General features: G+C 40.4%; 2 long non-coding RNA genes across 4 annotated transcripts; one reads left to right on the top strand and one right to left on the bottom strand.

The window, feature by feature from the left end:
- Positions 1-18,640: 18,640 nt before the first annotated feature.
- On the bottom strand, positions 18,641-35,125 carry LOC309707648. Its single transcript, XR_014277043.1, has 3 exons — positions 34,919-35,125; positions 32,619-32,770; positions 18,641-18,768 (listed from the first exon to the last, which is right to left on the bottom strand). It is a non-coding gene; the product is annotated as an uncharacterized lncRNA (long non-coding RNA).
- Positions 35,126-55,553: 20,428 nt separating this feature from the next.
- On the top strand, positions 55,554-116,211 carry LOC309707646. Of its 3 annotated transcripts, none has more exons than XR_014277039.1 (5): positions 55,554-55,762; positions 61,347-61,476; positions 61,571-61,672; positions 67,423-67,507; positions 115,682-116,211. It is a non-coding gene; the product is annotated as an uncharacterized lncRNA (long non-coding RNA). The 3 variants fall into 3 exon arrangements; XR_014277040.1 differs by lacking the exon at positions 115,682-116,211 and adding an exon at positions 103,344-103,464; XR_014277041.1 differs by lacking the exon at positions 115,682-116,211 and having other exon boundaries at positions 67,423-67,683.
- The last annotated feature ends 15,954 nt before the right edge of the window (positions 116,212-132,165 follow it).

Below are 132,165 nucleotides of genomic sequence, written 5' to 3'. Positions count from 1 at the left end.
GTTGCCAAAATAGCACAGGTTCATAACTGGGCCGTGCATGGGGTTGCAAGATGAATTTGAATGGTTGTGAGATGATTCGCAAGACATAAAGAAACAAAATATGGCTAATTTGTAGGGTTTTTTCTGAGTTTTTGTCAGTCTTTTAAATATTGTTTCAGTTTAAATTGCTGGTTAAACTGCAGTTACTTTGAATACTTTACAGGCAGAAAGTGAAACAATCCATCAGACCTGTTAAACTGTGGACCCCAGAGTCTGAGAGCATCCTGCAGGACTGCTTTGCCCAAACAGACTGGGGTGTGTTTCAAACTGCAGCCACTATGAAGAACTGCTATGTGACTGGGTACATCAGCACCTGTGTTGAAAATATTGTGCCCACCACACAAGTCAGAATGTTCCCCAACCAGAAGCCCTGGATCAACAGTCAGGTACGACACATGCTGCGTACTCAGTCGCTCGCATTTAGATCAGGCACTGAGATGGAGTACAAAGCTGCGAAGTATGGATTGAGGAGCAATGCAAAACTCTGTGAACTAACAATAAAAACAACATAAAAGACTCCTATCACATTTCAATGTCAGCAAGCTTTATCCGAGATGTGCGTGCGCCTCATGGGGCTCTCTGACGAAATGAAATGAAACCAGAGGAGAAATGTGAAGACAGATTTTTTTCCTCCCCTTTTCCTTCAAAATTCAGGTTTTGCTGAACGTGTTATGAAATCCTGCTACTTGACAGAGAAACACATCTGTACTGTATACTCCGAGATCAGAGAGACCACACTGCTGACGAATACAGTGCAGTTCAAACTAACGCCCAGGGAGTGGCAGTAGTGTATGGTTTTTCTAGAGTGCAAAACAAAGACAAGGAGGACTTGGTTCTGTGTGTGTGTGTGTGTGTGTGTGTGTGTGTGTGTGTGTGTGTGTGTGTGTGTGTGTGTGTGTCAGACAGAGGGAGAGAGAGACCAACACACACAGCAGACTGTATCTACATGTTTTTCTGTATCACTGCCCAGCAGCTTCATGTCGATGTGACTGACAGCTGTCTTCAGCACGTGTGCAGCCTGTGAGTTTCAGATTCTCTGCATCTTTATATTTGAATGACACGTTATAAATGTATGCAATGTTCCTTTAACAATCCTTAATTAGCACCATGTGTCCAATCTTAGCAACAGCCAACAGTGAAAGCCAGATGCAGAAAGACAATGAAGGAAAAAAAATCTAAATTCCGAAACATATTTAAATTAAAAACTCAAATGACATTGATTTACATATGACAAGATCAATCTGAGTGTGAGACGAGCAGCGTCCCCCAAAGCTGCCAAATAGCTGTCGTGTTTGCAAATGGCACAAGGCATCGTAATCTCTCAGCAGTCTCTCGTCTCCTTGATGTGGCAGACCTGAACTGACCTGCTTAAAAATCCTCGGGATTTTCTCAAGTTTAGAGTATAGCAACACAGAGTGACCTGCTGTCCAAATAAGGTTTCATTTTTCCACTTCCTATGACTCACAATATGAAGTCACAGTAATATCATGAACAAACGGGCACTCTAGCAGGCTTAGATCACATATGTTTGCCAGGTGGTACATTGCTGGTTAGGCTTCTGCTACATTTGTGCCAGCTCCCTTATTTTTTGTCATGTTCTGTGATCCTTATAAGGTATTGTTTCGCACAGAAACAGCCAGAACATGAAATTTAAAGGTAAAATAGAGATTTAAAGGCTCAAGCTTACAGCATTATACTTCCATCAAGAGACCAAAGGCGTATTAACTGCAGCTGAAAAAAGTTCCAACATGGGCATGTTTAATTTTATTTTTTCTCTCTTGTGTTATTTTATTTCTTGATGGAAAATTCCTCATCCTTTAAAACAATCATTAATTCTTTTCTACAACAAACCTAACTTGACCTCACAGGAAGAAATTGGATTGGATCTGAGTCCCACAGAAGGACTGTAAATGAAAAAGTAATACAAGGGCAGTTTCAGAAACATGATAAAACTTAGAATGATGCTGGTGTAGTCTGAAAGAAAATCTGAACTAACCAGTTACCACTAATAAGGGCATTAAAAGCCATATCATTGAACGTTGAAAGGAAAACAGAAACACAGTTAATGTGCATAGTCTGACATTGGCAATGCATAAAAGATAAAATTTAAATATCTGAATTCCTGATGATGTTATGCACCTGATCTACTGAAGCACAGACGTCTGGTTATACACAATGAATCCTTGTATTATTATGATTTTAAGTGCTTTCTTGTATGTTACCAATAAATCATTCATATGAGCGACAGACTACCAATTTAACTTTCAAGTATTTCATGCTAATTTAAGGACCCATTAAAAACAATGGAGTACTGTTGAGTGAAGCTTCACTCACTCCAGCACCAGTGTTGGGTTCCAAGGTTGTAGGGATATAAAGCTGTTTGCATCTAATCTTAAATTTAGCAGATATTCACTATACTAACGGTGTAAATGGAAAATCTGACTGACAAAAGGTGGGTTGGCTAAAACATGATGTTTTTTTCTTGTCGATTTTGGCTCTGTTGGGGGCAGTGTTGGTCAAGTTACTTGAAAAAAGTAATCAGTAACTAATTACTGGTTACTTCTCCAAAAAAGTAATCCCGTTACTTTACTGATTTCTTATTTTCAAAAGTAATTAATTACTTAGTTACTTAGTTACTTTTTAAAAACATGATTTACAACCTGAATAGGTGATAAAGCGATAGATCTTTCAGCCCAATTCTACTTTTTCTACATAATCCATCATACAAAATGTAATTTCACAACTTGCATTTGTTGCACAGGAGGTGTCCTGTCACAGTACCAGTGCTCCCGAGAGCAAATAATTCTTTCACAAACGTATGTAGAAACAGTCAGTTTTGATGTGGGGAGTAGTGGCTCTACTCTGAGACAGAGAAGCTAATTTATACAGTTCTTTCAGTCACTAGCCAGAGTAGAGGAGTTTAAACATTTGCCAGTTGAGAACCATGGCCTCTGACTTGGAGGTGCTAATTCTCATTCCCACTGCTTCACACTCAGCTGCTCATCTCTTGATGAAGAGATGAGCACACCGAGCCACATCATCTGCAAATCTATGAATCAAATCTTTGACGAAGAACAGCCCAGGTGGAGACCAGCATCCACCATTGTGCCAAGAAATACAGCTAAAAACAAACCACAAGCAGTACAAACACGTGCCTCATGCTATGTTCAGGGCATGCTAATATGTGACAATGATGATGAGTACTTACTTTAATCAAGAATCTATAGCAAACGTTAACTGATCAAATGGAGGAGTAGACAGTTTCTACCTTTTTTATCTGTTTTTTGGGAGCAAAACATCTTTTTCAAGTCAATTTTCCAGCTGACTGTTGGACAGTCACGTCAGCACTTCACTCCTAGTAGGGGTGAAGTGAAGTCTGGGCTTTACAGTGCAGAAGCACCAGCTCTGTTTTTTCATGTGTGGTACGTCCAGGGCACGAGTCAGTCATCTTTGGTAGATCTGGTGCATCTCCAACATTCTGATAACTTTAAATCATGGGAGTTCCCCTTCCAGATCATAATAATGATGATGATTACTTAATTTCACTAGCTGGGACCACATCCTCTGAATGATAAGCGGAGAGGGATGAGGGAGTATGACCTGGTGCTGCGGTTTGGAGAAGGCTTCGAAGGGGAGTGGCGACGGCTCACGGGCTGGGCAGAACCCCATGTACTAATGAGAGGTGAATGAAAGAAGGGAGGAGGAGAGAAGAGAGGGAAAGAAAAGGGGGGAAGGGTGGGGCATGGAAATGAGCACAGCGGGTATTGGAGAAGGGGGCATTTATAGTCTGAAGGAGGAGTGGTCCTGCTCCTGAAATTCAGAGGATAACTCCACTTAATTTAGGATCTATAGCAAATATTAACTGATGAAATAATTGCATTTCTTAAAACTGCAATGGAAGAATTGGATCGTTTTGACTGGGGTCTTTTGAGACCCTACAACATTTTTATTTTTTAAGAAAAAGCACTAATCAAAACAGAAATGTGACACGACATCACCAGGAACAAACTGATTGAAGTTATTTCCATCTTTCATGTAGTTGTCCAGAGTTATTAAACTCAGGGTTCATGTCACTAGTAAAAGCAAAAAGTATTCTACCTACTGAGTTGCTTCGCTTTTATCCCTAACTCTGCTCAGGACAATAGAAAAAGTTATAGTTAGGATGGTGAAGTATTTACATCTGCAATATCTTGCAGATCTCACTGGCACACAAAGTCTGACCAGTGATGATGAGGACAGGATGTGACAGCATCCCTAGATCTGACCGAGGGCCATTCTGGAACAACATGACACACTGCAATTTCTATTGGTTGCTTTCAGTCACTCTTCCACACACACACATGCCTGCACAAATGCACACATACACCACACCAGCACTTTCTTCTCAATCATCCTTGATTCCGCCAATTTTCACATCAAACAAATGCCCGCATTAGACAGTAAGTAATAATAAGCAATAAATAAGGATTGTGTTGTCCAGCGAGGAAAGATGCAGGGGGACGTGAAGGGAGAAAAAGCTGAAAAGGAATCAAGTGAAATCTGATTGATGGGAAAGCAAATAAGATATCAGACTGAGTAAAAGCAACAGATTGGCTGTCTAGAAGAAGGACAAACTGAAAATGGGGATCAGTGAGAAGCAATAATCAGACAGCTCAGAAAATATACCAAAACTATCAGCCAAGGATATCAGTGTCGCAACACAGAAGGCATTCTTCCATGTTAAAATAAACCCCAGTGCCCGCTAACTCACTGTTCGCGCAGAAATGTGAGGGGTAGGTAGCCACCAACTTTGAGGTGCACCGGTGCACAATGCTCAAGGCACCACGGCCACGCATTCTTCACTTCCTTTGAAGTACACCAGTACTTAATCTCGCTGCTAAATTGTTTGAAATGTGGGTCATGGCTCCAATTTTACTACAGTGGGGGTAAGACTTAAAAGCCATCCACAGCTCAGTATATCAGTCCCTTTTGTACTTTGACTCCAAAATAATCTCTCTATATTCATTTCTCATTAATCACAAGAGTTTCTGGACATGCTCATGATTAAGTTTCAATTATAGGAAGCTCAGGGTAAACAAAGGTGTTGGATTGGGGTCAAAACAATTTGCAGAAACTGCTGATGAGAAGTCCAAAGAAGGATTAGACGTAAATGGATGTTTGAGCAACTGAATGTTAACTATCTAGACTTTTACCTGTTCTTCTTCTTCTAATTCTGCATATCCGTGTGTTAGACTGCGCTTTTGAAAGCAGCGACTTTCTAAAAACTGTATTTGGTCATTATTATTATTATCATTTAAGCTTGCTGAGTTTTTATTATTCATCAAGGAATTAATCCTTTTGCACTCCACAGCTTCCCCCCCACAGCACATATTCTCTCACATGATCTGACAACGCTCCAAAGAACTTCATGCCAGGAATGTTTGGTTTTGTCAGGCTTCAAATCTCCCGACAAATAGTGAGTGGGGTTGAGATCAGGTGGCTGTGGAGGAAATTCTATAACCGCTTTGGCCTTCAAGTAGTTCATGCAAAGCTTTGAAGTGTGTTTGGAGTCGGTTTCCCTACCAACAGTGCAGTATGTCTCTGAAAAATGAAGTGCTATTTCACCACGGCCAGTGTGGAGCTAATTCAGTAAAGGTAACCAACACCAGTGAAGGTAAAACACCCCCCAGACCTGAATATTCCCCCCGCCATGTTTCACTGTAGTTTTGATACGCTGAGGTATCATTCTTAGTTATGTTCTTCCCCTCTTATTGGCCCTTCTTCTTCTGTTGCTGCCAGAATTCCTTATTCCTTCCCAATAACTAGACTGGGACCTTTTCCCTGGCTATCCACTGTGAAATGTATTTGTGGAGGTCAGTTCATGGTTTTCACAGACGTGTGAGGTGACTTTGAATGTAGATTCCATTTACAACCTTGCTCCAGGTCTGCTATAGTAGATCTGTTGCATTGCCCCTCTCATTTAACAAGGAAAAACACCCAGGCTGAGATCTTCCTCCACCCACTCCACTCTCAGCCTGGGCGTTTACCGTCTTATGTAGTCTGGAAGATGTGTGGATGGTGGGGTGGGTGCAGTTTTCTCTGTGGTGGGGTTGGGTGGACTGTCCAGGGCTCTGTGGAGCTGGGGGGCGCTACTGCACTGGGCCCCGGTCTGATGGGCCTGGGCCCCCCTTCCCTGGCGGGTCGCGGAGGGTGGGAGTGCCTACTGGGGTCAGCGGGGGAGCTGGCCCCAGGGAGGGGTTACCTGCCCCTCCCTTCCTTCCCTCCCCATCTCCAGCTGCCTCCCTCTTCCCGCTCCTCCACAACCACCCACACATGCAGGGCCTTGGAGTGGGGGTATGTCACCAGGGTGCAGAGGAGGCTACCCCCCCGTCCCCTTCTGGCTGCCTCTGCCTCAATTTTATCCCACAACTTAGACATTCACATTATTCACACTCTCATTACACATACATATAGGATCTTGGGGGTGGGCACAATCACGGAGTCCAAATCACCATCAGGGTGTATACCTCACCCCTGACGTCGTTGCCCACCTCTCAATTTTAAATACACTTAGTCATTGAGGGCTAGCAGGAGGGACTATGCGCTTACCTGCTGCTCCTTGGCAGGTAGCTCCATGCCCTCCTGGGTTTTAATTGCACCTTAGAACACATATGCATCAACACTACAATGAGCGGGTGGAGGGAGGTTTGGAGTCTTCTCCCACCCCCATTCTCTGCGGCCTGCTGGAGCGGGAGGGCTAGTAGGAGGAGTTGGCCGTCCAACTGCGGTCTGGGGTGTGGGGCCTCCCTGCTGCTGCGGAGTCGGGGTGGTCTGCCTCTCCCCACCGCAGGGAAAAGGGTAACACCACCTGGGTCTGGGTGCAATTCCCCCCTCCAGGGGCAAGGGTACCTAGACCCGGTTTGTAGAGTACGCTTGGGGAGTGTGATCGTGTGTACAGCGTCTCTTTATGTCTGTCTCCACGTTGGTTGAGTGTGGAGTGAGTGCATATGAGAGCATGAGGGTGGGAATGGATGTTTGTGTCTGTGTGTGCCTGTATGTCTGTGTCTATATGTCAGGTTGGGTATCAGACGCCACCTCTCTGGGGACACCTCAGGCCCTCCAAGGTTTGGAGGCCTATCTCCACCCACCACCACTTCCCCTGCCGGTGGCGGACTCCCTCAGGTGTCGGTGTGTTGGTGGTTCTTTGTGTCTGGGGGTGGGCGTCCGGGTACACACCGGCTCACTCCTTGGCGGCCGCTTGTCGGGGCCTGGGGCCTGGGGCTCGCTCGGGCCCCTTTGGAGGTGGGGTGCCCCCGGCCTCTCGGCCTGGGGCTCGGTCACTCAGGCACAGCTGGGGGCCGGCGGAGCTCACGGGCGCGTCACTGCAACTCCCCCTGACTTCTGCTCTGCGGCTGCTGGGCGAGCACTCATCTGGGACTCTCCTCAGCTCTTACTGGAACAGTGGCGCGGCTGCCCCTCTGTTGGTCTTCCATGGTCTCTTGTGTTCTGGGGGCCTCTGGATGTCTGGAGTTTTGATCTCCTCCATACCCGCTTCACACCCTGGAGGACGGGGCTGTGGCCCCCCCACACTCCCTAGCAGATCATTACATGGAGAAACCTTTGGAATGCAAGCATGCTGATCCACACAGGTATGCACACATGGGTATTCACAGACGCGGACTAAAGCTTTCTTGGCTGCTGCCTCAAAGCACACTGTGCGCTGTCTATCTTGCGTGCTGCACAATATCGTTTATTATTTAGTAAATATTGATATCTATGACTAGCTAGTTTATTGTGATGGTGCTTAGTTTTCTCTATTATTATGTTGCTCTTTGTTGTTTGCTGTCTCCTCTGTTTGTTTTTTTTGTTTTTTTTTTTTTTTTTTTCTCCATACAGGTGACCCAGGAGTTCTTTTTTTTTTCTCTCTCTCTTCCCCCCCCCCTTCTCACCGTCTCTTCTCCCCTTTGGTTTTCTTTCTTTCTCTCCCCCTCTTTCTCTCATTCATTCCCCCTGTCCTATTTATTAAAAAAAAAAAAAAAAAAAAAAAAAAATGACAAAGGATGAACTGAAGCTCTGCCATCACGTAATGTCGCATACTGCTGTTTCTGATGTCATTTAAAAAAAAAAAACAAAAAAAAAAAAACAAAAAAAAAAACAAGGAAAAACACAAAACATCCACGGGGCTCCTGTGGATGCTCTTTTGGAAGTCTGACCAAGAAATTATAGCATCTCATCACAGATGCAAAGAGGTGTGCCAGGTGCTAAGAAAAAGCCCACAACTGTATTTTGTTGACACCCTATCTCAAGCACAGTGGTTAATATTTAAAAGTCAAACTTGCTTGGCAGCAACTACTTTAATTACAACTCTTTAACAAATGAATTACAAAAATGTGGATTAAGGCCAAATTTTCTCAATCATCTATGTGTTCTTGGTGACCGTGCAGTCGGCCTGCTTGGAGTGTAATCCCACTATGTGCTTAATATTTTCAGGCTGCATGCAGAGACGTGTGCATGGACTCAAAGAGAAAGCAAAATGACCCCTTACAGTTCCTTGCAGACATGTAAATATGAAAGCATGAATTGAACTTTAGCCCAACGTAAGCATTTGGCTTTGTTTTCCTTCTAGTAGTGCGACATTACTTCCACTCTGAGACCACGACTGGATTCTTGATGTATTATACAGCAAATGCTGTACTTGCTTATTTCTCTTATGGTGGAGAGGAACGTTTGTGTTCAAGAATTGCTTTATTCTACCATTTATTCTACTAATACTATTTATTCTACTTCTAACAATAAAGGGGAAGTTACTCAGCTTGTGAGGCACTGTTTCTCATGTAGCTCTGTTTATAGTCAAGCCCTTTGCTTTGTTATTTGAGAGACTGTCTTGAGATTATTCTTTGTGTATTCTTTGTGAGTATCCTGATGCTCAGTTAATACAAGAAGGGATCCAACTCTACTTTTGACCCTTTGTAAAACAATGCTATTTATCTGCAGGTGTAATTGTTGGCTATTAAAATAAACTTAGTTCGCTTTACGTTTTGTTAGGTCACACACACACACACACACACACACACACACACACACACACACACACACACACACACACACACACAGAAATAGACCCACACACAACTGAAACTCTGTTTTATTAAGGCGCTGGAACACAAATACAGAGATTTGCTTCATGCCATCTCTGAATCTCAGAAATGTTCATTATCATTAAAACATGTATTTTCCATATTCATCGTAATGTTAAACACGTTCTAAGCTGGTTTTTCATATATAAAAAGATGATCACGGTTGTGTTGAAATTGTTACAACAAAAGCTCAGTTGTGCTATTATCAGTCAAGTCATCAATTTGGCTCAAGCTGAACACCGAAGAGGATAAACACTGATAAGTGACCTCTCTGCATGTTCTCTCTAATCCAGTGGAAAAGAAAAGTGTGGGGTTTTTTTTGTTCGTTGTTGTTGTTTTTTTACACCTTATCAAGTTCTCCAAGACTGGTTTCGTCACAAGCTCCTCAGGTTTTTCCGCACACACACAAAAAAGAGGAACGAATGGCTTGAAGTGCAAGCAGATGGATGGCGTGGCTTCTAAAATTGCTCCACACCAAAGCAGCGTGCGATTACCATTTTCGGAGTGAAGGAGTGTGCAGAGAAGCAAAGCAGCAGAATTATTAGCAGAGCCTAAAATGCACAAGAGGACCGAGGCTAAAGCGCCACAAAGGTTAAAGCTGGACTTAATCCTTATCGGCTTTAGCTCCATATATGCTGAAGACTTTTAGTGACCATTCAACTATCAACTACCCCCCTCTCTTCAACACACTCTTGTCCAAAATGTAAACACATTCTCCAAAGATGGAAATTAAAAATTTTGCTTCAGGGTCCTTTTTAACCAGTGGCTTTGTTTCCTTGCTAAGCAATTTGTTTTCCTTTCATTAAAGCTCGAATTAGAATAACTGCTGTCACGCTTGACTTCTTGTCCTCCAGCTCCTTCACTGTCTGCTGAACTTGCTTATTTGTGGCCTGTGCTGGACATTGGAAAAAAATATTCGGCTCCATTTGAACATTGAGAAACTACCCCAGTATAATTTGATATTAATAAATTCATCTAAGTTCACTTTTGCATTTATTTGAACTGTCAGTTTGGAAAGGAAAACTTCACAGCACATCATGGAGAGGCTGGTGAGTGACGTGTGACGCAGCAACAAAAGACAGAAGAGAAATATTTAGTCTGGGAGTCAAATTCGGCCAGATGAGCTCTGTTTATTTTGATTGATTCAGATTTGTGTATAATTGTCACTCATGCTTAATTTGCTGGACTAAATCAGACCATCTGCTTGGCTTATAGAAGATGAGATCATGCGTCAGCTTATCCTATATTTTAAATCAAAACAGTTTAAGGGTACTCATATTTCAGTTACCTACATTAACTACAGTTGAATAGGCCTGAGATGATAATGAGTAGAGGTATCTGGCTCCTCATCTGCAGGTGAAATAATATTCCACCTAAATAAATACATATGCCGTTTTACCTCGTGTCCATCTCGATTTCTCATCCTAGTTCTCTTGCTCCAACCACCTAACCATAAAAGGCGATACTTTCCAGCGCTTCACAAATCAGTCAGGCAATCGCTTCTATTGCACATTAACAGCTACAATGACAAGGTCATGGTGTGATTATCAAGCATTTATCTCTGCTAACCGTCAGTTGTTAGTCCTTTGGTAAATAACTGCGTAATGGAGATTACGGCTGAATTGACTCTCTGGAGAAAGCACTCTTAAAAAAAGAAAAGGAAAAAGAAAGAAAGAAATTGCTTTCATTGTTCACCTTTCTGTATAAATAAAGGCTCTAATAAAAAATATTCATTACCTTGATTCAGCTGAACATAATTGCATTCACCTGGCAGAAAACTGCTACAGCGGTTATTATACAAAATAGATATAATTAGGTAAAAAGAGACCCCTGTTATCTAATCAGAAATGGGACTTTTTTGTTGGAGCTTGTCACAGATATAACGGCTCACACAAGATATTAATAAAGTCACAATTAAAGGAAGGCATGTCCAAATCATTTTTTCACATAGTTTTTAAAAAAAAAGCTGAATTAACTGGTTATTTGACAATGCTGCAGTGTGACTTTTTAAGACGCCACAGTTAAAGAAAAAAAAAACCTGCCAGTGTTTAATGTAGCCACCAGTGAACGCCCGCAACCTAAATGAGGAGGATGCCAAGGCTTTGTCTCTATGACCTTTTCCCTTGTTCTGGAGTTGTCCTCACTTTGATGTGGCCATTTGTAAAGACATAACAGTGATGAATTAACTCAGTCCTGTATAGGATGCCACTGACCGGGTATAAAGTGCCTTGCACAAGGCCTAAAGTTGTTGCTTGTGTCATATATAGAGAATCAAGACTCTCATTTTACTGAATATATTATATTTCATATATACATGTTATTCAGTTTTTTATGCCTAATAACTCATCATCAGAAAGCGATGGTACTATTTCTGAAAATATCAGTACTGCGCAAATGCACTAAAATTTCTTTAAGAGTTTTGGTTAAAAAAAACAAAAGCAAGTACATGATGTACCTGCTGCCTGGAGGATTATTGTAAAGATTTCAAGTAATAAAAATGTTTAATATGTTTTTGCTTTGGGATTTTTGAGTGTTTACTGCTTGCAAAATGTTCACTTTTATTCCTTTGAAGTATTTTAAGTTTTCAAAAAGTCATTATCATTGTGTGGACCTTATGAGGTATCTTTGACATTAATCAAATTTAGTTCTGACTACATGGACAGTGATGAATGTATATGAAGCCATATTAGTGTCAGGGTTTCTGGGTCTTTGACCCAGTATTCTTAGTTCATGTTCACTGTTTATATTCTGTCTGCTTCACCTCCTGTTTTATTGTGTTAGCCTTGGTCCATGTGCATTATGTTCCGTCCTCTTCCCGTTTATCATTAGGTCATTATGTTCAGCTGTGTACTCACCAGGTTCTAATCTCTCATCACTCAGCCTGTGTATTTATGTCCCTCAGTTCAACCAGTCCAATGTCGTGTCATTGATGTTATTGTGATGTTGTTCTCGCCGCTGTTAGGTTGTCCTCTGTTCAGTTCCGTCAGGTCAGCCGGTCAGTTGTCAGTCAGTCTTTCATTCATCCATTCAGTCAGTCGTCCAGCCGGCCAGCCGTTTCCTACTTCTGTTCTGTTTGTTCACTCCGTTGACAATAAAACACCAATCTTCACCTACCTGTGAGTCCAGCGTTTGGGTCCTCCTTCTTTCGTCCACGACCTCATCCTGACAATTAGTCTCATTCATCACCATTAATGCTTTGCAGTCTTGATTCCCCCCCCCTATAGCTATTATTATCTTCCTTTGCACAGCTCACACTGCAGAGGGTATATTGGGTGAGGGTATATTTTCAAATTTCAGCTTACCCTTCCATATGAAACATATTTGTATCAGATTTTTCATAGTGATTTGTAATCTCTTTACACTGATAGCTAGAAGCTGCAGTCAGGAGTCATGCGGCATTTAAGCAAAAAAACATCTGTTTGTGGTGATGGGTGACTCCACACGGTTTTCAGTTTTATGATCCTTGCAGTTTTGAATGACTACATCGCATGAGCTCATGGACATGGATCTGACTGATGTCTCCCAGTTATAAATATGTGCAGAACAAAAGATTATGTGAAAATGGGCTTTCAAACATAATAACTGAGATTATCCTGCTGACTCCTTTGACGTCACAACTTCTAACCTTTCAGGAAGTTGCACAATCCAATGTGACACCAATCAAACCATCAGTGGAGACAGGCACGCACACTAAGATTATCTTGCCTTGCTGATAAATAGCTTTGACTCTCAGCCTCCACTATTGTAAAAATGCACAGCCCAGGATGCTTTACACCTCCTGTATATAATAAAAGTTTGTGCTGTGGTACCTTAATCTTAGTGATTTAAATGGTAAAAAAAAGCAGTGGAATAAATTCTGTTAAATATTACATTGAGTATCTTGTAAAATTAATGCTTACTTCCTGAAAATTGTAGTTAGTTTCTCATATACAGTCATCAGCCACTTCATTAGGTACACCTGTTCAACTGCTCAATAATGGAAATATCTAATCACTTGGCAGGAGCTCAGATTTTAGGTAATATACTGAAGTTCAAAGTAAGCATCAGAATGGGGAAGAAAAAGAAAGAAACTCCTGTCAACCAAGAACGAGAAACAGTTGGTAAAATTCACATGGGCTCATGAAAACTTGACAATAAATGACTGGAAAAATGTTCTGTGGTCTGAAGACCGTAGATCAGATGTTCCACTGAAACATTCTGGTAGTAGGCTTAGAATTGGGCATAAACAACAAATGTGGATGCCTTTTTCATGTAACATGAATGGATAGGACATAAATTGGGGGCTTGTCCGAGATAAAATCAAACTCACTGGAAAGGAAAATCCTCTTGTGACAAGGGATATGGGACATGGAGTTTTAATTTCAAGGTTCAAATGCTAAAAAAGCTAGACATTAAACAACAATGAAAAACATAACCAACCAAATTCTGAATTAATATATAACCAACCATGATGCATATTGCATGGTTCCCTAGCAACACATTTTCTTTACACTCATACATGTGAAGGCTGCTATAATGTGAGCAAGAGCTAGTCAGATATGCTAGACTAGACTGTAGTCAGATAAAAGATGAGTAATTACTGCAGGGTGAACAGGTCACAGATGGGTTATAGAGGTGAATGAGGAATGAGTGAAGAACTGGGATGAGCTGGTTCCAAAGGAGCACTAATCTGAGAAAGTAGAGTGAAATTCAGAGCAGAATGCTTGAGGCGCAGAGCTGAGGAGGTAAGGGTCTGCAGACTGAGACGGAGCAGTGTGGATGATGGAATAAGAAAGAGGGAGCAGTTCCAGTGCTGGATGGTGTGATAAACTGCAACTGTAGTATTTGTACAGTAATTCTTATCAGAGCTGCAGGGGTGCTGGAGCCTATGGCAACTACTACAGGGAGAAAGGTGGGGTACATCCTGGACAGGTCAGCAGTCTCACGCAGGGCTAACACAGAGAAAAAAAACAACCATTCACACTCACATTCACACCTATGGGCAAGTTAGAATCACTAATTAACCTAAAGGGCACATGTTTGGACCTTGGGAGGAAGCTGGAGTACCTGGAGAGAATGGGGAGAATATGCAAATTCCACAGAGAAAGGCCCTGCCCTGATGGTGGACTTGAGGGAGTCTATGTAAATAAAACTATATTGGGGTGTAGTTTAGGGTTATGCCAACAATCCATAAAATTTGGCTTACATTAACCACGGTCTTCAAGGTCTCCAATTTACTGATTTATTGGTCAAAAATTGACAAAAAGCCTCGTCTATTGTCAACTTGTAGAAAGTACTACATTAAAAAGGTCAAATGTCATGATACATTTGAGCTTTGGTTTTACCTTCAAGGTCAATAGCTTGATCTGATAATAATGCCATAAAGAGCTAATTAAAACTATGTTTGCTACCTTCATTGTTGATATTGATACCATTTAGGCATAAAAGGAATGATAGATTAAAAAAAACAACAACAACTAATGTGCATTACAGTAACAGGTTAGAACCATTTAAATACATAATATGTACAATGTTCTTGAATAAGTATATTTTTTCTGGAAAACAAAAAAACTTGTTTAATTAGGTCAGCTCATATGCACTTTATATCCTGTGCTGTTTTATGGACAGGACAAGATACTGACCATCTTGATGTGACCTACATTGATCACTTCAGGGTTCACTGCATGATTCACAGATTTATTGCATGAGAAGTCAAGCCCGAAGTTATGATGAAGCAGACACTACTGAGCATGATCTCACATTCCAATAGAGACCGCAGGGAAATCCACGTGATACGCATTTCGACAGTCAGTCAGAGTGTTTGTGCTTCAAGGTCGACCACTCATCCCGTACTGAGAACACATCACAACATTTATGTTTCACACACAGAATTAAAACCTAGCATCTGCCAGACACAGATGTTCCCACTCAATCTTAATGGGAGTGAAAATGTAAGAAAATCTATTTATGAAGCTCCTCAACTACTGTTATTTACCTCTGAAGTGAGTTCTTGAGAAGCAACCTATTCCAAATGGCGAATAAGACAGCTGGCTGCTATCATCTGTGTACTTTGATGAAGTGAGATTTTGGAGTGCCAAAAAATTAGGAGCACAACTGTTTGGCCTGCCAGTTCTCCTGCACCTACTAAACAAATAAACAAGTTGAAGGTTACAAAGTGCACTGACATTCTGCTCAGGTGCTGAGATTATGGAAGCATTTATTGAAATACTGTATAATATATGGCAAAACAAATGCTTGAAAGTCAATATTTGGTATGACCATCTTCATTCTTCAGCCCACGCTGGACTGTCTTAGACAAGCTTTCTTCTAATTTCTTTAAGAAAACTTCAGGAAAACTTCTCCAGGCTTCTTGAAGCACATTCAAAGCTGTTCTTCGGATGTTGGCTGGTTCTCAGTCAAGATGACCTCATACTGCTTCTGTATTGTTGGAGACTGGGGAGGCCAATCCATGACTGATATTGTTCCTTTTAGTGTGTATTTTTTAATCCAGGTATGCTTTCACTGCATTGGCAGTGTATTTGAAATTACTGTTTTGTGGAAAAGATGAAGTTGCTGCCAACTAGATCCTTTCCAGATGGTATTTCAGGGCAGATCCCCAACGGGTGCTATAAATCTCTGGTGCTGGTAATCCTTCTCCTGACTTCCTTCATCCATACTAACAGAAATTTAAAGGAAAAATTTCAAATATGGATTCATTATAAGATCTATTGGTGATTATTTTCAGTCTTCCTTAAGAATGGCTTCTCTGCAGCCACACTTCCACTGAGACTGTTTATCCACTCAGTTTATTTGATGTAGAGAGTTTTTTAATCCTTGTTGTGTTTTCGGTAGATTCAGCTAAAGCTTCGGGAGCAAGTGTTTTTGCAAGAAGCTGCCAGTCACAAAGTGCCTGAAAATACAATTTAAAATGTGTTCTTTTTTTAACTTTTAAACAAAGTGCAGACAACCATAAACATTAAAGCATTTTGATTCAATTCAATTCAGTTTTATTTATATAGCACCAAATCAGAACAACAGTTGCCTTAAGTTGCCTAATATTGTAAGGTAAAGACCTGATAATACAGAGAAACCCCATCAGACATTTCCCTATGAGCAAGCACTTTGGCGACAGTTGGAAGGAAAAACTCCCCTTTTCTTTTCTTTTTTTCTTTTTTGTGTCCCGTTTGGATCTTTAGCCTTCAGAATTGTTGTCTGAAGGCCAAGAAAGATGCCAAGCGGATTTACTTTACCAATTGGATCATCATGGCCTTACCATATTGGTCCATTTGATTGACCTTTATTATAATTATGTATTTATTTTATTTTATTTTCGGTTGTTACAGACGGGACAGACATGACTGGGGGATAGGACAGGGAGAAAGAATGAAAGAAAGAGAGGGAGAGAAAGAAAAATAGAGGGGAGAAGAGATGGTGAGAAAGGGGGGAAGAAAAAAACAAACAAACAAACAAAGCACCTAGATCACCTGTATGGAGATAAGAAAAAACAGAAGAGAAAACAAACAAAAAAGAGCAACATAATAAATACAGCACCATCACAATAAACTAGCTAACAGTAGATAACAGTAGATACTAAATATTACATGTTATTGTGCAGTACGCAAGATCGACAGCGCACAATGTGCTTTGAGGTAGCAGCCAAGAAAGGTGTAGTTTGTGTCTGTGAACACCCGTGTGTACACCTGTGTGGATCAGCACGCTTGTATTCAAAAGGTTTCTCCATGTAACGATCTGCTAGGGAGTGTGGCGAGCCATAGCCCCGTCCCCCAGGGCATGAAGCAGGTATGGAGGAGATCCAGGCCCCAGACATCCAGAGGTCCCAGAATACGAGGACCCGAGGAGGACCACCAGGGGGGGCAACCGTGCCACCCTCCTGGGAAGAGCTGAGGAGAGCCCCAAACGAGAGGTCACCCAGCAGCCACGGAGCAGAGGCCAGAGGGGGTTGCAGTGATGTGCCCGCGGGCTCTGCAAAAACTCCCTTTTAACAGGAAGAACCCTCATGCAGAGCATGCTCAGGGAGGGGCAGCGATCTGCCACAACAAATGTCCAATTAGAGACCTTCAGAAAGTTTGGAGAAGTGTTGCTTAAGGCTGCTTTAAAAATGACAAGAAAGTCTGACTCCTTGGAAGCAAAATAAAATGAAATGGGGGGTGACTCAAGACTTTTGCACAGTACTCTATTATATATTCTTCTGAACTCTACAGGTGAGCCAAATTACAGTTTTTTCTGAATGCTTAAACCCTAACTGTGATTCCTGTAGCACAATCTCTAAAACTATTCAGACTTATAGCAAAACCACTCACTGAGTTTGCAAAACTAAAAGCACAAAAACTGCTTTGCACTCAGTTTGCAATTTTGTAACACACACTTTGCAAAACTGTAGGCACAATTCACTGCACAACACTCAATTACCAAATTTCCAACACACTCCTAGCAAAAGTATACACATGTATGGCTATCATTAACACTAATTTGCCAACTGTCTGGCACACTTTCACATGTCAAAACTTTCTTAGATAATTAGTTCACTTTGCAATCAGCCTAAGCACTATAATACAGGTAAGCTGTGTGTGTGGAGTACAATGGAGGGAGCAGAAAGAGTGAGAAGTAGAGGAGGCCGAGGAAGAGGACGTGGAGGTGAAGAAGTAGGATGAAGAGGACGACAAGGACAAGGAGGAGCAAGAGGAAGACGAGGAGGGGGGAGAGGAAGGGTAGGAAGAGTAAGAAATAGAATTGCTGATGACATCAGAGCTACAATAGTGGACCATGTAATCAACCGTGGAATGACCCTGAGGGTAGCTGGCCAACGGGTCCAGCCTAACTCGAGCCGCTACACTGTAGCAAGCATCATAAGGACATCTTGAAATGAGAATCGGTGAGTACAGTCACTTCGCACAAAGATTTGTAGCACTGCCATATGCCAATGAGAAACACACCAATACCATTGATGTAAAAATACTGAAATTGTTACTTTACAGAATTGCTAGATGACCAGATGCTGGGGGCAGAGGAAGCATGTTCACTGCAGACCAAGTAACCCATATAGTCATTATGGCGATTGCAAATAATCCTATACTTGGAAATAAACACTTGTGTTTGTTTTGATGTGTTTGAATAAACACCAGTACTTGAAGTTTGGATCCCTCTATGCTTATGGATCTATGACAGAAGTATGAGCTCACACTGACATAGCCTACCTTGTGCACAGAGAAAGCAAAAGCCAGATGTGTTTTGTATTCATACCATCAGTGTGCAGTTGGCGCATTGTGTGCTTAGTAGATGATGGCTTGTGTGTACTGTTTGATACGGAAACACCATTTTTACGAAGGTGTGAAGAGTTAATCTAGCTGTGTTTGCTTTTGCAAGAGAACTACAATGTTTTGATTATTGGGTGACAGGTTTTCTTATTTGTGTGAAGAGTTTTGCAAAATTAGCCAATGGTTACAAAAAATGTGCTTAAGCAATCAGAAAAAACTGTAATACTCAAAGTTTCTCTTGAATTGCCAAACAGTACATTTTTACTGACATCCCTGTCAGTCTGAATGCTGCTTCTTTTCCATCCCGTTTTGTAATTGATGCTTGCAAGCCCCCACGCTTTCATCTTAAGATACAGCATCTGTGGAAAGGGGAGAGCATTTTGTTTCAGCCTTGTCATCACATTCTCGCACACACATTGAAAACTGAGAAGCGTTCAAAAGCTTCCATTTTGTCAGCAGAAACGCACACATGCAACCCTCCAACAACACAAATCAGATTCGATGTGTTTTGGCTGTTTAAAACGCTCCTTTAAATGACCCAACTCACTGAAATTTCTCTCAAAATACAGCTTTTAAATTGTTCTCAAGCAAATCTCAGGAATGTGTTTTTACTGTGTAACTCTCACAGTAATGATCTTCAGGTGTCAGTAAATGTAATTCAGGAATATGCAGAATCATAAGCAGACCTTCCGGTGTTGGTTGCGCAAAGCTGCCTGCGTGAGGTTTTCCTGCAGCAGAAAGGACAAGTGCTTCATGAAATTGAGAGGCATGTGCGCGTTTATGCAGGTGACACAGTGGCTGACACTTCATTAATATAGGATGTCAGGCTAAAAATGCCCTGCTCTACTCTACACATCTGACTGGGCAGCTGTTACACACAGATCCCAGGTTTATACCATGAAATTGTTGGCAATAAAGCAGCCGTTCTCTCTGGTGTTCCTGTCTGTTAGAGCTTTTTTTTTTTTTAAATATCATGTTTAAAATGACATTTCAGTGTTTAAATTGTCATAGCAGATAAAGCTGAAGAAGCGAAGGCTTTAGCAGCTCAGATAAATCTGGTCCTCTTCCCTGTTGACCAGTTTACAGGGTTACTTCACCCTTTTTCCCCTTACACCATTATTGGAATCATTCCATTCAGAAACTTTTGGCTGATCAAAAACCTGATGATCACAAGTAACAGATATCCAGCAAAGCAGGAGCACTTAACATGACAGGAAGAATAGGATTGGAAATGGCAGGCACCAACCCTGGTCGGAGACTTGCACGGACTGATTTGCATACTGAATCAAAACACATTTACTGGCCTTAGAGAAAGGAGTGCAATGATCAAGGGCTTCAACAACGCTATAGTAGTGTAAAGTTTATTTTCATTTTCTCAGTCATGGTGTGTTGCTCCAGTTTAACCCCCGAGGCGTAGAGGCAAGTTGGTGAGCCTTTTTCTTGCCCTTTTCATCATGCTCCATTTTCAAACCCATGCCCTGTTAATCGCTATTACAAGCAAGGCATTCACGGTTCATTTACCAGCCTTTTACTGCAGCTAGATCACATTTATCAACAACATAGTTTTGTAATGAAATACACTGAAAAAAAGGGACTGGCCATCTCTTGGATTTATGTAAGCATCTTGCATGTATTTAACACAATTGCCTCATGTTTTAAAGATAAATGTAACTATATAGTGTAAAAACTACATGATATGCAGAAAGGGTGTATTAAATTGTTCATATCATGTTCAGGTGAAGTAAGTCAATAAGATAGCAACGTTAAATCTCGTGAAACCACGCGTGATTTCATCTCGCGGGCTTTGGATCGTGGTTTAAAAAAAGGCATCCATCTCAGTCAAGTCGAGCAGCCAACTCTACGTTTTTTGGTATGTCTTGATTTTTTGAATTAATGTTTACCATATTTCAGCCAAATGTAGTTAAATGTAACATGCTAAAAAAGAGCCGTTAGCTTATTTGCTGTTTTATCTGTTGTCAAAGAATTGGCGCTTTTTCATTTGAATTTGTCTTTGGCACAAGAGCCGTAATATCACATTAAACCTAATTACGAGGCACTCTCAACATAATTTGGTTTTCTGTGTGTATAGATTTGCCAACTGACTCTTCAGTTACATTGTGTATTTACTGCACCGTGGTGTTAGTGAGATTTTGGACATTGAACAGCTTTAGCTAATATCATCAGTGGCATTATGCTAGCTTACATCCCTACCCCTCCTGCCCTCACCTGCTGTCCTTTTGTTTTTGTTTTTTTTGCTGCACATTGAGAGACGACCTCTATTCTGCATTTCACCAGGAGTCAGCTGATGGATTGTGGGTTCAAGGTGTTATGGTAAGAAAGTATATTCTATTTTCGCTTAAGGTTTCTGTAACTTAATTATAATAGGTTTTTTATAATTATTAGGTGCATGCATACTCAAATAGACCACCCTATTAATACAACTGAGAAATCCAAAATCTGCCATAGGTTTAACCTGTATGTATTGTCAGAAAGGTGATTACTGGACCCACATTAATGCACACTTGAACTAAAATGAGGTTGTAACTTGTGGGTTCTTGGGTTGCAAATCAGAAACAAACATCTTTGGATTTTTTTAATCCCATAAGATCTGGAAACACAGTTTTTATTCAACAAAACATTACTGATTAACCAAGCACAATGCCTGCTGTTATTTCAAAATAATTTTATGTCATTTTAGATGAAATGCAGCATTCCAGTGCATCCCAACCTTGCCTTTACAGTCAAGGTTTCTGACGGAGCTGAGTTTCTCTCTGACAGTCTGCTGAAAGTGTTTGCAAAGTGATCGGGGGAACAGGGCACAAAGCTAAAGGATGTAGCTGCCATAATGACAGTAAGAACTTTAAAATTCTTTAACTACAAAGTGTATATGTATTGCATTAGGTCAGTAAAAGATTTTTATGCTGCATCCATTGAAACAGTCAACTATTACCCGTGAGTACTGATTCCACCGAAAGGATGCCATAATTTTCGTTATGCATTTACTGGCCCACTGAGAAAAATTTATCTTTTTAAAAAAATAAATGTTCTGGAAACTATATATCCATAAAGTTGATGTCAAACAGGAACTTTTGATATTTCTTTGTAGATGCTGGTGTTGCATGTTGACTGGTTTAAGTTTTTGTCTGGGATCATTTTCTTCTGTGCTACTGAAAAGTTCACAAATCTCTGTTTTCTTTGTTATAATACTTTAGGATGACATTAATGCTCGAAGGGAGTCTCATCAAAGTGCTCCGCATCTGTGTGAAAGACAATTGCAACATCTTGGTGCAGGAGTTCATGGTGAGTGTTTTATGAGTAGATTGTGGCTTTGCAACATTTAAAAATGCATTTAGTTATCCACTTGATCCTCATTGGACTGGTTAGGACCAGTAGTCCTCTTTAATAATTTGAAGTTCACATGAGGCCTGGTAGTGAACTCGGCCGCCCCCCCTTGAGGCCCCACCCCCCTATATTAGGGGTCACATCAGTGTGAAAAAACTTTACATTTGTCATTCTAGTGAACAAAGGAAAATCCCACCAATATTTACATTAGCTTTTGTTTGGAAAAAAAAAGACCAACAGCTAACCAAATTGTGGGGCTGAAAGTCAAAATTCTAACATCTTCTGAGTGACATAACCTGGATTTCTGATGGGCCGGTGTCTTTCTAACAAAAACGAATGTAAAGCATTTGAAATTATTATGTTTTTCACTCTGTCTTAGAAACTCTGTTAGACCATGAATGGCAGCATGGCAGGCAACTCTTTGGCTATAGCTATTTACTATGTTGCTTGCATTGGTTTAAATTACTCTAACATTAGAACTGGTAGATTCAAAAGAGATGAGTTTAAAAAGGAATCTTAAAGAAATGTTTTGTGTTTAACCAGGACTTGACTGAGGCCACTGCACAGATTGAGAAAACCACAATGAACATCTGTCTCCAGAGGATGCACCAGGCAATGACTTTTCTGATGTTGGCATCATCATCGAGGGTATAGTAGTTCTTCAAGATCTGGATAACGTGACCTTTGCAGTAGCCATGCTGTTTGGACCTTTTTTATTCCTTCAATATGAGTTACCCATCACAACTCTGCTACACTTTTGAGGTGATTCAAAGGGTGGTAATGGAGTTGGATGCAACTCAGCTCTCAAGAAAAGCTCACAACTAAGACAAAACTGCTCCTGCAAGGAAAGCTCACTGTTATGCATGCAAGCTGATCAGCTCTAGGTGAGAGGAGATTTAAATCTCACACTTGTTCTGCTGCATTTTTGAAGCTCAATTCCAGGAACAGATCGCAGGGTTCATTTTTATATACTCTGCAACTGCCATGAGGATGAGCCGTTTTTGTTGTTGTGGTTTGTTTTTCCTTTTGCTCTGTACAGCATTTTGGCAGCATTTTAAAATTTCTCTTTGTATTTTTTCTTTCTTTTACTAGTGAAGAGATGTAGCATGAACAGTTATGCAGTCTAAATATCCCATATGGGTCGTGTGAAATGGTATTTTCAGTTTCATTCAGTTGAAGTAAAGAACGTTGAATATTTCTAAGTGTGCTGTTTTGAACCAAGATGTCACAGTATGATCAGTGCTGTAATTTTTGACAGTCACTGTATCAATGTTATTTTTGCATCTCTTGAATAAAGGGTTTGACCTGCAAGTGCTAATTTCTTTAGTTATTGGGGTAAAATGGGTAATGTTAATAGGAAGGTGTTTGCCAATTCAGTAACCTAATTTAATGTTAATGGAAACTAACATTACCTCAAATTGTTTAGTTATAATTGTTGTTTAACTGAATCTTGACGTCAGAGGCCTTAAATAGAATGTTTTGATTTGTTCTTTCCCAACATTTTTCAAAAGAAACAGTCTAATTTCTTTGCTGTGATTGATTCCAGAGAACACAGAAGAACTGACATTATTTAACTGTTGATTTCTGTAGATTCAATGGAGGAGTAATGTCAGTTTAATTCTTTACCTACTGTCAATGCAGTGAAATTAGACATTTTGTTTTGAAAGGTTACTGGTGGATGCCAGCAACCATCTTGGAAGAGAACAATACAATCTGTTATAAGGCCTCCATTTGAAAATTGTGTATTTGATACTAGAATATAATAGCAAAATGTAATTTGAAGATAACATGTAGCATTTAAGTGACCAAGTAGTATTGGGTAAAAGTTATTGAATGGTGTTGGGATAAAGTGAGAAAATTGTGAAGGATTAAAATATTTCAAGAGCTCAAATTACTTCATCAAAACATGTTTAAGTCACATTTTATCAACACAAATTGCACAGGTTTATTGAACATGAATAAATTGTGTTAATTTAACTCAATTGTTTAAGTTGCTGCCAAAGCAAAACATCTGTGTGCAACAAATGTCCACCATTGAATTAAGTAAATCCAACAACAAATTTTTTTCTGTGTATACTAATTAAACAATTCAAATTAAAGACATGAAACGTAAGTATTGTTAAATGTAAATGCAACAACATTTTTAATGTCATTGTTGATGTTTATGATTCGAATAACCTAACCCTAACCCCTTGACTATTTCTTCAAATGGTAGCATCCGGCTAATTTATTCTCATTACGAAATGTAAAAAATGGTTAAATTAGCTTCCTGTTCATAAAGATTAAACTAGTGCTGTAAATGTTAATCTTGTTAAATTGACGTTAACGCCATCGTACCTATCTTAATTGCTCCTTGGGGATGAATAAAGTCTCTCTGACTGTGACTCTGATAACCGCATTAACGCAGCAAATTTCCGTTAGCAAGTTAACGTGGATTGGCCCGTGCGAGGGGCTAACGCATTAACGAGCTAACCCTGCTAACACATTAACGCTGTGCAGCCCACGCACGGGGCAATCCGTGTGTGGCGTGGGTGTGGTCCTTGGCCAGCTGCAGAGGAGGCGTGACGCAGTGAGCTCCCGGGGCGGCGCAGGGGCGGGGTGAACAGGTGTGCTGGGATCTGACAGTGATTGTGTCTCTTTATGTGTTGGCAGTGACAGACGGAGACGGAACGTGACAGCAGAGAAAGAGAGCGCGGAGTATATGTGTCCACTACAACCCGAGCTTAATAAAAAGTTCTGCACTGTCAAAAGTCGCTCCGGCTGGTATTTCTTGGGTCCACCGTTACACTGGTGCCGAAACCCACGCGTGATGTCCGGTCCCCTGCCGGCTCCCCCTGCTCCCCCGGCGGCGCCGCTGCCCGCCCCACCGCCCGCCCAGCCGCTGCAGATCTTGGGCCAGATGATGATGGACATGGCGGCGATGGCGGCTCGTCAGGCGGCCACGCAGGACCAACAGTTGGCGTTGCTTCGCCTGCAATCGGAGCAGCAGACCGCGGCTCTGGGGCAGCTGCTGGGGAATGCGGCCGCGCCGGCTCCCGCCCCTCCGCTGTCGGTGACGTTGCACCGGATGCGGGATGGGGAGGACCCGCTGGTTTTCATCGAGGCTTTCCAGGCCACGGCGGTGGCCTGTCGGTGGCCGGAGGAGGAGTGGGCCGCCCGGCTGCTGCCGCTTCTGTCGGGTGAGGCCCAGACGGCGGCGCTGAGCCTGCCCCCCGGCTCGCGGGGGGTGTTCGAGGACGTGTGCCGGGCGGTGCTGGATCGTTTGGGGCTCTCCCCGGAGGATTACCGCCGTCAGTTCCGGGCCAGCAGGATGTCGGGGGGGGGAGCGGCCGTTTGCCTGGGCTCGGCAGCTGGAGGATGCGGCGGCGAGGTGGCTGCGACCGGGCCCCTCGGCTGGGGAGACGCGGATGCTGACCATGGTCGTCCTCGAGCAGTTCGTGGGAGGCCTGCCCGAGGCGACGGCTCGTTGGGTTCGCTGCCACCGCCCGGCGGATTTGACGGCGGCGGTGACGCTGGCAGAGGACCATCTGGCGGCCGACCCGGGACCGGGCCGTGAGGAGCCGCGGCGGGGCGCCCGTGTTCCGCCGCCCAGGCCACCGGCGGCGGCGTCGCAGAGGAGAGGCGGCGGCCCTGCGGGAACGGAGCAGGCAGCAGGGTGGAGCCCCAGGAACCCGTTCCGGCCGCTGCTTCCCGCCGGAACCCCGGCGGCCGCCGAGGTTGCCCCGGAGCCACGGGGAGCCGCACAGACGCCGGGGCCGGACTGTTGGAAGTGTGGGCGGCCGGGGCACCTGCGCCGAGACTGTCCGCTCATGGAGGTGGGGCAGATGTTCCGCGTTGCCGGCGCTCCAGCGCCCGCCCCCGGTCCAGGAGTGACGTACCGCGTGCCGGTAAGGTGTCAAGGGGGTATTCGCCATGCTTTGGTGGACACGGGCTGCACGCAGACTCTGGTCCACCAAAGTTTGGTTCGCCCCGGGGCTTTGTTGGAGGCTGACTGGGTGGAGGTTAAATGTGTGCACGGGGATGTTCACAAGTACCCAGTAGTGTCACTGTTGCTGAAATTCAGGGGCAAAACGCATAGAGTGAAGGCGGCGGTTAGCCCGCGCCTGTCGCATCCCCTTATTTTGGGTACGAATTGGCCGGGGTTCCACAGCTTACTGGGGCAGTACGCGGGGATGCGATCGCGGTCTGTAAATTCGTGTGACGTTTGCGCGGCGCTCGGCGGTGACGCGGGGTCGACCGACGCTGACTCTGGGGGGGAGGAGGAGGCGGGGACTTCCACGGAAGCCCCGCCGCCTCCCGTTGTGTACCCCACGGAAGATTTTCCACTAGAGCAGTCTCGGGACGACACCCTACGCTCAGCCTATGACCAAGTGATGGATATTGATGGTCGCTCGGTGCGCCCCGACGCTGCGCGAACGTACCCTCATTTCCAATTGCGGAACGATCGGCTTTATAGAGTGAGCCGTGACACTCACACTAATGAAATCCGCACACAGTTGTTGGTGCCGCAAAGCCGCCGGGAAATGATTTTCCAGGCGGCTCATTCGAACCCCATGGCAGGGCACTTGGGTGGCGAGAAAACTCTGGAGCGCATAATGGCCCGATTCTATTGGCCGGGCATTTGGGCCGACGTGCGCCGTTGGTGTGCGTCGTGCCCCGAATGCCAGCTGGTTAACCAGCCGGCCGTACCAAAGGCGCCGTTGCGCCCATTACCGCTGATGGAGATCCCGTTTGAGCGTATTGGCATGGATCTCATCGGGCCATTGCACCGGAGTGCACGCGGCTATCGCTTTGTGCTGGTCCTGGTGGACTACGCAACGCGGTACCCGGAAGCAGTGCCGCTACGCACCATTTCAGCGAAGAGCGTGGCGCAGGCACTGTTTCAGGTCATCTCCCGAGTCGGTATTCCGAAAGAAATACTGACTGACCAGGGCACGTCGTTCATGTCGCGCACATTGCGGGAACTGTATGAATTACTGGGTATTAAATCTATTCGGACCAGCGTCTACCACCCTCAGACTGATGGGTTGGTGGAGAGGCTGAATAAGACTTTAAAATCCATGATTCGTAAGTTCATTCGCGAGGATGAACGCAATTGGGATCGCTGGTTAGACCCTCTGTTGTTTGCAGTGCGGGAGGTGCCCCAGGCCTCCACGGGATTTTCTCCCTTCGAGCTGTTATACGGCAGGAAGCCGCGGGGGGTGCTCGACCTGATTAAGGAAAACTGGGAGGAAGGTCCGAGCCCTGCGAAAAGTGAAATTCAGTACGTGCTGGACCTGCGAGCAAAGCTGCACACACTGGGGAGGCTCTCGCGGGAGAATTTGCTCCAGGCCCAGCAGCGGCAGCGACGCCTGTATGACAGAGGGGCTAGACTCAGGCAATTTTCACCGGGAGATAAGGTGCTTGTGTTACTTCCTTCTTCCAGCTCTAAATTACTCGCCAAGTGGCAAGGACCCTTCGTGGTCACACAGCGAGTGGGGGACGTTGATTATGAAGTGGTACGGTCGGACAGGGGCGGGGCCACGCAGATTTACCACCTCAACCTCCTCAAAGCCTGGAGGGAGGCGGAGACCGCTTCTCTAGTGAGCTTGGTAAGAGGGAGAGATGAGTTGGGGCCGGAGGCGCCAAAGTCTAGCATCCCCGCCTCCCTCCATTGCAGTGACCATCTCACACAGGCCCAGAGGGCGGATGTTGCTGCATTGCAACAGCGCTTTGCCGACGTGTTCTCCCCCTTGCCCGGCCGTACTTCTCTCATAGAGCACCATTTTGAGACGCGGCCTGGCGTGACGGTGCGTTCACGGCCCTACAGGCTGCCGGAACATAGAAGGCAAATTGTTTTCCGGGAATTGAAGGAAATGCTGAGGCTGGGAGTAATAGAAGAATCACACAGTGCTTGGTGTAGCCCCATCGTCCTTGTAGCAAAGAAGGATGGGTCTATACGGTTCTGTGTCGATTATCGCAGAGTGAATGAGGTGTCACGTTTTGATGCTTATCCCATGCCCCGGGTCGACGAGCTCCTGGACCGGTTGGGCACCGCTCGCTTTTTTACGACTCTGGATTTAACCAAGGGCTACTGGCAGATTCCCTTGTCTACAGAGTCCCGGGAAAAGACGGCCTTCTCCACTCCGTATGGGTTGTACCAATTCGTGACGCTTCCGTTCGGCTTGTTCGGCGCCCCTGCCACTTTTCAGCGCCTCATGGACCGGGTGCTGCGGCCCCACGCTGCCTATGCTGCCGCCTACCTAGACGACGTCATCATTTACAGTGACACGTGGGCGGGGCATGTGCGGTGTGTGGCCGCGGTGCTGGAGTCCCTGAGGCAGGCGGGGCTCACGGCCAACCCGAAGAAGTGTGCGGTTGGACGGAGGGAGGTACAGTATTTGGGGTACCACTTGGGGAGCGGGCAGGTGCGACCTCAAGTGGAGAAGACGGCGGCGATTGCATCCTGCCCGCGTCCCAAGACGAAAAAAGAGGTGAGACAGTTTCTGGGGCTGGCCGGCTATTACCGGCGGTTCGTCCCAGGGTTCGCGGACCTGACCAGCCCCCTGACTGATCTCACCCGCAAGGGTGCCCCAGATCTGGTCCAGTGGACGGAGCGGTGCCAGGCGGCGTTTGTGCAGGTGAAACGGGCTCTCTGTGGAGAGCCGCTGCTGTTCACACCTAACTTCTCCCTCCCTTTCTGTCTGCAGACTGACGCCTCGAGCAGAGGGCTGGGGGCCGTTTTGTCCCAGCAGGTGGGGGGAGTTGACCGGCCGGTCGCTTACATCAGCCGGAAGCTCACGGACCGCGAGTCACGGTACAGCACCGTAGAGAAGGAGTGCCTGGCGATCCGGTGGGCGGTCGACTCCCTTCGCTACTACCTCCTGGGCCGCCCGTTCACCCTCTGCTCGGACCACGCCCCGCTGCAGTGGCTCCACCGCATGAAGGATGCCAACGCCCGGATCACTCGGTGGTATCTGGCCATGCAGCCCTTTAAGTTCAAGGTGATCCATAGGCCGGGCGCGCAGATGGTCGTGGCCGATTTCCTCTCTCGCTCGCGGGGGGGGGGAGTAGGTTCGGCCGGATGGGCCCCGGCCTCAGTCGGGCGGTGGGGATGTGTGGCGTGGGTGTGGTCCTTGGCCAGCTGCAGAGGAGGCGTGACGCAGTGAGCTCCCGGGGCGGCGCAGGGGCGGGGTGAACAGGTGTGCTGGGATCTGACAGTGATTGTGTCTCTTTATGTGTTGGCAGTGACAGACGGAGACGGAACGTGACAGCAGAGAAAGAGAGCGCGGAGTATATGTGTCCACTACAACCCGAGCTTAATAAAAAGTTCTGCACTGTCAAAAGTCGCTCCGGCTGGTATTTCTTGGGTCCACCGTTACACCGTGTTAACTCGCTAAGGGAGATTTGCCACATTAATGCTTTTATAGTGTTAATGTCATTTTAACGAGATTAACGCTGACAGCACTGGATTAAACCAATGCTTTAGTGCCCATTCATTCTGATGTCCAGCAGGGGGCGACTCCTCTGATTGCGAAGGAACATTCTGTCATCTAAAAATCTGCAGGAAACCAAGTCTTTGATTCTCCTCTATCTATCTATGACCACAGTAAACACTTTCAACCTAAGGTTCTAGTTTCAAGTCTTACTGAGTACAACATCTAAATCCCAGGCCCAATGAGAGAGAAACAGGTTTTCTATGCAACTGCAATCGATTAAAATATGTCTGCATTTTTCACTGCAAAGGAATCAAATACAGGAAGTCTTCAGGTCAAAAAAGACAAAAAGAAGAAAAACCTAGAAAAGACACATGCTAGTACGATGAGCTCGATCTACATTAATGATGTGGATCTGGGTGCATCATATCGCCAAAATAGCTTTTCACAGCATCCGTATTTATGATGCAACTTCAATTTCACCTCTGGGAATGTGATTTTGCAGAAATCAGAACTACATAAGATTGTCCACCACCTAATGAATACCACAAATATAACCGCAGTCAGTATGGAAATTGGTATGAGTGCACTTCTCACATCATGTAAAAATTTCCATCAGTGCAGCAGGGACTGCATAGACGGTTATAAAAATACAACAGGCAACCGAAAACAAGGCAGTCAAAAAATGTTTGACTCAACATCTTTTTTTTTTCATTTCAAAAGGTAAAATTAAAAGAGTCACATTAAAAAAGTGAAATGTCATTCCTAAAGTTTCCACTTACTTATTTAGCCTGAGCATGTTTTTACAGGCAATAAATCAAATGTTAAAAACTTTGAGTTTTTCAAAGTCAGGTGAAACTTGTCCTGTTTTCCTGATCCCACACATTTGCAGTTCAACAAAGTCTTTGACTACTTTATAAAAGTACCAAAGTGAACCACACAAACCCCTCAAGTTTTTCAGATGCCCTCCCTTTGCCGGTCAGGGCCCTCTTTCCCAAAACATTTGAAATGTGAGATGATCTGAGCTGATAGTCTTAGATCATTTTAGGCTTAAGATGCTACTGGGAAGCAGAGACCAGGTCATCCTATTGTTTCTTCCACCACTGGGGAGCAGTGGTATAATGAGTCGGTAATTGCAGTCACTATATAAATGTCACAGTCGCGTCTGGGATTTATGATACACACACTTGAACAAGGGTAACTGTGTAACGGAGTGGAACTGGCAGGAGCACATTCATTGAGCTTTTTCACGAGCCAAGTGAAGAGGATAAGCTCGTGCTACTCTGTCTGATATGATACTTGACACGGGTTATTAAGATGGGAATACATTGACCCTCAGAATCAGCTGCTTCCCACTCATCTCACCTTTTCAGTTAAAAGGCAGTTAATGCAGAAGGTGTGACTCCTAATTAGATTTAGTTTTATAGTATTATGGAAATGGTGGCTTAAAATCTGTTCCAGTGCTATGAAATCTAATTAAAATAAAAAGGGAGAGAGAGATAGGGAGAGAGAGCACCGAGTACCATCATCACGGTACCTATTTCACTTTAATTCAAGGCGAGGCTTCATTCAAGACTGTGGATGGCCTTCCAGCTGGAATGCTCATACTAATTATAATAATTAATGTAATAATAATTATCAAAAATTTAGAGATTGGTCAACTACAAGGGTACATATTTGTCCGTTTCAGATGGAATAGTGCATTATTGTTCTCTGCAATCTGATAACATGTTGTCCTGAAATAACACTGGTCAACATGCATTTTTGGTACTGGGATTCTTTCACCTGTACTTGAACCAATTTCATTTTCCGACTCCAAATCTGAAAGCTGTTTTTGTCTAGCTAACCTCATTTTGAGCTAAACTGACAGAAATATGCTTTAATGCATCTCTGATACCGTCTTCTGGTTTGTTTTCGAGATAAACACAATTTATTTTGGTGGGAAATAGTTAAAATTATATGTATTTTATTGATATATTTGTAGTCTGGGAAATTAGTTGCCACACAGGACACAGTAACAGAGAGTGTTGCAGTACTTTAATTACATACAGAGACGATTAAAAAAAAGTAAAAAACAAAAAGGAAAACAAACAAAAACAACAACAAACGTAAAAAATACCTGCGGCATATACTGATCACTACCATCAGTATATGAACTTTGAAAAATTTGGACGGGGTTACCACTGTTCTCTGCAACGCTGCCACCTTGTGGTGAAAGCTTGTAACATCTTGTGAATGTACCTTCCAACTACAAATTAATAACGTGTCACATTCAAAAGAAAACAGCAAAGAACGTGTTCAGTGGCACTGTAACATCCCAAGAGAAAACTTATTTAGTCCAGATGGAAAACTCCGTTATTAAGGTAAAGGTTTTTAGCACTCGACTACATATTGACATTCAAAAGTGCAAAAACATCAGTGATGTGTATCTCAAAAACATGACGCCCAAGCCTAAATGGAAAACATATAAAAACACTAGATGCAGGGATAAAAGTTACCAGTTGCAAGAAAAACTCTACTTTTTGTACACTAGTGTAATTAATCTACAGGAATCTGCGAAAATACCAAAGTTAACCAACTGCCATTAGGTGTGGCCGTGTTTACATAAAATAAACATTTTAACGGAAGCAGTTCTAAGAAGGGTACATTTTTCTACTTTTACCTTTACTTTGTTTGTAAAGCTGTGAAAGTGGCATTCAGGAAATAAGAGAGAGTCTGTGCAGGTCTCAACTATTCCAACTAAACAGACAAATAAACAGTGCAAACTATATAAGTGAATCCCTCTCTCGCTCTCATGCTAATATTGCCAACTTTAGTCATGTTTAGAGCACCCTACATACATACATACAGCATGCTATTAATTTTTGTAAATTATTTTCCCATTTAGAGTCAGCAAGGAGGATAAAGCAGGGTGTTGTAGGGATAATTTGTGAACCAGGGGCTTTCTTCCTGTTAAAAGGGAGTTTTTCCTTCCCATAGTCACCAAAGTGCTTTCTCATAGGCGGCCATATGATTTTGGGGTTTCTCTCTGTATTTATTATTGTAGGGTCTACCTTACACTATGAAGCACCTTGAGGTGACTGATTGTTGTAATTTGGCGCTGTGTAAATGAAATAGAATAGAATAGAATAGATTAACGCAACTGTGTTTGTAGTGTTGGTGTAAATTGGAACAGATTTAATAGAACTGCCTAAAAATTAATACATCTCATTGTGATTAATTGTACCCTAATCCTCTAAAAATGGCCACAGATGGCTTCAATACACGAGCGATGTGGCATCGAGAATCTCAGTGCTTTCACTTACCAATTCTAGAAATTCGTGTGTGATTTAACGGTGACAGCATTGAGTTCATCTAAAGTTCATCTTTTATATACAGTCTATTGCCAGAAAACCTAGTTGCAAATTCAAAGTTGGAAAATAACTGCATGCACCACGCTCCATGTTTGGTACCTTTATCAGTCTCTCCCTAATGTTGTCACTCCAGCTTTACTTGCTTCTGTTGCTGTCAGCTGGCACCAGCAGACACTGTCAGCACCATAACCTGTCAGCACAGCAATGGCGGGAACACACAAAGTTGTCGTCAGATTCGTCTATAAAATGAACTGGGGTAAAAAAAAAAGAAAAAAAGACAAGCGTTTATGATCCAACCATCATAGAGTGAACATGACAGGAGAGAGGAGAAGAGAACAGCCGAAGAGATGAGAGGAGATGAGATGAGCAGTGTGACAGACAGATGAGCTATCAAAAGAGCTGCTGGAGGAGTGAAGAAGGGGAGAGTTTCAGACAGAAAGATAAGACACAGAGTTAACACAGTTTGTCACAGTTTCAAAGGAGTTTTAGTCACACAATAAAAAGCAGGCGCTGCGAGTGTAGGGGTGATCAGGTTTCAAAACTAAACAAAGCACTGGGAACAATATAGGAAATGTACATGCGCTATCTGCGTCGGGAATTTCCTTTTGCTAAAAATAAAATTAATTAAATGAGAACTTAGATTGTATTCGTATTGTGTTTTTGACGGGATGTTATGTAAGCCAGCCTATGCATTTGGAAGGTTTCTGAAAAATAACTCAAATTTGGTGCAATGATTGCAAATGATGTATGCATTGCATGTTTTTGCGAGTGTGGTGGAAAGGACTGTGAGCCTGTAAAGGAATCACCACATCATACAGTCTAATGTGCTTGTATTTAAGTACACGAGGTCAGCCTTAACAGGTAGGTGGTATGTGAACTGGCATTAATTATTTACATTATTTATTTCAAGCGTTGCCACTAACTAATGATGTTCTTACTCATCTAGTGGTTGCAGTTTATTTATTCCTTAATAATGTATTCTTGGGAACGTCAGAAAATAATATAAAACTGAACGAGTTCTAGGGCTGACACAGAATATTGTACATAACATTGTTAACACTGTGCTGCGCTGTGGTAGTATTCCTCTAGTACAAACGTGCACTGAAGTGAAGCAGTCTCTCTGTAAACCACCCCCGCAGAAGCAGCAATGATGCTGAATGTGTGCAACGAGCAATGTTAGAATGAGAGGCCTAGGTGAAGGGCTAATAATCATCTACTTACATGGCAAACCGTATATGAGGTCAATTAATGATGAATCTTTGCAACTTCTTGGGGATGTCCTTTTCCCTCACGAGAGCTCAAAATTCGAATGACTAACTGTGGGGACTTTTTTTCCCCTTGTGTCTGTAGTTCACATAATTTTATCATAAAATCCACACCCACTTTTTAAAAGCCAGTTGTCTTTAAGTGTTTTCTCATAGAAGACTATGATTTAATAGGACTTAACTGCATAACATTGCAGTTAAGCGTGAGTCACATGAATCATTGATATTTGGTGTTTGGTGTGCTTGATCACTGCCTTTACTCTCTTAGCTAGGCTAGGTATTATCATATTGTAACTCGTTTCCATCCACCCTCCCTTCTCTTATCCATTTCTGGGTTGCAGGAAGGACTGGAGTATATTGCAGTTGCTGTAGGTTCCCAAAGTGTGCGGCATTGCAAGGGGGGGGGGTATGAAAAAAAAGAAAGAAAGAACACTTGGACACTGCTAGCATAATGGACATTTTTTTTTTGACGGGGCTTCCTTCCACACAAACGCAAAGCAGGAGATGAAGCATCGCCAAATATGTTTCCAAACCAACTTCCTTCCAAACCAAAGACTATAAAATATGGTGAAGCATATCTTCCCTTTGGCTTCACCTGCACAAGTGCCGAGGTAGGTCTCCCCTGCAGAATTGGTTTTCCCTGCATCGGGAGCAGTGCTGGGCTGTTCAAATCACGGACAAACAGTATCCCACATTCTTGATTTTTAGTTCACAAGCACTTCTTGGAATGACTAACTACTCCTGACATTTTGGGGATGTTAGCTCTTTATAAAGTAAAGTTACAGTGGGATACAAATAATATCAGGCTGATCCTGCCACGGTTTGTTCCCCTATTCAAATCACGGACAAACAGTATCCCACAGTTGTTTATGTTTTTAAACCCATTTTGCACAGAGAGGCATTTTTTTTGCAAAAATGTATTGATAGCAATGTTGAATATTATTACACAGGAAAAAAACAACTACACGCCTCTGCCTTTCTAAATGGAGAGACAGTAACTGCATGTATATATGTAAGCGTGTAAAACCTGAAGATAGAGACAAAATACTGTTAATCTTACTATCTGCCATTCTGCAATTCATCTCATGTAAACAATAACGTGGAGCACAGCGTGACGTGAAAAAAGGAACATACCTTTGACGTTGCGTGATGAACTCCGTATTCCTCGCCCACACGTAAACGTAAAAAAGGAGTTTTAAAAAATCTCAGTTTTCGGTGATTACAAACGCCGTTTACGTGCAGAGGTAAGGCCCAAACGCATAGAAACAGCTGCGTTTTCATAAATACCCGTGTAGGTGTGCACGTAGCGTGACAGAGTTAGTAGTGTATTTTATTACTACCTGTAATTTATTGCAGTTTACTTGTATTTATTTAATTGTTTACTAAATGTTTGAGGTGTGAAATAATGGAGTTTGAAAACAAGATATGGGTGTGTGTGGTTGGAGGACGTGTTTGTACGTCGTGGTGGGGCGCGAACATTTTTCTTGTAAAACAAAGGGGGCCCTAGCAAAAGTTTGGGAACCACTGCCGTAGGGGAAGAGGGAGTGTACATCCTGAACTGGTTGCTGGTCTGCCATGGGGCTCTAATTAGCTTCCATGTGTACAAGAATTCTGGATGCTTGACTTTAATTGTGTCCAAGTATTTAGGGGCTTGCTTTTATAATATTTAGTACACAGTCAGACCACAGATAAAGAGCTTTAAAGTAATCTACAAATCACACACACAGACGATGGAAGGGAAGAAGGCAGTGAATAGTGCAACTCTGGAGATGTAAATGAGCCTAACAGTAAGAACTTGGTTTAATGAACCAAAGACAAGCTATAGGGTCAGTACAGTATGCACATAGAGCACAGTGTAAAAGACAGAATTAATATTCAGCAGCCTTATGATGGAATTCTGTAACCTTAACTGTCATATAGTGAAAGGTAACGTGTGAACCTGGAACATATGTGAAACATAGCTGCACAGATACTACTGCATATATACGTGTCATTAACAGTAATGAGGCTGACAGCAGATGTGCAGTGCCACACGGGAAAATCTCTCTTCCTCAGCTTTCTGTCCACCGTTACTGCCTTTAAAAGTTTGCCAGTTTGCTGCTGGTCTGCCTGCACAAGCACCAGCAGATTCATTTATTTACTGCTTCTTCTCCTCTGAACACCCGTCAGCCCTTTGGCGTCTCGTGACTTGTTACCATCGTAGAAACAAGTCATAGCTGCCGTCACCTTTTCCTCAGTGACTCACGCTACCTGCCACAGGAAAATCCTCCATGTGTCCCAGCTCTTATCCTCTCGCGCTGTCTCGACTGGTCATCTAAGCTCGACCGGGAGATGCGCTGCGAGGTGTGATCAATAGGTCACACTTGAGAGAGGCTTTCCCTGTTTCTCTGCTATCTTCTTGATACGGATTGACTTAGAACAGACAAATACCCTTGTTCTGAAGGTTTTTTTCTCCTTTCTAGTGCCATATGTGTCTCGATGTGTTCTCTCCGGTGTCCCTGTCCCAGTTTCCATCCCCCAACCCCTCCTCAGTTTTTATTGCATTTCATTTCTCAGCTTGTTTTTAAGTGACAAGCCAAGACTGAAAGGCGCTTACAAGCATTATACTGAAGCTGCTCTTTGGGCTTTCTCTCGCTTTTTTAAAAACTCAGAAACAAAAAAAACCTGTCATGGTTCTGGGTCAGTTTCTACCCAGTATTTTGAGTTTATTATGTTTTGGATTAATTTTGCATCAGGGATTGTTTTCTTGTTCTCTTGTTGTGTTAATGATGATGATGATGGTTATGTTTATTATTAGAGTTTCATGTTTCTGTTTATTTGTGTTTAGGATTTATTCTTCGGATTTGTCTGGTTAGTATAGGTCTAGTTCTATGTGTCATTTTTTGTCTGTCTCTCAGTGTCGAGTCTGCGTCTTAGTGTGATGGTTTCTTGTTCCTGTTTTATTGTGAAGGTCTGCGTCTCATGTGAGTGTGTTCAGTTTTACCTCTTGTCTCGTCTCGTTAATGACTCCCAGCTGCATCCCCCACCTGTGTGTAATCTCCCTGTGTTTCTCTGAGTGTATTTAAGTCGTGTCTTCTGTGTTTGTAGTGGCTGGTCCGTTTGTGTATCCACCATGTTTCATTCGTGTGTTCCCTGCCGTCATCATCATGTACCATCGTCTTCCTTCCTTTATGTCCAGGTTCGTGTTCTTGTTCATGCTCAGTAGTTTAGTTGTCCCAGTATAGTTTAGTTCTCCGTTTTGCCGTTTGCCTATCTATATTTCGTGTTCAATAAATCACCTTCACGCCTTCATGACTGCCTGTGTTTGGATCCTCCTTTACCTTTTCCACACGGCTCTTCTCACTCGCCGTGACAAAAACTTTCCAAAGATAAACAAGAGTCGGTAATTGAAAGACATCTCTGCAAAAATCAATATCAAGGCCAACAGAAAGAAGGAACTAAACCACACAATTGTCGTAGCTTTGGTTTTATATATATTATTTGAAGTTTTTAAGAATTTCAGCTTTACATTTACTTTATTCTAGAGCTACAGTCCATTGCTCTTATTAAGACTTTTGGGTAACAAAGCCAGCAGTAGAACACATTTCTATTCTTTTTCATCCGAAGAGGAAAAAAAAGAGAGAAAGAAAAAATCTAAGTGACCTGAAATTAGATCAAAACAGTCAAATCAGTCAGATAAAAAGGGAAAAGATCTGTCAAATTAACAAGATGCTATGCATCTAGAAAGTTATGTAAAAATTTTCTTTTCATTTACTCACTGACACTGTGTGGGAAGATGTAACGCAGCTTGCGCTTGCCATGTTGGACCGGTACACATGGCAACAAGCAAAGAACAGTGGGAGCATCACAGGAAACATATCTTAGAAGCAGAGATTGCAGAGGGAAGAAACAGAAACCATGCTGGGGGACATTTGTAGAGGGTGTTTAATGTTGTTATAGAGTGACACATATATATAGTATATAGGTTACAGCTGAAACGAGGTGGCAGAGCAATGGCTAGAATGTTATGAAACCTTATGGAAATTATCAGGAGAAAGAGAAAAGAAGGTTCAGAGAAGACAGTGAGACAGTTCGAGGACTCCCTCGATAATAAAGAGCAATATCACTTTGTTATAACTCGAGGACGTGACGAGCTAAAAACACTCACAGCAATCAGCATCTCATAGGAGGTTCTTCATGTTGTATGGTAATGTAACTTTAATAATTTTGGATATATCAGTAGACTATTTCTACATACTGAGTTCTGATAAAGTTGGGATGCTGTGTAAAATGTCAACAAAAACAGCATGCAGTGGTTTGCAGATCTCATAAACCCGAATCATATTTCCAATAGAAAAGGAAAAGGTTTTTGATGAAAAATATTATGTTTTGAAAAGAAAAGAAACAGCTGGAAGCTGGAGGAACATTTTGCAGCTAATTAGCTTAAATGGCAACAGTTTAATAACTTAACTGGATACAAAAAGACCGTCTTGGCAGAGATCCAGCAGTCTGCAAAAATAAATAAACTATAGAAATTGTGGAACAGTTTTTAGATCTGGTGAAATAATGTTCCTCAGTGGAAAACTATGAATATCTCATCATCCACAGTGCATAATGTCACCAAAAGACTGTGAGTTTCTGAAGAAATGTGCATAGGATAAGGCTGAAAATAATCATTGGATACCCTTAATCTTAAAAACGTCATGATTCTGTGGTGGAAATCATTTCAAATGGACTGAGGCAAAGTGGAAAACTGTTCTCTGGTCAGATGAATTTGAGATTCTGTTTAGGAAACACGGATGCCGTGTTCTCTGGAAAGACCATCCAGCTTGTTCTCTGCACTCTGTTCAATCTCTGATGGTATGGAGGTGGATTAGTGCCTATGTAATTGGCAGCTGACACATCTGGAAAGGCAGCATCAGTGGTGAAAGGTATATACGGGCTTCAGAGCAGCATGCAAACCCATACAGACAAGACGATGTAAGTAAGTAAGGCGATGCTAAAGCCCACTCTATATCTATTACTACAGCGTGATTGTAGTAAACATGACCCTAACATATGTTGCTCAGGGCCATGTTTAGAAAACATTTACTATGTTTTCTGTTCTATTGAGAGTAAAATATAGGTTTCTGGGATTTGCAAATGATTGGATTTTACACAGCACTCAACATTTTTGAAAATGGCTTTGTAAATGAAAATAAAGAAAAGAACAATGGTTACCTATACTGCACTCAACAGCCCACTCCGATGTAGCACGACTATAATTAGGATTAGTGTAGACAAACGGTTTCTGTCTGAAACTCTTCGAGATGTAGACGCGTTCACCTCCAGCCTGCGGTAACTCAGGGAACAACCTGCTGCACATTCATGAGCTGCACAGCCTTTGTTTCAGAAGCAATCATTCTTTGAACTGCACTGTCATTTCCCTCAGGAGACCTGATTTCAGCATGAAAACACCGGGAGAGGAAGTAGTTCCCACGCCTCGGCCTTTCAATCACTAATCCTAATCAGACAGCTCTAGATGGTGGGAGTATTGTGTGAGCGTGCATATGGGTGTGTGTGCACGTGTACAAGCGTGTAGGAGGAGGATGGTCAACAACATGCTAACCCGGATTATGTTTCCTCAATCAAGTGATGAGGGGGCTTAAACACTGACAGCTCCTCATCTCATTTAGGTGTACTTTATTTCAGGCTTCCTCTGAGCTGTGAGAGCTGAGAGTGGAAATCAAACACGCTCTGTCTGAAAAGATCTTTTAGAGATGCAAACTCCACCGTGCGTTCAAATCGAAAATATCCCAACAAAAATTCCTGCCAAACTTAAAAAGAAAGTCTGAATAAAACTTGAATCCATGTCAAGAAAATAAAGCTAAGATGAGAAAACTCGCAACACTTCTGAGTGTCGGATTTCTGAAATCCACGTTTTTTTCACACTTTAGAAAGAATTTATCTGTTCATGTACTCTAACATGTGGTGCCATTTTCACCATCTATAAATGTGGTCGATAGGTGAACAACAAGGACCCTCTTTGGCACTCGACCCAAAGACTTTGTGGCGATGCGCAATCCTGACACCTCTGCTTGTTTCATGCTTTAGGCTTTGGTCTGTCTGGTGAAGTGGAAATATGGTGGAGAGGCAGGATTAATGAATGTTTTGTGCAGAGTAGAAAAAGGAACAGTGTAGCGGAGAAATCTTACTCAGTAAGCCTTTAGTGTATCGATTTCTTTTCCTTCTTCCTTAAGCTGAATTTGAGGTTATGTTTCTGCATCTGTTTGCGTGGCCCTGTGACTGCATAGATGCTGCATCATCTCAGCCTGTGTTGGACTAAACACACCTTTGAGTGTAGTCCTCCAAAAATTCAGCAGGACATTGCACGTTGATTGTGATGTTATGCTTATAGTTTAAATGTTGACGAGCTATAAAAATTGGTGACTTAATGGTTTGGCAGTTAACACATGCATTTAGCAAGTAAAAGGGGGATGGCTTGATTCCAGCTGGAGACACAAATCCTTTTTCTAAATACATTGTCATGAACTTTAACATTTAACATACTAACTGAGGGTGTTTTTCTTTGTTTCTGAACATTGCACAGTCCGACCTTGGGATGAATATGTTGGGATATCGACTCCTGGGAAGAATGACGTCAATCTTGAATGTAAGAAAACTTTCTCACTTCAGATTGTTTGGAAGTTGCCTCATAAGTCTTCCCAGGTTGGTGGGCAATAGCAATCCGGTTGTTCAGTGATGACGCCACGAAGCCTACTTCCGGGTCTAAAGTTGTCTGCGTTTAATATGGCTTTTGTGTTGTTAACATGTTTAATGTTATGTATTTTCTTCTATTTGATCTCAAAAAGCTCCTAAAACAGTCAGTGATCACTGTTGACCTCCCTCGGCTTTTATTACCGCTAATCATTTATTTAAGCTCAGTTTTTAAAACCTTAGGATGTAACTACAGCCCAGCCCATGCAGCAGTATATGAATGACTAACCTCGTATTGTGGATGGATTATCTCAGTTGTTCTCCTGGTTGAAGTTTGGTCCTTTTACAGCATCCTGCCATGCGATTACATTTGTTTCTGACCACCGAGAACACTCACGTTAACTTTTATCGAGTGGAAAAAAAGTTAGCTTGTTTATATTATGCTAACATACCTGTGTCGCTAGCGGTCACGTAGCACACCATTATATACCAGCTAGCCCAACTTCAGTAACCCTACAAACGTCACTGCTGTTTAGTTTTCTGTCTTCATTTATGCTGGAAGTGATAACAGAGCTGTACGTTTTAATTTGTTTCCAAAACCCCGCAGTCAGGACATGCTATATTGTATTTAGATAGAAGCTAGCGAGCTAACTCCCTGCTAACTTCTAACTCCGTTAAATGTCATAAATTCCGTTTTCATGGATGCCTGGATGTTAAACTCAATTGTTACGCCTGGTAGAGCAGACACTGATCATTTTATTAAAGATGAAAGACTTTAGACAGTTTTTCAACTCTCAGTAATGCCATAGTGATCGTTTGATATATGGACCTGCAGCGGAGTTTAGACCCAGACATGGCTAGTGACGTCAGACTGAACAACCGGATTGGTTCACTCAGATCATTGCTGATGTAGTTCCTCCATCGTATGTGTATTAAAACAAATCTAAATACTCCAGACCCGGATTTCAATTCAAGAAATGCATTTGAGAGCAACACCTGACTGCTGCAGATCTACCTAGTATTTTCACACACTTATTCGACATTTTGGATTGTTAAATTAATAACGACCCAATGCAAATGTCATGTTTTATTGTCCAAGAGTGTATCGAGCTAATTTGAAGACATGCCGAGTACCAGGTCATTTAAACACCTGAAGACAGACAACATTTATTTATTGTCCTTTGCACACCGAGATTTCTCCATATCATCTATTTATAATCTATTTACATCTATTTATAATATAATCTTATAATATATTCTATTTTTAACAGTCATGTTGAAGACCTGTTTCCACTTAACCAAATTAGCAGTTTCTTCTCAGTGCCTTTTCATTTTCCAATCTTTGCCCACCCTATCCCAACATGTTTGACAAAGGTTGCTGCCGTCATTTTTAAATGGAGATAATATATTTTTCTTATAATGGTACATTTTTCTTCAATCATATGTTTAAACAGAGAAATGTTTTCTGTGTGAATAAAGTATGGAGCTGAGTTTAGATCTGCAAAGATTCTATTTTATTTGTATTTCCATTTTGTTTCTGAACTTTCTGAACTTATCTTCTTCTGAACTGAGTTCGTAAAGGGAAAATAAACAAATAACAAATAACAGATTTGATGCTGATTACTCCTCAGAGAGTAAATAGTGTTTTATGCGGCAAACACAACTTCAAAACCATCTCTTTTTTGTTTTTGCTTTTATTTTTACCAGATGTTTACAGGTTTTATGTAAAGCAGCCGAACAAAAAAAGCTCTTATAATTACCTGAAGTTTGCACACTGATCACTGTGTTGCTCCCCAAAGTCAAGCACTGCTGGATGTTAGCCACCTGCTCGCCACATTACCATTTCATTTCATATTCTGGCGGCAAGAGTTGTAGACTTTGTAGACTAGAAAGAAAAGTACTGAGCAGAGCGGCGCTCCTCTCCACGGAGTCAAGTTGACAGGATTTATTTATTTATTTCGCCCGAGACAAGCTGTAACCATAGCAGCAGAAACTTTACAGCGAGAGGCCACAGGACAGTAGATCTTTGAAGTTAACTATCGATTGAGCAGTCCAAGCGCGCTGCCTTCAGTGCCGACATAAGAAGCGGAAAGGACAAGTGTGTGTGAAAATTATTTGTGCGTTTAAAGGGCAGTGCAACAAAAAATGCTCGACTAACTTGCTGAGAGAAAAAGTAACGACAGCCGAAGGATACAAAATAAGGATTGATTTTGATGTGTAGAGAGTAAATTAAGGGTCCTGACCATTTCGTGTCAGGTACAGCCGATGGATGTTTAACAATGACACTGATTTCCTGTACTTGAAAGGTCAGTTTGGACTAACAGCAGTCACTGATGGAACAGATAGCTGGAAAAGGAGCATGCACACTAACACAGCAGGGAGAAGATTCTGGCTCAGACGACCGAGAAGGACTAGTTTATAATATTATGCAACATATGCTTCCTTACTCTAAAACAGGCAGGTAACTGAAAGGACGCCGTGTTTGTGAGTGAACATCCTTTCTGTCATTGCAAAGACAGTTGGGTTTCCATGCATGCATTGTGCCCTTTTAGCATTCTACTTATGCAAAGGTCGAGCAGTCGAGGTCTCATTTTCATACAGTCACACCACTGGCAATGTCAATCAGACGCATGTGAACGGGAGCATTGAGACGAAAAGTAGGAATGGGGGCACAGGACAAGACTAAGTCTTTCCATGCTTAATGGTCTGATTAATAATAAACCCCCTGCCTAATTATGAAATGGTAAAAACTAATGAGATTTTTGACACCAGTTTTCTAACGAGCGTATTAGCAATTCCACTCTTTGTCTCTGCCACACAAATGATATCATCTGCATATGTCACGTTCCTTGAAGCTCGCAGAACACATGAATATGTGACTTTTGCACATGCCGTCCCTGCTGCTAACAAGTGTTTCGTTGGAGGAAATGACACCAGTGATCCTGTAGGTATCCCTGGGCAACTCACTTATAATATTTGCTCCAAGACTGCACATTGACACGCAGACCTTATAATTTAAAAAAAGGAATCATGTTCGCATATATCTTTTGCATGATATAGCTTTAACCTGGTGTTGCGGAGCGTTATCAATCCCAACGGATTTGTGGATGGCATGGTGAACTGTGCTCACAGACAGTGATGTCTGGAAGTGTTCCTGAGCCCACGCAGGGATCTTCATGATGCCTGTTTTTAATGCAGGGCTCAAAGGTAATCCAGTAATGATTTTTCTGCTTTGTTTCTTGTGCACAAAGATTCATATTCTTCATCTTTTGGTGGTATTCTGTAATATATATGACGAGATATTCAAATTCACAGTTTTATGTTGAGGAACAATATTCTGAAATGATTCAACAATTTGTAGATGCAGTCTTTTACTTTGCTGATTGTGAACCTCTGTCCGTCTTTAATTCTTGAAAGAAACTCCACGATAATCTTTTTGTACCCAATTACGTTACCGACCTGTTTCCAATTAACCTAATTACCTGCAAAATGTTCCTTTCCATTTAGTTGCCCAGTCTCAACATTTTTGAGATGTGTCGCTGCCAACTTCAAACTTCAACTTAAAAATGACTGAATACTTTTCTTAAATTGAGATCTGTCTCAAGCCAGTAAAGGAAGAGTAAAAAGATGATTTTGTAATGCGGTGAAGAGGAGAAGCCAAAAACAGACTCTTGTTAATATTCAATTTATATCCTTTTGTCATAAAACCCCACATAAAAAGAAAAATAGCAATGGCGTCATTCTATTAAGCACTGTCTGGAGAGCCACAGTAGAGATCATTTAAGATTATCAAGTGTCACTGACCTCCAGTGTTATTCTAAAATCACGAAAAACTATATATTTTAAGAAATCTGCTTACTGTATCTTTACAATTCTTCTCACATATAAAATCTTAAATAATCATGCCCCATCATGTCTCATGATACCTTATTTTTCTAACAAAGTACTCTTAAACCATTCTACTTCTGGAGTTTCTAGAGGTAGAATGTCATCTTTCAGCTTTCAGGCCCCTCTATCCTCTACCATTGAACCAGCTCCCACTTTGGATTTGGGAGCCACACATTCGCCCTGCTTTTAAGATAATGCTTAGGGCTGGATCAGCTGACTCTGAACCATTACTTTGTTTTGGTGCAGTCTGTTGGGCTGCTGGGGGGCGGGGCTTCCAATGATGCACCGAGCATTTTTTTTCACTCATATCTTTTCACTATATGTGTTTTCTCTCTAGTCTCTTTTCTCAATTCCTCAACCACAGTCGGTCATGATGGATAGTTGTCCGTCCCTGACGGATAGTTGCCCGTCCCTGACAGTGGTTCTGCTGGAGGTTTCTTCCTGTTCAAAGGGAGTTTTGTCTTGCCACTATCACCAAGTGCTTGCTCAAAGTGGGGTTATGTGATTGTTGAGGTTCTTTTTAATATTGTAGGGTCTTTACCTCACATTACACCGTCCCCTGAGGAAATTGTGGTGAATTGGCACTATATAAATCAAATTGAACCTAAATGATTTGAGTGTTAGTTCATATTGTTTCTCAGAGTTTGTCTTCTCTGAACCCCTCCAAGCCAAATACAGATTACCCTTGAGAAACTCATGCCTGATTTCCTGCGTGGTAACTCTTCATACTGAGGCCTTGGTGTGTAGGAATGAGGGAAAAGGGTGCTTGCGTGTGGACTCGGCATCAGAGCAGAGGCGCGTGATATCATGTTTAGACAGGTGGAATTCAACTGTTGGAATTATTAGGCTGGGCCCTTAAGCTCAAATGCAACGACTGATCCAGTGACCTCTACAATGTGGTATGCACACAGACAGAAAATTTTAACCGATGATCACCTGTCTGCACAGTTAGTTTCATTTTTCAATGGAGAGCTTATTTTCACAAGTGCAGGTATGAATTTAGGTAAACACGCTAAAGGTTTTAGATGTTAGTCACTGGATTTGAAGTTTGAGGCTCCAAAACAGTAAGATTAAAATAGTTCATGTAGATTCAGGAAAGAATAACTGATGTACTTGAACCAAAATGGGAGTTAAACTTGTTTTGTTTATTATGACCTTTAATTATTAAATGCCCTGTTTCATACAGAAAAAGATACTGCTGCTCTGCTTAGCTCACTGTATGTGGCTCCAACTGTTATAGATTAGTCAGATCTGTATCATTTCTAGGAGTTGAACTTCAGATATTATGCGTTAAGGAAGAAATATTTGAGCTCGACAATGCTTATAATCTAAAACATGTCAAAATTGGAATTCTGTGTCTGTGTGTGATTAAGTGATGAACAGCAGGCTATATAGAGCAGCACAAGCACTGGAAGTGTAGCAGATGTTCCACCACATTATCTGCTTGTACGCTCGGATATCAGCAGAGGTCCATTCATGCTCAGGCAGTTATTTTGTTCATTTGAGACAAGTAACAGCTTGAATCCTACTAGACTTAGATTACGGTCATCAAAGTGACATTTATTCTCCATAAGAAATATCTGTCTAAAAACAAAAATGACTAGACAGACAGTCCCAAAAGTATGCAAATCCAAAAGACAAAACAGTAATATCTTCTTTTTTTTTAGAAAATTGACAGGGAAGAGATATATGGCATGTGGATGTGAAGAAACAGCTTCAGCTTCCTGTAGCTTTGTTAGTGATACAAAGAAAGTCGTTTTGGCTTTCTACAAGTATTGGGGTATTAATTATTGCTTCCAATCACTGAAAGTCAAAATATAATTGTATAATTGCTCAATTCACTTAACCCCTCTCCCCAAAACCCCACCAAAAAAAGATGGCTATGACCTTTTATATTTAATGAAGTCCTCTACAACAACAAAAAACTAAAAAGAAAACTGACTGCATTATTGTTTCTTCTTGGTTTTAGCATACTAATCTTGTTATTTCTTAAAGAAACATGATAGAAGTTTGGCTAAATTTGTTGTTAGAAGAGAATAATTCAATGAAAATAATAAAAGTCTAAATGCTAAAGCTGGATTTTAGAAATAAGTGCTTAAAGTTTTCAAGAAATGTATAGCATAGCATGTATATCTTCTGTCACTATCTAATGTTGCATCATGTGGTTGGTTGCTTGTGGTTAATAGACACACACTAGTTTATGTTAACTAATAAGTGGCAGAACCAGTAACTCTCCTCAGGCTCAGTGCTTTGCAAACTCCAACATTATGGGTAACAGCTAGAGCTAGCCAAACATTGAACAGCCAATTACTGCTAAAGAGTCAGACAGAGAAAGTGGACAGTATATCCTTGACTTCTTACCATAAAACATATTGTTGCAGGACAAATGTGATGCCTTTAAACTGATGTTTTGTTTTAATGTCCTTATTATGCACTGAGTAATCGGTTTTGTCTCTAGTTAGCTAACATAAACGAATGTAAGTCCATTAGCTGCAACCACCCAACCAACCCGGTGATGAACTAACAGAAGATGGCGCTACGCATGTTCTCAAAACTCAAACTGTAAGCACTTATTTCTTATATCCAGCTACACATACAGTGTTACAAGCAGGGCTCAATCATGTAAATTAGCCTTAATATGTGAGTGTTTCATGTGCTCTTTAAGGATAAATGTTGCAAAAGACCACAGTATAGCTGCAAAGTAAACACTTTGCAAAAAACTCTAAAACAACATCCAAATGTGCTGAATTATATTTTATTTGTACAAAATATGTCACCACCTCTGATAAATACACAAAGATGAGATGGAAATCTGACTCTGTCCCTCCTGTGAACTGATATGTAATCCCTTCTGCACACAGAGGTGCAGGATGCGAGTGAGTAACATCTTGCTGGAATACATAATCTGCAGTGTTAGCTCATTAGCAAGAAGAAACTGCTATGTTGAGATGCAGGGGCGCAGCGGTAGATGGCACAGGCTGATGAAGAGTGAAAGGTGAACATTTTACTGAAGTGGATGAGGCAGTGAGCAACGTTCAGCTGTGCCGTTTATTAGTCAATTTATCTAATTACTTACAATCAGAGCTCATATTGCTGGTCTTCGTGTTGCCAAGATGAACACTGCAGGCACTGGAGTGAGGAAACTGTAACTTCACTAATGGAGAGCGACAGTAAGCTTTCCTTAAGATTCCTCTAAAACTTTAAAGACGGTAGTGTGCTCCAGCAACCCTATGGTTACATCAGCGTAACTGTGAGCAGTGTGGCATTTCCTCCCTTTCAGCACCCAGCGCCGACCTCTCCATCCTCTGAAAGGCAGCAGCTCTTCTTGTAGCCAGGCAACGTAAAACTCCAAACTCTCAGCCGTTTTGTCTTTGCCTGGCATTTTGCTAAACATCATGCATGTCATGAAAGCATCTGCAGGGTAAAGCAAGGAAAGAAAGTTACCGAACTGCCCCGAAATGCAGAAAAGAGATACGAGGCATAAAAGGCTTTTTGTTATAACACCTCTGCCTGCTCTAAGAGTGGGCAAGACCACCTACAAAAAAAATAAGTACAAATTTAGCTAACATCATCTATCTACACATTTTAATGGAAAAAAAAGGGATGAGTGTGTGCAATGCATTCAGCATTCATGTCTGTCTTTTACCCTATTACTTTTTTAAATGCAGTGCAAGTAAGTAAATCTTCTCGGCTGCCGCATGGCGATACTGCCAGTCGCCACATCAATCTTTCTCAGTTCACTCCTCACCGAGCTGCACTTGTTGTGACATCTGTTTCCTGCCTCGTTAAGTGAGTTACGAGTGAATGTCTGTCACGGCGTTTTTAGTGATATTAGATGCCATGCTTTTTATGTTCACACGGAAACGGTTACACGAGTGTACGTGCTAGAAGTTCAAAATAAGAATTTCAGCACTATGACCTTCAGTTAATACTTTGGTTAATAGTTTGTTTGATCGTTTTGTACTTTTTTCATGTGACCTTCTCAGTCTATTTTAGAGCCACTGACCAAAAGTTTAAAGCGATTTCTCATCTTAATGCCTGACTGGCAGTTCCCTCATCATACTGATGGTCTGTTTTAAGAGGGCTTGACCCGTGCCACATCAGTTTGCCAGCTTCAGAGAAATGACACAGTCATGTGCCTCCCGTGACATCTGAAAGGCCTCGTCTTGGTCATCCGCCAGTAGGCCTGATCAAAAAATGCTTTGTCCATTCTGAGGAACATTCAGGGAGATCATTTCGAAACATGGTTTTTGTTTATCATTTCAGGTCCGTGATTATGACGACAATCAAATTGTTCATAAGCCTTTTTTTCTGAGTAACACCTAAGGTTAGTTTTCAGCTTTTTCTTCTTATTGAAATGTCTCAGTCAGACAGCAAGAGTCCATTCTCAAGATGATACAGCAGCACTTTAAAACTCTCTGACATGGGAAACCAATAAAACACTCCTGTAGTGGAGATGGTAGATTTTTTATGGGACTTAATTCACAGTAGAATGGCCCTCCTAATATCACCCGTCCCCGGGATGAAATATAAATGTGACATCAAGGGAGTGGAAGACCAACTTCATGATAATAAGCTGTTAAACAATGCTGCTTAGTAGTAAAAACCTACTAATCAGAGAGAAGATATACGTAAAACATACAAAATCCAAAGCTCATGTGCTCATGTTAATGCATATATATAAATGCTTTCAACTACAAGCATCACTAAAACCTGGCATAATTATGATATAGGGAGTCTGCTATTAGTCTGCAGTTTGTCTAGTTGACTGTTTCTGATAATAAAGCAATTAACTGTGAGAAATTATCTCTCAGATCTACATTGAAATTCACATTTAACAGAAATTCACATTCAGTTATTAAGTTTTTGCACTCAGCAGTCTTCCTTAACCAATATATAACCACAATATAAGCAGCTGGCAGCGAATGGAGCCCCCTCGAGTTGTGCTCACTCGTTCAGACCAATTGGAACATTTTGGCAATCTGTCTGCAATAACTAGATAGCAATTATTTGCAAACCTTCGATAATCTCTCTGGAATGATTGCAGCTGTTTGCAGAAAGGTTGACTCCTATCAGATAAGATGAGCCCTCTTGCCCGTTGTAATTCGAGAGCGTTGTAATGTAATAAAATATAGATATTTGGCGGCCCTATATCGATGCAAGATCACCAAACAAAATATTTTCTATAGCATGCTGTATTGATATTTTGATGTACTCGTCACAATATAAAAATAAAAGCTGAAATAATATAAACTTTAGAAACATTTCAGATGCTATCAGGTAACCATTGTTCCTATTCTTTGAAAATTGCCACCTTTGCCACCAATAATAAATTGTGTTTATTTAAAATGGAGACACTGTTTTAGATTCTGGTATAATGTACCATTAATTTTCTCTTTTATTGTGCTGAGCCTTTTCAATGATGTTTTCATTAATTGCACTAGAAGCTAATGATTATCTCTCTATATATGTATATATCACCGCTTTGTTGTTAGAGAACAGAACAATCTTTTTCACTGGATTATCTACAGCCTTCTATAATATGGCTGAAAGGAGTTAGTGGAGGTGTGAATGTACTGATTTCTGCATCAGGTTTAAGTTAACAGATTAAGACAGCAGAAAAGTTGTCATGTGCGTCATATCGTGAGGTCCAAAGGAAACAATTTTTGTAAAATAATTGGAAAATTGCAGCACAGTGGCATGGTGGTTAGCACTGTTGCCTCACATCAAGAAGGTCATGGTACTCTGGCTTCCTCCCACAGTCCAAAGGCATGCAGTTAGTGGGGTTAGGTTAATTGGAAACCCTAAATTGCCTGTAGGTGTGAATGTGAGTGCAAATGGTTGTCTGTGTCTGTGTGTTAGCCCTGTGACACACTGGCAACCTGTCCAGGGTGTACCCTGCCTCTGACACACAGTGGGGATAGACCTGACCCTGACCCTGAAAAGGATTATAATAAGCAGAAGAGAATGGATAGATGAACTGGAAAATTGACTGAGAAGCAGTTTCTAGAGTATAATATTTTGAAAAACAAGTTATGGGTACATATTTGCATAACTTTTTAGGTATATGTACAAGTAGCGGTAATTACAAGTAAGAAACATGTACTGTGCTTCATAAATGAATAACAAATGTAGTAGGGGTGCAACGATACTCGTATCGATATTGAACCGTTCGATACAGTGCTTTCGGTTCGGTACGCATATGTATCGAACAATACAAAATTTTTAATTTATTTTATCAATTTTCCTTCTGATGATGCTGTCTGTGTTGAGCGCTCAGTGGATCTGCGCTCGACAGTGCAGCCTAGGCGGAGTAGTCGAACGCAGATTCACTGAGCTCAGGGCAAGCTAGCGAGACAGAAGTTAAGCTTTCCTTGTAACATGGCAAATTGAACCTCCCCCACCCTCATTCAAATCTGGCGTTTGGAACTATTTTGGTTTTCATGTGACGTATGACCCTGAAGGTAAGCGCGTCATGGACTAAAGTAAAACAGTATGTTGGATGTGCCACGCAATGCTCAATTACATGGGTGGGAGCTAGTGTGTTAACTTACATTAACTACTGATTTTATCTACTGTTCTGATTTTATCTGTTTTGATTTTATATACTGTTTTGTTTGTTTGTTTGTTTGTTTGTTTGTTTGTTAAGTGGGTTTAGAGCTCTGGGTAGCTCCCCAGCTGGGTCTAGACTGGGTCTAGAGAGTATTTTAAAAGTAGCTCGTCCACAGAAGGACTGGTAGCTCCCCTTACGATAAGGGTTGAGATCGCGCGAACAGGTGTGAAATGTGTGTGTTTAGTTAGTTTGTTTGTTTGCTTGTTTTAATCAATTTTAAATCATGCTTTTTATTTGTTTTTGTTTCTAATGTCTCTGTAAAGCACTTTGAATCACCTTGTTGTTGAATTGTGCTATACAAATAAATTTGCCTTGCCTTGCCTTAGCGCAGTTAGCTCGTTAACGTGTTGGCCGTCCAGCTCCACGCACGGGGTGATCCGCGGTAGCTCGTTAACGGAGATTTGCCGTGTTGTGCCGTTAACATCATTTCAACGAGATTAACGCTGACAGCACTAGTGGGAACACAACGAATATGACTGCACATTTACTCCGACATCATCCTAGTGCAAAGACAAGTGGACAACTGTACTTCTGAATTAAAATATATATTTATAATTTTAATAAATGACAAATTAAAAAGGCATGAACATTTTTTTTGTATCGAAAAAATATCGAACCCTGACACCAAAGTACCGAAACCGAACCATGAATTTTGTGTATCGTTGCACCCCTAATAAATTATATATATATATATATGGGTCAATACATGAGTGGGGCACAGAAAGGGATTGGCAAGAATACCAGAGGCGCAAAACACCAGCTACTGGTAGACAGAACAATCAGCCGAGACTGCAAGACCAGACTGACCAACCTGTGCACTGCCTGGATTGATTACAAGAAGGCCTATGACTCAATGCCCCACAGCTGGATACTGGAATACTTAGAATTGTACAAGATCAATGGGACCCTAAGAGCCTTCATCAGGAACTCAATGGGGATGTGGCGTACAACACTAGAGGCCAACTCCAAGCCCATAGCACAAGTCACCATCAAGTGCGGGATCTACCAAGGAGATGCTCTGTCCCCACTGCTGTTCTGCATAGGCCTGAACCCCCTCAGTGACATCATTAACAAGACTGGCTACGGATACCGACTACGGAACGGAGCAGTTGTCAGCCACCTCCTGTACATGGATGACATCAAGCTGTATGCCAAGAGTGAACGAGACATCGATTCACTGATCCACACTACCAGGCTATACAGCAATGACATTGGAATGTCGTTCGGACTGGAGAAGTGTAGTCGGATGGTAACAAAGAGAGGGAAGGTAGTCAGAACTGAGGGGATTGAACTACCAGAAGGCAACATTGCAGACATAGAGGACAGTTACAAGTACCTGGGGATCCCGCAGGCAAATGGGAACCATGAAGAGGCCGCTAGAAAGGCTGCAACCACCAAGTACCTGCAGAGGGTCAGGCAAGTCCTGAGGAGTCAGCTGAATGGTAAGAACAAGATCCGGGCCATCAACACGTACGCCCTGCCCGTGATCAGGTACCCTGCTGGGGTAATAGGCTGGCCAAAGGAGGAGATAGAAGCCACTGACATAAAGACAAGAAAGCTCCTTACCATGCATGGAGGGTTTCACCCCAAGTCCAGCACCCTGAGGCTGTACGCTAAGCGAAAGGAAGGGGGCCGGGGACTGGTGAGTGTCAGCACCACAGTCCAGGATGAGACAACGAACATCCAAGAATACATTGGGAAGATGGCCCCAACTGACCGAGTGCTCAGTGAATACCTCAGGCAGCAGAAACCCAAGAAAGAGGAGGGAGACGAGGAACCATCATGGAAGGACAGGCCCCTGCACGGTATGTACCACCGGCAGATAGAGGAGGTGGCTGATATCCAGAAATCCTACCAGTGGCTGGACAAAGCTGGACTGAAAGACAGCACAGAGGCACTAATCATGGCAGCACAAGAACAAGCTCTGAGCACAAGATCCATAGAGGCTGGGGTCTATCACACCAGGCAAGACCCCAGGTGCAGGCTGTGTAAAGATGCCCCAGAGACAATCCAGCACATAACAGCAGGGTGCAAGATGCTAGCAGGCAAGGCATACATGGAACGCCATAACCAAGTGGCCGGCATAGTGTACAGGAACATCTGTGCCGAGTATAACCTGGAAGTCCCGAGGTCAAAATGGGAGATGCCCCCAAGGGTGGTGGAGAATGACCGAGCTAAGATCCTGTGGGACTTCCAGATACAGACGGACAAAATGGTGGTGGCTAACCAACCGGACATAGTGGTGGTAGACAAACAGAAGAAGATGGCCGTAGTGATCGATGTAGCGGTTCCGAATGACAGCAATATCAGGAAGAAGGAACACGAGAAGCTGGAGAAATACCAAGGGCTCAGAGAAGAGCTCGAGAGGATGTGGAGGGTGAAGGTAACGGTGGTCCCCGTGGTAATCGGAGCACTAGGTGCGGTGACTCCCAAGCTAGGCGAGTGGCTCCAGCAGATCCCGGGAATAACATCGGAGATCTCTGTCCAGAAGAGCGCAGTCCTGGGAACAGCTAAGAAACTGCGCAGGACCCTCAAGCTCCCAGGCCTCTGGTAGAGGACCCGAGCTTGAAGGATAAACCGCCCGCAGGGGCGTGCTGGGTGGTTATATATATATGTATATATATATATATATACATATATTCTTCTGTTGCACAAAGCTGTATAAAGAGAATTAGTACCTGTTTATGCTCAAGGTGTTCTTTATTATAATTTCTTATTTATTATGTCAAATAAATAATAATGAGTTTCCACGAAATACTTTATATGCACAATGCCTCTTAATTAGCACATAAAATCCTTCCTGTGTATTCACAAATGCCCATCTGAGGATGGAAAAAAAAACCCCTATAAATTCAAAGAGCTCTGATTCCAGCGCAGCAGGGCAGAAAACTGAAGCCAAGTTCTATCTGCTCTGGGTTTCACTTTGGACCATTTCAACAACATGCATGCCCAACTACACAGACACATATACAGACATATGCATGACAACACAAACACGCTCACACATTTAAAGCCATTCAAACACAAGGGCATCCTGTCAGAAGTAGATCCACACCAAGACCTGTGCCAGAGCCCTGAAGCCATGAGATAGATGGTGCCTGGAATTTGTTTGAATACATTAACCAGTTTATTTGGTTCAAGTAAATGTGAAGCACAAGTCTTAAATTAGTCTCAATTATGCACGCAGTAATTTGTGGTGCTGTATCATAAGGTAGTTAAGCACACCGGAAACATAACTCACTGTCCTTTTGCAGGGCATTGTGTTTAGATTATTCTGTGTCATATAGGCCAGTCGGGTATTCTGTACAACATGTGTCTTAACACGTCAATCAAAACCTTTAAAATCTATGAATTTTACTGTCTCTGGTGTCCTTTCACGTTCTGGGATGCAAAGGATTCCAAAGTGATTGTCGGGGTGAACAAATGTGGCCGTGCACACGTGACAAATATTGACGTACCTCACCATTTTCTACCTCCCGCTGTTTGACCTTGGTTCACCTGTCATGCTTTTAAAAAACAGCTAGCACGCTTTGCAATCAGTGTCTCCTCACTGACATTGGTTTGCTGACTCATAACGTCCATGACTTTGGGAAGGATAAGTACGCGTTACATCTGTCACAGCGTAAAGTGCACCATGAACCAGAAGGGATGAGGAAAGAATTCCAGAGCTACAGTGTATATGAACCTCACACACTGCTGACTGGGACAGAAAAGATGAGTGCAACACCTGTAATAAGATCATCCGTTGTCCTTGACTGACGAGAGTATGACTTGTCAGATACTGTATGGTTGACCACACAGCATAAGATATAAAACAGGGCTTTTTCTGGGGTTTTTTGTTATTGTTGTGTTATTACCAAATTTGCACAGTTTAAAGTGAAAATCTCAGAGATGTAAAGAAATCGCAGCTCTCTCTCTCTCTCTCTCTCTCTCTCTCTCTCTCACACAAACACACAAACACACAAACACACACAATGTTAGGCAGTAATGGGCCCATCATTTTGTGAGGACATATAATGCTGCACACTACTTGAGCAGGGCATGGAGAAAGTGACCTCAGTGTTGTCACTTGGTTGGGGATGTGTAGCCTGTCTGCTGCAATACTCCACACTGACCACCAGTGTTGGTCAAGTTACTTGAAAAAAGTAATCAGTAACTAATTACTGATTACTTCCCCAAAAAAGTAATCACGTTACTTTACTGATTACTTATTTTCAAAAGTAATTAATTACTTAGTTACTTTTAAAAAACCTGAATAGGTGATAAAGCGATAGATCTTTCAGCCCAATTCTACTTTTTCTACATAATCCATCATACAAAATGTAATCAAATGGAAAAGTCTCTTTTTTAAAACATGTTTTATTAGTTTTAATCTTTTAACTTTATGCATCAAGCAAAAATTTAATTATATGCAACCTTCTTTGACTGGAAGAAATTTGTTTAACATTGCATATTCCAGCACATAAAATAAAATATTTTTTTTTGTGTTTACACTCACTCTTTCAAATAGATGCAAGTAAAACACAGCAGAAAATAAATAAAATCAAAGACCAGCGGTCCTGTTGCTCTATTTTCACCTGTAAAGCAGGAGTAGAGTAGGCGTAGGTTTACCCTGGTGCAGGTGTGCCGCGGTCAGTGGAAGAATCCACGAGTTTCTCTGTGAATTTCCCATTACGTCGTTGTGCACTCGGTGCTTGCTTGGAAGTTTAGGGGTTTTTTTCGCTGTAAAAATAAGTTTTCTTCCCACGCACAACGGACGCTAATGTTTTTGTCACTTTTTATGGAATCAAACTCAAAGTAAGGTCAGTACTTCCACGCTTTAAACGCTGCACGCTCATACTCTCTCCCGCACTCGATACATTATCCATTTTTGATCTGCACACAGCTGTTGTCACAAACATCACACTGGCTTACATCACTGTCATGAGACACTCTCGCAAAAAAATCACGGTTTTAGTAACGCAGTAACGCAGCGTGCTTACAGGAAAGTAACGGTAATCTAATTACCGTTTTTGCAATAGTAATCCCTTACTCTACTCGTTACTCAAAAAAGTAATCGGATTACAGTAACGTGTTACAAGTAACGCATTACTGCCCATCTCTGCTGACCACTGCTGTAAATGATCACAACAATTTTTACACAGTACTGCATTTTTAAATGTAATTGATTTGGAGCTAAATTTTGAAAAGCACAAATATCTTTTTCTGTAGATAGTCCAAACACCCACAATGGTCAAGCTCTTTCACAGGTAGCAGAAAGAGCTTGGACTGAAACGGACACTGGAGCCTTATTAAAACATAGTTAGAATATAGGACATTACTTCTCCACAGCTTTGCTTTTAATGGGTTTTATTATGCATCTGTGCATTACGGCATCTCATGACTAACATGTCAGGAAAGCCTCTGTTTGAATTTGAGTGGTATTCTCACTCTCTGTGTTCATATTATATGATCCCATTTTCACACGTGGGGGAGCGCTACGATCCATCGAGGGAACACTGTTCTCACCTGTGCAGCTGTGCCTGTGAGGTTTTCTTCTATTTGCAGATTAAGTACCTGCATTATCCTCTTTTTAAACAAGTATTAGATGGACCACTGTCCATCTGCTGCTCTACAGCCCCTAGTTATAGTATTAAAATGGAACATTTCGTAGAGATTAAAGAGTTTCATTACTACACTTGATGTAACCTAAATGTGAACATGAGTGACATTACCTTCCCAGCAGCATCAGTCCATAACTGGAAACTTTACCATAATTCTGAAAACTACTCAGTTTACTATGCACTTTAAAAAGTCTTACATTTTAAAGCAAGGATGTGATTCAAGGAAGAGTAAGATTTTAATTGTAAACAGGTAGCAAAAAACTTGATGTTACAACACAGACTGAGGGAAGACAGAAGAAATACATACCATGGAGAGAGCGGTAATAATAGAATACAGGTGAACACTATCAAGGCAGTAATGAGGGTGGGAAACAAAGAACATGAGAAACTAACCTCTAAAAAAAGGGATGAATACAGTCACCTAAAATAAAAAAGTGGCAGGAAACAGTACAAATACTGAGGAAAAACTCTTCTTTGGCACACTTTGTAGGGGTTGCTTATCATCTGTTGCCCTCTCAATGTATCCCTAGCATTCCTTTCAACCGTCTACATGTCCTCCTGCACTACATCCATGAATCTTGTCTGTGTGGTCTTCTACTTTTCCTCCTGCCTGACAGCTCCATATTCAACATCCTTTGTTCAGTGTTACTCCTAATGAAAATCTTAAAATCTTTAACTTGCCAAGACTTGCCACCTGTCTTTTTGTCAGTGCCATCTCCAAATCATAACACAAATATAAATTGAGCGCCTGGTTCTTATGCAGCAATTTTCGACTCTGTTTGATCACATTATACAACATGCCCCATTCACCCATTCACCCTTTCACACGAGGACTTTCTATTTAACATGGCGTCCAATCTCTTGCCCAAGGACACTTAGGCATGCAGAGTGGAGACTGGAGGGGATCAAACCACAAACCTACCAATTAGTGGAAGACCTGTTTTAACTAATGAGCTATGCCCCAAACATACTGGCTGTTCACAGCCTTCCTGTTGTCTCGATAGACAACAGGAAGACTGTCTTAGCCTCAGGAGACAGTAACTGCACTACAGCTACACTATAACAGCAAAGAAGTCTACAGTCACGTCACGTTTGCCACACCAATCACATTATTTACAAAGTCACAGGTCAAGTATCACTCTGATATGCCACCTGGTCATTCATTTGCCACTCTAATGTGACTGCAGAGTAAAACGAGCGAACAACAGTTCCTCTTCATGCAGTCTAGCAGCGCCCCTTTAATTTCTGACCTTGCAGATTATGAACTCTGTGCACACTGCTTGCTTGGAATGTTTATCATGAAATCTGGATTTAAACAGACACGCTTCAGCAGTACAATTTCCTGCAGAGCGCTGCACAGAGGCCAGCAAGTTGCTTTTCTAACTAGCTAATTATTGGGTACGTCAATCACCCATCACACAGTTTCTTTTTGGATTCAGAGCACTCCCGAATGATATGCAAGTGGCTTCCTGTTACTGTGAATGCCGGCAAAGCTTTCTCCTGACTGATATGCATGGGGTTTTTAAGAAAGTTGAAAATAATCTTTTACTTGCATGTGCCCCTCAAGTTGCAGATGATAAGCATTATGCAGAGACAGATGATGACGGAGAAAGTTAACTGTATATCATGACAAAGCTCTTTTTGTAGGCTTTTATATTTCCTCCCACACACACAGGATAAGCTTTCTCATCTCTTATATTTTGCATTTTTGCACTGTTCACATTATGTTATTTTCCCACTACATCCCTTTCTTTGCAGCATGTACCGAACAGCTTATATCACAGCCAGTGGACTTTGTTGTGTAGGTGTTAGCTTTTCACTGTCAACACACAGTGGGATAATTGGCAATCGTCGGTGTAAACATCCATGCCATCTTAAGTCAAACAATGTCTGTGTGTGTCTGTGCGCGTGTGTGTTAATATCTGCAGCATTTTGCATCACTGTGGTGTCTAGTTTATCTGCCATTCGAAGAACAAACTAAGGATGTAAATGTTTTTTGCAAGTAATGCTGTGAATAGGGTTGCCAACTCCCTGAAAAATAAATAAGGGACACCTCGTGGCCAGGGCCGGGCGACCCAGTTGTCTTCACCCTTCCCAGTTTGGTGAATTTTCTAGCTCTTTTTTTGTGTGTGAAATTATTTTTTTAACCCTTTGACTTGAATTTGATTTAAGTAGATGCATATTCTATTCTTTGTGATATGAACACATGTGAAACAAATGATCATTTAGCCATTTATTTTTAGCTCAAAATGACAACATTAACACAGTAAAACAGGTCTCCTTCTTAAACAGAAGCCTGTCATGCTTAACTTTTGAGAATATAAGTAAATCTTTCTTTAAAAGAACTCTGTCCTGCTTAACTTAAAATAATAGAAAACAATAGAAAGAAAAACATTCTTGTAACAGTGCACATTTAGTGCATTTAGTACAATTGGCTTCAGTTGAGGTATTATTTCAGCTTTTCTAATGCTAATCAGCTGCTCCTGTTTGTAAACCCGCTTGTTCCCATGATTACGCATCTTAACTCATCATCATTATTCATCTATGTATTACTTTTATGTATTAGTCATCTATTTGTTGTAATCATCTATCCTTGCAGTTGTTTATTACACAAAATAAATTATATTATCACACTTCTGGCCACATAGCGCTGATATTCACTGCACATGCCCATATTAACGTTTTCCAGCCAGGTGTTTTCCTTTTCCCATTCTTCCCTTTCTCTGAGGGGAACAAACATTGCTGCTCTAATGCTGGGCTCACACTGTGCGGTTTTAGGCCCATTTTGAGCCGATTTTTGACCGATTTTGGCCTTCATCGTGCATCGTGTAGTATACGTGGGGTAACGAGAAGTGATTAACACCTCACGACCAACTCCCGATCATCAATCGCTCGTGAGGGTCTCATCACAGCCGCTCACACTGCTCGCGCGCAAACACGTAAACGTTGGTGTAAAAGATGGAGCAGCACGGCTGTGCAGCGTGTGATCTGGACACAAGCGATGGAGGCACAACTTGTAGAACTTTGGAAAGCTCATCCGAGCCTTTTCGATGTGGCATCACAAAATTATCACGACCACAACAACCGTGAAAACAGTTGGATTTACACTGCTGCTCAATCACAGCTGCCTGATCATGTTTTTCATTAGCAATTTAGCAAAGTTGATGGTGGTGGTGTGTGTGTCTGTGTGAGTGTAAGACGGAGAGAGAGAGAGCGCGACAGATTTTCTGTTATAACCTTCGTGTTATGGAGGCACAGTGTGAGCACTCAGGTCGCATCAGAGCATCGGGCGGTATAGTGTGAGACCCTGCATCGTGACCTACCAACTTCTAACCCCTGCGAGTCAATCGTGCAGTTTGAGCAGGAGCTGAATAACGTGACTGAAAAAATCGCACAGTGTTTGCCCAGCTTTAGGTGTACTGTCGTCCGAGACTTGCACCGCCGTGTCGGCGTTTGTTTCCCTGTTGGCCATGCTTCTTGTTATGGTCATCTGTTGTCTTCCGGTATTTTCTCCGTAAGCAACCTTTCCTCGACCAATGAGATGAGCGGTAATCTGAATTGTCATACTCGAATTGTCATAAGTGTGCTGTCAGCTCATTGGTCACAAAGCAGGAGAGGGGCTGGGAATTATGTTTTCAAACAAAGCGTTAATTCCATTGAAAGTTATAGACTACTTTTGATTCTCACTGTATTACGGGACAAAGTGCGTCCCTTATTAGCTCAATACGGGACGTGTACTTTTGTTTCGAAATACGGGACGATTCCGTATTTTAAGGGACGGTTGGCAACCCTAGCTGTGAAGCATCTTCAGTGAACAGACGGCTCTGAGCTTTAAAGCCCGTTTTGTATCCACCTCACAGCTGAGGAAGAGCTTTCCTTTAGTGTGTATGAAAACATGTACACATGGTTTCCAGGAGTGCTCATTAAAGTTATGAATATTTTCATCTCAGGAAGTGTCAAAGTAATGGGAACCTTTCGTGCTCAATCGTTTAATGATTAAATTGTGTGCTTTTAGCTCCCACTAAAGTTGGCTTTAAATGCTGTTAGCATGCATTTTTCAATAGATGCGAGTAATTATTTAGCAGGAGCAATCAGCACCAGAGGCTCCCAGAGGCTCAGAATTACGGGCAGAACCCCAAGATACCGCCATACCCCATTATTTCATTCACAGTGGAGTTTGAACGTTGGCAGCTCGCATCACTGGGCTCTGTGTTCAAACATTGCACAGTAAGTGAAGCCTTTCAGTGGCTGAAAGCTGATGGCTGATAGCTTGTGTTTGGCCTCAGTTCTGTTTGCACATGAACACAGATTTGAGCCTGAGGCTGTTGTCTGAAACCCGTGTGAGGAGCGAATCAGATTTGTGTATGGGATTACTTGTAATTGGATACTATGAATTGCTTTTTCCTTTTATGTAGGATTATTTTACACTCACTATTTCTGTCTTTCACGAATCGGGGTTATCAGCCAAAGATCATTGCTCTCAGATCATATCTGAGAAGTGGCACTTCTACATTTAAAATAAAACATTTTAAAAAAGCTTTTGGCTTCTTTCCAAAGTGTAAATTTCTAAATATACATGTATCCTATCATATAAATGGAGGTATTGGAAAAAAATGTGCCTCCTTATAATTAAGGAGTTTGTATTCAAGGGGTCAAGCCTGGCCACTGCTCTTCTGTAAGATCATTAATGGACTCTCTGGTGTTTCCAATTATAAATGTTTATCCTTATGTATGCATCCATATTTAGCATTAAATCTAGTTCTCCTATTATTTCAACCCAAAGGTGTCCAGATAGCCAACACCATCCACGTGTGTGTATCCAGAGGCAGGAACATTAACTCATCCCTGTTGTTTCGCCACTTCTTCAGGTACTTGTCACGGTGCCACCTGGCTAAGGAAAGTTAGTGGAGTAGGTAAGAAAAGGGACATCTGAGGGGGAACCCAAGTTGCTCCCAGGCCAGATGGTATATATAATCCTTTCAATGTGTTCTGGCTCTAACCTCTCAGTTGATGTGCTTGGAATACCCAAACACTGAAGGCATCCAGGAGCCATCTTAATCAGACCACCTCAGCTGTTTGGAAAAGGGTAGCGTTACACGTTCCCTTATGGTGAGCACTTTTATTTAACCTGAGTTCATACTAAAGTTTTTTTTTTTCTAAATGTGACCTCGGTTAATTTATTGCTAGTTTCACATTGGATAATATTTATTTGTTATTAATTGAGCAATGTTTGTATTTGTATGTGCTTGAGCTGCTAATTTGTCCTTGACTTTTGGGGATGCCTCATTCAGTATGTAAAATGTGTTATCCTGTCTCAGATGTTTCACATAATGCCTTTAACTGAGCCAGTTGACTGCAGCGCAAAAAGCCTTCAGCAGTTGCAAATGAACCCTTGATGATGCTAGCTGATACTCAGCATTGTGCCACAGAAAATCTGCAGCTGGTTTGGGTTGACTTTGTGTGCCAAAAACACACAAATGAATGACCTGCCAGTGTGAACACAGGCAACCTGGGACAGCTAGAACCATCACTGCCACACAAACAACATTATACACTGTGGGGAGCTTGGTGAATTGATTTTCTTCATTTAACAAAGTGTTCTGTAGTTTGTTTGTTTTTTGAATGGTAAAATTAACAAGTAATTGATAGCAGACACAGGTCAAATAAATGGAAAATTTTCAGTAATATCTTGGACTGTGCTTCTCATTAGTCTCTATGCAGTAGCAAGCAGTTACTTTTAGAGAAAGGTAAGCACAGGTGAAGATAATGTTAAATAAAATATTAATGAAACATTAAGGCGGTGGTTAGCTGTTAAATTTAGTGGAGTCAGTGAACCAAGTGATTTCTTACAGATGCTAATCTGAAAATGGTGGTGGAGTCTGCACCTGTTTAACTAGCCTGTTTTATTAAATGGGACATGGTAAAAGTTCCTCTCTCCATCATCAAAGCAATCTTTGCTAATTAGATGAAGTAGTTTTTAAAAGTTTCCTCACAGTGCACATTAACTCATCTATGTCGCACGTGCTAGCCAAGATGGTTTGTAACAGAAAATGTATCTTTTAAAATGATGAATCACGCAGTAATTTTTTTCATTTGCTTGCTACAGTTTCCAAACATATCTGCGCATGAAAGCACCCTCAGTCTTCAGAGGTTTATTCAAACATCCAGCATCAGCCTTTATTCCGGGGACATGGACATGCCCATGCCAAGGAAACTGACAGAAACTGATTCTAGTGGCTCAGAGTCAACTACAGCTACAAGATACGAGTAATTAATTGGATGGATGCAAAGATTCAACGTTGTTTGCTTTATGAAACAACATGTTTGAAATTTAAGGAGAAGTGCTTGCCTTGCTTGCCCTGAAGAAGAAGATATTTTAACAACTAATATTAGATAATATTTTAAATGGTGAATAAACACAGAAATCATGGTATAAAAATCAGGCTTCATCTATTGTAAAGCTTGAATATTTCAATTTCTGTTAACACACTTTAAAAAAGAAACCCAAGAGTCTCCTATAAATGATATCTATGAAATGTGATATTGTGTCACAGTTTAGCATTTATGCTGCCATAAAACTGAATTTCTAAAGTCAGTGTAGTATAAGTTAGCAAAATCTTAACCCCAATTGTTGAGTGTTTCCTTAAGTTTTAATATTTTGCATATAACACCTGTCTCCAACTTTTTTTTTTTTTTTTACCAGACTTCAGCTCTGTCTCCATGACAGTGCTGACACCAGTTTGTTATGAAATATGTGCAATGACAGCTCAGTGCCAGAGTGTTTAATTAGCAAGTTAAGTTAATGTAGCATTATTGTAATTAGCATTTTCTGCTTATTTTTTATCCTGATGTTAATTACAGACAATATAGCATCTTCTCCAAGGACTCTCATCTGCTGTTCTTCAATCTGTGGTTTGCATATAAATAAGATAAATAAATAAGACAGCTAAATGAATCACAATGTATTTATATCGCTTCTATGATGTTGACATGCAAACCGTAGCATTGCGTAACTGAACTTTGAAATATATTTTCTCATTTAGTTAATGATTTTTGCAAACCATTAATCTAATTGGATATTTCCATTAGAAGTGCTTAAGATAATTTGATACAAATGAAGGAATGTAACTGTCTGAATGCTGCAGTGACAACAGAATAGATACATTGCACGCGACTGTGTCACAGTTCTAAACGAAACAAATGTGATTTTGAGCTCAGCATGAGATTGCACTCTATTAAGAGGATGCATCCATGTAATTTAATGCAGTTTGTTTGGTATGTTGCATTTTGCATAGTTCATAATAACAATGAGATTACTATATTACACTAACAATAATGTTTAATATTGGGACAGGTTGCATGACATCAATATTTCCAATTTCACTACTTTATGTAATATTGCAGCTTAGAGAAAATGGGGTGATTTTCATTAATACTTTAATTAAATTGCATGAACCGGCAATCTGTCAGTAGCATCCACAGTAGCAGCTTTCATTCAAGCTGCTTTAAATTTTAATTTAAAAAGCGCTGCTAGAAACTATCATCTGATAGGTAAGATGAGGCTGTGTGACTGTGTATTTGTACTTACGTCTGTAGATATCCATTTGCCACCTTGCCATTGCAATTATGGCTGCTGGGGAATAGTATTTAATAATATACACTTGTCACCTTAAAGATTGAGTTTAGTGCCTTTTTATAGCCTGAATAACCCTCTGAAATTGAACGATAGCTCGGAAAAACCCATTTTGCAAATTTAATTTACAGCCCGAAACCAACCAAAAGAGACCCAACTTCAACAATGGGAATTCTTACTTCTTCCTCATGACTAAAACAGATTAGTTACACCACCAACAAAAGTTTCAAGTGAGCTCATTACACGGTTTGAAACTTGTGGAAGAATTCTACAGTTTGCCAAATAAAAGCTTCCTGTTCTTCCTCTAAAAAATCCCCCCTGGACTGTGGCCCTTGTCTGATTTTCATCCAAAACCCTAAACAACATAATACCAAGAATAACAACAGCAACAACAAAGTCTAGCAGCCATTTATGTACAATTCCCAGGTTATGAATAATATTTGAAAGTCTTCTTGGGTCAGTTTGCAGCGTGGCCGTGTTGTTTTGCTGACACAGGTCCTCATTAAAACCAGTTGCTGATTTTTCCCTCCCTCTCGCGTCTTCTCTTCTTCACTCGGTTCCTCTTTGTGCTGCTGGTTCCACATCAAAGGGATTAATCTGCATAGAGCGAGGAGGGAGTAACGAGAGCCAACCTTGTTTAGCTAGTCAGTGTGCTGGTAGTGCTTATTGGCTGCTGACAGATGAAAGAAGAACTGCTCCACTAGCTAAACCTCATAAGTGCCTGGTATGATAAAAGCTCATTTCCTCAGTGAAAGTGAATATCCTCACAGCTATCTGAAAGAATGCACATAATAATTACAGAATGAATGTGAAAAATAACACATATATTTCAGTCACTACTTCTGAGTGCTTTATAATTTACTTTAATAGGATTCCTGTTTTCATTATCCTGCTTTCAGTATTTTTTGGAAATCACAGCTTAAATCAAGAGAGCGATGGCCAAACAGAGTTTGTTCAATGTTGATAAATGATTCTTAGTTGACATTAGTCATCCTCAAAAGCAAACTAACCACGGCATGGTTCATTCTGAGTGTGTGCCCTTATGTCTACGTGGCTTAACATATACTCACACGTGTTTACAAAACTGTTGCATGCATACTTGTTATGCATTGTTGCTTTACATCACCTGTAATGAGATTATGGGGTGTATTTTCTTGGCAGTGCAAAGCGCTACATGCACTGCTATTACCCTTTTGTGAGGCACAGATATGAACAAACTAGTGGATGCTTTATTCTCTTTGTTACAGTAAGCTTTTGCATGGTACATAGGTTACCAGGAACATATGGCATAAAACATTGGCTGGAGGGGATGAAGGTGAAGCATTTTCCCAGCGTTGTCTTGTTAATACGTTGCACTTGGCTCGCTAACCTTTAACACTGCTCTTAACGGAGTGTAAGGTTGTAAAGGGACTGCTGGACAGATGTGCACAGTGACTGGTGCCAATTAAACTAGCTGCTGGTGGTCAGCTCATACTGTCTGCTTATGGAACCACAGTATCCTCTTCCTCATCCTCTTCCTGCATTTGTTGTGTTAAGAAAAACTGTTGATGAGGAGCAGGACGTGGCATATTTTATGAGATTTGTTTTCTTTAGAAATTCTATCAGTGTCTGTGCTGATCTTAGTAAGTCCGATTGTGTTTCTTAGAATAGATGTGTGTTTCTTTGATAAAGGATGATGTTAATTAAATCAAACAGTTTGCTGGTATTAATGGACATTAAGACGTATCTAAAAGAGGTAAAATGAATAGACTCTATCTATCCTAAATATAGTACTGTGTGTATGTGCAGCCAATGAATCACTTAACAGTGCATCTGTCAAGAGTTATGATCAAGCTTTGACTGAGACACTAGAAAATCAGGATCTTGTGTGAAAATCTGTGTTTGCCTATAATTGGTTGTATATCATTAATTGGCTTGAATGAGAATGAGCGCAACGCACAGTCAGATAAAGCCAGAGGAGCACTACAAGCCAGCAAACTGACACAATGTGTTAAACGTCTAGTGGACATAACACACCTTTACCAAATTGCTTTTTTAATCACAGAAATGTTCAGTGTGCTCATTTAGACCCTGAAAGACATTTTCTTTGTTTTTCCTTGAAACCTTGGTACACCCATTGATACAGCTGTGCTCCCATCGCCACGTCGTGGTATATTTATACCATATACCATATATAGTATTTGTAAGAAAAATGGAGGATTATAACTGTAACTGCAGGAAGAAAAGGTAAGATGTGATGCACAAATTCGTAAAGGATACTAAAGGGCTGCAGACGTACATGCGTACACAGTCTAAGTACAGCAAAACATTTTTGGTCATTTTCTGTCGATCTGAATTTCTACCTTAATCATCTGAACACAAGTAGAGCAGCTGAGTAGGCAGAGGATGCACCTGCCACAGGGTCCACTCTGGTTCCAGCCAAACAGCAGCTTTTTAGGGTAATTTAACTGTCTGACTACATGCAGAGTTTTACACTGCTGCTCAGTCAGATGCAGCGTTGCAAAGGGATGAAGTTACATTGGTGTGTTTCTGAATTGATCTATTTGGTAAAAGGGAGAGAAAGTAGCTGAAGCAGGAGAATTCAAAGTGCAATGAGGTAGTAAAGTTTGAACATGATATCAACCAAAACACCAGCTAAGGCATTGTTCTTTTTTCAGTTATATGGGCTTTTTAGGCTTTGTGATTGTAGTGAAGTAGATTTTGGGGTAGGATTTTACGCGATGTCCAGGAATGCAGCACTAACATCCACACCTTCCCAGCTGATAATTTGCGGGCTTATAAGAAACAGCTGCGCTTCACTACCACATGGAGGCATTTGGCAGTCTTTTCCCATCCAAGGTGGCTGAGAGCGTCAGGCAGATAAGCACTGCAGCTCTCCTCAGGAAAGCTGCTCATTTTAGTATTGCCCTTTAGATAGTGGTAAGTGGGACCCTTGTGTTTGTCTTAATGTGGCATGTAGTAGGGTGGACCTTGATGCTGTTTCCCTCTTTTGTTACAGGATTGTGCCATACTGCTGCTGTCTTGTGCTGTTTTGTTTTGGCCTGTTGTCATTTTACAAACGTTTTTGGACTGGCCTTGACTGACTCCTGGTTTTATGGTCTTTTACTCGGAATTGTTTTATATATTTTAATCTTGCTTTTATAAAGAACTGTAACTTGGGGTGCATTTCTTTTACTAATTTGTTTAATGTCTTGGGCTGTTCTTTTCTTGTGTTTTGTTGCTTTAGTGGAGGTGCGGCCGCTTGTTGAAGGGCTAGGCATGTGAGGTGGAATCCCCTCCCCGATGCATGAGAGTGTACACACCGGGCACAGGTAGGTTGCACCATTTAGATTTCAGTGTGAGTGACAGTGAGGTTTGCAGTGGAACTACATGGGTGACTAATTGGTGGCACCCTTGGGCACTCAAGTGGCCGGTCTCCACTAATTTGTTTAGTTATTTTATTGAGCTGTTATTGTTCTAGGGTAACATCGTGGCAGCGAGCCTGGTCATTTTAACCATTGTTTGTTAATAAAGTGTTTTAATTAACCATCTTGCAGCCCTGCTACCTTAAGAACTTTTCTGATTTTACAGTTCTATGCTTTTAGCAGTTTTTCTTAATAAATTTTGATTTGTAAAACTGATCTGCCTCACCTCTGCTGTTAATAACAAGCCTGTGGGCTTTGTTAGCTAGTGTAATGTCTACGTTGGCTATAAAAATCTTTCCTGGGATGTACCTCTTCTCTCCCCCCCCCCCCCCCCCCCGGTGGTGTAGTCAACATCCCTTAGTCACCTTCGTTGTTTATCCCTCATTTGTGCCACCACATTATCAAAGGACATGTCAGAGTTGACAGGAAGCTAGATTAGAGAGCAGGATTCCCAAGCAGGGAAAAAGGCCTCAGCAATAAAACAAGATATGGGTTGCCTGCTCGCCCGAACTGAGTTTTATGTACCTGTTCTCAGAACTTTGTATTAACACGTTAATTTACAATATAAAGCACTTTGACTCCACTGTTGTTGTTACAGTTGCTACATTGCTATATAAAATGAATTTAATTGTATTTAATAAAACTTTATGTAAACAACATTAAATTAAATATATATTGTGTTGCTTTCTTTCTGTCTTGTCTAATTAAAGAGTCAAAAAACCCAAACGTTACTCATAAAACAGGTTAAATTGTTGGAAAAAATATCCTGTTTTAGTTGCTTTCTGTTGTCTCAAACACACACCCTATTACCAATGAGTGAAGTGCACAGCCTTAAAAGATATCCTGTGATCAAATCAAATGACCTTTAGCCTTTAACTATAACTTACCCTGTAATTAAGTGACATTATCCTACCCGATCTATACTGGTCCTGTGTGGACACCCACCTGCCTTACTTAGAACTTGCTCCGCCTACAAAGGACTGAGCAGGTTAACCAGTCTCACTTCATTTTAGTGTCTTTTCTCCCATGACCTCTGACTGTACCAAACCACTTTAGCATCTTTGCAGTCTGACCTCCATCAATATCCAACTCACCCTATTGAGTGAATCGCATGGCCTCGCAGTACCAGTGTCAGGCAACAGTGAATTGCTGAAGGGATAAAACTGGCCACAGACAAGTCAGTATTGTAAGGTCGTTGCAGTAGTATTATTGTCCGGAGACAGTTAACTGGAATCCTGTCATTCCGGAGCTGCGAGATTACAGCCAGTGATATCTTTGACCTTTAGCAAGTCTCCTCATGGGTACCGCCCTTTAATAGTTAAGCCAGGCTGAGGGAATTGGTGCGTGTGTGTGTGAGAGAGTGTGTGAGCGTGCTGCACGAGATGACCTCTCCCGCTGCATCCTTGGGTAGCTCTGCTTGAAGCTGAGACTAATTTCCATTCTATAAATCCTCTCATCTGAAGGATGCATCTAATGCGATCGCAGACTAGAGAAATGCAATGAATGTAAAATGCAATCCCCAATTTCTTGCACATTTTCCCAGGATAACGAGCTGACATTGATCTGCTCTTTTATTTTTGCCTTTCAACCTAATTTGGTATTATTAGTCTTCAACAATCAGGTATTCACTAACGTGCCATGGTCCCATAGTTTTGAGTTTTGTAGGTTTATGGGTGTCTTTTGGGTTTTGTGAAAGGATTATGTTGTAGCTCTATATTGTTTATGGTTTCTGTTTATCGTATCATTCTGGTGGTTTTTAGTCTTTGTTATCTGTGCCTTTAGTTCCTTGCTTAGCATGCTTAGCTTAGATGTTCATTGTTTGCTACTTCCTGTCTTGTTATCCCTGATCTCTTCTTGCTGCATCTTCCACCTGTTTTCCCCTAGCCTCATTACCTTGTATATTTATTGACTTGACACTCTCTTCGCCCTTTGTCGTGTTCGCTCATTTTGCTCCATATATCTTCGTTCCGTGTTTCCTTGTATTTACTTTTCCTGTTTCCTGTTTTTGTGTTAGTAGCAATACACCTGTTCTTTGAGTTAACACTGTTTCCCAGAGTCTTGCGTTTGCGTCAACAACCTGCAAATCGTGACAAAACTAGAGGCCACTCAGCTCTGTCAAAGCATTGCATTTGCCATATGTTAAAGTAGAACACACTGGGGTGTAGTAAATATGAGGATGTCTTGTTGTTTCCAAGTTTAGCACATAAAATTAAACTTCAACTATAAAACATGATGTTGAATCAGCAACTGTTTAGCCAGACATCCTTTTCATTTTTAATTTTCTTGGTTTAAAATTGACCATTTACCTTTAATCCACATGAAGCTTGTGAGGCTTTTGTCTTTGAGAATAGTTATTTTTAAAGTGTGTGAAGGTGGATTGAACTCAGAAATATCTTCTTCATGGTTAACACTATTTTCATTAGTATGTAAGAAAGATGTGCACGTTCATTTAAAACATGTCAGAGACATACAACGTGCTTTGAAAGCGAACATATCTCAGGGGAAATATCGCTCTCAAACAACCCAGCGCATACTGGGAAGCCTGTGAATGTACTGGTACCATTTGGTATAAATGCATCTATAATACCCTGTTGTAAATGTTGTCAATAAGACAACATGAAAAAGTTGGAGATGTGGGAAGTTCTGTCGAGCTTATATACTTAAATGTTTTTAGTTAATATTTGAAAAAAAAAAGAAGAACGTGTTGATTTTATTAAATTTCATTGCCATAATCTGTTGGAGTTAACTGCTGCCTGAAATCAAGCATTGTTTCAAAAAATAGGTTTTTACATTAGCAATTCAGCCTTGGACGAGTGGAGAACTTCAAACCTTGGTTGTGCCTCTCTTAGAAAAAGTAAAGCTCTCTGCCTGAAGCTAATTTCAAAGTAATAATATGTTGCAGTGTCTGAGAGGTTCCTGGTGCCAAACACACTGTGCAGCCTTCATCAAGAGATAATAGAAATGATTCGACTCTTCTACTCTATTCTAGTGATGTGTGAACATTTGCTATTCAAGATATTCCTCAAACCATCCTATCATTTTTAAATGTAAATGTAATAATAAAATAATCACTTCAAAAACTTTTTGTTTACTTCACATTTTGGCTTTTTCTGCTCTCAAGAAAACAAAGACTTAAAAAGACTTTGAAACTAACATATATGATAGTTGAAGGGTCTCAACGAAAGGCCTCAAGCGAGAAATGCCAGGAGAAAAGCCAGTCAGGGATTTTAATAACAACCACATGACACCAAACTTCTTAAAAATGAACAAAAAATGTTGCATTTGAGGAAATCACTGTTATTATGCCAACAAATTGTCTTTCTCAGAATGGACCTTATAATCCCCTTTGAGATATGAGCCGTGAACTGAAGCACTTTGATTTGAGTTTGCCCCGTTGATTTGTCTCATTACTGAAATTACTTTAATTATTGTATATATCTTTGAATTCTCTATTTCACTGTAATAAAAGGACATAACTACATAGAGTGGATAACTGTAACTTGTTAATTCAGCTTGTGACCTTAAATTGTTTTTGGACTGTCTATATGCCACTTTTTACAGCTACTGCAGCATTTGTGGGAAATTACATTTTTAAGGGATGCAACTTAAGTTATTGTATTTACTAGAGATGGCACGATACCACTTTTTTATGTCCGATACCGATACTGATATCATAATTTTGGATATCTGCCGATACTGATATAAATCCGATATAGCGTATTTTATTATCAAAATATTTCTTAAAAGTATCTTGCTCCATTTTGTATAAGTTCATACTCAAGTTTAAAAAACAAAACAAAACTAAAGCTATTCTGTTATACCTGTATGCCAAAAATACACTGCACCCAAAATATTTCATAGTTCAGCAATACTGATCAATCTAGTAAACTTAAACCTGCACCATCCTCCCTATTCTGGTATTTTAAAGAGTACTTGGTGGAAATATTAAGCAACCTAACTAATAGGGTTGTCAACTCCCAGCAAAAAAGAAAAAAAGAAGGGAACCACCCCACACCCTCTGCCCCATAATGCTTAATTGACATAATCGACTTTAATTTAATGCAAGTGTAAAAATAAATAAATAAAAAATGCGCAGAAATCAATAATTTTTCTACAATAATTAAATAGATTCAACATCTTTATTCAACAGAATTGCAGACTGCACACATGGTATCTTCCCAAAGGAAAAAGTACTATAGCTTACTAGGGTATATATTAGACTTAATAGTTGCTATATACAGTAATGGATTTCTATACATTTTACATCAGATGAAAACTTTGGTTGTAAGATTCAGATAATTATTTATTAAAAGTGAGACATTTTAAATGAGAATAAGAAAGAAAAGTATTTCTTTGTACCGTACCCCCCTTTTCCCTGTTAATGCCCTACCTGGGCCCCTGGCAAAACTTTGCTAGACCCGCCCCTGCACAGTTACCAGCCGTCATGGAAAAGGATCCTGGTGTAGACAGTAATATTAAATAAGTTCTAACAGTTGCTTATCAAGGTTAAATGTGCTGCTGTTGTTTATCCGCTGGTTTCCTCTTCCTGGCGCAAATTGAGCGATAAACAAACAAGAGAGACGGACTCGCGACAGAAAAGCCGATCAGCTGATCATCGACCAGTTTCATGATTGAAGTAGCAGCAGAAGAGGGGGAGAATGAGAGGCAGTCGCTCCCAGCATTCGCTGGAAATGCTTTACAAACATTCAGAGATGAACTCACACACTTGCTTTACTTCTCTGGGATACCTTTAAATGCTGGTTTGGGAGCACCTAGCGAGGCTCCAAATGCTCAACCAGATCCTCGTGCTTCCTCCCACAGTCCAAAGACACGCAATTAATTGGGCTACATTAATTGGTGATTCTAAATTGGCCATAGATGTAAATCTGAGTGCAAATGATTCTGTTTCTCTGCGTTAGCCCTGTGACAAATTGGCAGTGTGTCCTGGGTGTATCCTGCGTCTTGCCCTATAACAGCTGGGATAGGCTCCAGCCCCCCATAATCCTGAATTGAATAAGCAGAATTGGCAAACGGTAGAAGTGCCTATGAGTGTTTTACAGCCAGATTTCCACGCAAATTGGGAAACCGTGTCAAATTTGAATATAAACAGAATGCAGTAATTTGTCAATCTGCCTCTAATATTGATATGTGTGGTTGAAACAAAACAGTGACCACACCAAAAAATGCTCTGCTTACCAGTGATTGTAGGGCCTTACTCTAATAACTTTGTGGTTCTTTTGGAGGCCAAATTGTTTTGAAATACTCAAATTTTTGTTTGACTCTATTGCCGATAAGCAATAGTTCAGATTCTTGTAAGAGGTTTGACAGTCGTCTAGTGACCAGTCACAGCTGAGCAGGCTTTGTGTCTATGATTTAGCATCATAGAAAACCAAGACACTGTATTGGTAAAACGCCAGTTTAATAAAACAGTAACAGTCTTGATCCAGACATCTTGGCTACACTGGAAGCTCAAAAACTGGCAGTTACTCCCAGCAGCAAGTCAGTATCTCACTTTGCATTACTCTCACTTAATAAGCTGAACTGTAAAAGAGCCCAATGAGTGACTTCCAGTACAGAATGATGTATGTTTTATGTATGCTTTAATGATGTCTGTGCAACGCCATCATGATAACAGTCATTAAATGCTGGTTTTTGAGTTTGTGACCCAGAGACAGATTTCTGAATGTTTTCACCAACAACAACTTGAGTCCTGGAGTCTTTCCTATGTCACGATCTGAGGAGACAGACCGTGCGGTGGTGCGTGTGGTGGACCCAGGTGCGAACACAAGAGAGTAGACCGGAGTAAACTTAAACTGAAAGCGAGCCTTTATTATGGCTGATGACAGGTTTCAAACAAAGCAGAAATACCGTGATACCGTGACTAAACTGGGAAGCAGATACTGATAAGCTATGAAGACTCAGAAAACCATGACGATGACTGTAAAGACTGGCCGTGAGGACATGGAGGGTGGGAACACAGACGACGCAACACAGACTGAATGAAACACAGAGACTAAATACACATGAGGGATGATCAAGGGAAGTGGAAACACATGAGGGGGGAACAGCTGATACACATGAACCTAATGACAGGACAGGGAAAGTGAAACTACAAACACTGACATTAGACACAGACTTCCAAAGTAAAACAGGAAACATGGAGATTAGACGTGACCTGAACTGAACATAACCACACAGATATGACGCATGACAGGTAGACGCACGAACCAGGGAGACTGAGTACAGGGAGATGACATAAACACTAAGAAACAAAGGACTAAACAGCAACCTCAAAATAAACTAGATGAACTAAACTAGGGCACAAATGAATACAAAAGATGCATAAAACTCAAACACTGGGTCGCTCGGCCCAGGACCATGACATCCTAAGCCTCTCTGAGATTGTTTAAATCCCATTTATGTTACAGACCTGCTGCGTGTTTGTGAAATCATCACACAATTTTTCCTTTTATTTTGTGTTGTTCTTACTCTTCAAAGACTTCAGGTGTAAAAACATACTTATTAAATTGCATACCTACAGTACATCCAGTTTTGCCCACATGGCGTAGGTGGCATGGCAATTTAATTAATCTGAACATGACAATGTCCATCTTGGATGTCACTTTATAATAAATGATATGGCCGGCAAATTGCTGGTGATTGGTTTAATTATAACCGATGAAAATTATAATTTAATTATTACTGATGAGATTGTGGCACTTTGTAACTAACGTTTGATAGAACAGATAAATGTTCATCTGAGGACAATAGCCCAGTGTGTTGTCATTTTGTAAGTGAATTAAATACAGAGCTGTCTTGGTGTGATTGCTGATGGTGAAAAGGAAATTGCACCGTTAAGAAGATTTAATGTTTTCCCTTGAAGGGTCTCACCAGAGCATGCAACATCAACATCATCATTGCCGTGCTTTATGGGACAACAGATTAGAGTCTTTATCCCTCCCAGGGAGGCTGAACCACAGGGCGAGGAGGTAAAAGTGTCAAATCTGTCCATGTGTTGGGATTAATGCCAAAATTATGTCTGTGCATTAACCTTTGTAGCTGGAGTCAGAAGGCAATAGCTTAATTTAACTTCGCATAATGATTGAAAACACATAAACATGCTGGCTCAAAAGTTTAAAATTATGATTAGCATTACCTCAAAGTTCACCAAGTTACACTTCATTTTGTGCATTTAATCTGTGTACACATAGCATGTTTTCTTCAGTGTCAGACGTTTAAAACTACTGTCACATCATGGTCCCTCAACCCAGTTTTTGAGTGTATTATGGTCTATCTTCACTTTTGTTTTCTTAGTGCATCTGAGTTTGTTATTTTTAGTTCCTGGTTGAGTGGTGGTTCATGCTGTGATGTATCTGTGAAGGTTCTCAGTCATCCAGGTCATCATTGTCAAAGGAGCTTGCAAAGAAAAGCGTCTGGACTTCTTTAAGTTACTTGAAGACGTTTCACCTCTCATCCGAGAAGCTTCTTCAGTTCTAAGGTCAAATGGTGGAGAGTCCCAGATATAAACCTAGTGGGAGTATCCCCCACAGAGGGACAAAAGGACCCCCTGATGATCCTCTAATCACCTGAGCCAAGGTGTGAAACTGGGTGTGGGTCCCAATCAGCCAGTTTCCCGAAACTGCTGCTGTGATGTACCTTTGTGCAACCATAAGAAACAAAGACTACAGCTGCGCAAAGTTCAACCACACGATCAAGGGAAACACTGTGGACTTTTTGACAACTTTACGTGCATTTATAGGGACCTCCAGAGGTCCTTTCAATGGCTCTGGGGACCTCGCGAGGAAAGCTTTCTATAGTTAGCTGTTTTTAGTTACAAAGCTTTACAAAGGTTTCTTCTTAATGAATGAACATAACACAAACAGCACGGTGGCATGGCGATTAGCACTGTTGCCCTGCTGCAAGGAGGTCCACCACCTCGCCGGAGGCTTTCTGTGTAGAGTTTGCATGTTTGCGTGGGTTCTCTCAGGGTACTCAACCTTCCTCCCACAGTCCAAAGACATGCAATTAGTAGGGTTAGATTAATTGGTAATTCTGAAGTGCCCATAGGTGTGAATGGGTTAGCCCTGTGGCAGACTGGCGTGTACCCTGCCTCTCACCCTATAGTAGATGGGATAGGCTTTAGCCCTCCCATGACCCTGACAAAGATAAGTGGAAGACGATGGATGGATGGACAACACAAACTCTCGTAGAGGATACAGTGTCAGAGTGGTACATGTTTTGAAGTGACAAGCAGCAGGTGCATTTAGTATACGTCGAGCAGCTGCAAAAAAGACCAAACAAACATAGAAGCAGAGCGCAGTGGCCTGCGAAACACAAATGTTGGGTCCTATACTCTAGCTAGCGGTCAGCGCAGAACGTGCTGTGTCTTATATAAGGCTCGGCCTGCCAGTCATGACAATTATTCCTAGCTTTAGTGCACCACACAGTAGTTCTTTTTGCCCAACTGTTGCTGATGTAGACACTTCTTAAATGGCTGCAACATGACTTTTTTAAAACCTAACTGTACAAATTAAGTAAATGCAACAAGTTAGCATTAGAAGTTATAGCGTCCTTGTAGGTCAACGTTTGTGTTAAACTAAATTAAATGTATCCATTATCTCAGATTTGATGTATTTCTAAATTATGTTCCTTTCTTTAACCGAGTCAAAATAATACAATGCTTTCTGATGGCTAGTCTGCTTGGCCAGTAGGGGTTTACGCAATGCGGTTACAGAAAATAGCTTCTTTTCTACCTTGTGCTGCTCACAATTGACGTTCTCAAAGGCATTTCATTGGGGATGGACTAGATGAGTGTTGGATTTCTCCCAAGATCGAAGAGCAGAGAAATCTAATCTGGAAAACAATGCCGGTACAGTGGCTGCACATCTGAAGAGAATTCTCTGCTGGGTATATATGCAAATGTTTTACCACTTTTTCAATTTGAGAGAGAAAAGGCTCAGTGCAACCAGTTTGATAAGATTTTTTCATTCTGTCAGAATGCATACACTTTAAGAGGATTCGGTCATCGTCAGCTTGCTTTAAGTATGTGACAATCATAACAATCTCCCCTTTCCACTGCTCTTGGTGGTAAATCCGCTTTTTTTATCTTATCCCTCAGTGCGAAACACTATCTGGAACAGCCTGATACAGTGTGCAATAAATGTATCTCTGTATATATACTGAAATTCAGGTTGTTGTCAAAAATGGTATTAAGGCTTAGATAAACAAAAAAGCAATAAATTCAATATATATTTTTTAACTTTAGTAATTAATGCAGTCTAATTGGATTTTTTTTTTACAATATTATTTTTTAATTGGAAAATTAATGCCTCTACCAGCCTGGTATTAATTGGGATTAGTAAAGGATGCGCCCATATGTTTTTTGTTTTGTTTGTCCCTACGTCTGATTAGAGGTTTAAAAGGTAAAAACTGATCAAACATGGCATCTGTTTAGTGAAAACATACAGATGGTATTTTTAATATAACTAGAAACATGTTTCTATGAAATAAAAAAAAAATCAATTAGCTTTCTTTACAATATCTGAACTCAGTTTTTTAAATTATTTAAATCACATCACCTTCCTTGTAAATGATTATGGCCTAAATTGTCTGTGCTGTCAGAGAGGCGTGTATCCTGTCATTTAGTGCATTTGGATAAGCTTTAATTAACCTGGTAACCATGGTATTTCTTTTTGAAAGCATTTTTGTTTTACTGGCTGATGGGTATCTCTCTTTGTATTTTGTCATGAAAATCCCTGGATGAGCGCAGGAACACCTCCAGACATCATTATCTGTGAGCACAGTTCACCGTGCCATCCACAAATGGAGATTAAAGCTCTATCATACAAAGAAGAAGCCATATGTGAACGTAATCCAGAAATGCCACCATCTGCTCGGAGCCAGAGCTCAATTAAAATGGACTGAGGCAACGTGGAAACCTGATTTGTGGTCAGATGAATTGAAATGTGAATGTAGAGAAAATGTACACTGTGTCCAGGATGGTCGATCAACTAGAATCCTATATCAGATAAGAATGAGACAACATCCCTCTCCCAGATGTTTAAACCAGTCTCCTCAGTTTCTAGACCTATACGTTATTTTAAAAAAGTGCAAAATCCACAGGTGGAAATATTGAATTTGCAGTTTTTGCCCCATAAGTTTTTTTAAATAAACTATATTACTTGGACAATTTTGAGAACATTATCTGATTTAGCTGTTTTTTGCACACAGCATGATTCTCGGTCTGCACCTTTGGAAATTTAATCATACACAAACATAACAACTAGTTACTGTATTTCTGATCCATACACAAACAGAATTGGGGGAAAGTTGGCATACAGAGACAGAGTGTTCCAGTGTTTTCTGTAACAAACCCAAAAGTTTTCTTTACCTCATCTGGCTGAAGAACAAGTGAGCTTATGAAATGGCGAGACACTCATGAGTGATTGTTCATCCACAGTTGACAAGAATCAGTAATCCTCCTATAGGATTATGGCTTCTTCTCTGTGGAATAGTCTCCCCTTAAATATTAGATCTGCACAAACACTTGAGCAATTTAAATCATTACTAAAGACACATTTCTATGCCCTGGCTTTTAACACACTATGACCCAAGCATTTTGGTCTTATTTGAATTAGTTTAGTTATTGTTTTAATTCTTTTATTGTCCTATTATTGTTTTTTATTGTTATTATTGTATTACATTGTTGCTTTTTAATACCATTTTTATATTGTTAAGCACTTTGTGCAGCATCGGCTGTTTGAAATGTGCTATATAAATAAATTTGACCTTGACCTTGACCTATAGTATTGCTCAAAATTTAATCAAACTTATTCAGTTTATGTTTACACTTTATACTAAGCCTAACTAAGCTAGTCATCTTATCCCACGACTACAGGCATGCAGTTAGTCTGCTCAGTGATTTAAGCATTTCTGACATTATTGATTGCTTGAATATGACCATTGTAAATAACCTTTTTTAAAACTAGCTGTTCTTTTATACCAGCTGTAAATATTAATCAATTTATCGAGAAACCAACCCCTATGTGTTTTATTTCTTTGCTCAAAAACTTTCCTCATAGTTTCTCTCTTGTTACTAATCATGAATTATTCATCATTTTTTAGAAAAATGCAATCTAATCCTAGCTCAATTCACAGCGCTGAGAATACCCTCATTAAGGTGATCAATGACTTATTAGGAACTGCTGGTTTTTACATTTTAATTAAACTTTATTAAGGTGGTTCCTCTTTAGCAGGTCCATTTAATTTTGTTTCTATATCTTGAATTGATTGTTTTAATTTAATTGTGATGGTGCACTGGCTTAACTTTAATAGTTTTTACCTGCTTAACTATCTGTGAAACACTGTTGCTATAATTAGGATATTTCCCTTGTCTTGAAGATTTCCCTTTACTAAGATAATATTAAAAATTTCAGTATTTGGACACCAACCAAATGTGTCCAAATACAGGATCTCGGTTCCCGTTTATATTACATGTTTCAGCGTCTTACAGCAGCTTATTGTGATCAGTTGATCAATTATCCCTTGATTAATGTCCAATCCCGTGATTGACAACAGCTAGTTAAAACTAGCCACCCAAAAGTACAGAGATTTTAAAACCTTCTAGTAAACAGGGTCCCAGCTTCTCCTGGGAAAAGTCACCACTGCCATAATCCTCGCAGCCCGGACCCTCCACACATCACACATCAGACTGCGGAGACAGGGCATGAAGGTGGTAAGGAGGAACTAAGGGGGGCGAGGCTGGACAATGTGACTTCGATTGCTCTGTTGAGGGTGGGGCTCGATGGCGAACCTTTGGCCGCTCTGGTGGGGGGTTTATGGGGGACAAAAAGGAATTGGGCCGGGGGGTAGATCTGAGCCCAGCATTGACCCGCTCCATCATCTCAGTGAATTTCAGGTGTGGGGAGGAGGGAGAAAGGGAGGGGGAGGAGGGTGATGGCCTGTCAGGGGTTTGGGGGGACTGGGGAAGATCGTGGTCCCTGGTCCTGGTCGTTGGTGTTGTTGAGAGAGTTGGAGGCAAATAGGGACCCCTCTTCTTGCCTCAGATGTCTCTCCTTTCTGAGGCTCTTCCTGGGTGGGGGCAAATGGAGCTCCTTCTCAAGGTTTCTGCTGGGCTTTGTCTGTTCTTGGAGTACTGTTTGTTCCTCTTCATGAGATAACTCCTCGTTTATCTCAGCCTTGGCACCAAGCACAGATGGATGACGTGTGGAATAAAACAAGTTGGAGGTGAACAGTTTCACCCTTGACTTGTTAAAATTAAATCCATTTGCTTTAAACAGATGCCTGCGTTCCCAAAAAATATTAAAGTTGTTGATAAAATGCACTGAGTGGTCAGCACATGCTGATATAAGCCATTTATTCAGTGTAAACAACCTGCTGAATCTCTCGTCTCCTCTGACGGGCGGTACAGGTCCACTGATGAATACAGCTGCATTCAGAGAGTTTACAGTATTTAGTAATCCAGTAAAGTCCCGTTTCAGAACCTCCGACTGTTGTTTGGACACATCGTTTGACCCTGTATGCAGAACAATGTTTGTCACAGTTGGATATTCATCTGCAATTTGAAGAATTCTCTCCTTCAGGTTGTTGACCATATCCTTAGGAAAGCAGAGGACTTTAGTGTTCTTACCGCACATCCTTTGTACATCCTTTACGGCAGAGTCACCCACAATCAGAGTTTCAGGCCTAGCCTTTAGCTTTCCCTGTGGTCTTTTACTTTTCAACAGATTTTCAGACTTACTTCGCTGCTTTTAGATGGATGGTTGTCCGATATAGATCCAGGGTCCTTTGATAGTGGAGCAAATCTGTTGTGCAGTTTCACATTCAGTTGTTTTGGAGGTTTGTTGTTAACCTTCCTATTCACGGTTGTCCAGTCCTGTTTCCTCTCGTATACAGGGGTATTTAATTTTTACCTGGTAAATGACATTTTCTTGTTAAATCACAAAACAGCTACTAGTACTTCTGCTACTACTACTAAAATAATAATCATCATTATCATTATTACTATTAATAGTCTAAAAAAAATGTCACTTGTTCAGCCATCTTACAGTGAAATAGCCCTGTGCTATCTCTGTGACCACCTGTGTGTGTGTGTGTGTGTGTGTGTGTGTGTGTGTGTGAGTGAGAGAGAGAGAGATATACACAAGGTAGTATATATGTCGATGTGAAACACATCAAGGGTTCCTGCTTGTGCATTCCCATCATTCACAGCATGTAATATCTCCTCATGGGTATCGACTTAGCAATGACACAGAATTTCCATTAGCTCCCAGCAAAGACTGTTGTCAGGTTACTGTGTTGCAACTTTACTACTAGCACTAAACATGCCTCAGACTTATAAAGTGGAAGACAGTGAGATGCATTTTCTCTCTTCTCCATACAGAAGTATCATAAAATCAAATGTGTAACTGTTCCAAAGCTGGCACATTATAGTAATTGTGCTTCTTGGATCGTTTCTAAGAAGCAAAATCACATCACTGTGCATTCACTCTATTCACTCTAGCATGATGGGTAATTTCAACATTTCCGCTGATTCAGTGACGTTGAAAACAGTAACAGTCAGTCAGTAAATTCTACACAGAAATGAAGTTTTTGCTTTATCTGCTGAAACATGAAGTCTAGATCATATATATATATTATTATTAACATTATGAATGTAAATGACGGTTTTATGAAGTTATGTCACAATGCAGTTTTTAAATGTTTGTGAAAGAATGGTATATATAATTCTCTTTTCATAAAGTGTTTAGGCAGACATCTTAGTGATACTGAATTGAAATGAAAATATAAACTGTATAAATCTGTGTTAAAAATAATTGCTTTGTTTTTCTGATCTCTCTTTTGCTAACAGTGATCCTACCAGAGTACCAACCAAGAATTATCCTACTCCTTTTTCCTGAGAAGAACTTTCTATCATATCTGTAGTTTTGGTTCATTTATGGAGAAGCAAAAAGTGTTGTAAACAAAACTATTGTTTTTTTGGGTTTTTTTTGCTATGACATAGCAAAGAGCTGTGGTGGACAGAAACATGTTAGCTAACGGCATGGTTAGCTAACATGCTAATATATAATGTACGGACAAATTTACACTGGGCACACTGGGTACAGGGAAAAATTAAAAATATTAAAGAACAATTTAGGTGTTGTGTTGGTAAAACAGCTAGTTAAACTAACTACCTAATTTCGCTAAATATGCTGGTTGGATTTGTACCTGCTTAGCATAGCAGAAGATGACATTCATCAAAGCATTTATTACTAATATGCTAGATGACTTAAAAGTTTCTTCACACTACAAGACGGTCTTTGTACAAAGGACCCAGTACCAAGGTCATTTGGGGGATTCTGAAATCAGTCAATAAAACAGCTCACCTTCAGTTCACATCACCCCGCCTCTGTGTGTCTGTATTTGGGTCTTTTACATATCATTCAGATTTCCAACAGATTCTGATGCTAATTCCTTTAGACCACATGTTGGTCAGGCGGTTAGTAAGAGGAAACGTATTTGTTACAGTGATTAACTACAGAGTGCTTGTTTGCTAATGCCGTCTCTGTATCCAAACACTACACAGATTGTAACTTATCTCAGAGTAAGCTGAGCCTGCTACTCTTATCTAGGATGCTAGAAACCAGAGATTTATCAGAGGCTTAGATCAAATCTTTCATAACAGGATTTACACAAGTCCTTGAAATAGACCGGACTCAGCCAGAGTCAAACCTGCTTTCAGAGGAATTAGCAAATAGGCAATAAGCGAAAATTTAAGGGTAAGAACAGCATTGGAGATGCAAGGAAGGAGATTTTTCACTTTGGCATGTTGTCAGGGCAAGAAAGGCAAGCAGTGCTTGTCCTGTGAAATGGAAAAATAGACAACATTTAAATTTTACCAAAAGGTTAAAAAAAAAAAAAAAATTCTTTAAGGGGGTCAGCAAGGATATACAGTCGACCCCCGCCTACTCATGGTTCAGTATTCCCAGATTCACCTATTTGTTATTCAAATTATTCTCAAAAATTTGCCTATTTGCTGATTTTTTGATAAAGCATGTAAAATATTCACTAATTGTTTTCGTTTTATTGTTGTGGCTAAATACATTTCTATGCTTAAAAGATTCTTTACTACTTTTCAAATATTAATATTAATCTAAACTCAGGCAAAATATCAATAGGCAGTTAAAACATTTTTAGAGGGGCTCGCAAATCACAGCCAGTTATGATCCCTAAACCCTGTGAATATCGGGAGTCGACTCTATATTTTATTTCACTTCCTTGGGAAACTTAAACCAACTAAAACTTCTCAATACCTCTAATTGAATACCTCAACTGCTACAATTATTCTTGTACAAACATTTTCAGCTGTTTTGAATGCAAACATCGGGGTTATTAGAGTATTAAATAAAGTATTTCGTTCTTTTTCTCCCTAAAGACCTCTTTTACGTCTGTGAGAAACCAAACTGCTTGAAAATTATTACAGGAGTGACTACTACAACATTAATTGGATCTATTCTACTCTCATTGCAATTGATGTTCTGGCAAGTATGGTGTGCAGTTTTTGACATATTTGTCTTATCCTGTGGTGCAACTACACATTTTTAAGCAGTGTGTTATGTACTTTGTTTACTCACTGTTAAGTCAGCTAATGAGGAATAATGAAAAAGATTTGAGAATCTTTGATCTTTGACCCTTAAACATTGACCCTGTTGCTACTTTAATTAATGTGGTTTTGTCAATAAACAATTGACAAAACCACCAGACTGGATAACATGTTGCTATTTATCTAAACATCTAAAGTGTGACTTCTTGTTCTTGTCTTGTTGTATAACTGCCCCCTTGATTTCATAAATGTTTATCACCTTCACACAAATCATATCCCATCTACTGATCGCTGCATCTGTGTAAATCTGAAGACTTGCCAGCAGTTATAATTTGGATTATCTTTCCCAAACACATTGTGTGGTTGGTCACATATACACTTTATAAACACACCATCACCACAACAGGCTCTGATGAGCAGGATGCATTTCCTCAATGCAACCAACGGCAACTGTTTGCATTCTCATCCTCAATGCATTCATTTTCAATATGGGGGCATTGGACTGTAAGTAAATCGAGCCCAAAACAATAGTGTTCTATCCTGCCAATCCCAAAACTTGGATTTCTGTCATTAGTAGTGTTAAGTGTTATGACGTATTTCTCCCAAGATAATCAAACTTCATGGAGCAGCAATTTTATTTTTAGCACACCCTTGAATGGTCAAAAATCGCAGCAATTGAGGAATTGGTCATTTGCATTTGCAGTGCTGGAAAAAATGGGTTGAATGTTAAAATTTTATATTTGATTTGATGAGAGTGTCAGAGTTTGACTGTGTGGAAGGCACATTGAGGACCCAAGTGCAGAAATCCGGCTACAGACTTGAACTTAATTCAGTTTTATTGCTGAAGTATACAAACCTGAAGGGAGAAAACAGACAGACCACAGTACATGACTGGGGACTCAGAACGAATAACAAAACACCTGGAGACTACAAAGGAAACACAGGTGGCAAGACACAGATGAGACTAGGAATAACAAAAGCCAGAACTAATAATAAACCCAGATGCAGTAGAGAAAGCTAAACTATACAGAACTAAGTCTGAAGTCATCTTTTAAATGTAGCAGAAAGTATCACGAGTCCACAACAAACTCAAAACACTGAGATCCAGAACCATGACAGACAGAAACTTTTGTTGACCGCACAGATGTCCTACATATTTGCTTAATATGTGCATTGAAGGACATATCTTGATTAAAAACGACTCCAAGATTTCCCACAGTGTTACTGGAGGCCACAATATCTGAATTTAGAAGCGGGAAACTAGAGGTCATCCAGGTTTTTATGTCTTTAAGACATTCCTGCAGTTTAACCATTTTGTAACACTGATGTAGCGCTAATGAATTAATACAGGCTAGGGATTGAGTGTAATTTTATGGTTATTATTAATCAGAAGATTTAGGGACGCTGCTGGAGCTGATGGGCAGTAATTAATAAATACACACAACACAAAAAAATGGTTTTGCAGGTACCATGTATTTAACCAAACCCCAAAAAAGAATAACAAGAAAAGAAAAACTTAAATAATCACTCCTGCTGCAGCTATCCAATTAATCAAAAACCCAGTGAGGGTACACAAAGACAACTAAACAGATTTGTCTGGCTTATACCAAGCAACACAGGTTCTCAAAAAACAGTTCCCCCATAAACACCACATGTTAATATCAAATCCACTGATCCACACTGAAGTCCATGAGTTTAATCTGAATGTCCATGAGAGATGTCCAAGCGCTATTGTCCATAAATGAAGGGAATGGTGTGTATGATTGCGGAAATCAGTGTATTTGGAAAATGGGGACAGAGCGTTGTCTTTGATAGCTTCCTACCCAACCGGTGGAAGCGTCAATTGCAGAATGTGTCCTGCTCCTAGCCGTTCATTGGCTCGCCATCCTTTTTCATACCCCAAAAAGGTTCACCTGGCCTGCATTAAATAAACAAGGCCAATAAGAAATCACAAGAATACAAAAATGTCAGCCAGTTAAGCTAAATACATTAAGTTATTCTTGTTCCTGTGTACACAATTTATAAATAAATAACCAAACAATGTATTGGTTAAATATAATATTTCTAACCAATAAGGATTTAACTGAAAACATTTCAACTGCTACATACATACATACTATGTAGCTCCACAACATTTGTTATTCAACAACTATCAGTCAAATCAAAATCAAATTGTTTGGACCGGCAGCAGCCGATTAGCGTCAGCTGGTAGCAATACAAACAGTCAATTAAAAGTTCAAACTCACCAATTCCGTTCTGTTCAGTGCACAACAACATTATGGCTCTGGCTCACAGTAATCAGCATCTAAGTTGCATAAGTTAGTTGGTGTTAAAAAATGCATTAAAACGGGAAAAGCAAATGTTTGCCAATACACACCTGCAACAGCTCTGTCACCTGGCTTGCCTCCACGCATCTGACGGGAGGAAGCCGGGACAGGCTTACTATGACCTACATGCCATCCGATTGGCTGAGCAAAGTCATGTGGTTGGAGTCATGCATTTGTGATGCGTTCAATGGCAGGAAATAAGTGCAGGAAATTACTCTGGGTTACAATTTGGTGAGTGTTATCTGGCTTCATGGATAGATAAAGCTGGGTATCATCTGAATATAAGTAAAAATGTATGGTATGCCTTCTTATGACGCTGCCCAGGAGAAGCATGTTTAATGTAAACAGAATTGGTCCTAGCACAGAACCCTGTGGAACTCCAATATCATCCTTTTGATATGATTCAAGCTACTGCAGCACAATGCCTTTTTACCTGTAGCATGCTCTAGTCTATGTAATTAAATATTATCCTCAACAGTATTAAACACTGAACTTGTAGGACAAGCACAGAGATAAGTCTGCTGTCAGGAAAAAGGTCATTTCTAACCTTCACTAAAGCTGTTTGCGTTCTGTGATGAGCTCTGAAACCTGACTGAAACTCTTCAAATACACCATTTCTCTGCAGATGATCAGTTAGCTGTTTAACAACCACTCTTTTAAGAACAGCTGGGTCAAGTGATGGCTTTTTAAAAAAAATGGTTTAATTACTGCCAGGTTGAAGGCCTGTGGTAAATAGGCGATTAAGAGAGATAGGTTGACCATATTTGAGTCCGAAACATTAATTGATGATAGGACTTCTTTGAGCAGCCTTGTAGGAATGAGGTCTAGATGACACGCTGATGGTTTGGAGGAAGTAATTATTGAAGTAAGTCAGAAAGATCAATTAGTGAGAAAGTGTCTAAATAAATAAAAGAAGCTTTACATAATGTTATGACATAAATCACTCAGCCGACCAAGTACTCTGCCTTTCAAACGATATTCATCTTAAAATATTTTCATCTAAAGACCTATAACAAAGAATCAGTTGTTATTCCCATGATGATACTTTTCTGCAGCACTTAAAAGAGCACAGCTACAGTTAGGTTCCCTAGGATTCAACCTATTGCACTACTTTCATTTCTGACATTGTGCAGTTTCTCTTTACAAACCCCACCCGCATGCCTCCTCTTACACTCTGAGGATCTTTTAAACATAGGCTCTAAACAGACAGTTTTTCCATTGTGTTATTTGATTTGTATGTGTGGTTGCCACTTATCACCCACACACTTCTATAGTTAGACACCTTAGCTTTCACACATATAGTATTAAAACACCAATGCTTACTTCAGTGGATATCTTGTCTATAGAGATAGTCAGGTATGAGGGCAGTTCTGAGAAAGTCCTACAGTATGAATTTGTGAACTCTTTATACTGAAATTGAACTGCTTGAAATACAGGAGAAATACCGGCGATGATCATTTTGACCTCTTCACATGCATTTTTCATTTCAGTGTGACAATTAAAACCTTTTGCATTAGATGGTCAAACCTTTCAATATGTACAAGCACAGCTGCAGCAGCTGGCTCTGTAATGATTCCTGCATTGGTAAATTAGATGATAATTTTGCAGACTACGATTGCAAACTGAACCGATAGCGCTCTTCGGTATATGGCTATACCATAAATCTGTTCCCGGTTGCCAGGAGATGTTTATTGGCCAATGAAGACTTTCATTACCCACCTCTTTCCACTCCCAGATTAACATTCAGATTTTTTCATCAATGTTTTTAATGATCACTAGTTTCACTGCTGTGCAGCTGGTGCATCGCTATGACAACAGAACACTGCAGTGTTATTTATTTGTTATTTATCTGTATCATAACCATATAAGAAATTCGTTTTTATCTGATCTGATTCTGATACTTGGGAATTACTTGTTGGTTGTTCCAGACATGAAACACAAATTGCCTTTAATTGCAAATTGAATTAAATTCTCTTACATATAATTGTGTAAACGTATCTGGATGACTAACACTACCTTCTGAATAACCAAAATTAAGATTGTGTGTGTGTATGTGTGTGCGCATATCCATCTGACAGATGAATCCCAGAGAATGGAAAGCGTGCATGTGACAAGGACTGAGGTGAAGGGAGGCTCGGAGACTGATGGAAATAATTTTGGAACATGCACGGGAAACACCTCTTTTTTTAGCACCGAGCAAAGCAGAAGCATGAGCTGAATGATTCTGAGTGAGGGGAGGGAGGCTAAAGGGGGGTCGAGGGGGAAATAAATAAATAAACCTGGTATTATTTTTATCTCTGCTGCATTCATACATTCATGAATCTATATGAATTGTGCTGTTTCTGCCTTCAGCAAATCCCATCCTTGCTTTTGTTGCTGCTCGGCTTATTTGCAAACGGCAGACAAAACATCATGGTGTGGTAAAACCCTATCAGTTGTGGCAGGTTTTAGGATTGACATGCAGAGCAAAAAAAAAAAAGAAGAAGAAGGAGAAGAAAGTGTGTCCATGCTCAGAAATGTGTGGGTGTGTGTGTGTGTGGTGCGTGCCTGTGTGTGTCTGCACGCTGGCTCGTGTGCCCACATCTATGAGAGTGACAGAGTTGGTGTGCTACTCTGCTGTGAAATATCCTGAAATGGCTTGCCTTCAGGGGTTTGTGAGAGTATGAAGCAAAACGTGACTGTGTAGTCAGTGTTTCACGACTGAATGGAAAGGAGGGGGAGGGGCGTGCGCGCAAGACAGCAAAGAGACTGAATGAGCGGGCAGGTAAAGGAAGAGTGAGGAGATGAAAAGGATTCAGATATAATGTAAGAGAGGGAGAAGGAAAAAAACATATAAACTTCTCAATGAGGTGAACGAGGTGAATGACAGAGGGAAATTGCATACAAGGGAGTGGAAGCAGTGCGCTGTAGAGGCTAAGTCTGTCACGTGCAGCGCTTTTCATTTTGTCAGCCTCTGTGGCACCATTGTGACTAAAAATAGAGTGCATATAAATAGAAGTGGGTCAGATCTTTGCTATCTAAAGGACAAAGTGGTGTATTTATAAATAGCACATTTAACCATATATGCTCTTTCCCCTTTATGTCTTTATCAAAATGTCTTAACCCTCTCAAGGCAGGCGTTGCAGATTTGCAACAGTTAAAAGCTAACAACCTCAGTTTTTTTTACTCAGCAGTACCACTGCAGGTATTCTTTTGTGCATTAGCAACAAAAACTTAATTTGAGCCTGAGAGGGTTAAAAATGTGATAGTTGGATAGATAAGATTTACATGACGGATGTAGAAGATGTGCAACCTAAGGGTGAATGATACTGCACTCACAGGGAATTTTAGAGTGTAACCATTATGTCAATTTCCATCTCTATTTTTTATTCTTGGTCTCTACTGGAGTACCTTTGCATGATTCACAAAAATATCCATGTCTGTCTTAAACAAAGTCCCTCATTTCATCCACTGTTTGAAAAAAGCCCTTTCAGCTCCTCTGCCTGGAAAGACAGCTTTTCTTATTAGCTGCCCCTCACAAACAGAAGGATTGAATAGCAGGTCAGAGAGGCTGCTGAGCTAAATGACCAAATTAGGCATATCCACCCTCTTTGACATCATATAGATCCAATACCAGAAACAATCTCATAAACAAAGTGTTTAAAGGGTAAGTCACACTAGAATAAAAACAAGATTTCATGTTGTAGCTGCAGTCACCAACTAGTCACCCAGAAGTAGAGCTTGCAGCACCCTCAACCTCTGGTTAATCCCATTCAATCCCGAATCATCTGTGCACAGTCACAGTAATTTTGTTCATGTTGCAATCTGAAATTGTGGTGTTTCCTAGTGTGACTACTGCATAAAGAAGTCTGAGGCCTGAGCTGTTGGCTAACTGGAGTGACTTGCACATATGCTGACCTCTGTTATTTCAAATGCACATCTTTAATAATTAATTTAAAATGTTTGTATTTCATTCTTCTGTGAAATACTTTACACACTTTCGATACACATTTTAGTCTACTTTGCTGTGTGTGGGCCTTTGTGCTATGCAGCTATAGCTGATTGTACTGCTGCATGTCTTGGTTAGGATACAGATTTTAAATATCATATTATCATTATCCAAAGGAAGAAATAAAAGTAATATAAGCCCCTACCACCAACCATAAACACATGATAGATCCGCTTGATATTCCTTTTTATTTTTGACTTTCAAAAGTGTCACTCACTCTTTGTTTTGATGGTTAGTAACATTTAAATCTCAAAGAAAGGTAAAAATGAACTGACAATTGAATTAGGTGAAGATATACACAAAAAACATTAGAATTTTTCTCACTTAACAACAGATAACAAATAAAAAAAAAGTGGCATTTATTGTAAAGAGGCCAGTTACACCTATCAAAAGTGATGGGACACAGTTCGTGAGAATCAATTCAAATAAAATGCTCAGACAGACGTTTAGATACGGTCATTCACACGCTGGTTCATAATCCCTGTTAGCTAGTAAGTTAAATCTTTCCCATAAATCATTTGCACAAGGTAGAGTATGCTTACTGCAGTCCCAAGCACCCCATCACTCACTGTCTCCACTCACTCCTTTGGCTGTGATGCGTCTCAGCTCACAGTACTGTTCCCGTCTCAGTAGTCAAAGCTGAAAGGTAGCCTCTCTAAATCGCTCTTCGAACTCTCACTCACCAACTAGGCCAGTCCATCAGCTCTGCATGTCTCATTAAACATTTGCAGATTGGTTGCAGGCATATACCTTCGTTCCTAGTCAGCTTGCAGGCAATTTGCTTACAGCGCATCCTTACATGCCTCACTGGCTCTCATTGGACATAGACAGCAAGGGAAGCAGCTTTCAGGTCAAATGCACGAGGAGACAAACAGGCTAACACATAAACCTGTGCAGAGAAGGGAGTGAAAGTGAGAGAATAGTTTGTATAGGGGACAAGGGATGCTACACATTAGTGAACATCTCTCCACTACTAAAATAAAGCTAAAATAAAGGAAGCATTTTTATATCCAATGCAGTGGCTTCGCAAAAGATGATGACTACAGTAAATTAAAAATGAATAAATAAGTAAATTAAAAAATATATCTTTAATAACTAGATATACACATAGACTTAATTGTATCCCTTTATTTAAACAATAAAAATAAAAAATAAATGAGAAAAGTAAAAGTTAAATACTATGGTATGTACAGATGGTATGTACATATGTATATATTTGGGATTAAGCGACTAGTCGTGTAGCCAACTAATCGATGTTCTTGTCACTAGTCATTATCAGACTTACTAGTCATTTAATCGAATTGTTAAAATTTTAATTGATGCCTGATGCCAGTAAATTATTTTCTCTGAAATGTTAAGCAGCCATCTGCCACCAGATGGCTTGTTGAAAAACGCCATAACTCTGTTAATCTAGGTCTCATCTTTTTGTTAACACTGTTGGCATGCGTTGGCGGACACAAGCTTTGATAATGCACGGAACAATGCGTCAGACTTTTCAGTTGCAATTTGTTCGTTTTATGGATGCCAACTGGTCATATTTTAGTAATTGACAAAGATATTATGTAGTAGATTTCATATCATATTTAACATCGGTTTATTTTGCATGTTTCTTCTTCGTTGTCTGTCTGGAGTATAACGTGTAATGTTGATAATGTAAGATGAAAGGTGTGGCACAGTTAAGTGGCATAATTCGTGAATGTGATAAACGGTTTAAAGGTTTTTGACATTTTCCATTAAATAGCTCTCAAATGTAACTTAATAGCTGAGTGTCTCTTAGTTTTAGACTAGTCGGTTAAGCTAATTCTTTTTCCACAGATAGGTGACCAAGAAAGCAGCAGTTTCCTAGAGTTTCTTAAGTGCTGCACTTCAGCTGTTTTAATCTTGTCTTATTTCCCAAGTGGTCCCTGGTGTATGACTGTCATTCTTCCGATTTCTTTGTATTTTGTAAAGTCTGCGAACAGAGATGGATCTGGTAATTCTCACTAATCTCTGAAGCAGTGTTTGGTTTCATTTCTCACCTGTTATTCTTGATTTAGCTCACAATTATGCAGTCCAATCTGTTGCTGATCTTTATGGGTCTGTCTGTGTGCCTTCTGTTCAATATGTCCTAACTGTGGAGGATGGGAGTTTGTTGATCTAACTAATAGAGTGACCTTCACTGTGCAAACAAATAATTGTTGACCTTTCCACTGAGCTCACTTGTCTTTACAAGTTTTTTTGGGGAACCAGCTCCAAGGTAACTGAGAATGGATGCATAAAGTCAGTTCCACACAGAGCAAGTCTAGTTTGTTTTATTAATGATGGATATGTTGTACTTACTTTGACAGCTAGCACTTTTAATCACATCATTTCATGTTGCCATCTAAAATGTTATATTTATGTTTTCTATAAGGATTATCATGTATTTTTAGTGAAAAACATTTTTATTACTAGTAAAACATATTGAACTTCTGGAGTTTGCTTTTAAAATTGTACAGTTTTTTGCCTTATACTGTATCCCTGCTATGTTTGCACATGTTTCAATAAATCACTATCCGATTATAAAGAAATGAGGGGTGTTTTGAGACAGTTGCACACTATTTAACCTATTCTTTGATCTCAGCCAAAGACCTCGACAGAGTTCTAATCCATTTGCAAGCCTGGTGCTTAGATTTGTCCACCCTAGCTGGAAAACTCAAAAATCTGTTTTATTTCTTGATATCTATCGTCTAGCTGAGCCCTACACAGAGTTCCTGTCTGGTTTCTCAGACTTTTTATCGGATTTAGCGCTGAGCTCAGATAAAATCCTTATTGTGGGGGATTTTAACATCCATGTAGATGCTAAAAAATGACAGCGTCACCGCACCATTTAATCCTTTATTCTTAACGGGCTTTTTCCAAAATGTAAAAGAACCCACCCACCACTTTAATCACACTCTAGAGCTTGTTCTTATGGCATAGAAACTGAACATTTACCAGTGTTTCCAGGATCTTTTTGTCTGATCATTTACTAATAACATTTACATTTACAATAATTGATTACACAGCAGTGGGGAACGGATTTCATCACAGCAGATGTCTTTCTGAAAGAGCTGTAACTAAGTTTAAGAATATAATTCATCCACTATTATCTTTTTCAATGCCCTGTGTCAACATAAAGTACAAAGCAGCTACCTGAATGCTACTCCCACAGAGGTCAATTATCTTGTTAATAATTTTACTTCTTCAGTCTTTCTCTCTAATTGATCTTTCAAAGATATCTTCAATAATTACTTCCTCCAAACCATTAGCATGTCATCTGGACCCCATTCCTACAAGGCTGCTCAAAGAACTCCTACCATTATTTAATGTTTCAAACTTCTACTCTCACGTACAAGGTCTTGTATGTGACAGTGGACAGTGGACTTTAGTGACCTTTTTCACTCACTATGTGTTTACACACCACTCGCCATTTAATTATTGGTTATTATTCAACTCTGGCTCTCTTCGACAGCATGTCTTTGTCCTGTCTTCATCTGCTTATCCACAACTGGTGGCAGCAGATGGCTGCACGTCCCTGGTTCTGCTGGACGCTTCTTCCTGTTAAAAGGGAATTTTTCCTTCCCACTGTTGCCAGAGCACTTGCTCATAAGGAGTCGTGTGATTGTTGAGTTTGTCTTTGTATTATTCTAGGGTCTTTACCTTATTAAAAACCACCTTAAGTGTCTTTAGTCTTAAGCATCTGACATTACTGTTGATGCTGCACCAACAACAGGATCCACTAATCCTGTTGTTCACGAGTGATTTATGATCACTCGTGAACAATACCCTAAGATACTCGGGTTGCATGGAGGGTTGTCCACTGTTTTCCAGCAGAGAATGATCACATAAGCTTTTCCAGGGCGGATGAGCAGTGTGACACTTGGATAATTGGAGCATGCCCTCTGATCTTCCTTTTAAAGATGAAAACCATCCGTCCAGTCTGCTATTCTGCTCACACTGTTCTTGACCTCTATGCAACATTGAAGATGTGTTTCATCCAAGACAGCCCCACAATGTTCAGCACTTTTAGTATTTCAGGGCAAACTTCATCCCTTGTGCCGTGCTGCTGAGAAGCTTCTTAAGTATCTCAGAGACCCGAAAGGGGAAAGGATATAGATGAAGCTTTCCCCTAAGGCTTTAAACTGTGCTTTCTCCTCAGAGAACAGTGGTGACATTCAGGAGTTCCTAAAAGGACTGTCGCATGGCTTAAATAGATTCTCAAGCAGGGTCAGCAGTTTCCAGTCCTGCTTAACAGAGCCTGTGCAAAGATATTCTTTCTCTTTATGATCGTGTGTATTTAGCAAGGAGGGCAAAAATGACAAATAGAGCCACGTGATCATTGTCTTTGAAGTACAGAGGTGTTGAGTTAATCCAAGGCCTCTTTCTCAACATCTACATTATTCTGAAAGCATCAGAGACCTTGAGTTTAATAAGCATGTTTTGACATTGTTCCTCTGGAGACATTGCCCCAAAACATCTAAATGACCACTTTTTTCTACCATCTGTCAGGAGGACAAAGTAAAATACTGCCTGACAGAATTTCCAGAAATGTGGTGGAGAGGTGGAGGATGACATTAGAATTAACAAATACATTTCAGGTGCTACTGACTTCCTTTAAATTTGTGTGATGGGACACTCTTGGTAGAGAATAGTGATGTCTGAGATTACGTCCCTGTTAAATCAGTGACAAAAAAAAATTCTTGGCAGTAAGATGACTGTGAAGTAGAGCCATATAGTTTTACTGGCCAGACACATAAAAACCGTACTTTGAATTCTGCTATCAAGTTAATTGACCTCTACCTGTGTGTCACCTTTAGATGCAGTGGAACTTTTTTAGAGTAGATAAGTGGGAAATGAGCTTTCTAATGTTTAACTTTATAAAGGGGTCTTCTTCTTCTTCTTCTTATTATTATTATTATTATTGTTCAAAGTTGTGCTTTCCTTTACATTCTTCTTAATAAAGTTGAACTCAGTCACTCAATTAACCAACCAGCATAATGGCAACTCACCCAGCCAGTGTTCCCAAGCACAATGCTTTCACCACTCTAATACACCAAAAATACAGTAAAACAAGAAACAATGTGTCCAAACACATATAAGTTCCCTATGCCTACTAGGAAAAAGCAGCCCCTACCAAAGGTCGTCTGGACTGTATCATATGCCAGACAAAGAAACAGTCAAAGATAAAAGCACTATAGTTCTCTACATGGAAAGTGTTTATGCTAACAGTTGTTTCTTTTAGTTTTTTTTTTAGGTGATAGAACAATATGAGTCTTACTCATGATTTCATGGTAAGGGCATCTACAAATACTGTGTACTTTGTTTGTACTGCATCAACTAGTTCACAATAGTGATGTGCGGATCGATCCTGAAATATCGATTCCTCCGATACCAATCATTTATGTTCTAGAATCGATTCTCACATTAAAATATCGATATTTTAGTAATTTAGGGTAAATTTGTAGTTTATCATTAATAGAAACACAGTGGAAAGAAACTATAACATTCGGATTGTCTACATTCAAAGGAACTACTTCCTCTTCCACCTTTCACAGTCATTTGAGAAATAGGCTGTCTGTCTCGCAGGCCCTTGGCGTGCACACTCACAACAATGACTGAGCGTAATTGGAGTCATGTGCGAACCTATTTTACCTCCACAAAAACAGAGACGTGGTTTGCGATGCATGTGGAAAAAAGGTGAGGTGTTGTGGCCACACTAGGGAGACATTCAAAAAGGCTGTTGGGGGGGGGATAAATACATTTTACAGTGTTTATTTATCGGATAAAATACGTTAAATGTCCGGAAACAGCGGGGGTGTCCAAATTCAGAGGCTGCTTCCACCTGAGGACCCGGCCTTCGCGGTCTAAAGAAAGCCGGGTAGTACGTCATGAGCTCCCTCGGTGGAGTGAAACTGCCGTCTGCTCCTTGCTATCTAAAATATAACCGGGCGCTGGCGCAAACTCTCCACCGTCTCACACTTCTGTTTAATCAGTTTGAAGTTTATTCAGCTGTGTGAAAACCCCGAGGAACCCTCCTGAGGGATTAATAAAGTTAAATTTCATTTAATCTAATCTAATAACTTTAATCTCAGCCAAACTGATTTACTCACCAACAAATAAAACACTGAAAAAGCCAAACAATAACATTTTTAAGTTATCAAAGTGACTTATATATCATGTTAGCGAGCAGCGAGACTGCGGGGTTTGAAAACAATGTGTCGATGGGCTCAGATATTTGAAGTTTACACGGCTACATTCTCACCTGAAAATATGTTAAAAGTTTTTTTGCGACCCAGAAAGAGAAATAAGAGTAATATTGAAACTAAGCAGCTGCCGTCATTGTTGGAAACAAGTACTCTGATGTCCTGTAATCGTTATGATGCTATAATTTGAGATACAATAAATAAAATAAGTTTTAGTACAAAGTATCGGTATCGGATCAGTATCGTCGATACCACCCTGAATATTACTTGGTATCAGATCGGAAAGGAAATCAGTGGTATCGCACATCACTAGTTCACAAGTCTTCCAGCTGTAACAGCTGTGTAGATGATCTGTATGTTTCGATACAACCCGTGGAAGTGTATGTGTCTGCAGGGGATATGCCACAGATAAACTTAAAGTCATTACTGAAAGGTAGATACTTAACACTCCATGGTAAGGCAATGCTACAGCAAATGCGTGTTAAGAGATAGCAAAATATTTGTTACCGGGGGAAAAAAGAACTTTAAGTTCAGAGGGTTCAAAGTTGTCATATCAAGTCTCTGTAGTTTAATGATATTGCCTTTTTTTTTTATATCACCTAATTATGGGCACTACATCGCTTTATTTCTTACGAGTAAACACATGTATTTTTGTGGCACTTGCTGATGACTGATTCAGTCTCATAACTGCAACAGAGGACATAACAATAAAATGTACCATAACAGATGACAGCTGCTACATTTTATGTGTAAAATATCTCAGCGGTGCAACAAAGTGGTGAAATTCTCTATTTATGGAAATGTCAGAGCAGTAGCCCTAACTCTTGAGCCCATTTTTGGGAGCTGTATGTCAGTTAAACGATGTGCTGCTAAAAGTCCTGGTACACCTGCTTCCACTTCTGCTTTTGTAATCACCTTTAACATAGAGCTTAGTTTTATTTTATAAGGAGAAAAATCATAATCAATCAATAAAAAATTCTAATTTAACTATGCCTTAATCATTTTTTTAATTTATTGAAAGGGGAGTTTATTCATTTATTTCATCCATTATCTTCTTCATATAAACATATAAACATGAACTTCTTTTTATTATTTTTTCCTCTTTCCGTCAGTGAAAATGCAAAATAACTTCAAAAACTGACTTCAAGTTTCTCTGTCCTCCTGCTTCATATCAAACGCACAAATGCATTTTCCTTAGTAATCTGGTACCATTTAAGGGGGAATAAACAGGCTTGCTAACAGTATAAAAAATAATGTCAATAAGCATTATTATGATAAAGAAATAATCAACCAAACACATATATCCTTCCTTAAGTTAGTTGTAAGTTACACGTTACACCACTGGTTCTCATAAGCTGGAGAGGCAATGGCGTGTCACAAATTTAGAGGATCATCATTTAGCCTGGAGAAATAGTTTGTTGCTTTATAAGAAAGCCCTCCACAAAGCCAGAACATCTTACTATTCGTCACTGATTGAAGAAAATAAGAACAACCCCAGGTTTCTCTTCAGCACTGTATGGCTGACAAAAGTCAGAGCTCTATTGAGCCAACCATCCCTTTAACGTTAACTAGTGATGACTTCATGAACTTCTTCACAAATAAAATTTTAATCATTAGAGAAAAAATTACCAATAATCATCCCACAGATGTAATATTATCTACAGCTACTCTTAGTACCATTGATGTTAAGTTAGACTCTTTTTCTCTAATTGATCTTTCTGAGTTAACTTCAATAATTACTTCCTCCAAACCATCAACGTGTCTTTTAGACCCCATTTCTACAAAACTGCTCAAAGAAGTCCTGCCATTAATTAATTCTTTGATCTTAAATATGATCAACCTATCTCTAATGATCGGCTATGTACCACAGGCCTTCAAGCTAGCTGTAGTTAAACCTTTACTCAAAAAGCCATCTCTAGACCCAGCAGTCTTAGCTAATTATAGGCCAATCTCCAACCTTCCTTTCATATCAAAAATCCTTGAAAGAGTAGTTGTCAAACAGCTAACAGATCATCTGCAGGGGAATGGTTTATTTGAAGAGTTTCAGTCAGGTTTCAGAGCTCATCACAGCACAGAAACAGCTTTAGTGAAGGTTACAAATGATCTTCTTATGGCCTCGGACAGTGGACTCATCTCTGTGCTTGTCCTGCTAGACCTTAGTGCAGCATTCGATACTGTCGACCATAATATCCTATTAGAGCGATTAGAACATGCTGTAGGTATTACAGGTACTGCGCTGCAGTGGTTTGTATCATATCTATCTAATAGACTCCAATTTGTGCATGTAAATGGAGAGTCCTCTTCACACACTGAGGTTAATTATGGAGTTCCACAGGGTTCAGTGCTAGGACCAATTCTGTTTACATTATACATGCTTCCCTTAGGCAGCATCATTAGAAGACATAGCATACATTTTCACTGCTATGCAGATGACACCCAGCTCTATCTGTCCATGAAGCCAGATAACACACACTAATTAGTTAAACTGCAGGAATGTCTTAAAGACATAAAGACCTGGATGGCCGCTAACTTTCTGCTTCTTAATTCAGATAAAACTGAGGTTATTGTACTCGGCCCTGAAAATCTTAGAAATATGGTATCTAACCAGATTCTTACTCTGGATGGCATTACCTTGGCCTCCAGTCATGCTGTGAGGAACCTTGGAGTCATTTTTGACCAGGACATGTCCTTCAATGCACATATTAAACAAATAAGTAAGACTGCTTTTTTCCATTTGCGCAACATCTCTAAAGTTAGAAATATCCTGTCTCAGAGTGACGCTGAAAAACTAGTTCATGCATTTATTACTTCCAGGCTGGACTACTGTAATTCATTATTATCAGGATGTCCAAAAAACTCACTGAAAAGCCTTCAGCTAATCCAAAATGCTGCAGCAAGAGTCCTGACAGGGACTAGAAAGAGAGAGCATATTTCTCCTGTTTTGGCTTCCTTTCATTGGCTTCCTGTTAAATCTAGAATTGAATTCAAAATCCTGCTCCTCACATACAAGGTCTTAAATAATCAGGCCCCATCTTATCTCAATGACCTTGTAGTACCATATCACCCTATTAGAGCACTTCGCTCTTGCTCTGCAGGCCTACTTGTTGTTCCTAGAGTATTTAAAAGTAGAATGGGAGGGAGAGCCTTCAGTTTTCAGGCCCCTCTTCTGTGGAACCAGCTTCCAGTTTGGATTCGGGAGACAGACACTATCTCTACTTTCAAGATTAGGCTTAAAACTTTCCTTTTTGCTAGAGCATATAGTTAGGGCTGGACCAGGTGACCCCGAATCCTCCCTTAGTTATGCTGCAATAGACGTAGGCTGCCAGGGGATTCCCATGATGCATTGAGTTTTTCCTTTCCAGTCACCTTTCTCACTCACTATGTATTAATAGACCTCTCTGCATTGAATCATATCTGTTATTAACCTCTGTCTCTCTTCCACAGCATGTCTTTGTCCTGTTTTTTATCTCTCACCCCAACCGGTCGTAGCAGATGGCCCCGCCCCTCCCTGAGCCTGGTTCTGCCGGAGGTTTCTTCCTGTTAAAAGGGAGTTTTTCCTTCCCACTGTCACCAAAGTGCTTGCTCATAGGGGGTCATATGATTGTTGGGTTTTCTCTGTATCTATTATTGTACGATCTACTGTACAATATAAAGCGCCTTGAGGCGACTGTTGTTGTGATTTGGCGCTATATAAATAAAATTGAATTGAATTGAACTGAATCACTGGTTCTGAAAATAAAATAAGACAGCTGTTAGTTTTGTGATTTTATCATCACAAACCTGAAAGCAGATGACTAAATATACTAAACTATCAATATTACTCCTCAGTGCACTCTTAGTTCTGCTGTTTATTTCAGCCACACATTTAGAGGTCTGAAACTCTAAACGTAAGCATTAAAGGTTAAAGGTGTGCATGGCTCTGCCTGTGGTCCATAGCCAAAAAAAAAATAAATGTTTGAATGACTTCAGAGTAGACTGAGACCAAACATATTAAAATTAGACATTTTCTGCATTACCATCGAAATCTGAATACATTTAGATGTAACAAACAGTTTGTGCTGCTGTAACTTTATTAACTGGACCTTATTCAGCTCTACAAGTTGCATATATAAATCACTTTGCATCAGCAGAATATATATTGCACTTAAAGAACACTGTAACAAAAATAATCTGTTAAAGCTTGGAGCTTTCAGATGACTTTAAATCAAAACTCTGAACATAAGCTGGTCCAGACCACGTCATGTGTTCACCATAGGTTACCATGGTAAGCTAACAGGTAAAAACTGAGCCACCACCATGATTTTGTATTGCTTTTGTATAGGTATAGGTTTAGACTGCCGTGTCTTACACATCATTTTATGCAGTGTAAACAAATAGAGTGTGTCGGTGTGTAAGTAAAACTGAACTAGGAGTAAAATACTATAGCCAAAGTAGATGCAAGCAAGTTAAAGATTGGTACAATGAATACCTAAAATTACAGTGAGGGGCTGTTTTTAAACATATTCCTAAGTGTTAAAGAAATGTGTGGCATTAAGCTGTGGTTTAGCTCAGCTGCAGGAGGAGAGATGGGGTCGAGTGGTTCAGGGAGCACTGCCAGGTGAAGGTGATTGGCACAGCTGGTGTATATCTGCTAATCAGTCTCTCTTATTTATGCAGCAACATTCTGGGGCCTGGAGAGAGAGATGCACACGCACAAAATGTGTGCTTTTGTTTAATTAGCATCAGTCTTCTTGGCTGTGTTCATAACTGTAAGACGACAGACCTGCTCAGGGATGGGCAAGATGGATTTAGAAAAGCTAGAGCAGGTATATACTGATCATGTATATACAGTCACTTCCATTATATGTGAGAAATATAGGTAGGCAGGCCTACATTTGCTTCTCATATAAAGAAGACATTTGAGTTCACTTTTGGGAAACTTCTGCTTTATAGACTGGTAAATTCAGGTGTTGATAGATGTACTGGAAGTTGTATTATGCCGTTAAATCTCTTTATCGGGTACCTGTTACCTGTTCTGGGTAATAAATAAAGAGGACGGTGTCCCGAACAGTATGATGTGAAGCATGAAGGTGTTTTGTGTCTTCTGTTAACAATTTGATGATGATTTAAGTCATCAAGTACAAGATTCTAGTTTACGTGTTTAAGCTGATGATCAGATAATTGAACATTTTCTACTAAACCTACTATGGAGAAGATCAGTCATGTCTGACTTTAGTTTAGCTGTGATGTCCTACACTGATTAGCATAAATATCCCATCTTGAAGAGCACATGACATTTAAAGAAGCGCTCAGTTTTCTATGTGCACAGTTACGGTACGTTCAGGAACATTACCATTTGTTTAATGCCATGCCAGAGGAGGACAGGCGTTGTTTGTTGTGTGAGCTAGTTGAAGTGATATTCATATTTCCTTCTACAATCCTGTCTACAAGGACATACGGCATGCACTTTCTAAATCTCCTCATTCTTTGAGATTAGATTCAGTTAGATACATTTTCTGTAGCAAACATTATTTGGCAAAGTTGGGGAACAAAGTCGAAAGAAATAAAATCCCCTTTAATTTTGTAAGAAAATGTAATGCAATGAAACACTTAACTGAATCATGAAGAAATAAAACATAGCTTCAGATCAATGTAGAAGATAGTACCAAACAGTGTAAAATGATACAGTAAGCTCCAAGGATCAAATCATGTGTAACGCTGCAATGCATTCCTTTATATATAATTACTATATATATTTTAAGTTACTATATATAAAACCCATTTTTAGTCCAAAGATCTCATCACCGTATGGTGCGCAGTTGTTGTTGATCTTAATGCCAGAGGAGGTTTTGAGTCAGCAGAGTGTTGGAGACACTACGCACCTCTTTAAGTGGTCTACTGCTTTGAGTTGCCGTGGCTCCTGAAATGCTTTCACTTTGCAATAATACCACTTACAGTTGGTCCTGGAATATCAAGGAGGGAAGAAATTTCACGAGGTGACATTTTACAGCACCACACTAAAATTTTGTGAGGTTTTTGGAAGACACGGATGTTTGAAAATGCAGACTGCATGGCTGGGTGATGACTTCATATACCTGCAGTGATGGGACTGAAAACACCTGAATTCACAGATAAAGGTGTGGCCTAATACTTTTGTTTCTTTTTTGATGTAATGTATTGATGATGGAAAATTTTCTGATGGAGCAGACGATCTAGCTACCAATCATGCAGATCCCAGCTGAAATGACTTACTTTTGTGGTTTTTCTTCATGGCTATAAATTTGAAGAAGCTGAAGAGGAGGAGTTTGGAGAAGAGTTTGTTAAAACTGCATTTGACATATTTACACCGACAAGATTTCTCAGATAAAAGTGTTAAGATTGTAATTAAAAAATGCTAATATATTGAAATGTGACTATTGGTACCAAAAACGTGATTTTACTTGCAGGCTGGTGAGTCTGTGAAGTGTCACCATTGCTTACATGGAAATAGAAATTTCACCAGTGGACATATGTACATACATAATGGCATCATGCAGAGATGAAGTACAAATGTACCAGTGACTATTCTTCCGACAGGGTGCATTGTGCTCCGTTATTGTTTTCACATTAACAACTCACAGAAGCGCCTGCTTGCGTTTACACATTTGTTCATGTGCATGCTGCAGTGAAGTGAGATTGTTATACAAAAAACATGAGCACGGAGGAATAAATGTTCACATGGAGATTGCATGTGATGTATGCCTAGGGCAGACTGAGCGTCAGACACACAACTCCAACTCCGACTGCGCTGCCTAATGTGGAACAGAAGCAATCATCTCCTCGTTGACAGTGTGCCCGTGGACGTGAGCGCCCATTATCAATGAATGTGAACATTGCACGGATGCATGAGCGTGCCTGCTATGGCAACATGTGAATGAGAACATGAATGAATTGCTTCTAAAGTGCTTTTCGAAGGCCATGTGTGAGAGATACACATATTGACGGGGCCGGGTTATGTTAAAAAGTATAAATTGTTATACTTTGTTCATTGGTTCAAAGGTACCCCACACTTCTTTTTTGTTTGCTTGTTTGTTCTGGTGTATTTTTCATTTGAACTGTTATTCTGCCAGAGTACTCATATTTACAAGATGGCATTGAACGCCCCATTGGTGTGTCAGGAAAACTCTTTTGTACGTATGTTCCTTGAAGGGGATTGGAGTCATTCTTTTTCCACCGCAGCAAAGGGCTAGGAGTTGGAGAGGAACTGCTGTATGTTTTTGTTATCGATCTGATTGTGAAATAAAGCATATGCAGTGAGAAAGTAACTCCCGGAGTCATCCCTGCCTTAAAGCTGCAACACATGCATAACTTTTCTTTTAATATTTATTATTTTGTTGAACATAATCGTCACTTTACTACACTTTTTTTTTCTTTAAAGAAATTGTCTTTAAAAGAAAGTTTGTGTGAATGTTATTTGCCTGCTGCAGTACACCTGTGATCTCCACTGTGTGGGCAAAATGAGTCGGCCAGTCAAAATGTCCTGATCTGTGACCTGCCCTTTAGTGTGGTTTTATCTCTGAGGGATTTGATGTTGTGAATTGGGTTGTGTAATGTCACTGCATCCCCACCTTTCGCTGTCCCTGCATCCACTACCTTTCTCTAGACGAAGAAGATGGATCTGTTGTTCTCTGCTGGTCTGCTGTTCCTCCCTGGGCTTGCCCCAAGCCTGTTCTATCTGAAATGGTTCAGAGGTGTATGCATGTCTGTCTAGCCTGGTTTACAGCATGCCAGATGCATCAATTTTCACTGTCTGGTAGGACGATGCTGGCTTGATTGACTCGTTCACTACAGTGATTAACGGCTTAGAGCCTGCCCTTTAGTAGCTAAGAACCGGTCTTCCTGTAAATACATGTGTGTCGTGAAAGACAGTGCATCTATTTGTTATGCAGTCTCCATCAGAGGACATGCTGGTGAAACAGAGGGATGATTTCACACTTCAATACTAGCTATATACAGAGAAGCAGACCCTGGCATTGTGCACTTGCAGCTGAAAGTTGAGGCACCAATCAGATTTGATTTATCCCCACCATTCATCCCCAGTGACTGCAGGGATTATACAAATATCAATGCATAGCACTGCAGAAGAGTTTCAACTTAAAATAAAACATTTAATATATTTGGGTTGTGTTTACTAGTTACAAATTCTCTTTCTGAATGTGTGAAGCAACATTTTGTAAACCTGTCAGGGCTGTATCTGTCTATCACCCTCCTTTGACTCGAGCCTGGCGAAGAAGGTATTTTTACTCGTATTTAAGTTTAAATAAAAGTGAAACAAGGGTTGGTGTTTTTGGCAACAAAAACACATCATTTGGGCTTTAGTGTGCGTATATAATTTTTTATTTGGATTATATATAGACTCATAGTTATACATCTTATGTGTATAGCTATAAGAAAACACAGCATTGGGTGTTGTTATAAGGTAACTAATATTCCAACATTGTCTGTTGATTGTTTAAAACCACATTCAGTGAGTCTTTATTTAATGATATACCCTGTATTAAATGTACTTTATTTTAAACATGAATGTGTTTATATGCGGCAATTAGTTCAAAGAATGGAAACTGAATATTCAAGATTTATTCAAGGATTTTCAGTATTAGTTTTAAGTTGTAATTACACTTGTTTAGGAACAGATGTGACTTTTTCAAATAACATTTGAAGCCATGCGTTTGGCATTTTGATTGTCACCACATTATTATTATTAATATATAGGACTGTACTCTATTTAGAAGAGAGTGTAGAGCCCAGGAGCCATTAGCGAAGAGTAGCTAGCTAGTTTGGTTTGCAAATGCAATAATAATTACCTTAAGCGCTCCCAGGAATATGTAATTTATGCTTTGAATGAAGTTTTTTTTTTTTTTACTGTTCCACTGTAAAATCATAAAAACAATCATAAAAATTTATACATGATTCTGTTTTCCCTTTGATCAAAAATATAAACTCAGTTAACATTTCCAGCCCAGTACACTGCTGTTGTCTGTCATCAGTTTCATCCTAAAACCTCATTTGAGGTCGGAGAGGTCATTTGTACAGATACGATTATTGTTAAATGGTTTTTTATTTATAATGAAAAGATGACATAGCTAAGAGGAGCACAGGCGCATTCTCTCATTCTGCAGGCGATGCATTTATCATAAGAGGAGTCCTCATTTTTGTTAGCATTACAATTGTTTTAGTGCATTTAGGTAAACTATGATGCAACATTGTCTATAATTTAAACAAATGTTCAATTTAATGTTTCTATCAGCTAAAAATAGTTTTACACCATGAAAGATCCTTTCATTATTTCGCTGTGTAGATGATTGCATGCAGAAACAACCACATAACTGTCAAAATCTGCCAAGGACACAGGTGTAAGTCAGTGATATGACTGGTTGTAACATTTTGTCGTAGTATTCATAGAACTTGATCACAACACAGTTACAACAAACTGTGAACATGGAGGAGTCTGCTCTGATAACAGTTAAATATAGTTGCTGGATCCGCTTGGTTCTTCCCGTAACACTACAGGGGAGAGCACGAGGTGCGATACTGATGACAATCTGTTTTCAACTGATATTCCTCTAAGTAGCTGACTGTGTTGTGTAATCGCTGCAGGAAAAATGTTTATCCCACTCACAATATGTGCAAATATAACAACAGCTCTTTCTCATTTTAAAGAACAATGCAAAACAATTCAGCATCTTCAGATTGTGATAAATATTCTTCAATACATAACAGGAGTCAAGCAACACTAATAGTGGAAGCATTCACTGTCTGCAAAAGCAATTAGGTCACTTAAAAGATGAGACATTTTCAGGAAATTAGAAGATTAGAAACAAAATCTCAGAAACTGCTGTCATTCTGTCAAACATCTAAACAGCGACATGTCCAGATTTGTACAGTGTCAAAGAAGTTTGTCATTTTGATGGAAATTACTATATTTTTTTATGTAAAACATCTTTTTTGACAAATAATGTAAAGGTCCTGCCTGTTTTTTATTTTTATTTTGTTTGCCTAGGTTGTTTTGTATGTTTGAGCTGTTCTAAGAAATGTATCAGCTGATAACTTAAAAAGTGTAATAAAACAAAAAAAAATGTTCCAGAACAACAGAGAATACCTGTAAACCACTGTAAAAACATTCATTAATAAAAGGGAAATAAATATTTTCTCAAAACTCTGAGCGACAGCGGGGCAGAGCGCATCATCTACAAGGGCTCCCAGTTTGGTTGCTCTGACCTCAAATCCATGAATTTCTACTATCCACAAAAACACAAAACAGCACGACTGTAGCCTGTTTGCCATGATAATTATGACACTGAACATGTGTATACTTAATTCTACTTTTTTTTCATGGAAATTATGTTACTTCATTCAGTGTTACTTTCTTTTATCATTGGCTGACTGGATACTGTTTCAGACTCTTTAGATTATTAGCCAAGTAATTTTGTTTTTTGGGGGTTTTTTTTGGGGGGGGGGGGGTTTGTTTGTTTTTTTGAGAGGTTTTTGAGGGGTTTTTTTTTTTCAAGCTAAACCTTGACTTTTGGACATCTTTTGTAAAAGTGGGGTTTTGCCATTTATGCCACATAATTGTATCTCTGCTCTATATCTGCATGAATAGCATTCATTAGTAGCCAGCTGGCTACGTACCTGATACCAACCAACTAATTAAAGCTAAACTTAGGTCCTTGTCCTAACCCTGTGTATAAATTTTCACCTAGTTATTATTGATACTACTGGAAACAACTCCATGCCACTGGGTGGGTAGAAGATTTGCCACAACTTGAAACTTAGGACAGTAAAAATAATAATTTAGAAAAAGATTCAGTGATTGGTGTGTACATGAGTGCATAAATCAAAGATTAAATGGGCTGAATACAATTCTAACAACAGCAAAGAAATTAAGCAAGCAGCATTTAAAATTACATAAAGATAAAACATTTCAGTTTGAAATATACATTTTCATATGTATGATTTTAATGCAGTGTGAACAGAGGTTCCAGCGGTGCTGCACGTGAGTAAATCAAGTTCTTAAGCTTCATGTACAACTCAACTGCTAAAACTTTAAAAACATGTGACACAGTATTAACCTCCTAAGACCCAAACTCTTTCATGGCATGTATTTTTAATTTTTCTTTGTTATTCGGGCTGATTGGGACCTGATGAATGTAAAAACAAAGAATTGCCAGATTTTTTTTTACCTTATTTTTGTTTCTGAGAAAAATGAGATCCACATATGAGGACATTCGTTTTAAATTTGGATAGAACAGTGGTAGTATAATGTCCTAGTAAGTGGATATCAGGCCCTTGTAGAGCAAAATTTAGTATTTTGGTCCAGACAACCCAAAATGTGATGTCCACATATGTAGATGCCAGGTCCTAGGAGGTTAAATGCAAAGAGAGCATAATCAGTCTTACCAGTCTTACTTAGTAAAAGCATTCACGTGAACAAGTGCACAAAGCAGTCAAAATCTAACACTGCAGAGGGTTTGAGACACAACCACAGGGGCCTAACAAGCCAAAATAGTCATTATAGGTGTCAAGATTTTATGCATATAAAATGTACATGCCACACAAAACAAAACAAAAGGCAGTACTCAGACCAAAGCTGATAACAGAAATAGCTTTGTTTACACTTTGAAGCGAGTGATGGTGAGCTGTACTGAAGTTTCCCAGGGGTGCGTGGCTCATCCGGGAAAGTACGTGGCAGGTGAAAGGCAGACTGGCAGGCGGTTGGCAGAGCAGGTTCACTGACGAGAGAGTTGTAGCAGGCCAAGAAAGCTGAACTTCTGGCTGAAAGGTGAAGTTGGAGAAGTTCTAGACAAGGCTCACTTACAGGCAAAATGGGAAGCACCTTAAAAACAGAGGCTCGAGGTTAGGCAAGGTTGAAAACAACACCAAGCTCAACAAAGCTCTACAGTGGGGCCCGAAAAAACTGTATGTATAATTATAGCCTGGAGAGTCAATGGATTTGCACAAACGGGTTATACATGTGAATGTACTGTGTGTGATCCAGCTTCAAAAATGAACCAGACCCTGGTCAAAAATCCGTTACCTCCTACATCTATAGTGGTCATCAGCTAAACATCATTATGGTTAAATAGTATGTTAAATTTACTACTTTAGAAACTGTGATACATCTCATTATGATGATGCTCAGTGTTAGTGAGAGAAAAAAAGTGGCTCCAGGGAAAGAAAAACAAAACTACAACAACAAAAAAACAAGATAGTGGCTTTAGTTTGTGACTGTTGGACTGGATGTAAAATTAATTTGATTTGCTGTTTTAACCAAACTCAATGTTTTTTTCCAGCCCTGAAAATATCATGTGGCTAAATCCTGTGGTTAAGAGGTTGTTAGGGAATAAACAAGCCAGAGAATATATTAAGGACTAACCCATGCAGTATTTTCAGCAGGGTGTAGCGCAGCGTTTTAAAACGAACAAGTTAAAAGTGTTGAGACACTAATGATGGCTCTCCTCCATTTAATTGTCCCATTTCAGTGAGCGTGCATGCACAGCAACAGGGCTCTGAAACGGGGCCATCTAATTGGGCTACATCCCTCATTTAAATGTAATTATTTACACCAATTCTTCTCAACTGCATTAATTGATTTTTGAAAAGCCCTATTTGCATATTTGTGATCGGATGTTTAAAAGAACCATTTCATCTCTGGGGCATCGTTGGGGCACTATTTTGTCTCCACCTTACACCTTACCTGAGGTGGCATATGGTGCAAGAGCACTTTATTCTTACCTGTTTGTCCACAACAGCTAGAACATTCACAAAAACCTTTTCTGTTTTGTCAAATTAATTAACCCCGACATATTCAGTCCATGCAGCCACAAATATAGTGTTAATTTTTGTTCTTACTTTTAGTGATCTTGACATTGCTCTAAGCAAACGTGGTCTCTTTCTGGCCTGTGGATCGTTGCCTGACTCAAATGACGCTCCCGTCATTGTTTTAGGAGCTTGTTTTAAGTAAAGAAAGAAACAGACAGATATGTAGAGACAGTGTATTCATTCTTGCACAAAGTGAATGTTCCTGTCACTTCGTCTTCTTTCTGATTGTCACTGTGATGTCTTGGGGCTGTCTATCAAGAGAACATGGGAGACCACACGAGGGACATATTCCTAAGTAATGCCTAAGATGACTGAGGTGCCAAAGGCTTTGGCATAATATTGCCCTTTTATTTATTTTTTTGTTTTACATATGGTATCTCTAATAGAATCTTAACATTAGTGTTAAAATCTTATGCAAACAAACACATTTGGGGAAAATGTGCCTGGCTGCAGATGTTCCTCTCTTTCCTACATATTTATTTGTCTTTTCACCTCTGGCACATGAGAAAGGGCAAAGGGTCATCAAATACAAGACCCACCGGGGCTGTGAATTCTTTATGTGATTCCTTGTCTTCTCTTTCTCCATGCAGATTCTCACGGTATCTGAATGGAGAAAAAGAATAAAATATACTTTGGATACAGACTTTTTTTAAACATAGGGGCACACAGCAACTTAAGTTTGGCATCCTTTTTAAAAATAGCACTATGAATAATTCAATAACATATTTTAAAAAGCACACATGCATGTTTTTAGCAATTGAGGTCTATTGCAGGATCTCATTCTCCATGCTGTGGTTTAGCATGTTACTCGTTGGGAGTACTAGCACTAGTGTTCTGCAAGAGTAATCACAGGCTCTGGACACATGTGGTGAATAATTATGATGTCAAATGATAATGACTCTATAGAATTCATACATGTGAGGATGTTTGTTTTTTATGCATTTACAACACATGGAAAACATGCAGATACATACGTCTACCTTTCCCCAATCCCAACCAACAACCCCAAATGTAATTGTTTGTCCTTTGGCTGTGCCAAGCACAGAAACCTAATGTAGACATCTGCTGTGAGGCTGACAGAGGTGCTTTGTCCTCCAAACTGCTGCACGGGTTAGCATGAGATGTTTGTGCTTTCCTGTCAGGGCCCTGAACCACACTCGGTCTGTCAGGATGTCTCTCCTGCTGTAAAGAGCTGTTTTGCAAGGAGCACTTTTGTAAAGAAAGCTCAGTATGAAGTGTCTGTACCTGTTAAAGTGTCACACTTGTGCTCTTTGACAGGTGTGAAGGTGTCGAGTTGATCTGGGCTTTTAGGTTACACGTCTTCCTTTGTCTTAACATTTGAACTTCAGCAGTCGCCAGCTCTGAATCCATCCCTTTTGTATTCAGTGATTCAGTGCAGCTTGGATCACACACACTTTGAGCTAAATGTCGAGTGAAGTGCAAAACACAAAACTTGCACATTCGCTTTGAGCCTCTTCTGTAATGATATGCTGCAGGGTATATATATCGCCAATCACTTCATGAGTTCTCCAAAATATTTGATATCCCATGGTGGGTCACCGTAGACAATCAGCAGAAATACTTAAGAAAGACAGACGATGATGTGTGGTTACAGGGGTGTGAGAGTATGACACTCACACTGTGCCAGACTGAAAAACACGCAGAAACTTAAGGACAAAGGAGATTACATCTCAGGCTCAGTGACAAATGATTGTTCAAAGAAAAAAGCCTGCTGAGCTTGACATTGGTATTTTTAACCCCCAGCTCATCTCATCCAGTGACACATTCTGCATCCTTTTATGCTTTAAGAAGATCGAGATCCATTGTTCTGCCCCTCCTCTTTCAGATAGAAGTGACCTCAAAGCCAGCACCATTTGGTATATGACCATCAGAGCAATTTGTAACCATAGAAAGCATTGAAAGCAATACAAGTTCTTCATCTCCTGGTGACAGTCGCCTCAGGTGAGCCCCTCAGTCATACAGGAAAAGTCTGTCCTTGGGCCTGGAGCAGATATATACTGAAATACATTTTTCTTGTCCTTGCATCTGCCCCATGGTGTGTGAAACCCACAAAAGCGTCATAACTTGCTCAAAGCCAAAATGCAGGTCATGCTGATCAAGTATAATATGGTCTAAGGCCGGAGAGATCACAGTGCTCAGGTGGCTTGTCGTTGTTTGCTTTGCTGTGTATGTGCCATTTGAAGCAGTACCCGCTCCTGGACAGCTGTCTGTGCTTCTTACATCTGAATGCTTTCCTGCAGAGAATGCATCTGTTCATATTGGCTGAGCTGATTCACATTGGCCACGAGTGAAATGTGTTAGAATACATGCAGCCATTTATTTGTTTAACTAACAGATTCAGGTGTATGCTCTGCAGGAGTCCCCACTAAGCAATCCTCAGGCTTTTAAAGCTTGCCAGTTATGTATCAGCAGGTGATTATCTAACTTTTTCCTTTATGTATTTTAAAAAAAACATAAAACTTTTTTTGGGCAGTAATCATAGTCAGATTGATTAGGCTCCCAACAAGCTCTCTGTAAGAAAGTACTGGAGCAATTTAAAATGGCAAGAAGCACAAGAAGCAGTGCAGAAGTGTTCAAGCAGAAGACGTCAAAATTAAATCAGGTATGTTTTCATGTTTGTTCTTACTTTTAAGGAGCTGAATCATGCCTACGTTTTTGTTTACATTCCTGAAACAGCTACTCATATGGAATGAACTGCTGTCTTGTTACATGTCTATTGATTTATTAATTTATCATCCCACAACAAAGACTCTGTCACTCTGTGTAACAATGGGCGAGAGTCTCTAACCTCCTAGGGCTACTACTTCTAGCCAATATTCAGGTTCTGTGGTTAACGGTGCTTCTTTTCCTCCTCGCTCTGCTCTTCCAGAAGGAAATCAGTCATGGATCACTGCCCTAAAGAACGTTGTCACTGACCCAAATGGAATAAAGACAAGACAAGCAGTTCAGTATCTGAAGCTCTGGTCTGAAGAGAACATGCACACCTATCCACCAAGTCCTCTAATAGACCAAAAAAACTGTCACTTTAAACTTTTTAGTGAACCTGGTTTTTGGTGTTTAACTTAAGGGTGATGACACCTTTTGGCCATCTAGCTAAAAGTAATGACTTGAATTACGTCAAGAAAGGAGACAAGAAAAACACACTTTCTCACATGCATGCACACACACACATGCAAACAAGCACATGTATAGCAATGCACATGGGCTGTGAAGGCTAACTTTTGTGGTCTGATACAACTGATGAGCTACTGTGATCACATTGTTGTTAAGGGTTATGCTGGTTCTGATAGAAAGGTGTCAGAACACACATTTCATTGCATTTTGTTGCCGTGTTGGACCCTGACTGACAAGGTGCACATGCGGACCCCTGTCCACTGCCAAAGCACAAACAGTGAGCATCAAAACTGGATCATGCAGCGATGGAAGACAGGGACCTGGTCTGATGTTCTTTTACAGCACACAGATGGCCGACTTCTTCTGAGGAACACAGGTCACCAGGATGCACTATGGAAAGAAGACAAGCCAGTGGAGGCAGTGTGATGCTTTTGGCAATGAAAACAAAAATGGTTCAGTGAGCATATGCTGGACAAACGAGTCAGATCTATGGATGCCCCACCTCCAGCTTACTGGACTTAAAGGATCTGTTGCTATTGTAACATCCTGGTGTGAGATACCCAGGCGCACCTTCAGGGGTCTAGTAGAGTTTATGGCTCGACAAGTCAGGGCTGTGTTGGCAACAAAAAGGATGCCAACACGATATTAGGCGTAAGGTTATGCCTTGCTGTACAAGGGCCACTTACGAGGACATACGGCCACCATTCTTTCGAAATTTAAAGCAAATGTCCTCATTTGTGGATCTCATTTTTCTCAGAAACAAGAATCAGGTAAAAAAAAATCTGCTTTGTTTTTACATTCATCAGGTCCCAATCAGCCCAAATAGCAAAGAGAAATTAAAAATACATGCCATGAAAGAGTTCGGGTCTTAGGAGGATAAAAGAAAATGTCAGGATCCCTTCTCTTTCTCTCAGACTGACATGGCCCCAGAGAATGTACTGTTGAGAGACATTCAGTGGTATTTGTGGGGAAATGATAGGGAGAAGGGAGCAGCTGAGAGAAGTTACAGGAGAAGGGTAAGCTCTGCAAATCAAAGTCTAAATGATTTTGTATAGAGCAATCCGAAGAGAAGCAATCAACCTTCAGATCAGGCTTCCACAGTGACTGAAGCAGGAATGGGAATTTTCACACTGGTGATTTTTTAATGCAAAGTCTGTAAGTTTTGTCACAATTCTGCATCATTCATTAAATATATTAAAAGCTTAGCAAGAAGCACAGAAGCTGCATCATCGTGCTAATGATGCATTTTATTCTCACATACATTTTTTACACGTCTGCTGTGTGAAAGACTCAACATTCATTTAATGTGTGTGACAAATGGGATACTTGTAACGAAACACCTCATTAATGAATGAATTTTATTCGCTTCAGACAAACCTCACTTGTCCTTATAATAAAAATATTAAATAAAATGACTTGCATAGCCCCTGTCTGGAAGATTTTATGGATCATAGGCATTGCCGCTCTTTGTCCAGTTTATGCACTTTTTTTTTTTTTTTTTAACTTGAGGCACAGTCTGTCTCAGTGGAAACAACATTCACTGCCTTGGTTATTTTAACCCAAGTCTTATCTTTTGGTCATTACACCTGGGTTTGAATCTGGAAAATCTGGCATAAAAAAATCTGCCAAACAAACCATTTGGTGCGATCCACTACGGTGACCCCTTTTGAATTAGGGAGCAAATGAAAGTAGCTTATATTCTCAAGGAAACACTTTGGAAAAATATGCATTTTCATGCTTCTTCAGACACTATTGTTTCTTTAGTTGGAAATTTCTCTCCTTTTTTTCCATCTCAGCAGACAGATTTTTCTATGGAACTCCTGAAGCTAAAAATGCATCCTCATATAGATGCGAACACTCGTCTATTAAGAGTAATTATAATCCACTGACATATAAATGACAGTAAGACGAAAATTAGCTGATATACATGAATGACAATGTTTTTGCATGTGCAGTTGTTATTCATATTTTAGTCACACATATTAAAGGCTATTCATATTTTTCATGTGATGTCACATGAACTTTGCCCAATAATTATTCATGGAAGCTCGAATGAACAGCTGTCTGGCCCTTTCAGTTAAGGAGTTATGAAATGCAATGAGCAGGTTAATACAAAATAATGTCAAGCCAGTTTATTGTTGAGTCTGGTGGTGCTTTCAGCTAATGCCATGGAAACCATTAAGTCACCTCATCCTTTTTTCAGTCTCATCCCTGTCACGCATTCATAGTTGAAATATCAATAAAGCTGAAGTGTTCACTTCACTTAAGCATCTAGCTAGTGCTAAACAAGTGATGCAAGCCAGAGTAACTTTTTCTTTTCAAACATTTCAACAAATATGACAAACTGTTTCTGTGCATTCTGGATCACAATCTGTCAGCTACTAAAGGTCCAGTGGCTGTCCCAGGGAAGAAGAAAATGTTAATATGTGATAATTTTACTCTCAGACAAAGAGAAAGATGTAAATGAGAAAATAGACATCCCTCACATTGTCTCCGTTGCTCTAGAGTCCAGTGACGGTGTGCTTTACACCACAGCATCTGATTTATGTGGCCTACCACTTAGTGGTATTATAACAAAGTGAAAGTGATTGGGGATCATAGCAACTCACTGACTGTAGAATATTTAGTAGCGAGGACATTTCACACCTGGACTTGCTGTACAGGCGGCATCCTATCATGGTACCATGCTGGAATTCACTGAGCTCCTGAGAGTGACCCATTCTTTCACAAAGCAGACTGCTTCATTTCATACACCTTTGGCTATGGAAGTGATAGGAACACCTGAAGTTGATGATTTGGATGATTGAGTGAATGCTTTAGGCAATATAGTGGACTGGAAGCAGGCAGACTGACTTTATTTATGTGATTTTTTTAAATCAGATTTTATTGGATATTTTATACATGCAGTTTTATGTCTCATCAACCAATGAAATTAAAGTTAATTAAGGTAATGCTTCAAAATGATTGCACATGTAAGAGCTCAGATGCTTTTTAATATGGCCACTGAGTAAGATGACTTGCTTCTAGAAAAAGTCATTTATTTAAATTTTAGCTGGTGATGTTTCTTCACTAATGCATGCCAAATTTCACCTTTATAAGGTGTTGGCATCTGGCTAGGGGCTGGATAGCAGCTATAATGACTTATGCAACATCTGCGAATACAATGTAGAATACATTGTAGAATGTACAGTTATGGTCATATATATTTGGACACTAACGCAAGTTTTGTTTTTTACCTGTTAACTGAAAATTATTCCAGTTATTTAATTTGCATATGCATGAGCATAATGTGTAGACACTCAGCTTTCATTTGAGGGTATCCATGTTCAAATTGGCCCTTGAAGGGTTTAGGAGTTTCAGCTCCTTGACATGTGCCACCCACTTTGTAAAGGGACAGAAAGTAATTGGACAACTGCCTTAAAGGCTATTTCATGGGCAGGTGTGGCCAATTCCTTCGTTATGTCGGTATCAATTAAACAAATAAAAGATCTGGAGTTGATTTGAGGTGTAGTGCTTGCATTTGGAATTTTGCTGGGAACAGACAACATGAGGTCAAAGGAGCTGCAGGTGAAACAAGCCATCCTTAAGCTGTGAAAACAGAAAAAAAAAAAGAATTGCTACAATATTAGGAGTGACAGAATCTACACTTTAGCACATCCTGAGAAACAAAGAAAGAGCTTGTGAACTCAGCATGGCAAAAATACCTGGATATCCACAGTGGATAATCACAGAATCATTTCCATGATGAAGAGAAAGCCCTTCACAACAGCCAACCAAGTAAACAACACTCTCCAGGAGGCAGCTGTGTTGATATCTAAGTCTACATAAAGAGAAGACTGCATGAAGGTAAATACAGAGGATTCACCGCAGTCATCGCTGGATGGTTGTGCTATTTCAGTGAGAGCAGCCCCGACTCTTTCAAGTTTATCGTGCTTTCCTTTGTCGTGTTCTGTGGATCTCTAACCTGTGTTATCTCCCTGTGTACAGACCTTCCTGGGCCCTTCCATGTTTCCCTGGACTTCGTCATGAGCGGACGGTAATGTGGAGTGGGAGCGAGGACAAGTTAGTGACTGGCAAGTGAGAAGAGGAGTGTGTACGTGGTCACTTTCCCCTGGATTCCCCGGAGCTCTATTTCCCCACACTATTGTATATATCACCTGTTACCTCTTTAAATAAACTCTCTTGAATCAAAACTTTTTCAGAGTCCTGTGCTTGAGTCTGCTTGTTCACCTTGACACACAGATGGACAGATGAAACCAAGATCAACCACTACAAGAATGATGGCAAGAATAAAGTATGGAGAAGGTGTGGAACAACTCATGATCCAAAGCATACAGCATTATCTCTAAAACATGGCAGTGGCAGCGTGATGGCTTGGGCGTGCATGGCTGCCAGTGGCACTGGGACACTAGTGTTTAATGATGGTAACACAGGAATTCTGAGGTGTTCAGAGACACACTGTCTGCTGAAATCCAGCTAAATGCAGTCAAATTGGGTGGCGTTTCATAATACAGATGAACAGTGACCCAAAACATACAGCCAAAGCAACCCAGAAGTTTATTTAAGCAAAAAAGTGGAATATTGTTGATTGACCAAGTCAGTCACCTGATCTTAACCCAGCTGAGCATTTCACTTGTTGAAAACTAAACTTCAGACAGAAAGGCCCCCAAACAAACAGCAACTGAAGGCCGCTGCAGTAAAGGCCTGGCAGAGCATTAAATAACAGGATGTCCATGAGTTCAAGACTTTAGGCTGTCATTGCCAGCAAAGTGTTTTCAACCAAGTATTAAAAATGAACATTTTATTTTTATTTATTTCATTTGTCCAATTACCTTTAAGTCCCTGAAATGAAGGAACTGTGTGGAAAAAATTACTTTAGTTCCTTTACTTTTGTTTTTATGCAGTCTTTTTGTTCAATCCACTGAATTAAACCTGAAAGTCTGCACGTTAACTGCATCTGATTTGTTAATTTAAAATTCATTGTTATAATGTTCAGAACCAACATTAGAAAAAAGTTGTCTTTGTCCAAATATTTATGGACTTAACTGTAATTGGCTAAATCCAAAAAGCGCAGGAAACAATCTCAGAACCAATAGGAGTACGAGAGAGCTGATCACAGCCTGTCTGCAAAGAAAATCAAGTAGTCTGAAACATAACAGAAAATATTGCGTGATTTATTTTTAAGAGATTTCTCCCTTCTACCCTGCTATACAGTAACTTACTGTAACAGCTGGCTGTGGTCAACCATTTTTCAAGACTATTACTTTATCAGACTCATACTATTCTAGTTAGATGGCCATCTACAGTAAGGCTTGTTCTTCTTTGATCATATCATTGTCTCTAACAATGTTAATTCCAACATGATCTTTGTGTTGGATCATCATTGAAAAAAGCAGATGATTAGTCAATTTGCATTAATGCATGCAAATGATCAATGTGCCAACAATTTTTTAAATTACTAATCAATAAGGACTTTATCACTCAAGATCACTCAAGATATTTATTATGATCTATGGTAATATATTAAGCATAAGGAAACAGTAGAGACATTTGCAGTATGCAGTATGCACATATTACCAAATGGAAATGGCTGTTCTTTTGCATTGCATTATTCATAATGCTTTCCCAGTTGCAACTGCAGTGTCATCCCAATTGATGCGTGTGTCACCTTGCGTCCACAAGTTGTGCCTCATGCTGAGTTAGGTCTTTGTCTCCCGCTGTGGCCGCCCATGTAGGTAATGGCATGGAGCCAGAGATGTGCGGGCACTCAGGGCAAGAACAGATACTCTGGAAATGAGTGGAAAAAAATGCAGATCCTTTGTTTTATTGCCCTTCAAATTACCCATTGACAGAAACGTTGTGTTTCCAGCTGATGAATAAGCTTTAGTAGACATCTGTAATTGGTGCAAGATTTGTGCCAGCACTATGTGTGTCTGTCCTTAGTGGCCTACATTAGTGATGAGCAGGGGAATAAAAATTAGTGGATTTAAGGTTCCTTTTTTGGGATCAGATTAGGAGCTAAACCCCACTGTGACTGACAGCAAAGAAAAGCCCCAAAGATTCAAAAACTGCAATCACAATACAGTAGTTTTTCCCCTTGCCTTTACCACAAACAGATTTCTTGGCTGTTTTTGTAACATTCTGTTAAATTTATACAGAATGCAATGAATTGCAAATCTCTTATCCACAGTAGCACATATAAAATATATCCCATGTTTAACCTCCTAGAACCTGGCGTCCACATATGTGGACATCACATTTTGGGTTATTTAGACCAAAATACTCAATTTTGCTCTACAAGGGCCTGATATCCACTTACGAGGACATTATACTGCTACTGTTTTATCAAAAGTTTAAACGAATATCCTCATATGTGGCTCTTATTTTTCTTAAAAACAAAAATAAGGTAAAAAAAAAAAAATCTGGTAATTCTTTGTTTTTACATTCATCATCCCCCAATATGCCCAAATTTCAAAGAGAAATTAAAAATGCATGCCGTGGAAGAGTTCGGGTCTTAGGAGGTTAAACTGAGGCATTCCAGTATTTCATGAATAATTTTAGCTCAACACACCTAAAAAAGTTAGGAGAGAGTAACAAAAGGGTGAAAAAATTACTGGTACTAAAAAGAAAAAGCTGGAAGAACATTTTGCAACTGAGTAGGTTGATTATCGGGGCCTTAACCAGATCACTGTGAAGAACAAATATGTTTTGCCGTTGCTTTCCTCTGCTTTTGAGCTACTTCAGGGCATGACTGTCTTTACCAAACTAGACTTGCGCAACGCCTGCCATCTGGTGCGCATCAGAGAGGATGAGTGGAAGACGGCTTTCAATACACCCTTAGGCCATTTTGAATATCTCGTGATGCCCTTTGGTCTGACCAATGCTCCTGCTGTGTTTCAAGCCATGGTTAATGATGTGCTTTGTGATTTTGTCAACCGCTGTGTTTTTGTGTACTTGGATGACATTCTGATCTTTTCTAAGACACTCGCAGAGCTCCAAGTTCACGTGAGGCAGGTCCTGCAATGCCTCTTGGAAAACTGGCGCTTTGTGAAGGGGGAGAAGTGCGAGTTCCACGTTTCTGGGCTATGTCATCAAGACGGGGAACTTAAGGACTAACCCGGAGAATGTGCGAGCAGTGGTGGAGTGGCCCACACCTCCTAATCGCTGGCAACTGCAACGCTTTATGGGATTCGCAAATTTCTACAGACAATTCATTCGTGACTTCAGCAGAATCGCTCTTCCTCTCTCTAAACTCACCTCTCCAAAAGTTCCTTTTCAGTGGGATTCCACTGCTCAGCAAGCCTTCACCCTGCTCAAAGAGAGATTCACCACTGCACCCATTCTCCGGCAACCGGACCTCACACAGCAGTTCGTGGTGGAGGTGGATGCATCGTACTGGTCCTAACCCAAGAGGAGGATGGTAAGCTTCACCCATGCGCCTTCTATTCTCGCCGTCTCTCTCCCGCGGACTGTAACTACGACATCGGAGACCGGGAGCTCCTGGCCATTAAGCTTGCCCTTGAGGAGTGGAGACATTGGTTGAAGGGAGCGGCGCAGCCGTTCATCGTATGGACGGATCACAAAAACTTGGAGTACCTCCGTTCGGCCAGACATCTCAATTCCCGGCAAGCCAGGTGGGCGCTGTTCTTTACTCGCTTTGACTTTACCATTACCTACAGGCTGGGATCACGAAACGTGAAGCCAGATGCCCTGTCCCGGCAGTTCTCTGTCTGTCTGGGGAGGAATCGGACCCCGGACCTGTTCTCCCAGCCACCTGTGTGATTGGAGCTGTTTCGTGGGAGATCGAGTCACTCATCCAGGAGGCGCAAGAAACCGAACCGGATCCAGGGACCGGTCCGCCCGGCCGCCTCTTTGGCTACGTTCACACTGCAGGCGAAAGCGCATCAAATCCGATTTTTTTGACCCTATGCGACCCATATCCGATCATGGTGTGACAGTGTGAACGGCACAAATCCGATATTTTCAAATCCGATCTGGGTCACTTTCGTATGTGGTACTGAATCCGATACATATCCGATGTTTTAGAAAGCGACTGCTGTTTGAACGGTCAGGTCGCATTAAATCCGTCTTTTACGTCACTGACACAAGACAGACGCCAATTATCAGCGCCAGAGAAGACATCGCGAATGCTTCTCTGGCCATCCCGTGTAGATATCAGTGAAACTGTTGGGAAGACAATGTTGGAGAAACGTGAACATTTTATTTGTACTGTATAATCTGCAGATTCTGACAGAAATCTGCAGCTATCCTTTGAAGCACTGCTCCTCTCTAAAACAGCAATAAGGATCATTATTAGGTTATTTACATTATTATGTAAATAACAGCGCAGCCGTTCATCGTATGGACGGATCACAAAAACTTGGAGTACCTCCGTTCGGCCAGACATCTCAATTCCCGGCAAGCCAGGTGGGCGTAATAATTTACATTGTTACATAAATGTAATAATTTACATTATTATGTAAATAACAAAATAACTTAAAGCAAAAATTGGGAAATGTAAAGTCCGAACTCTTTATATTAAGGGCCATCTATCAAACAATACTGTTTGCTCTGGGTCGAAACAGAGCGCGTTGTGTGTGAAGTCTTCTTTTGCGCATGCGGGCCGCTTTGAGTGTTCACACTAGAGCGCGTTTGCTGTCGCATTTTATTTGTAGTGTGAACAAGCAGACAAAAAAATCGTATTTGATCAAAAAATCGGAATTGAGCATTAAGACCTGCAGTGTGAACGTAGCCTTTGTTCCTTCGGCCATCCGCCCTCAAGTTATCCAGTGAGCTCACACCGCCCATTTTTCATGCCATCCAGGGACCCTCCGCACCATATCCTTCCTCTGACGTTACTTTTGGTGGCCCACTATGGCTAAGGATGCCAGAGAGTATGTATCAGCCTGTTCGATGTGCGCAACACTATACTTACCATTGTCGATCGTTTCTCCAAGACTGCACACTGTGTCGCCCTCCCGAAGCTCCCCACTACCCTGAAGACGGCTCGGCTCCTCACCTCCCATGTGTTCAGGCTCCACGGGATCCCCGAGGACGTCGTCTCGGACAGAGGGCCGCAGTTTACATCCCGAGTATAGAGGGAATTCTGTTCCACGCTGGGGGCCAAGGTCAGTCTTTCTTCTGGATTCCACCTGCAGAGTAACGGACAATCAGAGCAGGCAAACCAGGAGCTTGAAGTTGCCCTCCGCTGCGTCACCTCACATAATCAATCGACCTGGAGTGAACAGCTTCCGTGGATTGAATACGCACACAACAGCCACACCTCTATTGCCATGGGCAAGTCTCCTTTTGAAGTGTCCCTGAGTTACCAACCACCTTTGCTGCTGGCGAAGGTAAGCACACCGTCCCCTCTGTGTAGGCTCACCACCGTAGGTGCCGCCGTGCCTGCCGTGCGATTCCGGCTGCTCTACTCTGCACAGCAGAACGAAACAAGGCTCTCGCTGACCGTCATCAGACCCAGAGTACACCATTGGACAACAGGTATGGCTGTCTACTCGTTTTATGCCATTACGGACCAAATCCAAAAAACCGTCACCCCAGTTTATTGGTCTTTTTCCCATAAACGCCATTGTCAATCCTGTGTCCGTCCTTCTCAAACTGCCACGCAACATGCGCATGGTTTGCAACATCACCCGCATCATGGACTTCCAACACCGGGGTAGGGGTTTTCAATACCTGGTGGATTGGGAGGGCTACGGGCTAGAGGAACGCCCCTTGGTGCCTCAGGCGGCTATCCTGGATAAGGATATGCTTCGGGACTTCCATCGCAGGCATCCAGGTAAACCTGGTGGGTCGCCGGGAGGTTCCTTTTGAGGGGTACCGTCATGGTCCCCGTGTCTACCCAGCCAGCCCCGCAAGGCTACATGTGTTTTGTGTTCTCTCTCTCTCTCCTTTATCGCTCTGCCTGGGCGGAGCTCACTGCAGGCTCCCACATTTTGCCAACACACCTGTTCGCGATCAGTTGTCATTACCTGTCCACTACTTAAGGCCGAGACGCAGATCATCTCATCGCTGGATGATTGTGCGAGACACGTTAGTGATTCTCTCAGCTCCCGTGAATCTGTGCTTAAGTATTTTGTGACTTGTGAGTAATTTCCCTCTCCTGTATGATAGTTTTCCTCCCCGGACCTGTGACCTTCCTGCTCCGTGAACGTGTGTGAGTTTGGACGCGGAGATGAGAACGAGTGTGAGAGAGCTTCCCCTTGGACCTTTGGAACCCTGGATTTCCCCCCTCACTGTATATATTCTGCACTGATGTTGTAAATAAACTGTGTTTGGAAATGTCAACCTGCTCTGCGCTTGAGTCCCTGCTATCAACCGTGACAAGTTAAAGCTTTGTTGTGCAAAGAAGAAGCAGCCACATGTGAACGCGATCCAAAAAGGCCGTCATCTTATAGGGAAAACTTTTCTGTGATAAGATGTATTGAAAATTGAAAGTTGAAATTCCTTTTGGAAATCAGACACCACATCGGGATGAAGAGAAGAGAAGACCAACTGGCTTGTTATCAGCACTCATTTCAAAAGCTTAAATTTCTGATGGTATGGGGGTGAATTAGTGCCTGGAATTCACTTGCCCATCTGGGAAGGCACTATCAACACTGAAAGGTATGCACAGGTTTTAGAGCAACATATGCTCCCATTCAGATCATTTCTTTTTCAGGGAAATGCTTTCATATGTCATCAAGACAATGGTAAACGTCATACAACAAAGATGACCCAGGACTGTTGAGCAGCTAAAATGCTATATTGGACAAGAATGGGACAATATTCCTTCCCAAATCTCCAAGAACTGCTCCCAGATATTTAGAGAATGTTTTTAAATGAAGAAGAGATGAACAGTGGTAAACACGGACCTGTCCCAGCTATTTTGAGACATGTCGATGCCATCAAAATCAAAGCAATCTAAGCAAAGCTCACTTGTCATTCCAGGGATACTATTATGTTTCCGCAGTCTTAGTAAGTGCAAAATTATAAAATGGAAAGCCAGTTTCATATTACATACATTACATAGATTCAGAAGTAGCTTTATTTATATATGAATTCATATTCTCTATTCACCCACACCATCCCCCAACTATAGGCCACCACCACCCCAACACATCCTCCTGTTTTTATCCCCTGTCAGTCTTATCACTGTGCCCTTGGCTTTCATTTCTCCGGGGTATTGATGGGTGCTGCGATGGCACGATGATTGACAGGTCAAGCTGATTTACACACACTAATCATGACATCACCGCTCAGTCAATTTCATTTCATTTCACATCACATCATATCATATCAGAGCAGTCTGACTAGAAGGCGAAAAATGGCCAAAAGACATTTCACTCCTTATCTTATAGGAAAATAATGTACATTGTCAGTGTCATTTAAAGCACAAATGATCTGCTTACACTTGGGTGTATTATCAGCTGTTTGAGCGAAAAAGAAGTCCCTAAACTATCACAATGCATTCTTTTTATGTATTTATCCACTGATTTATTTTAAATTTCACTGCCATGTGAAACATGAAATACGCTGGAATTACTGCCTCCACCAATCAGCGAAGCTGCCATTTTTCTTCATGTTGAATTTTGCTCTTTTAGATATGAAATTTTAGGAATGCTATTTATTTACCCTGATAGAAATTTGAAGTCATGGCCAAAAAAGTGTTCACAATAAGGTCCTCTGGATCCTGACTTTTGATTACCAGATTGCAATCACTTTATCCTTGAGTCCAAGTCATTGTATGTTTTTAAGAAATTCATAATATCTTGAACACTTAAGGGCTTAAAAACGTGAACGCTTATTTGAAAAAGATCATATCACAGTAAAAGCACTTTGAGTCTCTTTCAAGTTACTGAAAAGAGTGGTTGAAACATGTATTTACAACAATGCTGACAATGATAATATTTTAATTAGGTCTTACCTCCTTATCTGTCACTCAAGATGGATACATTCAGTTTCTCAGTTTTTTTTATCCAGATGAGTCAGGGGGGCTGGAGGCTATCCTGGGGGCATGGTACACCCTGAACAGGTCACTGGTCTCTCGTAGAGTTAAGACAAATAATCATTCACACTCAAAACAAATTTAGAATTGCCAATTAAATTCTCTCATGCATGTCTTTGGATCTAGTGAGAACCACGGAAGCATAAGGAGAAAAAACAAACTCAGAGGAAGGCTCTAGCCAGCTGGACCTTCTTGCTGTGAATGTAAGCACTACACCACCATGCTATACCTTTATAGTCACTACCCTAATAAGCACATAGTTTGATGCAATTTGATGTTCTACTGGGTAAAGTAACATGGAACATATAGCATTTTTGTGACTTTTTTTCTAATAATTTATTTTTTATGTCGCAAATCAACATCAACAATTTATTCAGTCAAAACTAGATAAATAACAAATATCGAATTACTAAATTCATTTTAGCACTAGTAAGACATAACATAAAAATAAAGCTATCAGGTCATAAAACATCCAAAACAACATATTTCAATATTTAGAGCCTAAAACGTCTATAAATTGATTACATTTCTCTCTGAATCACAGGGATGTACGGAAATGTGGCAAAATCCAATGTCACTTAATGTAATTAACCTATGTTTATAATAGAGCATTTTTTAGAAATATCACAAGTATGGTTCACTAGAGGGATCTGATGCATGGCTAAAAATGGATTTACCATCATGTATTCTAGTTTTAGCTCAACAGGGGACTAAGGTTACACCATTTTTATGCCACAAATTTCACTAATTTATAGAAATCCAACATTGACGATGCCTATATGAACATTTAGAATAACAACTGAACTATATAACGCATGACATTCATCAACTTACTTACCACTGTTAATTGTGATGGTCACAAGCGTGGGAGTAGATAGGGGTGAATAACCCAATTCCCTGAATGCTGGAAACACAGTGAATTTTGAAAATGCTCCAGACATTTACTGACTGATTAGATGCAACAATGTCACAATACCTGTCCCTAACCTGATTTTTGCTGATTGGCTAGGAGAAATCTATGTTGTTCTTTAACCTCACAATGTGTCAGGGAGAGGGCAATACCAAACAATGCAATAAAAGGCTTGAAAGAGATTTTTTTTTTAAAGAAAATGAAACAACCAGCAGACACAATCCAAGACCTGAAAACTACCAGGAACACACACTGTGCTCCACTGGTACATACTGTACACCAAGAAGCTAATGAGGCGAGTCAGATCAGTCGAGTGAAGAGGTGGGAGTGGCTGCACACGAAATAAAAGGAAAGTTAGTGCATAGCAAAACACAAGCAACAACAAAAACAAAAACTAACCCTAGCAAAAACAGCTAGGGTTGAACTTTGTCTTTACTGAGACATTATAAGAGAGAGACACGAGACTCACAGCGTGCCAAAATAATGTGAAATTTCTGCTAAGTGAGCGATGACTGAGCAACCATGGTGCAGATTTTTTCTTTGTAATCTTTTTTGCAAACTTCCTTTCCATATCTCAAGAAGGTCATCTTTTATAACAAGGCTCTGGAGGGAGTAGAACATGGCTGGGTTGAAACTGAGTCCTACTCCTCCACAATTAAATTCTTATCCTTATTTTCTTAATCATTTACTCTGTCTTTCTCACTGCTTCTGTCTCTCTCCTTTTATCTCTTCCTTTATTCCACACGTGACTATACTGTACTATAAATAACAGCAGCATTCCCCCAAAACATCTTCCCACTGAGTGAAAAGAAGCATTAAACCTAAATAAGCATGCCTTTGCCTGACAGGCAAAAGGCCAATGTTTCACCTCTAAGCCTGACGCTAATCATGGTGACAATATTTAGAAAAAATGTGCAGAGATACTCACAGCAGCTCTGTCATCTCTGACATTTCCCATTTTCCATCTTGTTATCTGCAGCCTTTTGTTGACATTCCCAAAGCCTCACGTGCGGAGCCAGAAACAGTCGAAGGAGGGTCTAAAAATAGCAGCAGCGCATGGCTCAGTGTACCCAATACGATTGAGCACGTTTTTAATATCTCCTCATAAATATGCATGAGATTAAGTACTCCAGACTCCACTGTTTATTGAGTGACAAGCATTGTTTTGAAATTCATCCACTCCCTGTGCCCGTGCAGCAAATTAGTTGTTCTTCATCCAGTTTAATCCGAACAATGCCTCACTGAATGACATGTGAATGGAACCAGAACAGATATGATAGAGGATACTGTTCCTATTACTGTAATCATTACACAAAAGGGAAGTAATTAACATTCCCAGTGAGTAGTTACTCATTTTTTAAGTAAATATGTACCTTCTAATTTACCTTTGTTTTGTTGTTGAAACTCCTGTTTAGGCAGTCACATGACCAAACTGAGAGAATATCACTTGATCTCCTAAATATACAAGAGAAGAGCCAACCTCTGTCGCTAAAGCGGTCTAACATTCACAGTTCAGTGTTTTAAGTTCTTTAAATGTCAGAGTTTACATAGTTACCCAGCAGAGTAACAACACATTATGTTCTTTATGCAAATCTGTGTGTTACAGAGCTTTGTGTGTGGGTCTCGGGGGGGATGCTGATGTCTACCTTTTCCCAATGCGCTATGCCTCTAATGATCTATGTAGGTGCCAATAATTAAACCAAGGGTCATCACTCATGACCTCACAGCCTGGACAGCATATGCCAGAGTAGGTGCTGAAAGATCTGGCTGCAACTTCGTACGTGTATTTCACAAAGACCACCTGTCTGCAGCAAATTTTCTTTGTCAATTTCCATGCCACATCTGCAGTAAAGTAGGTGCAACTGTTACCCCGGTTAAAATCCCCTCTGCTGAATTGGCTCCAGTGACAGCCTCCATAATCTGAGGGGACAGGTGTTGCTATGACAACAGCTTGCCCTGAGCTGAGTTGGCAGAGCTTACAAACAAATGATTACAAGAGTTAAAAAAAACCCCAACTCTGTCTGTGCCAAATATACCTGTAAAGAGTGCACACGGCATTCTGCTTCCTCTGCTGTTCTGTATGAAGAAAGTGTAAAATGCATCTAAGGCGTCAAAGCCGAGCACATTCAGAAGGGATTTTGAGACACAAAGTAGATACCACACAGTCGGCATGAACTGACCTTGAATCGAGCAGCAGATAACTTAGTGGAGGAATTGAAAACTGACAGCGCATGGTAGTCTCATCGCTCTGCTAGCTGAAGATAAAGCTAATAATAGAGATACTGAATCTTACAAGTTAAAAGCAGCAACAAAGCAGCAGTAAAGCTCTGCTTACAAAGTTCTCCTGCTGAATCCACGAGGAACAGCCGTGTGACCGATGACCAGCAGTTCTAGTAACTTCTGGCTTTTTTAAAATTTCCACCATTAAGGTTCCTGATGAGTTATATGTTCAGGCTGAAGGCTTTGATCCATATCAGTTAAGTCCAGCTGACAGCTACAGTGAGCTATGCTTTTACAGATAGGGCAGAGTTACACAACCTTTATTTGCTTTTTTGTTATCAACTGCCAGCGTGGGTGCTAATCTTTAAAAAAATGATGAAAAGAAGTGCAGAACTGTCAGTGTTTATTTGGAAAATTCTCGGGAAAGATACATTTAACTTAAAGCAATTCAATGTTCTGAGAAGCAATCATTAAATCAAAATGCAAAAATGTGATTATAAGCAGCTGATTATCTAGACTTTAACTGGAATCAAATTTGGTTCTTGCCGTAAATGAACAAAAAGAACCATTTTAAAATGTTCCAGTGTGGCATTGCAAGCATTATCTTGAGTGGGTGTGATCAGCTCTAGTGGGGCAAAAATGCGACACAGCCGCAAGCCGGTGGATGTTCAGGCACAGAAGTAGTTTACTGTTTACTGTTGAGACTCTGAACATGCTAGGATGTAACAGAAACTTCATGTTACGCTGAGGTGAACTTGTATTTGGTCAGAAACAGGGTTTTTCTCACAAAGAAATCTCTTACTGGAGAAACTCTGTATTTCCCCAGAATGCTCCCCGTTTTGTTATTTTGTTTGTTTTTCTTTTAAACATAGTAACGTCAACAATGTTATCAGAATCAGAAAATTTTATTGATTCCACAGGAAATATGTAGTTATAATTAAAGGTATATCAGTTGTGTCATGTGTCAGTTTGTATAATTTTTTCTACATCTGATAAAAATAAATTGTGGAATTTATCCAGGTTATTCAAAAAACAAGGAAAGATAAAATTCATGTGTGTGTTCTGGAATAAACAGTGCGGGTGTGAAAAAAACTGATTGGTATTACCAAGTCAAAATTTTGGTGCGCAAAAACCCCCCAAAAAACCCTAATTTGTAAAAAAATATACATATATAGACTACACGTGTAATTTAGTTATTTCATGTTGTAAATTATGACAATTTAAATTCACCTTTAAAACAATTAGAACAAAAAAACCACTAAGAAACACAAGAAAACATGTAAATGAAATGAGCAAGAACTAAAACAGTCTGTTTTAGGCTGCTTGCAGAAAACATTACATTACCATAGTTACAGGATTTTTTTATTCCTGCCAAGGAGATTATCTTTTCAGTAGTATTTGCGTATGAGTCATTCTGTCTGTAGTGACAGCTTAAAAGGTTTTTATTATTTTATTATTAATAATCCAATAAAATTTGACTTACATCCACCGAGGTCTTCAAGGTCAACTTAATGATTTATTGGTTGAAAATTGTCAAGAACAACTTAGAAACTATGATTCTTAGTGTGGTGTGTATTGTCAACATATAGAAAGTGTCATATTAAGATTTAAATATCTCATCACATTTGACTTCTAATCAATAGATTGATCTTTAAGGTCAAAGTCATACCAATGCTATGTAGTTATTTAAAAAAACAAAAGATATTCAGACTAGACCATATTGGCATGGGGTACCCGGACTAATTGTTCCCACAGACGATGCCATATCACACCTGCTTCACACATCACAGACGAGTTCCTAGGAGGGAATTATGTTAGTATGCTCTATGGGACTACAGTTCAGCATTCAACACAGTGATTGGGTTGGGAAAACATGTCTCCTCCTCCATCTCACTCAGCACTGGAGTGCCTCGGGGCTGTGTTTTAAGTCCCCTGCTGTACTCACTGTATACTTACGACCTTACACCTCATACTTACACCTCAAACCTGGAGAACTGGTGCCAGGAGAACAACCTCCTCCTAAACGTCAGCAAGACTGGGGAGCTGATCGTGGATTTCACAACAAAGAAGATGAGGAATTACAAGCCTCTGATCATCAGTGATACCCGAGTGGAGAGCACGGACAGCTTCCGGTACCTGGGTGTTCACATCACTCAGGACCTGTCATGGTCATGTCACATCAACACCCTGGTCAAGAAAGCCCATCAGCATCTCTTCTTCCTCAGAAGACTAAGACACTTCCACCTGCTGCTGAGGGTTCTTAAAAACCTCTGCAACATCGAGAGCATCCTGATGGGAAACATCTGCACTTGGTATGGGAATAGCACCAAGCAGGACAGACGAGATCTTGAAAGAGTGGTATGTTCGGCCGAACGCATCATTCACTCTGAACTTCCTAACCTGCTGGCTGTCTACACGAAGTGGTGCAAGACCAAAGCCAGAAAGATTATGATGGACCTCTCCCATCCCAACAACGGGCTCTTCTAACTCACCTCCCTTAAGGCCAAAGCAGAGAGAATAAGGAGGAGCTTCTTCCCTCAGGCTGTTCGAGTCCTGAATCAGGGGTTGTCTGGACTGTTAGACCTTTGTTTTTTTGTTGTTACTGTAAACTTTTAAAATTTAATATTTGTAAATTTTGTAAATTTCTTTACTGTAGTTTAATGGTCAGGCATTGCACAGCAATAAGCATTTCACTACATGTCGTACTGTGTATGATTGTGTGTGTGACAAACAGTGTTGGTCAAGTTACTTGAAAAAAGTAATCAGTAACTAATTACTGATTACTTCAGTTTTTCCTAAAAAATGAAATGAATGCTGCACATGCAGTAGATCTACATTAATAAAATATTATAGTATAAATAACAATAATTATTTCCAGTAATAACAATACTATAAATTAGATTTCAACAGGCCAAATATTAGAAGCTAGTGTCCTTATTTCCAGTATGTATAAAAAGAACAAATTAGACAGAATGAGTAATTGCAAAAAGCAATACTATTTGCCTTTAAAGTAAGAGAGAGCTGCCTTGGTGGAGGTTTGTGCTCTCACAACGCTTCTTGTTTTTTCCTGCAATGATATTTATCTTCATTGATAGTCTGGATTATCTCATTCCCTTTTCTATTATTAGTCAAAAGTGTTTTCCTTAGAGGGACACTATGTGCAGTAATTCAATATTCAACAAAATAGTGAAGTCACATACTGTCGTCACCATCCCCTGTAGAGTACTCTGAAGTAATGAGGACAACACCACCAGTACATGGAAGATGTATTACTATAGAATGTTCACATCATTTCCCAGTCATACTACATCAAATCATCACATGGGGAAAAAGCCTGAGGATGTGACTACATTGATGTGTTACAGAATGTGTCATATCTGCTGTTGTGTGCCTTGTTTTCCAGCACATAATGTAATTGTTAAAACACATGCAACCCCTTCATATATATTATTATTGACATGTCACTTACTACTTCCTGATCCCCTTTTACTATGAGTAATGTTGGGTCCAGTTTTTCCCTGTTGTGTTTAAAGTGCAGCATTTTTTCCAGATAGGAGAGAAAGTGTAATGAATACAGTGGTGTCCATGCACACTTCAGTGCTCTTCAGCAATGTTAAGAGGAAATGCTGGTAACCAGGAGAACACACTAGGACATATCTGTACGTATCTGTATCCCAGTTTCATGCAGCTACACATTTCTGCTAGAAGTTACATGAAAAATCAATACCACTTTCATATCTGTCCATTTACCATGTCCATTAATGGCTGGTCAGCTTCACTCTCCAAGGATACTATGCTAGTTGACTTGTGAAGACCAGTATAGATAACACTATGATAAGCTGCTGCACCAGCCAAGAAGCAATCCACCCATTCGCCTTTAATAAAACTACAACTTTCTGTGTTTCTGTTGGTTTGGTTGAAAAATACAATTAAGTTTTAGACTTTTAGGAATGTATTTTTATGTTCGAGAACAGAGGTATGTGTTTCTGTTATTAGCGTTTAGCTGAACATTTTCAGTTGCACAGACATGCAATTTGTGATGGAGAGAGAGTTGCTTGAATATAGCTACCTATACAAAAAATGGTTATGCTTAGATTGCAGCTTGACCTGTTTAAAGTAATTAAGTCAAGTTGGGCTTTTCTAAATAAATTGTAAAATCAGTGCCTTTATATCAGTTTCGTATGAGAAATGGAATGAAACTGTTCTTTGTGGACATATTTGTAAAGCTGTTTAATGTATTATTTTGTCTCTTATGCCTCAGTCACAAGAGTACAATAGAGGAAACCTCTTTGTGACTTGGAAAAATTGATGGTTTCCCATCAATTGCATTTTTTTTCTAACTGCAAGAAGTTGCATTGACCAACTGGTCGCCCATTCAATCACACAGTGATTACACAGGTTGCTCGGTGGGAGACAACCTGTCACCAAATAATTGTAGACTGACTCAGACTGACTATAAAATGATTCTCAGACAGAGTAGTGAACATGTGGCAATTATTGCCAATGAACCAAGCGTATAGCAAACTGACAGCAGACTGATTCTGTCTTGATGTTTTATCGCAGTTTTGATGCACCAAAGATATTTAAAGACAAAAACTGATTTCAAATGGTCAACCAACTAATCTTTTTCTTTCTGCCTTTACAAACTGGATACGTAAATGTTGTGCAAATATTTTCTGCATTAGTGCACCAGTACTGATTATACAACGATATGGAAATGGTACCTCAGAGACACAGCTTGACGCCTTTCTGGGTCAATCGGCTCTCTGAAATGATTTCTCTGAGTCCTCAGATGTGGTCTCAACTCTGCCAACAACAGTTCAAACTGCCCAACTGACGTCCTGAAATAGGCACGTCATCATACAGCTTCAACTCCTGGAAGAAGAAACTCACAACTTAAAATGATAAACTGTTCTAATATTAAAATTCTAAGGTCATAAATTTATGAGAGACACTTCATAAGATGTGTTTAAAGACTGTTTGAAAACAGTTAAAACTCATCTTTTTAAAACAAGGGGTTAATATCTAAAACATATTTGTTTATTTCATTGTTTATTGTTACTTAAGTTAATTAACAATCCAAATATCGAGACAGACTAAACAGTGTACATATGAAAACATCCTAAATACCCGGTAATACCCGGACCAGCCACAGGAAGTTTTGTAAATATTTAGAATTTTTAAGTATATATACACACAATACCATGTGTTTACATTCCCTAGTGAAAATATGTAGGAAAACTGTTCCCAGTAAGGTGGAAAAAACAAATTAGTTAAATACACTGTGAAGAACAACCAGAGTACGAAGAAGGAGATACAAGCGGTGACGTGTGA

This window comes from Aulonocara stuartgranti (assembly GCF_965226115.1).
Source record: "Aulonocara stuartgranti genome assembly, chromosome: 6".
Classification (NCBI taxonomy): Eukaryota; Metazoa; Chordata; class Actinopteri; order Cichliformes; family Cichlidae; genus Aulonocara; species Aulonocara stuartgranti.
The sequence above is the reverse complement of the archived record's forward strand: the minus strand, read 5'-3'. Positions and strand labels throughout refer to the sequence as shown.